This window comes from Tursiops truncatus, chromosome 14, assembly GCF_011762595.2.
Source record: "Tursiops truncatus isolate mTurTru1 chromosome 14, mTurTru1.mat.Y, whole genome shotgun sequence".
Lineage (NCBI taxonomy): Eukaryota > Metazoa > Chordata > Mammalia > Artiodactyla > Delphinidae > Tursiops > Tursiops truncatus.
In genome coordinates this window covers 49966420-50088315 of record NC_047047.1, presented here as the reverse complement: position 1 = coordinate 50088315, position 121896 = coordinate 49966420, and the positions used below count along the sequence as shown (strand labels likewise).

The window sequence follows — 121896 nt, the reverse complement described above, 5'->3', positions numbered from 1 at the left end:
CAGGAGGGCTTTCCCTAGGGACAACGGAGAAGAGGCCACTTGGAGGTGGAGGAGACCGCAATGGGGCCTGGTGGTTGGGGAAGAGCTTCTACTTCAACTTCCGCCAGCCCCAGCCGCAGATCCCCCATGGGGTTCAAGCTTTCTGATTGCAGAGCTCCTCTAGAGCAGCACTGCAGCACAGACCTCGCTGCGGTGAAAGAACTATTCTGCGTCTGTGCTGGCCAGTATGGTAGCCATGAGCCACGTGTGGTTCCTGAGCACTTGAAGTGTGGTTGATGCAGCTGCAGAGCTGAATTTTTAATTCCACTTAATTTAAATTCATTTAAAATTAAAGGACTGTGCGTGGCTGGCAGCCACTGCATCGGACAGCACAGCTGTAGAGAATGGTACAAATGAGAACCAGGACCCGGCGCTGGCGGAGGTTCTTACAGGGTTGTGGGTGTGCTGGAGCCGCAGCTTTCAGCAGGAAGCTGGCCAGCCCTCAGGGGGCACAGGTCCTTCCCTCCTGCATCCAGAGGGCCGGTCCTGCTCAGCCCAGTCCATAGGCAAAGAAGAACAGGGACAAATTGTTGAAGCTGGGTTGGGCACACGGCTGAGGTTAGCTAACGGTGGTTCTTGATGAGAATCCCTGTGGCACTCTCACATTTCTCCTCCCAGACCTCAGAGTTACGGAGCTGAGCGGCCAGCCCCTCAGGTTGCTGACATGGAAAAGGAACCCTAGGGAGGGGAGGAGATCTGCTCACAATTGGCCAGATAGGCAGAAGCCAGAGAGGCAGAGGTGAGCTCTCGTCACTGGGCGTTCGTTGCCTTATGGTTAAACCTTTCTTCAGCGATTCCACCAACATCCCTTCTGTGAACATTTCTCTCAGAATGGAGTAGGAAGGGGCCTTGAAAGTAGTTTTCTTTGCCGGGACTCCACTTCTTCCGGTCAAGGAAGCACTGTGCAGGCTCCAGGCCCGCAGGAGTGCACACAGTTCCCCTCTCTGTCTTCTCACATAGGGCTCCTTCTGCCTGGGACGCCTGTGCCCTGCTGCAGCTGGCTCACCGTGGCCCGTCTCGGGCTCAGCTTGGACAGCCTGCCTCTGAGAGCCTCCCCTGACTGCCTGGCGGGCTGGTTGCCTCTCTGTGGGTGCCCCTGGCGGCCCAGACTGCCCGCAGATGTGGAGTACTCGTCCTGCAGAACTGCGGGGCCCTGTCCGCTGTCAGCTTCCCACAAGCCTGGAGTAAGGGCCGTACTGTCCTTCTCACTTTGTCTCTCCAGCCCCTAACATGGCAGGGGCGTCCTGGCCCCAAACTAAACAAATTACTCATCCCCTCTGACCCAGGACAAAATGAAGGGGAGGTACCAAATTCCCAAGGTTGGTAGGAGATTAAGTGAGAAAAAATATGCAAATCTCTTGTCCAAGTAAATGTAAGGTTTTTTTTTTCTTATCTTCTCATCAGGAGAACAGAAAGGTAACTGAGCAACTGACCATAAAAGGGAAAGGGTTGGCAATCCATCCAGGATGGCTGGCTGGGGATCTAAAATGTCATAGGAATCATAGGCCTTAGAGCTTGAAAGGAAGGTAAGGACCACTTCATGCAGCTAAAACACCCACCTGAATTGATTACACAGCTGGGGCATGAGACCAAAGAGAGAGGAAGACTGATGGGTGAGCAGAGCCCAGGCCTGTCCACTGGCACGGTTAGCTTGTGGGTCTCAGCTGGAAGCAGGGTAAGAGAAAGGCCTCTTTCCAGAAACACCACAGGCTAGAGTTTTTCAAACTGCTGGGTATAATTCCTAGGCAGATCAGGAAATCAATTTGATAGCTTTGACCAGCACTGAAACAAAACCAAACCAAAAAACCAGAATGGAAAATAGTACCCTGTGTATCACTGCAGCTGTATGAAATCTTTGGGGCTGGGGGGAGCCAGAGGGTGATTTTGCAGATTGAGGCGGGCAGGGCCTGCACTTGAGTGACCTGTCGATCACTTCTCATCTCTAGGGCAAACTGAAGGAAAAAGATGACCTGGGGAGGGGGCTGTGGAGGAGAGAGGAAGTCTCAGTGGAGTTTGGCGGTAGTGATTAAAGAGGTACCAAAAGGGAGAGGGTTGCACAGGCATCGTGGGCAGAAGCGATCATCTGGCCGCAGCCTTCTCCCCCAGCTGGCGCCACAGAAAGGACCCCCTGCAGCAGCAATAGGGGCTGCCTGGTCTCTTATCATGAAACGCCTCTCTAACAGTGATACTGTATTTGTGGAGCATTTATACTTTTTGGAGTTCCCAGCCTCCTGCGAGGTGATGGTGAGGTGGTGGTGGGGGCGTGCGGGGGGTGGGGGGGATGAGATCATTCTCCCATTTTAGAGGTGGGGAAACTGAGGATCTGATGAAGCCGACTGCCAGATGCGGAGCTAGAATCCGGACCTCCTAGCTTCTGAATGCGTGCCCTTTCCATACCACAGTGTGAGTGCTCTGTGTTTAGAGTGTACGTTTCAGAACCTGGTTGCCCTTTAATTAATTAATTTATTATTATTATTATTTTGGCTGTGCCACGAGGCATGCGGGATCTTAGTTCCCCAACCAGGGATCAAACCCATGTCCCCTGCAGTGGAAATGTGGAGTCTTAACCACTGGACCGCCAGGGAAGTCCCCCTGGTTGCCCTTTAGAATCACCTGGGCAGCTGCCACAAAATTCCGTTGCCTGCCTGCTCCCCTCATTGAAATTGAAATCAGAACTGGGGAGCGGGAGCGGGTCCAGGCCATCAATATCTTTCAAAGCTCCCTTCAGAGAACCTAGTTCACAGCCAGACTTGGAAACCACGGCCACAGTTGGGGTCATTTCCCCCAGTGCTGGGTTCCTCATGCCCCTACCTTCTTGCCAGCCCTGGCCATCAGAATCTGCCTTGGCCCAGTCTGGCCAGGCTGCCTGCAAGGTCCATTGGTGCCCTTAGCTCAGATGGATTTCACTGTTGTTTTGTAAAGTAACTCCCCTGGGACGCTGCCACCCTGGCCCCATCCTCATCCTCTGAGCTGACGTCTCTTGGGCCCACCCCCCGCCCCCAGAGGAGGTGTGATTAGGGAGATGGGGAGGCAGGCGGCTTTGACAGACGAAAAGCAAACAGCTCAAAGGGGTGGCAGGCTGCATTTTATTCATCGTTAATTTAAACACCCCTCAAGCCCTCTCTTGGAGTGCTGCTCGGAAAAATAAATGTATTGTCTAAGAAACCCTGCAGGCTTGCCCCGCATGCTCTAACCCCCTCCTGAGAGAATGGGTAGCATAGAAAATGATTTATAAAGCAAGGGGGGAAGCTTCCCTAGGGAGGAGGTGGGGGGAGGCTGACAGAAAGGGGAAGGGGGTCTTGGGCCAGGTGGGTGCAGAAACCTCATCGCTTCAGTGATGAGACTGGCTGGGTTCGGTACCTGCAGGTGTCAGAGCTGCTCCAGGGACGAGAGTCCGGGCCCTGAGTCCATGCCGATGAGCCCGTCCTGGGGGTCAGGGGTGGTGTCAGCAGCCCTCCCCCGCCCCAGAGTGGAGCCTTCGGTGGCACCAACCAGCACATTTTATAACAACTGTTCCAACAAAAAAACGGGCCCCAGCCAGCGCGTCTTCTGGACTCAGAAGTGCCTCAAGCCGTCTGTCTGAATGTGCTTTCCAGACAGTGTGCGTGTGGAATTGTGCTTTTTGTTTGTGAAGAATGTAAAAAGTTACAGTAAGGTGGAGCCACCTGGCCCACGGCTCCTGTGGTCTCCGCCTCTGGGGGCTGCCGTGGCCAGGAGGGCTCGGGGGCCCCTCACCCAGGGCGCAGGAAGAGGGATCTGCTAGGAGGCCTGTCCGAGAGGCGGAGGAGCCTGTGTACATTCAGCAGCTGTTTTCCAGGGTTTGGCTTGGGTTTGGTCGCTGGCGTCTGTGTAAAACACAGATACATGCAAAGTGTCCATGAAACTCCCCCAAGACAGGGAGGAATTTTCCAGGCCCCTGCAGATCTCCAGGGAGTTAAAAATGCAAAATCCTTCTCCTTAAAGTGACCCAGACCAGGATTTCTTTTCCGTGGGGAAAGGGGCTAGTAGCTCTTTCTAAGGCTGACGTGTGTGTGTGTGTACACGCATGTGTGTGCATGATGCTGTGATGTGTGACACTCCTGGCAAAGCCCAGGACTTCGTGGCATTTTCCACAAGCTGAAGGCCTGCGGCTGCCTGAACCTTCCGACTCCTTCGCCAGGCCCGGAGGTGCTGGCTTCGGTCAGAGGACACAGGGCCCTGACCACCTGGCCTTCTTAGAGAGCAAGGGCACCAAGGGTGGCTCCTTCCCTGCCTGCTCAGCTCTGAGAAGGCCTGGCTGCAGTCTAAGATCCTGGCCTCTGTGTGGCCACAGCTGAGTGACAAGAGCCCATGCTGCCTTTACGGGAGCCCCAGAGCCCCAGCACAAGAGGGGTGAGTGTGGGCCTCAGGTTAGGAAGCAACTCGTGGAGCCTGGGGACGTTGTGATTACAGCGAGCTACCAGCTGTGGGTCAGACTGGAGACCCCTGCATGGTGGGAGAGGCCACAGCATCTAAGAGGAAGGAGCCCTTTCTTAGCCTGAGGTTCAGAAGAATCTGCACCAAAGAAAGGGGTCCCTATCATTGTCTATAATCCTGAAACGATGGGAGGACCCCATCCCAGCTTGTCAAGCAGGTCTGGTTCTCTATGCTCGCCCTCAAGCAGGATGTCAAACAAGCCCTTTAGGCATGGCTCTAGGCTCCAACAAACCCCCTGACCTTGGGAGCCCGGCTTTTCCCAGCAGCCCCTGGCATCTGGGGGACTGAGCCCTTTGGCCTGAGGTAAAGGACAATGATGATTGAAAAGGGTGGCAGTAGGGGGGAACCAGGGGAACATGGACAAAAATATGTGCATACCACTGAGTCCTGGGCTACCATTGTACACTAGAGGACTGGTGTTTCTCTGGGAGGTTGCTGAGCAGGAAGGGTCCCTTTCCTAGCTCCCCTGAACCATGCTTTCGATTCCTTCAGCAGCGTGCTCAAGCTGCCTGCAGTTGCCTCCTTCCAAAGCCAAAGCATAGGAAAAGAAGTGAAAACAGCTAAGGCTGCAGCATGAGCAACTCAGAATAGACTTTAGGAAGCAGTGGTGACAGAGAAGACTGCCAGAGAAGGTTATGAGCTTGCCTTCTCCGGAGGCAGGTCCTGTTCCCGCCTGTGGGGATGGGATTCTTTGCAGTCCTGTGTGCTGGTCAGCAGATTGCCCGGTTGCCTTTTTGGCCTGTCTAGCTCAAGGAGCCATGGTGACTGTGTCTTAAGCCTCCCGTTCTCTTCCTGGGGCTCACTTTCTCTGAGTTGCCTGCTGTTTTGCCTGCTATTAAGTCCTCATGGTCTAGACGTCTCTGTCATGGGGATGTCTCCTTTCCCCTCTGGATAGCTCAGATCCCCAAATTATTTCCTGTTGCCTAGGTGACACCTCTAACTGGATGCCTTTTCATCTTTCCTTCTTTTAAAGGGATAAACCTGATACTTTATTTCTAGGTCCTGTTAGAGGACTCTGCCCTAAACAATGCGTGCCTCTCTGAGCACAGTGTGACCGCAGCCATTGCTCAGATGGGGGAAGGGTGGCAGTGTTGGGGAGGCTCATGGAGCTGGCCTGGCTGACGTCACAGTGCATCCTGGAAGCGTGGCTCTCTGGAAGCCTACCCTTCAGGAACTGGCAAGACTGACTTCTGTCCTGGCCAGCTCCTCCTCACTGGCTTCACCCCCAGCTTACAGTCTGTGTTTAAAAACCAATCCCAATCCAAATGAGAAATTATCCCTCACCCCCCAAAAAAGAAATTACCCAAAGTAGCTGGAGAGTTACTCAGATCTTAACTTGTTTCTTCCTTCCTGCCATGAACTGGAAGGGGCGAGGGGAGGCTGACATTCAAGTGTGACTCTTAATGCTGTGTGTGTGTGTGTGTGTGTGCGTGTGCGTGTGCGTGCGTGTGTGTTTGAGTGTTCCAGGCACATATGCTTCCTTCACTGCCAGGGAGGGAGATTTTACGGCTTTTTGATGCCTCTCGGGCAGACGGTGTGAGATGTCCTGGTGCTTTCCTAAGACTTCCGGTCAGAAGCTGTATGTATATTGGTGGGTCACACTGTGTCTGACTAGACTCTGGTATTTGTCCTTGGGATCGTCATCTTTTTGGATGAGAAAAAATGGGCCAAAAGAGTACTGTTCCTTTACAGTCCAAGACCCCCATCTCTTCAGTGAAGGCTGGGTATCTGGCCTTCCTCCAGGTCAGTGACCTCCTAGGAGGTAGAGGGTGAGTCTGGGAGAAACTGTCCTTCACCTTGAGGATCATCCAGGGCAAAACTTTAATCCTAAAATTGCTTCCATCCACCAGCTCTCTCCCTCCTGCCTTCCTCCACCTCCAGGACAGACTGTGTGTGTGGAAAAAACACATTCACTTGAATATTAGTGGGGGCCAACCAGGGTGTAGAATGGGATGTGTCCCAAACACATGGCTCTGGAGTCAAATTCTCTGACACTTGCAGGATGACTGCTTTGGTTCCTGGTGCTGCAGGCCCTGGTGCCCACCAGTGTGGCTGGCAGAGCCCTGATGCAGAGGAGGGGCAGCTGGAGGGGGTACTGCGCTCTGCACCCCCGGGCTCTCTAAAAGGGAAAAAAAGATAAGAAAAAATCCACACCAACAAAGAAAAATCTTGTCTGAGAAGACTCAGACATTCCTGGTTAATAACGAAAAGCATTCCCGTGGACGATGCTGGTGAAAGGAAGGAGCGTTGAGGGGATTCAGAGATGTGCCCTGAGCCTCAGAGATCAGCCAGCTGAAGCAGAGCTGGGCTCCTGCAGCCCGAGTGCTCCCGGCCCTGCAGGCCACTCCAGGCTTTCCCTCTTTAAAAGGAGTTGCCCTGTGCGCTGTGCTAAGTGGACTAACTCCAGGCTGAGAAAGCCCTGCTAAGCCCCTTACCACTGCAATTCCCACATCTCTGGGAAATGCCACAGTCCGCAAGTTGGTGCTGTGTTTCATCCCATTGCATAATACTACGCCATTCTCTGTGTGTAGCGGCTGTACTATATATATACATCAGGAGGCAACATATGGCTCTCCCCATCCCCACCTGTCATAACTGTGACTATATCACTTCTGACGACCAGAAGGAAGCTGCTGGGCTGGGCCAGGATTCTAAATGCTGCGGAGGTAATTCAGAGCCATGAAAAGTTGCACCATATGCTTTGGGGTTGCCAGCTGCTTACGTGCATCGAGACGGGGTTTAGTGCCAGTCTGCAGAACCCAGGGGTGGCACTCTTCTCACTGCCGTGTGCACCGGGCGAGGGTCTGGGGTGCCACTTTTTCTCTCCCTGGAGGAGAATCTGCTGGGGACCACAGTTCTCCAAGAGGGAGCCCATAAGGAAAACAGGCTCCCCCAAAACCTGCCCTTGATAACATCAGGCCCGGCCAAATAGTATTTCTTTAAAAAAAAAATTTTTTTTTTTGGTTTCATTTTATTGGATAAAGGTTAAGAAAGCGCCAGCGTCTGAGAGAAGGAAAGCAAACGCCGCCCGGCTGCACCCCAGCCTGGTGAGGGTCCGTGGCGCGGCGAGGCACGCGTCTACCTGGAGGCGCTCGTCTCGGCCAGGCGGTTGTTCATGATGCCCAGCGCGCCCACGCCGCCTGAGAAGCCGTTCTGGCGCGTGTTGACGCACACGCTGCGCGGGTAGCCGTTGGCCGTTTCGGACAGCTGCTTCTGCAGCAGCGCCAGCGACACCTTGTTGGAGGCCGTGAGGTCGCGCATGGAGATGAGCTCGCCCGACAGGCGGCGGCCCTCTGCGTCGCTGTCGCGGGCCGCGGGGTCGGCGCCGAGCGCGGCCAGGCGGCGGCGCAGCCGGGAACCCGGGGTGATGGCGTTGCGCCGGGCCAGGGGCGCGCCGGGCGCCGGGCAGCAGCGCGTGCAGCAGCGGCAGCTCAGCTTGCGCAGCATCCAGTTGAGCACCTGCTTGATGAGGATGGAGATGACGTTGAAGAGCGAGTAGATGCAGCACACGCCGAGCAGGATGAAGAGGAAGTTGCCCAGGCGGTAGAGCCCCTGGTTCCGGTAGGCGGCGTGCTGGCTGCTCACCAGGTCCCCGAAGCCGATGGTGCTGAAGGTGACGAAGCAGAAGTAGAGCGAGTCCACGTAGTCCCATCCCTCCACGCTGGTGTACATGGCCGAGGCGCAGCAAGACAGCAGCACGGCGAACAGACCCAGGATCAGCAGCACGTGGTACACCGAGGGCTTCCAGCCCGCCAGGCAGTCGGCTTCCGAGAGCGCCGAGCCGCGGCGGAAGGTGGCGGGCAGCAGGCCGCTGCGGCGCAGCTGGCGCTCCCGACAGGCGCGCATGATGAAGGCCAGCAGCGAGATGATGCGCTCCAGGAAGAGGTTGAAGAACAGGATGGTGCCGGCACAGCCGAACAGCCCGTAGGCGATGAGGAAGGCCTTCCCGCCCACCGTTGCGGGGGTGGTCATGCCGAAACCTGTGGAGACCAGAGCGGGGATCAGCGAGGTCCCGGCTGAGCGGGTGGTCCCCACCCTGTGCGGGGCAGGCATGTGCAGGTGCTGACATGGCTCCTATGCTGAGTGGCATCGCTCAAGTGGTATTTAGACATTTCTCTGCCTTGGTGGCACTAGATATGGTTCCTAATCTGGGCAACCCCTAAACTGATGGAGGAGACATGGCCCCTCGTCTGGGGTGGGGGATCTATAAATCAATACGGGTGAGGCAAGATGGTCACTAGGAGGGACCCATCAGGAAACACAAAACAGAAGCCACTGCACAGATGTGATGCCCACAAACTGAACAAGTGTCACCTGGTCTCCCATCCCTCAAATTGTTTTTTAATGTACCAGTGGCACACCTGGGCCTTGTTAGGACAGACTTCCATAAAGGCTTCATTTTATGGGATTGCTGGGGACCAGGTAGGGTGTGTTCAGTCCAGGTAGCTCTATTTGATGGTCTCTGAAAAGGGAGAGTTTTGTCAGTTTATGAAACCGACAAATGGATTGTTTGAGAATGAGTCCACAACCTTCAGAGAGTGAGCGTGGCTCTGCCATTGGACATCAGCTCCTTCTCACCCAAGGACCACCATCACCCTTGCTCACACTTGTAGCCAAGGGAAAGGTTTTGGCCCCGCTGGGTCCTGTGCTGCCGGGTGTCTGGAGTGGCTTTTATCCTGAGAGGTCTGCTCTGTGCCGGGGCAGCTGCTCAGTGCTCTGACTCTTGTAATTAAGTCTTAATTTACCCATTCGTTCAAAGCACCGTCTTTAAGGGAGCTTCTTTATCAACTGATCTCTGCAGAAGGCTTGGCTTCCCGCCAGGATGCTCGGCCCCTGTCATCCAGGGCAGCGCAGAGTGGCAGCTCTGCTCCTCCAGCCTGAGCTCTCAGCCAGCTGCCGGCTGTGATGTCCTTGTGGGACCCATGCTGCCTGCCTCTGGTTATGGGAGGGGATGTAATCCCTTAGCATGAAGATCCACTGCTGCCTGGAGTCTGAGCAGAAAATGCATCATCTGTCTGAGTGGCACAGTAGCACCTGTCAACACCTCTGTAGCAGAAGTTCAGGGGCATCCCTGTTTAATGCATGCCCGACGTCAGGAGATCTACCTGTGCACTGTTAAGTGGGGGTGGTGCCAGCTCTGGGAAAGGTGTGGCTTACCATTTCCCTAAAAAGGCCAGAGAAAGTTTTTTTCAGAATGATCCCTTAAACTTGTATGCTAATCATTTTCTAGATTCCTTGGAGGAAATGCCCAATTGCCTGACATTGTCTCCATCTTATGCTTAATGACTCAAGTTAGGAGAAAACCTTATCATGATACCTCTGTTGAGGAAGATGGATTATGTCCTTAGATTCAGAATTTGGCCGTAAGAGTGTGAAAAAAGCCAAACTAGCAGTATAACCAGGGACTCAATAGAGGGATTTTGCTACACTTTAAAGCCAAACTCAAGTTCTTGAATTCATGAAGAAATCAGCTCTGAATCGATATGACTATACGTGGAGTGGGAGTGTTTGTGTTTGTGTGTGTGTATTTACAGAAAGTCCTAGGTTGATGACCCAAGTGTCCAACAGCCTAATTCATGGTCTGTTCATACAAGGAAATACTATACAGCAAGGAAAAAGCACAAACCACTGCTACTTGCAACAGCATGAATGGATCTCACAAAAAGAATGTTAAACAAAAGAAACTGGACACAGAAGAAGTATTCCATTTGCATAAAATTCAAAACCAGGCAAAACCAAGCTACAGTGTCTTTTTAGGGATGCATACTTGGCTGGCAAAATTATAAGGGAAATCGAGGAAGTAATTTTGATAAAAGTCAGAATTGGGGTTTCCTCTGGGGATGGCAGGGTGTGGTGACTGGAAGGGGACCCAGGGGGACTCTGGGGTGCTGGAAATCTTCTGTTGACCTGGGTGGTGGTTACATGGGTGTTTATTGTATAATAACTTTCAAATTGTATGTTTTATGATTTTTTTGTACTGTCATGCTAAGAAACACTTCAAAATGCCTAGACCGTTAGAACTGTGAACTTAATTCTGGTCTGCCCCTCGCTGTATAGGTGAGGGAGAAGGGGCAGAGGGGACACGACCTACAGCTTGTGGGGGACAGATGCCACACATGTGTCCTGGCTTCTAGCTTCGTGCTTAGACCATCATACACAGCACTGCTGCTACTCATGAAGGGAAAACAACACCTCTCGTAGGGGGATCACTTGGCTAAATTCCTAAAGAAATGAAAAATCCTGAGCCTGGAATATTAATACTATGCCTAAGAGGATATTGAATGGGATTTTCCTATTTTTGAGAATTTTCAGCTAAAGTCTTAAAGCTAAGAGTGACGTGTAATATGTTAGCCCTCATTCTGAAGAGAAGTTTTAGATACCTCTATGTCATATCGATTAAAATAGCAAAATGGGTCTGGTGACTAGTAACCCCTACTACCCACTTCCAGGCTGTACAGAAAGGTTAGAAATTATCCAGGGATAATGGGAGACGGTCCTGAAGTAGGAGGGGTGCTGTGGTACCCGCAGGTCTAGAGATGGCGGTGGTGGTGATGGTGAAGAGAACGTCAGGCTGCAGCAAGGGCAGCCTGGCAGCTCATTTCCCAGTGGATGCTGGCTGAGCTGCAGACACTTGAAAGCTTACCCAGGAGCACTGGAGTGGAGCATGGTGAGGGTTTCGGGAGAGCCAGAGGTGTCTCCTGGAGTCTGACGCTCTGCTCGATAGTTCTCTGGGTCAGAGGCTGACCGGAGCAGCCCACACAGGCAGGGACAGGAAGAGGGCATCAGTGGGAGCAGTCTGTACTCCCAGGGCACCTTGCGCCAAGGATGGGGGAGAGTGACATGGGTCAAGCAGACTCTGCAGACGGCAGCCACATCTGAAGAGACGCTGCCCGGGAGGGCTGCCTGCTGGATCGAGGGTGCCTGAGGGGCGGAGGGCGGGGGACAGCATGCGATGTAGTCACAGGAAGCACCACCCACTTAGGGAAAGGTGCAGGGCAGTGGTCCCTGTATTGGGGGGGAAGGGGGGAATCTCCAAAGACCCAATGGGCTCCATGGAAGGGTATGTCTGTCCTAGCCGTGGGCATTGTGATGCCACCAGCAAAAGCTAAGAAAGGATGATAGTGGCACCAGTGATGTAAGACCAGGAGGAAACAAACAGATGACCCCTCCCACACTGCAGGTCCCTGAGCCGGGGGCCAGGCCAGAGATGGAGGGAGAGGCTGAGCTTTGATTAGAAGTGAATTTGAAGATGGGATTTAGATTGGGTTGGACATCTGAGAATGGGTCTCAATTTTAAAACTGGTAATACTTAAAAAAATATTATTTGGAAAACTCTAGCATCCATCCAAGACGTTGTTAAGGAATCCAAAGGAGAATTCTTCAAAACCATAGATGAAGACAAAGCCATTTCCCGTGCCGCCCATTTAATAAACTGGTTCCAAAGGCCCACCACTCACAGTGCCAGCCCCGCAGGTCTCGTTTCGCTCCATCTCTACAACCTGTGAGGGAGGCACACCCCTGTTTAGCAGATGAGGAGACCTCGGGTCAAGGGGCTGAGTAGTTGCCATGGCCGCACAGCCCAGAAATGGTGGGGCTGAGCCTGAAACCCAGGTTGGCTGGTGTCTAACATCCACCTTCTCTCTGCCACCCTAGACTGTCTTCTGAGGGCACCGCAGGGCCTCCATGCCTCTTAGAAAACCAAGAGGGCTGGCAGCTGGGAGAGCGCTTTCATGTGGGCAGGGTGGCTGACCCTCAGTCACAGCTCCTGTCCCCAAGAGTCCACTCTCCTCTTGTGGCTCTCTCTCCACTGACTGTTGCTGGGGAGGGGGGCCACTGCTCCCCCCTTAATGTCTTCACCAAGGTGGACTCATCCCCCTTCCCGTGGCACAGTTAAGACAGCGAGGCAATTCAGACCAGACTCAACCCAGGGCTTGGGGACAGCAGGAGGACTGAGGCACAGGAGGGACCGCTGCTTCTGGCCCGCAGTCCAGCCGGTTGCCCCCAGGCAGGGCACTCATCTGCCCGCTGGGCTCCTGACAGGACTGCCCCTGCCTGACCTACCCCCGAGTCAAAAGCCATCTCCACTCTCGAGGAGCATCTTCAGATTCCCCCAAACTCCTCCATGACTGGACTCCTGGCTCCTGCCCCAGCACCCCCTTTAGAGTCTGGGTTTCTTGCTGAGGATCTGCCTCTCCCCTGGATGACAGAACCCTGAATGAGACTTATTTTTCCACCCACGCTTCTCCTTCCCCGCAGGGCTGTGGCCTTTGCCAGGGCCTCTACACAACAGCACCACCAGATATGCACCTGCAGCACCGTCATCCACCCGCTCATTCCTTTTTCCAGCAAACACTTACTGAAGACCTGGTTTGGCAGGCCTCGGGCTGCGCTCAGGGCTGTGGTGGAAAACCAGGCAGACACCCGCACAGAGGATCCGGGCTGCCTTCTTAGAGGTTTTGCACAGCTCCCCACCCCTCTGCTGCCCCCATGCAGGGGCTGGGCCAGACCTGTCCTGAGGTGACCTCATGGCTGTGACTCCAGGCCCAAAATGATGCCAAGTGCTTGGCTGGCTGTGGCACTCTCTGCCCAGAATGAAGGGGACAGGCAGGTCAGGAGGTTCTCTGTCCAGCACAGAGGGCACCCAACACAAGTGTCCCTCTCACTGCCCCGATTCCTGAGGTCCGGCTCCTGTGCCCACTTCACTTCCCTTTGCTTTCCTACAGACCCACGTCGGCTCAGCTCCAGAGGCAGGGCGGAGGGGGCACAGTCTACCCTCCTGCCCCACCAACGCCGAGAGGCTCAGAGCTCTGGGCTGCTGAGACCCCGGGGCCGGACCTCTTGCCGAGGGCAGTAGGGTCCGTGCCCGGTGCTGCTGCCTAGCCAGATGCTTCCCAGGATGGAAGAACAGTCCCCTAAGCTCTGGGAGCCAGGCTGGCTCTGGAGAGGGGCCTTGAAGCTTCAGCCAGAGAAAAGGCAAACCCTGCCACCCCGAAAATCCCTCTTTCCCCCACTCACACCCTGCGGGGGCGGGCGTGATCTGTCCCCGGGTTCGCACCAAGCCTCAATTTTGTTTGTGCCACAATTGATCTGCCATCCCAGTTTGCAAAGAGCAGACACTTGGGGGCTTTATTATGCCACTTTGACAAAAGCTGTGAAGCTCATTCCCACAGCCTGTCTGGTGCCGCCTTCGCAAGTGGGGCCCTGGTGACAGGGCCTCTGGAGTTCAGCTCCGAGAGCCTGGAAGTGAGATGGAGAGACCAGCACTGGTCTGAATCGGGCCCTGGGTGGCAGCCTCTGTGCTGGACACTGGACGCATGTCCCCTCATCCAGTCCCTCCAGCCACCCTGAGAGGGACGCATCATCAACCCCAACAATGCAGGCAAGGACGTGGGCCAAAGGAACCGAAGATACTCGGCTGAGTTTCCGTTTGTGAGTGGCTGAGCTGACCCTGAAGCCCTTTCCACTGCGCCATATGGGAAGCCTGAGCTCATCACCTTGGGGACTTTTTCCCACTGGCTCTGCAGTATCAACTTGGTGGAGGGGAAATATAATTTATAATCCAACCTGGGATACTTTTGAGAGCAAATCATTAGCCCAGGACAGCAGGTGTAAACCAGAGTTGATCCAAGCAACTGGGATGCATGATTAAAATGCAGATTCCAAGGCAGGTCCCACTCCAGAGGCTTATTTAGAGGGACCCAGGAATCTGCATTTTAACAAATGTCCCCTGATGATTCTAATGTGAATGGGCTAAAGCCCTTCCTTTAAGAAACAATATTATGCTGTATCCCTGATGACCCTACTGGTTGGAATCTGCCCAATTTCAAATATTTTGATTTAAATTTCTTTTAAAAAATTTTTTCAGCTTTATTGAGTTACAGTTGACATATAAAACTGTAAGATATTTAAAATATACATCATGATGATTTGTTGGTTTAAATTTCAAGCGACCTAACACCCTTGTTGTGGACATTGCAGCTATCTCCTTAACAACCATCGCCCCACCCCCCCAACCTAAAGTGTAGCAGCCAGGCCCCTTGGAGAACTGACCCAACTGCCAGGGGTGGGCTCCATTAGTCTAGGCCAATCAGGAAAATCCAGTCCCTTACCACGACTGGCTCAAGGATGGATAGGCCTAAGCCAATCAGTGCAGGCCATTTTCACGGCTACAGAGACTTGCTCAGGAATGGGCATGTGACCCCGTTCAGGCCAATCAGATGAGAGGAGAGTTTCTCTGATAGTTTCTGGGTAAAATGCATCTCACTTTTTAAAAAAATATTTATTTTATTTATTCATTTTATTTATTTTTGGCTGCATTGGGTCTTAGTTGCAGCGCGTGGGATGTTCATTGAGGCACGAGGGATCTTTCGTTGCGGCGCACGGGCTTCTCCCTCTCTAGTTGTGGCATGCAGGGTTTTCTTCTCTCTGTCTCTCTAGTTCAGGCCCACGGGCTTAGTTGCCCTGTGGTGTGTGGGATCTTGGTTCCCCGACCAGGGATCGAACCCATGTCCCCTGCATTGGAAGGCAGATTCTTTACCACTGGACCACCAGGGAAGTCCCTAAATGCTTCTCACCTTTAAGAGCTGCCCTGGGTGTGGAGGGAGCAGGAGGTGGCCCCAGGAGTGGTTGGCGGCCACCTGTGGCCATGAGGAGCGAGCCTTAGACGAAGCTGACACTGCAGAAAGCTGTCCGAGTATCCTGAAAACCTAATGAGCTGTCCAAACTGCAGGCTGCCTGACCTACCCTTGGACTTCCAGTTACATGAGCCCATAAATCTCTTTTCCTGCCTAAGCCTTCTGTGACAGGCGACCAAACACACTCCAGCTGGTGCCGATGGTTAAGGGCCTGGTTAGACATCCCAGGGTCAAGGAAATGGTATCAGACTTGAACTCAAAGCTTTGCCTGCTGTTGTAGCCTCTTATGAGCCAAGTGATCGAAGCAAGTCACTCTAACTCCTCTGAGCCTCTATTTCTTCACCTGTAGAACGTCGACCTCCCGATGCGAGCCCTCTCTGTGAACTGTAATACAACCTGCCAGTGGGTGTTCCTCAAGATGAGACAATAGACTTAATGCGAGGTGGAGAGAATGCCCATGATTAAGAAAAAGAAATTTTAAGTAAAGTGAAACGCGTTTATTTACTGCGGGACTTTTTAGAGCACTCACCGTGTTAATGTGATTTATGAAGCCACCAGGGCTATGCTAACACTATCCAGTGTTCCCCAAACAAATTTGACCATCGAATGTATTTAGTCACCTCAGGTGACTCGAGTATTTCAAAGAGTAATATTTGGGAAATGCCATACTCTATCCTCATGAAGAATTAAGGATGAGGCATTTAAAAATATTCTCGAGGATTTCCCACGTTTTAAAAAGTCACTGCAACACTGCAATGCCTTTTCAGTGCCTGGCATGTAGAAGGTGTTGGGCCACGTCAGCTGAGTGAATGAACAGACTGTCACTCTACTTGTCTGGAGCAGTGATTCTCAAACTCGATTATCTAGGACCCAGCTGGGGATCTTGTTAGCTTCTGGGATGGGGCTCACAATTCAAAATTTCTAACCTGGTCCCGGGTGAGGCCCCTGCAGCTGGTCGGTGAACCTTATTTTGAGTACCAAGCACAGATGACTGATAGTATTAATTACCTTCAGGGGCCTGTCTCCTGAAGAGAGATTGGGAACCCCTTGGGAGTAGGGACCAAATTATATTGGCTATTTGGAACTATAGGTTATATGGGCTGCTCAGGTTTGAATCCTAGCTCCACTACTCCCTAGCTGCGTGTCTTTGAGCAAATTACTTGACCTTTCTGTGCCTCATTTTATCTGTAAAGTGGAGATGATAATATTTGTATTTTTGTACTCAACTGGGTCAATATGTGCAAAACACTTAGAATAGTGCCTAGCACATTAATAAGCCCTTAATAAAGTCGTCTTCATCTTTCTGTTCTCCACAGTGAGCAAGGGAATCATGTATAAATTAGGCACTGATAGTTATTTGTTGACTGAAAATAAAAGTTTCAAGAACATCTCAAGGGTGAGAGTTAAATGTCAGGGAGAGTGAGAAAGCTGAGGTGTGGGGTTGGTGGGCAGAGGAGGGGAAAGGACCCATTAGGACTCATCAGATAAAATACAGGACTCCCAAATAAATATGAATTTCAGATAAACAAATCACTTTTTAATGTAAGTACATCCCAAACATTGCACGGGCCATATTTACACTAAAAAATGCTTCGTTGTTTTTCTGAAATTCGTATTTGACTGGGAGTCCTGTATTTTTATCTGCTAAACCTGGCAGCCCTACCCATGGCCCTACTTGTCTGCTGGGCACACTACTTTGGGGAGCGTCTCCTAACATCCCCCTCTCCCGGCATCCTTCCTGACTGGCTGGAGGAGGGATAACAGGCTCACTTTAACAGTCAAGGAGCCTAAAGGTCACACAGAACCGGGCCTTGCCCACCCGAAGCCAGGCCAGCAGCCTGGTCTTCCAGCGCCTCTCCCTCTCCAAACAGGGAACAGTGGGAGATGTGGAGTGGGCTGTGGTCAGAGGGTGGGGCTGCCATCGGGCTGCTCTGTGGTTGGAGCTGAGACACAGACTCTTGGGGAGAAGGAGGGAAGCTCCTGGCCACGTTCCGTGGAGGAGGGCTGGACGCTTGAGAGGAGACACTTCCCTGGGACTGGAGCCCCAGGCCTGGAACCTCAAGGCTGCCCGTGTCATCCTTCTCCAAGTCCCTCCCCTGAGGAGGACAACTGAGTAGCCTGGCCAAACCTTTTGGGAGGGCTGGGAATGAAAGGAAGACTGGAAGAACTCTAGTGACGAATGGAAACGCGGAGGGGATAATAATAGCTGAAACGTGTTGCGCCCTCACTATTTCCGGGCACTGTGCCAAAGCTTCATGCGGATCAATGCACACAGCTCTGTGAGGCACTGGGTAGCGTTCATTCTAAGTCACGGCCTTTTTCCTGAAATTTTAACAGCCCTGAAATCAGGATGCATCTTACGGTCAATGACTCGACATAGTTTATTTGGCAGCATCCTAAATTCTCAATGGTACACGTTATTGGTACATTTATAATTGATGGTGTCTTAGATTTGATGAACTACAGTGGGAACTATTATCATTCCCATTTGTGAGATTAGTAAACTGAGTCACACTTAATAAAGACACTTAGGTTAAGTAACTTGCCCAGATCACAGAGCAAGCAAGTGGCAGAGCCCAGGTGTGAAACTAGAGGAGGGAGCTTGCGACGTGATAAGGGAGAAAGTTAAATGCACGAGAGTTCCGTGGAAAGAGACATAGGTTGCTTTTGGTTGGAGCAGCAGTTCTTAACTCTGGCTCCATAATGGAATCGCCTGGGAAATTTAAATTAGTCCCCTGACCAGCTTAGGTCAGAAGCAGGGCTGATGCTCTCCTGGTGCAGTGGCTGGGAGAGTCTTATGGAGGAAGAGGTATCTGTGTTCAGTCTTGTAGGGTGGATGGGATTTCGAGAGGGAGGAAGTAGAGGCCTGGGCTTGAGAAAGGTGTGCCCTGCTGGGAGAGCGCCGTGCACAGGGCCAGGGGAAGGGGCTGGGTTCAGCCTGGCTGGTTCCCACGTGCAGCTTGGCGTCTAGCCCACAGACGTTTAGTAACTCTTGCCGATGGAGTGGATGAACCTGTGGCAGAAGGAGAAGGACAAGGCTGGGAGACCCTCCTATCCACGTTGTACTCAGGCTGAACTTGCAGGAGCACTGCGGCTGTGAGAGTGTCACCTGACACCGCAAGAAGCTTCTTCATCATCTGGGCCTGGCATCCAGCAACCTGTCTGGCCTTGCAGAGACTTACAGACCCTGGAAGCATCAAGCTGCCGAAGATAAACTCGGGGAGTCTCCCCTCCTGCAGGCTCGGGAAGGGCCGGCAGCAGCTTTCTTGGAGAGTTGAGAGCAGAGGCTGTGGCGTCAGGCTCTGGCGCCTCCACTTGCTGATGGGCCAATGGGGACACGTTATTTCTCCCCCTAAAAGTGGCCTGATGACTGCCTACTTCGTAAGGTTGCTGTGAGGAGTAAACGAGGAGGTGGCTCCCTGGTGCGCTCAAGAAGCAGCAAGTGTAGCTGGGAAACGCCCCGGTGAGGCCCCAGCCCTCACAGTGCAGCTGAAGAGCCGAAGGTGGAGCAAGGAACGGGCGAACCACGGACTAGGAGTTTCGGCGGAAAGGACAACCCCCCTGTACACACACCTAAGACGACTCTACCGCTAACTTGCTGTCCCTGCGTCTCGCCGGGCCTCTGTGTCCTCGGCGGTCCCCGATGAGTGGCAGCGTCCCCTCTGGGATGGCTTCAGGCTCTGGTCCCTGCACCGAGGGGGTGGGGTGGGGAGGCCCCACCTTTTCCAATCCTGAAATCAAGGGTGGCAATGGGGGAGGGGGACGCCGGAGAGTGGGCCTGTGGTGGGAAAGCTGAGACTGGACTGCGACGTTTGCTGCCGCTGGAGGGTTTGTCTAAATTGTAACCGAGATGGGCAGCTCCCTGAGGGCGCAGCGCTGGGTTCCTTCCCACCACAGCCAGGTGGGGGCTGGGCTCGTGCTGGATACTCCCTGACTCAGGACAAAGAGGCAACAGAAAAACACAAGTCACGTAGAGGAAGCGGACCCTTCCATTCTCCTGTTCAATTTTGCTTGTTCTCTGGGGGCCTTTGGGATGATCTTTGTTTGCTGAGAGCAGGGGGTGTGTGGGGATGGCTGAGAGGGCAGAGGGGCTAGGAAAAGAAGGCTGAACCCCGCAGGCTGCAGGTCAGGGATTTTTAACATTAGGAAAGTTTCGGTAATTTAGGAGTGATGGGCAAGTGACCCCAAGAATCAACTTCGAACCTCGGCACTGTTTTCCTCGCCAGTGGGGCTGATTGAACCTGCCCCGCCGCGCGCTTCATCTGTGGGATTAAGGTTTTCTCTCCTCACCAGAAATCATTCAGCAAAATGAGTTATTAAAAGCCAGCTAACTACTCCTGCCTCCAGGAAGCTCCCGCTTACCAATCTCTCCCGGGGCCCGAGCTGGAGCAGCTGTCAAGCTCGGGCCCTCGGAGCTGGAGGGAAGATGACTCATTTACATAGAGCCTGTCCTCCGTCCTGCCCCCCAGATCTGTCCCTGTCTCTCTGATGACTAATCCTTTCCAGGGATGAGCTCACCGCCCCTCCTGCCCACCACGACAGGAGCAGAGCCGTAGCCTCAGCCCAGAATTTGGGGAGAAGACTGGCTCCAAGGCCAGGGGAGGCAGGGACGGTCCCTGATGGGACAAAAGTCTGGCCATCGAGAGCCCGCACTGGGGCAGTGAGATGAGGAAAGCCCTGAAGCCCGCCCAGCCCTGGCCTTTGCTCCCTCCACCTTAGGGTCCCACACGCACACAGGGCTGTGGTGAGGCACAGGCCATCTCTCAGAAGGGCAGACACACCTGCTGTGGGGAGAAAGCAGGTCCACCAACCCGGAAGTGTCAATATGATGTCAACTGAATCACATTTCATCTCAAATCCTAGACCAGAGAGGAGCAGATTTTGAAGAGGGAATCTGCGGTGGTTCCCGTCAAGCAAAGGCCCCTGCTCTCACGTGCTCAGTTCCAATTCCTCTCAGTTAATTCAGTTTTTATCCACCTGGCGAAGCACTGGCTCATCGCTGCCCATGCAGCTGTGAACCACGTTTGAAGGAGGGCCTCTGCGCCCAGGCTGAGGGGAGATGCGACGAAAGGGGCCAGTGCCCTGGAGGCTCGTGCCTCGGGGCCGCTCCTCAGGGCTCCGAGTCCATCCCGCTGACTCGGCCTTGGTGCCCGGCCGCCTCGCCATACCTCTTCTCACAGAGCCGGTTTGGCTGGCTGCTCAGAGGGGCAAGCAAGCCGAGAAGGCACGATGAAAACAAGCTGCACTTTAAGCTGCAGCCAGGGGAGTGCTGTGGAGGGTCCCGGGGAACCCTGGGCGTGGCCTGCTGACGGGGCCCCTAGCCCGAGAGGCTGGTAAGCCAGCACAAAGGGCTCCGTTAGGGCCTGGCTGGGTCAGCACGGCCTAGACTTGTGCCCCTGGACTGAGGCTAAGGGCTGAGGGCGCCTCCTTCTGCAAAGGGGGCGGCGGCTCTTCCTACCACACGGTCTGCTCCCAGCCCCCCTGCGGGGAAGGGAGGTTGGTCACTGGCTTACAGGGAGGGAGGGGCGGAGGGGCTGGACGGCTAGAGCCTTCGGCTATGCACCGCACTCTGCTGGTGTGTTCACAGAGGGATCCCCGGAGCTGCTCCCGGAGGCTGCGGCAGTGTGTGGCTCCTGGTCACTATTGAGGAATGGAAACCGAGGCTCAGAGAAGTGAAATGACCAGTGAGAGAACACCACCAGCATTCAGGTCCCAAGCCCCACATTCATGGCTCTTTCCATTCCACGTCTTAAGGCCTGACTCAGCCTTTGGTTCAGAGATCGTGGCTGTGATTTTCTGGGTTTTGCTGTTTTTTTAAATTAATTATTTATGGTGGCGTTGGGTCTTCGTTGCTGCGCGCGGGCTTTCTCTAGTTGTGGCCAGCGGGGGCTACGCTTTTTTGTGGTGCGTGGGCTTCTCATTGCAGTGGCTTCTCTTGTTGCGGAGCACGGGCTCTAGGCGTGTGGGCTTCAGTAGTTGTGGCACACAGGCTCAGTAGTTGTGGCTCGCGGGCTCTAGAGCACAGGCTCAGTAGTTGTGGCGCACGGGCTTAGTCGCTCCACGGCATGTGGGATCCTCCCAGACCAGGGCTTGAAGCCGTGTCCCCTGCATTGGCAGGTGGATTCTCAACCACTGCGCCACCAGGGAAGACCCTGTGATTCTGTTTTGAAACATGCAAACAACTGTACCTTGCAGGAGGACTTGCTGTGGCCAAAATGCCTGCCCTGGGCCTATGGCATGAGTCTGTACCAGATCCCAAGCAACAGGAGATGGAGGCTAGGGCTCAGAGGTGTTAAGGACCTTGTCCAAGGTCCCAGAAATTCCAACTCAGGTCTGCTGACTCCAAATCCCACATTCCTTCCACCTCATGGTGGTGACCTTGCCTTTAATCCCCTCCCCCCATTTGCACAGAGGCCCTGATGACTTGGGACCCAGATTCCTCGTTTTCTGAAAACATTCTTTCTCCTTCTGCACATTGTCCCAGATCGATTGCATTGAAGCACGGCTCTGCCCAGATCTCTCTCCTGCTCCCTCCACAATGAGCTCCCAAGTGACAGGAAGATCCAGAATTTCTTAGACTGGGATTCAAGGCCCCAACTTTTCTAGCATCATCTCCTCTCTTTGAACCTTCTTATTCAGGGCCACGAGTCCCCTCACTGATCCATACACACACATATTCATTCTCCACGTAGTTACTGAAAGCCTGCTCTGTGTCAGGCACTGTGGGGATATGAGGTGAGCAGGACGGGCAGAATCCCAGCCTGAAAGAACCTAGTGCCCTGCAAGCATACCACGAATATTCCCTCCTCCGTGCCTTTGCACCCGCCGTTCCCCATCTCTCAAAGTCTGCGACAACTTCTTTCCTTTTCTGTTCACCTACCTGAATTGCATTTGTCACCTGACAGCACTTAGAGTTCATCAGGCATTTAATTATGTGCTGCTCACAATGGCCCCTGTACTACTGACTGTGGTCCCACAGGATTATTTAACCTTGTGTGTTTCTGTGTGCCTTGCCAATGAGGACATGACTCGTGTCTTAGGTTTCCTGTCACACTTTATAATGCAGGAGTTCAAGGAACAGCTGCTAACTTCCTGGCAGAACCAGCGGTTTGTCTAGTGACCACCAGCATGTTCCGTACCAGAAATGTGGTTTCCATCTTAGTTTTAGTTAATTTATCTACCATGTTTTTGAGAACTGCTGTGTGCCAGGCATGGGGGGGGGGGGGAATACTCAGATGTACAATATTGTCCATACCCTGCTGCCAGAGGCCACCAGGTACACACCTGCAGGTGAAAAAAATTGAGTCTACTGACTCACTTTAACAAGGGAGACTGTCCACCATGGGGGGCATTGCCATCAGCAGGTATCAGAAAGGACTCATTCAGGATTTGGGCTTGAGTTAGGTGACTTGGGGGAGGGCTCAAGAAAGCAGGGCTTTGCTCTGAATTGGACGCTACCAAAGCAGGGAGCAGGGGTAATTCTAGGATTGGGTGTTTCAATAACTCTTACCTAGAAGGGGGAATGATGGGGCAAGGCCAAAGCTGGGATTGGTAAAGAAGCAGCAGTCGCTCATGTGAACCACATGGGGGTGTTTGGTCATTTTTGTGGTTTGGATGATGTTATTATTTGGTCTCCGTTCAGACATGATTACCGGTGAGTGGTTTGGTTTTTACTCTCACTCCACCCTGGTCCCAAGGTGGCCTCATGTGATGTAGATGTCCTGGGAAATTGCTTATGTTCAAGGTCAGAACCCCACCCCCACACTTCCTGTTGCCTAGCTGTGAGTGCTGGGCCAGCTCCTGGCTCTCAGAGGCTGCTTTTGTCTTTCTGAAGACAGTTCTGCACTTAGCGTTCCATAAGATGCTATTCACTATTTCTTTTTAAAGAAATTCCCTCCAAGTCTTCCAGTTTATTTGGCTATATATATGGGAGACATCATGGAATGCCAGGAAACAAGAGAAGAGGCCTGGGTGGGCTTCCTAGAGGAGGTGCCGCTGGCTGAATAGTAAAGATGCCTTGCCCAAGCAGGTGGAGGCAGTGGGAGAGAGTCTTGGAGGTCTGGGCTGGAACTTGGGTTCAAGGGTCATGTGGATAAGACATCCCAGGAAGCATGTACAGTATGAGAATGGGGGCCCCTGGGGAATCCCAGCATTTAAAGAGCAGAAGAGGAGCCTGTGAAGGAGGCTTTCATTCACTCAACAAATAGTTACTGAGGGCCCACTATCTACCAGGCCCTTGGGAGTCATGAGTGATCAAGACAAAGTTCTCTCACGAGGCTTACATTTCAGCATGGGAGATGGATAATAAACTACAAACATGGCATATTGGAAAGTGGCAAGTGTTATGGAAGAAGAAGAAGGAAAAGAAGGGGAAGAAGGAGAGGAAGAGGAAGGAGAAGGAGAACAATAAGAGGAAGAGGAGGAAGAGGAAGAAGGAGAAGGAAGAGGAAGGAGGGGGAGGGGGGAGGAGGAGGAGGAGGAGGCTTCCCTGGTGGCGCAGTGGTTGGGAATCCGCCTGCCAATGCAGGGGACACAGGTTTGAGCCCTGGTCCAGGAAGATCCCACATGCCGCGGAGCAGCTAAGCCCTTGTGCCACAACTACTGAGCTTGCACTCTAGAACCCACGAGCCACAACTACTGAGCCTGTGAGCCACAACTTCTGAAGCCCAGGCGCCTAGAGCCCATGCTTCGCAACAAGAGAAGCCACTGCAATGAGAAGGCTGTGCACAGCAACAAAGAGTAGCCCCTGCTCGCCGCAACTAGAGAAAGCCGGCGCACAACAAAAAAGACCCAATGCAGTCAAAAATAAATAAACAAATAAAAATTTTTAAAGAAGAAGAAGAAGTAAAAAGAGTTGGCTGAGGGGGTGGGGAGAGCCTGGGGAAGGGAGGGGGCAAGTTGCAGTATTAAGTGGGTGGGTCAGGGCAGGCCTCATTGAGGAAGTAACATCTGATGAAGGACTGGAAGGAGGTGACATCTAGGGGAAGGGTATTCCAGGCCAATCAACAGCCAGAGCAAAGGCCCTGAGGCAGGGAGATGTAGGTGTGGGAGAAGAGAAGAGGGAAAAATAGAGGAAACACTGGACAAAGAGTTGGTCAGCAGATCTCTTATGGACACTCTCAGGGCAAAGTTTAAGTTACACAAATGCCCCAGAATATGAATAAAACCGAGGAAACTTCCACAAGCCTCTTAGATAGCCTCATCATGAGAGGGCAGACAGCAGAAGCAAGAAGAACTACAGTCCTGCAGCCTGTGGAACAAAAACCACATTCACAGAAAGATAGACAAGATGAAAAGGCAGAGGGCTATGTACCAGATGAAGGAACAAGATAAAACCCCAGAAAAACAACTAAATGAAATGGATAGGCAATTTTCCAGAAAAAGAATTCAGAATAATGATAGTGAACATGATCCAGGACCTCGGAAAAAGAATGGAGACAAAGATCAAGAAGATGCAAGAAATGTTTAACAAAGATCTAGAAGAATTAAAGAACAAACAAACAGAGATGAACAATACAATAACTGAAATGACAAATACACTAGAAGGAATCAATAGCAGAATAACTGAGGCAGAAGAACGGATAAGTGACCTGGAAGACAGAATGGTGGAATTCACTGCTGCGGAACAGAATAAAGAAAAAAGAATGAAAAGAAATGAAGACAGCCTAAGAGACCTCTGGGACAACATTAAACGCAACAACATTCGCATTAGAGGGGTCCCAGAAGGAGAAGAGAGAGAGAAAGGACCCAAGAAAATATTTGAAGAGATTATAGTCAAAAACTTCCCTAACATGGGCAAGGAAATAGCCACCCAAGTCCAGGAAGGCAGAGAGTCCCATACAGGATAAACCCAAGGAGAAACACGCCAAGACACATAGTAATCAAGTTGGCAAAAATTAAAGACAAAGAAAAATTATTGAAAGTAGCAAGAAAAACAACAAATAACATACAAGGGAACTCCCATAAGGTTAACAGCTGATTTCTCAGCAGAAACTCTACAAGCCAGAAGGGGGTGGCATGATATACTTAAAGTGATGAAAGGGAAGAAGCTACAACCAAGATTACTCTACCTGGCAAGAATCTCATTCAGATTCTATGGAGAAATCAAAAGCTTTACAGACAAGCAAAAGTGAAGAGAATTCAGCACCACCAAACCAGCTCTACAACAAATGCTAAAGGAACTTCTCTAAGTGGGAAACACAAGAGAAGAAAAGGACCTACAAAAACAAACCCATAACAATTAAGGAAATGGTAATAGGAACACCCATATAGATAATTACCTTAAATGTGAATGGATTAAATGCTCCAACCAAAAGACACAGGGTCGCTGAATGGATACAAAAACAAGACCCGTATATATGCTGTCTACAAGAGACTTCAGACCTAGGGACACATACAGACTGAAAGTGAGGGAATGGAAAAAGATATTCCATGGAAATGGAAATCAAAAGAAAGCTGGAGTAGCAATACTCATATCAGATAAACTAGACTTTAAAATAAAGAATGTTACAAGAGACAAGGAAGAACACTACATAATGATCAAGGGATCAATTCAAGAAGAAGATATAACAATTATAAATATATATGGACCCAACATAGGAGCACCTCAATACATAAGGCAACTGCTAACAGCTCTAAAAGAGGAAATCGATAGTAACACAATAATAGTGGGGGACTTTAACACCTCACTTACACCAATGGACAGATCATCCAAACAGAAAATTAATAAGGAAACACAAGTTTTAAATGAAACAACAGACCAGATAGATTTAATTGATATTTATAGGACATTCCATCCAAAACCAGCAGATTACAGTTTCTTCTCAAGTGCGCATGGGACATTCTCCAGGATAGATCACATCTTGGGTCACAAATCAAGCCTCAGTAAATTTAAGAAAATTGAAATCATATCAAGCATCTTTTCTGACCACAATGCTATGAGATTAGAAATCAATTACAGGGAAAAAAACGTAAAAAATACAAACACGTGGAGGCTAAACAATACGTTACTAAATAACCAAGAGATCACTGAAGAAATCAAAGAGGAAATCAAAACATACCTAGAGACAAGACAATGAAAACATGATGATCCAAAACCTACGGGATGCAGCAAAAGCAGATCTCAGAGGGAAGTTTATAGCCATACAAGCCTACCTCAAGAAACAAGAAAAATCTCAAATAAACAATCTAATGTTACACCTAAAGGAACTAGAGAAAGAAGAACAAACAAAACCCAAAATTAGCAGAAGGAAAGAAATCATGAAGATCAGAGCACAAATAAATGAACTAGAAACAAAGAAAACAATAGCAAAGATCAATAAAACTAAAAGCTGGTTCTTGGAGAAGATAAACAAAATTGATAAACCATTAACCAGACTCAACAAGAAAAAGAGGGCTAGGACTCAAATCAATAAAATTAGAAATGAAAAAGGAGAAGTTACAGCAGACACCACAGAAATACAAAGCATCCTAAGAGACTATGACAAGCAACTCTATGCCAATAAAATGGACAACCTGGAAGAAATGGACAAATTCTTAGAAAGGTATAACCTTCCAAGACTGAACCAGGAAGAAATAGAAAGTATGAACTCATCAATCGCAAGTAAAGAAATTGAAACTGTGATTAAAAATCTTCCAACAAACAAAAGTCCAGGACCAGATGGCTTCACAGGTGAATTCTATCAAACACTTAGAGAAGAGCTAACACCCATCCTTCTCAAACTCTTCCAAAAAATTGCAGAGGAAGGAACACTCCCAAACTCATTCTATGAGGCCACCATCACCCTGATACCAAAACCAGACAAAGATACTACAAAAAAAGAAAATTACAGACCAATATCACTGAGGAATATAGATGCAAAAATCCTCAACAAAATACTAGCAAACGGAATCCAACAACACATTAAAAGGATCATACCCCATGATGCAAGGATTCTTCAATATATACAAATCAATCAATGTAATACACCATATTAACAAATTGAAGAATAAAAACCATATGATCATCTTAATAGATGCAGAAAAAGCTTTTGACAAAATTCAACACCCATTTATGATAAACCCACAGCAAACATCATTCTCAATGGTGAAAAACTGAAAGCATTTCCTCTAAGATCAGGAACAAGACAAGGGTGTCCACTCTTGCCACTATTATTCAACATAGTGTTGGAAGTCCTAGCCGTGGCAATCAGAGAAGAAAAAGAAATAAAAGGAATACAAATTGGAAAAGAAGAAGTAAAACTGTCACTGTTTGCAGATGACATGATACTATACATAGAGAATCTTAAAGATGCCACCAGAAAACTACTAGACCTAATCAATGAATTTGGTAAAGTTGCAGGATACAAAATTAATTCACAGAAATCTCTTGCATTCATATACACTAGTGATGAAAAATCTGAAAGAGAAATTAAGGAAACATTCCATTTACCACTGCAACAAAAAGAATAAAATACCTAGGAATAAACCTACCTAGGGAGACAAAAGACCTGTATGCAGAAAACTATAAGACACTGATGAAAGAAATTAAAGATGATACCAACAGATGGAGAGCCATACCATGTTCTTGGGTTGGAAGAATCAACATTGTGAAAATGCCTATACTACCCAAAGCAATCTACAGATTCAATACAATCCCTATCAAATTACCAATGGCATTTTTTACAGAACTAGAACAAAAAATCTTAAAATATTTATGGAGACAAAAAAGACCCTGAATAGCCAAAGCAGTCTTGAGGGGAAAAAACGGAGCTGGAGGAATCAGACTGCCTGACTTCAGACTATACTACAAAGGTACAGTAATCAAGACAATATGGTACTGGCACAAAAACAGAAATATAGATCAATGGAACAGGATAGAAAACCCAGAGATAAACCCACGCACCTATGGTCAACTAATCTATGACAAAGAAGGCAAGGATATACAATTGAGAAAAGACAGTCTCTTCACTAAGTGGTGCTGGGAAAACTGGACAGCTACATGTAAAAGAATGAAATTAGAACAGTCCCTAACACCGTACACAAAAATAAACTCAAAATGTATTAGAGACCTAAATGTAAGACCAGACACTATAAAACTCTTAGAGGAAAACATAGGAAGAACACTCTTTGACATAAATCACAGCAAGATTTTTTTTTTTTTTTTAGCAAGATCTTTTTTGATCCACCTCCTAGAGTAACGGAAATAAAAACAAAAATAAACAAATGGGACCTAATGAAACTTCAAAGCTTTTGCACAGCAAAGGAAACCATGAACAAGATGAAAAGACAACCCTCAGAATGAGAGAAAACATTTGCAAATGAATCATCAGACAAAGGATTAATCTCCAAAATATATAAACAGCTCATGCAGCTCAATATTAAAAAAACAAACAACCCAATCCAAAAATGGGCAGAAGACCTAAATAGACATTTCTCCACAGAAGTCATACAGATGGCTAAGAAGCACATGAAAAGCTTCTCAACATCACTAATTATTAGAGAAATGCAAATCAAAACTACAATGAGGTATCACCTCACACCAGTTAGAATGGGCATCATCAGAAAATCTACAAACAACAAATGCTGGAGAGGGTGTGGAGAAAAGGGAACCCTCTTGCACTGCTGGTGGTTATGTAAATTGATACAGCCACTATGGAGAACAATATGGAGGTTCCTTAAAAAACTAAAAATAGCATTACCATATGACCCAGCAATCCCACTACTGGGCATATACCCAGAGGAAACTGTAATTCAAAAAGACACATGCACCCCAATGTTCACTGCAGCACTGTTTACAATAGCCAGGTCATGGACGCAACCTAAATGCCCATCAACCGACGAATGGGTAAAGATGTGGTACATATATACAATGGAATATTACTCAGCCATAAAAAGGAATGAAATTGGGTCATTTGTAGATATGTGGATGCGTCTAGAGACTGTCATACAGAGTGAAGTAAGTCAGAAAGAGAAAAACAAATATTGTATATTAACGCATATATGTGGAACCTAGAAAATGGTACAGATGAACCGGTTTGCAGAGCAGAAATTGAGACACAGAAGTAGAGAACAAATGTATGGACACCAAGGGGGGAAAGTGGCGGGGGGTGGTGGTGGTGGTGGGATGAATTGGGAGATTGGGATTGATATGTGTACACTGATGTGTATAAAATGGATGACTAATAAGAAAAAAAATAATAATTAAAAAAAAAAAGAAAAGAAGAAAACCTAACACTCTCTTTTGATTTTAACATGAGGGACAAACAGATAAACAAGTGGTTTTATAAAAAGAGGAAGAAATATAATAAATATTCAAGTGGATTTCAAAGGACAGCTGAGATACTGAATATAGCTGTTTTTTTCCTCTATGAGCAGAATCTCCTGCCAGTTTAGAAGGTATTAAGATGATAAGAATAACCATCAACAGTTTTTAATATCTCTGGACAATGAATAGAGCAAACTTTTACATCTTATCTCATTTGATCATCACCATAACCCAGGAAAAAGAATGTCATCATTGTCCCATTTTATAGATGAAAATATTGAATCCATGGGAGATAATGTGACGTAAGTGGCATCTGACTTCCTCGAGTCTGAGCCCCTCTCCTCTCTCTCAACCTCATCTCTCAAGCCTATAATCTTTTTTTTTTTTTTTTTTTGCGGTACGTCGGCCTCTCACCGTTGTGGCCTCTCCCGTTGTGGAGCACAGGCTCAGGACGCGCAGGCTCAGCGGCCATGGCTCACGGGCCCAGCCGCTCCGCGGCATGTGGGATCTTCCCGGACCGGGGCACAATCCCGTGTCCCCTGCATCGGCAGGTGGATTCTCAACCACTGCGCCACCAGGGAAGCCCAAGCCTATAATATTTCAGTGATAACAAGGGAAATGTGTGAGGGCATATCAGTTTGTATTTTGTATACAGTGTTAATATACACTCAATCAATGTGTATCTACTAAAAATTTTACATGACAGTAATAAAAAAAAAAAGGCCAGTCTCTCTGGTTGCTGTGCTGAGGACACCTGAAGGGGTGGGTCAGGGAGTCTAATTCAGAGGCTGCGGCATCGAAGAGGTGGGGTTGCCCAGAGCAGGGCGTTAGCTGGAAGGGGACTGAGGAAGGGACACCAAAGGGAGGGCACAGACATAGGAGAGAATGAAGTCACTGACGCTAGAGGAGGAAGCAGGAACGAGGGGGGGGATCAGAAACTTCTAGAAGGGTCTAGTAAGTTGGGACCCTAACTGTTCCCCTGGGATTTGGGGAGGAAGCTGGCTGTAGACGTAAGGGGAGGGAGCACAGCCTCATGGATGCCAGACTGCAGGAGGCTGCAGAGGTGCCGAAAGGGGAAGAAATGAATGGGTGTGGGGGACTGCCTTTGAAGCAGCTTATGGGGAAAGCTGGGACACCCCCACCTGGGAAGGCCAGAGCCAAGACAGGCACTTCACTTACTTTACCTCAGGGAGTATTATGGACTGGATGTGTCCCCCCAAAATTCAGAGCTCAAAATTCTAACCTCCAATGTGATGGTACTAGGAGGTACTAGTGAGAGGTGATTAGATGAGGGTGGAGCCCTCATGCATGGGATTAGTGCCCTCATAAAAGCGGCCCAGAGAGCTCCCTTTCTCTCTTTCCACTATGTGAGGACACAGCGAGAAGGTGGCCATCTGGAAACCAGGAAGCGGGCCCTCACCAGACACCATATCTGCTAGCACCTTTATCTTGGACTTTCCAGCTTCCAGAACTGTGAGAAAGAAATAATGTTTAAACCACTTAGTCTGTGGCATATTTGTCATAGCAGCCTGAACAGACTAACACAGGAAGGTTGAGTCAATTGCTGGAGTATCAGAGTACAGTGGTTAAAATCCCTGGCCCTGGAGTCAGAGATTTGGGTTGCATTCAGCCCCCAGCACTCACTCAGAGCTACTGGCCAAGGCTTCATGTCCTCATCTATCAAATGGAGACAGTATTACCTCCCAGGATGGCTGCAAGGGTTACATGGGGCGGCTCCTGTGCTTGGCACAGAGTGGACACTCAGTAAACATGCTCCTCACTCAGGTTACGCACCTTGCAGAGGTCAGAGAAGGGAGAATGCCTAGCTGGGCAGACCTCTGTCTTGGAGAAAATACCTAACGTTTCATAACTGCATGTCAAGTGTCAGATCTTGCTTTGAAGGCATTCACTTCCTGTCTTAGTCCATTTGGGCTGCTATAACACAATTCCACAGACTAGATAGCTTATAAACACAGAAATTTATATCTGACAGTTCTGGAGGCTGAATCCTGGAGGAAGGGGTAAGGGAGCTCTCTCAGGTTTCTCTTTTTTAAATTTTTTTTATTTGAATTTTTGAATTGTATTTTATTTATTTTTTATACAGCAGTTCTTATTAGTTATCTATTTTATACATATTGGTGTATATATGTCAATCCCAATCTCCCAATTCATCCCACCACCACCTCTACCCACCGCCACTTTCCCCCTTGGTGTCCATATGTTTGTTCTCTACATCTGTGTCTCTATTTCTGCCCTGCAAACCAGTTCATCTGTACCATTTTTCTAGGTTCCACATATATGCGTTAATATACAATATTTGTTTTTCTCTTTCTGACTTACTTCACTCTGTATGACAGTCTCTAGGTCCATTCACGTCTCTAAAAATGACCCAATTTCGTTCCTTTTTATGGCTGAGTAATATTCCATTGTATATATGTACCAACTTGGGTTTCTTTTATAAAGGCACTAATCCGAGTCATAAGGGCCCTGCCCTCATGACCTACTCGCTTACCAAAGTCCCCACCTCCTAATAACAACACCGTGGGGGTTAGGTTTCAACATATGAATTTTGGGGGGACACAAATATTTAGACCATAGCATTCCCTCACATGTGCACTCACCTGTTCACTCACTTCTGTAGCATCATGAAGTGCCTACCGTGTGCCAGCCATGAGGTGTGTCTGCTGTACCAAAGGGCTTAGTGTCTGGCCTGGGAAGTGGGAGGGCACAGGCTCACCCCATAAGGGGCTTGAACGAGCCCAGAGACCCTAAGCAGTAAGTCCCCTCTTGTGGGAACTCCAAGTGCCATCTCTGCATTAGGTCAGGTCATCAGAAAATAGCAACCGTGGACCATATTACCTGCTCCCCACAGAAATGCCTTCACTGTGATTTAATGTTTTACCTCATGTCTTTAGGAAGGGGTGGTAGAAACATCCATCTGAGGGCCACGTCTGTATCTTTTGCAAAACCAAAGAAAAAAATATCATTGCCCAGGCCCCTTATTTAAGACTTGTGAGATGTGTTTCTCCTTGAATTCAGGATCCAAAGTGCTGGTTTCCTAGGGGCGCTCGTTCACTAGCTCCCTTTTAGTGAACGCTGAGCACCCATCTGCCGGCTCAGTAGAAGCTCAGAGCCAGTGCAGTGAGCAGTTGCTGTAGGATGGTGTCTAGCACGTGGCACATCTCTCATCAGTTCTTAATTATTTTCAGCTCCCTTCCTCCCGCCCTCGTCCTCTTCCTCCTGTCCACAAGATCTGTTGAGCGCCTGCTAGGGGCAAGCACTGTGCTAGGATACAGTCCTGCCCTCTTAGAACGTACGGTTCAGCTTATTTTTGTTTTTTCACCTCAATTTGTTCAAATCCTTTGTGGAAGTAAGCTGGCTTTTAGTCGTGTATAATAAGCAACAGAAATCTCCAAGTCATAGTAGTCCCACCAAATACATGGACCCTCTAAGGTGGTCTTTAAAATGCAGACCGACTCTCTGTCACCCAGGGGAGTCCTGACATGTTTCAGTTTGAAGGCAGGGGAATGGCCTCGATGACCTCTTGTTGCCCCAAAATTCATATATTGAAGCGTCTGGTATCTCGGGATATGACTGTATTTGTAGATAGGGTCTTTAGAGAGGTAATTAAGGTAAAATGAGGTCATATAAGTAGGCCCTAATCCAATATGCCTGATGTCCTTATAAGAGATTAGGACCCAGACACACACCAAGGGAAGACCATTTGAGGACACAGTGAAAAGGCAGCCATCTACATGCCAAGGAGAGAGGTCTCAAAAGAAACCAGCCCTTCTGATGACCTTGATCTTGGACCTCTGGCCTCCAGAATTGTGAGAAAAGTAATTTCTGCTGGTTAAGACACCCAGCCTGTGATACGTTGTTTCCGCACCCCAAGCCCCTGTTTGCTGGGCTGCAGAAGCCCTGCATTGCTGCACCCTTGCTCGTTCTGTTTCTGCAGCAGCCGAGGCTGCAGGGAGCTCAGATGCAAAGCTCAGTTTCTAAGCCCAGATCAGGAAGGAGGCTGTGTTTATATTTATCCTGCTAACTGCAGGGGACTGTTTCTACCCAGAGCAATAACCTCCCCGGGGAGATGGGGGCATCCAAGGAAACAGCTGCCTCTGTCGACCGGCTGGGTTCCTCTAGCAGGGCCCACACGCTCGGGCCCCACGCTTCCCAGCTTCCTCCTCCCTTCAAGCTCTCTTTGATGCCTGACTCTCCTAACCCCTCCATGGGGCTCGGGGTCCCAGGCCAGAGTCTAGTCTACCTGGCACACACAGATTGTGAGGAGGAGGACTGCTCTCACAGCCTCTCCAGAACGTGCCCAGACCGAGGACTGGTGCTTTTGCAAACAAGTCCTGATGCTAATCTCACTTAACCCATTTGACTACAGATCAGAAGGTTCTATCCGTTGCACCACTGGCCCCTCTGAAGATGCTAATCTCACTTAGATTCACCACAATACCAGGTACTTAGTAGGTGCTCAAAAACCAGAATAAAAAGTGGGGTTTTGTTTTGTTTAAAAAATTTAGTCTAGATTCATACCTTCATAAACTGTAAAGCGCTTCTGCCACCTGTCCTCCTGGGAGCTCTGAGGGGATGGTCTCCTGGGAGTGGGTCCCAGCAACCCTGGGCTGTTTTGGGCTCCTGCGGCCAGCCAGGAGCCTACAGGAGGTTTCAGCTGGACCCTGGCCACATTGTATACGTTCTTGTTTTATCAGAGAAATCGCTGCTGCACTGGGACCCTTGAGGTCCTCAGGGATAGCGTGAGGTGAGAGTACAAAAGCCAGGGGGAGGCGCCCAGGCTGCTGCTGCTGTGGAGAGCTCAAGCCTTCAGGAAGCCAGGACGCCGCAGGGACAGGCAAGAAAAGGCAGGGAGAAGCTTACGGGTTTTCAGTGCTGGCTATGGAAACACTTTCTACTCCTGGTGGATAAATACACGGGTCAGTCTATGTGGCGACATGTGAATGCGTGCTCTTTAAAGGAATTATCTGAGGTGGGAACTTTAGTTTCCTTGAGCAGGGGTGTCCATGGAACTACGAAAGAAAGATCCGCCAGGGCCTTACGCAGCAGACCCCGTCACCACCACAAATAGCTACAACCCCACTACAACAGCATGCGTGACAACCGCTTTTTTTTTTTAGCTCTTATCACTGCACTGCATCACTTTCCTTACGAGGCTTCTGTGGGGTTTACGGTTTTAGAGGTCATTTCCCCACAGTTTATGTACCTTTCCCTCAAGCATCTATGATGTGGCATATACACCTATACATGGAATATACAAGCACCTGTAACTCTTCTGTTTTCAGACGCACAATCTGAGGTTCAGAAAGGCATGGTCTAAGGCAAGTAAGTGGTGGAGGTGGTGTCAGAAATCGGGTCAGTGACCCCACGGTGGCTGGCCCTCCCCTTGCGGGTCTGTGACAACACTGTCTGGGGCTTTCAGAGCAGAAACCCGTGGGAAGCTCAGCTGTTTCTCTGGGTACTCCTGCCACCTGGCTGGACAGATACCCCGGAAGGCAATAGGGTGCATTCCCCCAGGCGTGTGCTCTGTTGGCTCTTTGACAGAAAGGATGGTCAGGAGGTCCTGGACGCTGCTCCCGGACTGGTCTTCTGGGAGCTGGGCCAGCAAGCTGGGGTGGGGAATGGCTCATCCCTCCTCTCCCCCTGCCGCTGTGATTCTGTTGATCTAGAGAAGGATGTTCCACATTTTTAAAGTCTCTGTTTCCCATCCCTCTGCCAAGGAGTGAGGCATGGTACACCGGCTTCAGTTCTCATAGCTATTCTGCCACTGATGGGAGGAGGGCAGAGATTCTTTCCAGCAAGGAGCCAGGAGGATGCCCCATCACTGCTCCTGGGAGCAGGCTCCCCCAGATGTGGTGCTGAGTCCCCAGGGCCTGCCCTCCCTCGGCTCTTGGTGGCAGCAAAAGGCCAAGTAACATTCTTGAAACCCCCAATTTCACCTCTTCTTTTCAGACTGACTCCACTATCTCAGAGGAAACCGACCTTGACCCTGACGCTGGAGGCACAGACATGCCCGAACCCCCCCCTTTGCTGCCCCATCCCCTGCCTCCCCCTTGACATACACATGGTGTCTCAGGGATAAAACAGACCAAAGGAGTTCTCATCGTATCAGTTCTTAGTGCAGTCTCAGCCTGTCTCTCAAGGCCTCATAGCTCAGGGGAGCCCCGCATCTCTCAGTGTGGAGTGCTCGCCACGTCCGCTCCAAAGGACAGGGCTTGCTTACGGACAGCAGCACCTAGGAAAGCCTCTGTCTTTCAAACCCTACCTTCCCAGGCCTTCAGGATGGCTAGCACCATTGTTCTCCATGTTCTTACTAAAATGCATCACCCCTGTGTGCTTTCCTGTCTGAGTAACTCATAGGTTGCAAAAACTGTAATTTCCTGGGATCTGTTTTAAATGCCCTTTGCTGGCAGATGTGGGCTCAGCAGGAGTTCTCTGTAATTTTCCAGCCTCCTAAATGGCCCCCCTGTAGCTAACATGTACCACGCATCGAACATAACTCACCCGCTTTCCACCCCGCCCCAGACGACCCAATTACTCACTCACAGTGTCTTCAGCAGGGCCCTCCTGGGGGTCCCTGGCTAGGTCCTGGGCGGGGGTGGGTGGATGCAGTCATGCTTCTGACAAACTACAGCACATCCTCTCCAAGCAACCCTACGTATCCAACAACAGGGACGCTTGAAAAGTTTATTTCTACATCCTATATCAGTACATAAAAAGCAGGACCCCAAATTTTTGTCTAGAAAAAGGCTTGTAGTGATTCTATTTTAGTGGTGAAAATGTGGGGATTTTTTTTCCCCTTTCACTTCTTTTTCAAGAATTCTAATGAACATGTATCATCTTAATGAATTACAGACAGCTCATTTTGGTGTGTGTGTGTGTGTGTGTGTGTGTGTGTGTACATGCAGAGGTGGCTTTTATTTCCTTCAATGAGTTGTTCATTGTTTTCAAAAATTTGCTCAATGAACATATATATATATATATTTTTTTTACATCTTTATTGGAGTATAATTGCTTTACATGTCATTATTTTTTAAAGTCAGGGTTGGACAGCATGGTGGGGCGGGAAGTCACACAGCTGTGAGAGGATAAGGCAGTGAGGGGTCGGGCGGGTGGTCAGATGATCATAGGCAGAAGTGAAGTGAAGAAAGAGGGTTGGTGAAGCCTGCATTACTAGGGTGGGCTCTGCAGAGGAGGTGGCCCTCGGATAGCATGTGGACTTGGGGGAAGTGCAGTGGGATGGATGGGAGAGGGTATTCTGGGCAGAGGTAACGTTGTAATGAGGACCCGGAGGTATGCAGTACCTGGTCTAGCTTGGCTACAGCTAGTGCAGCAAGGGGAACATTAACTCCCTTGGGCTTGGAGGGGTTGGGCCAGTTTGTAGAACCCTGAACTGTCAAGGAGGTTTCCCTGGAGGAAACCAGGGAGGCTGCTGCCAGAGGATGGACCCTTTGGGAGGTCTGGATACAGACCAATGTCTTTCCCCAATTCAGTCCTTTTTTTTTTTTTTTTTTTGCCATGCCACACAGCTTGCAGGATCTTAGTTCCCCCACCAGGGATTGAACCCGGGTTCCACTGGACCATCAGGGAAGTCCCTCAGTCATTTGTTAAGTACCTTCATGTCTCTTAATTCCTCATCATTCAAGCAGCACCAACTTTGCCGCGCAGGGCAGGGTGGGATGGCAGAGGCGGTAGGGCCACCTGGGTTAGGATCTCAGTTTGGTCACTTGCTAGCTCTTTGATCTAAGAAAGCCATTTGACTTCTCTTGGCCTCGGTTTCTTCTGTAAAGTGTGGGCATGAATGGTACCTACTTCCACAGGAGGTGATGAGGATTGCAGGAGATAAAGTGTGAAAAGCACTTAGCATGGGCCTTAGAAATGTTGACCATTTGCGCTGTTAGAGAACAAGGAACAGAGTTTCTAAAGATAGGGTGTCAGGAAGAATAGAGAAGAGGAAGGTGGGGAAATGAGTACAACCCCAGACTGAATTTCACTAAGCTCCTTTTGTTCTCTTTGGGGAATTAATTTGTTCAGGAGGCCAGCTGGCATTACCTATGTGCTCTTTTGGGGAAGAATCCACCCCCACGTTAATCTCCCAGAGAAAGAGACAACTACAGACCAGACCAGATGGGGAAAAGCTGTAAAACAAGTAGCACTGAAGGGCCCCCGGAACAGCCCCTCCCCCATTCAAAAACTTCCAGTGGCTTCCCAGGGCCTAGAGCCATGGGTCCCAGCCATCTGACTTGGATGCCTATGTCTCTGCAATTATGGCAAAGGCGTCTGGATTGATTTGTTCAAGTGAGTCTTGTTCTCAGCTGTCATAACTTTCTACATCCTCGTGCTGTCCAAACATATGTAAATGGTTTTACGATGACGAAAAGATGCATTTAAAAGTGGTATTGAATTACTTCAGAGGAATTTGTGTGTCAGTATTTTCCCTATTAATGAATGGATACTGGAAGTATATGTGACTCCTGTCAGACAGGTTCTGTAAAAATATCTCTAGCTTTCAAAGTGATCCTCACACTTCAAAAGGCTGGGAGACTTCTGATTTAAAATGATCATCTAATCACCTGATCGTATCTACTCTCCCTCCCAAGAATCTGTGCAAATGATGGTAAAGGGATGTAAAGGCTCAAACACTGAGAAGGGGGAGGGAGATTTCCAGTGGATGAGGAATTTAAACAGACTTTGTTCGGGAAGGTGCACGGCAGGTGAGAATGGTGACCGGTGAAGGTGACTGCAGCTCAGAGAGGACGATAGCCAAGGAGGGGAGGGAGATGAACTGTCCCAAAGAGCCCTGGGGAGACTTGGGTCTGGGCAACACCACACCGATAATGGCTGGCTGCTCACCCTCTGACCTATAGAGAGGCTGGAGTCCACAAGCCCCACCTGTGCACAGTGAGTTTCCAGTCAGAGTTTCGATTCTAATTCTTAAATGTGGGTGGACAGCCACAGTTCCGACATCTGAGGAAATCCTGGGACCTCTCCCTCTAGCTCAGTCCTTCCTTCACCTTCAAGACCAGTAAGCCTCCATCTTCTCTTCTGGGTCCCACGAGCATGCCCTAGGACTTCGTGGTTCCAACCCTGGCTGTATATTGGAGTTACCTGAGGAGTTTAACAAACTATGAATTCCTAAGCCCCACCCCTGGAGAGTATGATGCAGTTGAATTGGCGGGGTGTGTGTGGCGCGTGATCGAGCCTTTTAAAAGCTCCCCAGGTAATTTTAATATGCAGCCAGGGTTGCGAATACTGTCCTAGTTGATATTTGGTAGGGCTTTAAATAACACTTAGAAGAGTGGTTCTCATCCCCGCCTGTACATTAGAATCACTTGAAGAACTTTTAAAAATATCAATTCCCAGGCCTGACCCCAGAGATTCTGATTGAATTGGCCTAAGGTCAGGTCTGAACATTGATTTTTTTTTTTTTAAAGTTTCTTAAGTGACTTTAATATTGCTGCAGGCAGCGTTAAGAACCGGTGGTCCATAGACTCACAAATCCTAAATCTGCATCAGTCCCAACTGCCTAACTGACATCCAATTTGAAGTCTGAGAGACATCTCAAATATTTTTAAAACTGAGCTCTTCTCATCTCCCTCCCAACCACCCCCTCCTTAGTTCTATTAAAGCTTCCCTTATCTCAGTAAATGACAAGTCCATCCTTCCAGTTGTTAAGGTCAAAAATCTTAGAGTCCTTTTTGATTCTTTTCTTTATCTCATACTGTACATCTGATCCATTAGCAAATCCTACTGCTCTACCTTCAGAATATATCCAGAATCACTGGTTTTTGCTTCAGGCCATGAGGGAATAACTGGATCCAGATTTCTTTCCCAACATAAACAACCAGGAAACTAAATTTATGACATAATTATTTTCAGACACTGGAAAAGAGGTAGTACAAGGTTGTGGTTCCTGAGAGAGGGAAACAAACAAGGTGAGACCTTTGATTGCCCTGGTTTTCTGCCTGGAGGCAATTTTCAGACAACTGTAGAGGGAGGGGAGACCCAGAACCCAGCAGTCTCGTGCAATTGAGGAAACAGAGATTTGAGTTCAAGGAGGACAAGGCAGCTTCAAAAAAAAGGCAGACTTGCAGGGTAGCATACGGGAGCAGAAGGAACTACCAAGAGAAAGAGCTCCAGAAATCTGTGCAGGGGTTCCCCTGAGTATTCGGCTGAATAACAGTCCGTGCACGTATAGGGTGAAACCAAGGGAGAAAAAAAACCCCCACAACTTCCAGGAAAGAACAATTGCCAAAGAGCTGTGAGCCAAATAATTCCCAGAATTCTCACAGAGCCAGGAATCACCTGAGTTCCCATCAGCCAGGGTGGAGAGGTTTCAGTGAACACACAAAGCATTCCAGAGAGCCCCAGAAAGGTCATGCTGTGGCTAAATTAGTCCCAGAGAAAAGGCTCTTTTAGATCTGACTTTAAAAAGCTTAAAAACAAGTCTGGAAAAGATCATACTTATCTATAAGAAGCTTAACTGTCTGCCATAACAGAGTCCAGCCCTGTTTAAAGGAAGACAACATAATCGAGCATCAAAAACTCACAATGTTCTGGTCTCTAATAAAAGAGTATCAGACATGCAAAGAAGAAGGAACATGTAATCCACAAACAAGAGAAAAATCTGTCAACAGAACCAGGAATGGCAGAGATTAGGGAATGAGCAAAGATATTTAAACAGCTGTTATAAATATATTAACTATGCTCAAAGATTTGAAGAAAAAGATGAACATAGCGAGGAGAGAAATGGAAAAAAAGTTTAAAAGAACTAAGTGCAACTTCTAGAGATAAAGAATATAATATGTGAAATAAAAATTTCACTGGATAGGATTTACAGTAGATTAGACATTGCAGAAAAAAAAGATTGAACTTGAAGACGTAGCAATAAAAACTATTCAAAATGAAGCACAGTGAGGGGGAAAAAGACTGAAAAACAAAAAAGAAATCAAAGATAAGAGCCTCAGTTACCTGTGAAACAATATCGGTGGTCTAACATATGTGTAACTGGAGTCCGAACAAGAGATGGTGAGGGGTAAAAAAAAAAAAAGACTATTTGAAGAAATAATGGTCAAAATTTTTTCAAAGTTAATAAAATTTATAAACACACAGCTCCAAGAAGTTCAATAAGCCCCAAGTAGGATAAACACATGCACAAAAACTGTACTGAGGCACATCAAAATCAAATTGCCGAGGGAACTACCTGGAGGTCCAGTGGTTAGGACTCCACTCTTCTACTGCAAGGGGGTGCAGGTTTGATCCCTGGTTGGGGAACTAAGATCCCACAAGCCATGCTGCATGGCTAAATAAATAAATAAATATTTTTAAAAGAAAAAAAAACAAACAAAAAAACCCCAAACCAAATTGCTGAAAATCAGTGAATGAAGAGAAAATCTTAAAAGCAGCCAGAGGAAAAAAGGCATGTTACTTAACGTAAACAAAGATAAAAATCACAGACTTCTTGTCAGAAACTGTGCAAGCCAGGAAACAACCTTCTAAATGCTGTAATTAAAACAAAAAAACAAGGGACATCCCTGGCAGTCCAGTGGTTAAGACTCCGTGCTTTCACTGCAGGGGGCATGGTTTGATCCCTGGTCGGGGAACTAAGATCCTGCCTGCCATGCAGCACGGCCAAAAAAACCCCAAAACAAAACAAAAAAAACAAAACAGCCATTCCACCTAGATTTCTATACCCAGTGAATATATGTTTTCTGAAAGATATTCTGAAAGATCTAATCACTTTTCTCTGACACTGCTCATCACACTCTTGTCCAAGTCACCATGATGTCTCACCTGAAATATTTCAAGCCTCCTAACTTGTTTACATGCTTCTACACTTGCTCCCCTACACATATAAGGTCATCTTACTCCTCTTCTCACAACCTTCTAATGGCTCCCATTTTACTCAGAGTAGTAAAATCTGAAGGCCTGGCCATGGACCACAGACCCTACGTGATGTAGTCCTTGACTATTGTTCTGACTTCGCATTCTAACACTCTCCCACTTGACCTTCCTTCAAACACTACTCCAGCCACACTGGACTCCTTGCTGCTCCTCCAGTAAACCATGCAAGCTCCTACTTAAGGACCTTGCACTTGCTGGAATACTCTTCCTCCAAGGAGCCACATGGCTTGCTCCCTTGCTTCACTCCATGTCTTTGCTCAAGAGTCATGTCATCAGAGACCCTTTTAGATTACCCTATCAAAAAAAGCACCCCGTCTTCCATCACTCTTCATTCTGTTACCTTTTTCTTTCAGTAGCATTTATCACTGTCTGACACTTATTTGTGGACTGACTGCCTTCCCCAACTACAATGTTAGCTCCATATAGCAGGGACTTTGTCTACTTATTCACTGTTGTACACAAAATGTGAAATCAGTGACACACACATATACACACACGCACTGCAGCCATACCTCAAGTTTGTTCTAGACTCCTTGATGCATAAAAACATTTTGGTGCCAGTTCAGGGGAAGGCAAGCCACGGGTTGAAAGTTCAACTCTAACCACAGGCTGCCCTGCACATAGCTCAAAGGGGCTGGGAGGAGCTCTAAATGACATGTGTGTCACTTCAGTAGCACCACTCTGTGGCTGGAAACCCTGGAAAAATTACAAGGGAGAACAGCCAGGGCCTTGCAGATGCTGGCTCATTCATTCACACAGAGAATTGGGCCTCTCTCTGCTGGGTCTGCATCAGCTCTTTCCTCTCTGCTCAGCCCTGGGGCGAGGGGAGGGTCAGGAGCTGGGATAGATTTAATCAGAGTACTCAGCACCAAGTTGAAGCTAGAGTGCCCTTCGGCCATAAACAGCTATAAAAGAAGAAACAGTTTTATGGAAAACATTAAAAAAGATATAAACCAGGGATTTAGAAGAAGGTGAAGGTGATTTCTAGGGACAAAGACGACATGAATTAAGGTCATTGCTACACCCCAACCTCCACTGCATTCAGGCCATCCTCCCCCAGTGTCTTTCTCACCTGCGGAGCACAGGGGGCTGCCCTCAGCAACCTCTGAGCAGGGAGGGGAGGGCTTCCCTGCTGAACCCAGCTTTAGAGGAGGGGCTTTCTCCCCAGCCTCAGCCTGACTTCACTTCCCACCTCCTGTGCACCTGCAGCATCCTCATCCCCCTTCCTCCCATCATTAGACGTGCACACAAATCTCTGGACGCATCATAGAGATGCCCAGGCCCATGGTCAGCCCCTTTCCCTGTATCTTCGTGTGTGATCTTGATGTCAGGAAATGGGGGAGGAACAGAGAGTGAGAACCAAGATTAGTGGGGGTCATATTGAGTCATGTTGAGCGCTGGTCACTAGATCCTGCCGTTCGGCTCCTGAGAACATCTCTCGTACCTTCTCTTCTCCTTTCCAAAGGCCACAGGATCCCCGGCCCCTATCCCTAGCCCTCTCCACCCAAATCACTCTGCACACAAATATTCAGCATAAACACACGTAAACAAAACAACAAACATTCACTGACCCTTGGCCTATTATGTGGGGTCCTCCCCACAGCCCCATGAGGCAGACATCATTGCGAGAAAGATGTGTACACGGCTGCTAAGTCAAGTGTGCCAAATTCTGCTCTTTGTTCAAAGTGTGTACACCACTGGCTGTAAACTTAGAGCTGTCAAATACCATGAGCCGCTCAGAGCTCATGAAGAAACAGTGTGCATTGGCAATCCTTTGAATGAGTTTGGAATCACACAGCGGTTCAGAGATGCTGTTACAAACTCAAGGATTTGCCACCTATAGAGATACATAAGCTCCCCATAAAATGAAGGGGGACAGCTCGTAGTGGGTTGATTTAAATGTTCAAAGTGAACAGCCAAAACAGGGGACTTCAAATTAGCTGGTTGTTTCCAGGCAGTCTAGAGGCCGGCAATTTACGCTAACTAGATTGCCTGATTTAATGGCATAACTGTATAGTGACTAATCAGCCAGAATCCTCTTCTCAGACACTTAGCATCGTCAAGAACATGTAATGGCTCCTTATTGCTCCCCAGGCCAAGCCTAAGACGTTTCTGCCCAGCTTTCAAGACCCTCTGATATGACCTAAACCTATTAAAGCAGTTTTACCTGTTGTTGGTCCTAAGGCAGGCTGGTCCTGACCTCACTCACACTGCTCCCCCAGGCCTACCCTGCAACCTGAGAGGTGGCCTCAGACACGCTGGAATGAGCAAAGGATTTGGGGTCCAGCTTTACCGCTCACTGTGTGACCTCAGCCAAATTATTAATAAAAACACTAGCTCATATTAGAGTGCTTATTAAATGCCATGGCCAGATGAGGCACCTACATCCGTGGTCTCGTACAATTCTCCCAACAACCGTGTGAGATAGGCACAGCTTTATTCCCACTTTATAGATGTTAAAACAGAAGGTTTGGAAGTTTGTTCATTTGTTCAACAAACACCAAGTGCTGTGCTGTGCGCTGGGAATATAACAGTGGGTGAGGAGACGAGACCCCTGTTCTCGTGGAGCAGGGAGTGGCTAGAGGTCAGGCAACAAACAAGTAAATACAGGAACTGGATGATTTAGGAATGTGGTACATGCTCTAATAAGACCGTAGTGTGATGGACAGAGGCTGGAGGTGAGTGGGGGACACTATTATAGTCAGGTAGTTAAAGAAGGCTCCTCAAGGGGTGACATTTTAGTTTTAGATATTGAGGCTTGAATGTGGTTGAGAAGTCAGCCATACCAAGACCCAGGGAGCTGGACTCCCAGGAGCAGGAACAGCCAATGCAAATGCCCTGAGGTCTAATAAGTCCAGTCTGGACACCATAATGAGTTGAGCAAAGGGGAGAGCAGTACCAGTGAGGCTGAGAGGAGGCAGGGCCAGGTCACACAGGGCCTTGCATGTCATGGTGAGGAGTCAGATTTCCTGCAATGGGGAATCAGTGGTGGGTTTCAAATAAGGGAAGAGCTTGACTGATGTATACTTTTAACGGCCTCTTTGGCTGCTGTGTGGAGAAGAGGTTGTCAAGAAGCAGAAAGGAAGCTGGAGGATTGGTTAGAGACTGATTTAGTTGCCCCAGCAACATACAGTGGTTGTGACCAGAGTAGACCAGTAGTGATGGGCACAGAGACAGGGGATGAAATTGGAATGTATTTTACAGATTGAGCTGACAGGATTTGATGATGAATATGGAAAATTAGAGAGAAAGAGGCGTCAGGACAGCTCTTCCTGATGGTACCATTTATTGAGGTGAGGAAGACTGGAACAAAGCAGAAATCAACAGTTCTAGTTCGGTCTTTTTTAAGTTTTAATACATATTAGACTTCCACGTGGAAATGTCAAGCTGGCCCTTGGACCTGTGGTCTTGAAGCATAGTGTGGAAGATTGGGGTTATTCTTCTGGAAGTCATCAGCAGATAGGTGGGCTTTAAAGCCATGGGATGTGAAGGGGATCAGAGGATGTGACCCCAAAATATGCAACTTTGGCATAAGGATTATTTTAAGCTGGAGGCCATAGAGAAACAGCAGACTCAGGAAAAGCTTTCTAACCTTCCCCTATCTGCCCAAAGGTAGGGTATAAATTTTCCTTTGTGAAGGTGTCCCCCCGCCTCCTCAACTATACCAGGAAAGAAGAACAACTCTTAATAACCAGAGACACTTCTCACCCCAAGACTGCACAAATTGGAGTCTGCACAACAAACCTTACTAAAATAACCCTTACCTTCCTTTCCCCCATATATTTACCTTCTCACAAGTTACCACTCCTAGAAGCCCAGACCCTTTTGCCTTTGCCTTATCACTTCTCCACAATTTACTGCTCTTTGTTAAAATGGTATATAAGCCTCAGGCTTAACTGCTTCTTTGGATCTCAGTTCTTTTCTATGAAGCCCTCCATATGCATACATCATAAGACTTTTCTCATGTTAATCTGTCTTTTGTCAGTTTAATTTGCAGTACTCCAGGTATAAAACCTAAGGGCATAGAGGAAAAAAGGTTGCTTCCCCTACAGGTTAAGTGACATTGTCTGGAGAGAGAATCCAGGGAGAAAGGTCTAAGGACTGAATGTGGGGTCCTCTAACAATGAGAGATCACACAAAGGAGGGGATTCAGTGAAGGAGACAGGATAGCAGCCAGTGAGGGTCAAGGAGAGCACGATGTCTCAGAAGCCGAGAGAAAAGAGGATTTCAAGGAGGAATGGCCAGTGGTGTCAACTATTGCCGAGTGGCTGAGTAAGATGAAGACAGGGAAGTCATCACTGGATTAGCAGAAAGGAGGCCATGGGGGATCTTATAAGAGCAGACTCAGTGGAAATATGGGGTAGATTCTGGATCGATGTGGATCCAGGGAGGAAGGGAGATGTTGACTACTCTTTGGAGAAGCTTTCCCGTAAAGAGGAGCAGAGAAATGGGGAGGTAGCTGGAAGGTGATGCAGGGGTCAAGGAAGGGTCTATTAAGAAGGAAGAAAAGACAGCATTTTTGCATGCCAATGGAGGACACACTGACCATGTATGGGGCGGGTCATGGCAGAAACAAGTCTCTGAGAAGGTTGGAGGGGATGAGACCCAGTGAAGCAGGCATTTGAAAGTGGACAATCTGTCTGCTATCATAAGGAAGCAGCAGCTCCCCATGATGAATGGATCAGCGGTTGTAAAGATGAGAGTCCCTGTCTGATGACTTGTATTTTCTCAGGGAAGTGTGAGCAGAGTGAGGGCTATGGGAGGCTGGAGGTGGGAAGAAGAGGGATAAGTGGTGAACTGACACAATAGGAAGGTAGTAGGAGGGTCTGCCAGCATGGAGTGTCCGGCTGGTCCCCAGGGTCACTAATTTAAAGTTGGACCAGTCAGCATGTTTGCATGGTTTTCTCCAGCCACGTGTAGCGGCTTGGGTACAGGTAAGGAATAGGTGGAAAGCTGGCATTTTGATGGTACCAAGTTGGGGACAGGGACACAATGCAGGGAGAGAGAGAGGCAAGGAAGTTAAGGGTGCTTGCAGAGGGAAGCACCTCTGAATCTAAGTTGGGTTAGAAAAGAAATGAGGGCCCAGAAAAGATGATGGAAACATAGTAGGGGACTGCCCGTTTGGGGTCCAAGGAATACTATATTGGGGCAACAGTGGATGAGAGCTGGAAGGATGGGAGGTGGTGATCAGAAGGTGAGCTTTGAAGGCAGTGCAGTTCACTGGTCATAGCAAGGACATGGGTAGAACAGAGTACCTGCCAGAGTGGGACAGAGAAAAACATTGCTGTGGGTGAGATGGTCAAGGAATGTGAGGCCCAGGTCTTGGATGGATCATGCCTGGGAGACTGGAGGGGAAGGCAGTGAGCCAGACTTGTTCAGTGAACGAGCAGGAGATGTTTCCTGGCAACCCCACCAGTGAATGACAGAGCTGAAATCCTAACCCAGGCCAGGGCCCTCAGCACTTGCGCCTAGCCACTACACTGCACTGCAAACCGTCTCTTGGTGTTGCAGATTTCTTCATTCTTAACATGGAGACACGTACAATGCCCACCTGCCTGACTGAACAACGCACATCGAGGAGCCTTATGAGGCACTTTGCGTACGTTGGGCATATGCTCCGTCGGCTGGACGGCTCCAGTGGACCTGGGCAGCTCATCAGTACAAGACACACCACCCGCATTAGCTCTTGAAACACACACTTCTGAATTGCCCACTGGGTCATGTGTATTGCTCACTAATTCGACCAGAAGCCCTTGACTTTAGGCACTGGGCTGCCTCAGGGATTTGGGGTTTGTGTGAAGGTGGCAATGGCAGTAAAGGGGACTTGGTGTGGCTCTGGGTTCCTGACATACTGGCTGCACGTTGCGTCTCACTGTAAATGCACTGGTGTGCCTGGAGAAGCCCCGGAGTGAAGACCTTTGCAAATTGAAGCTTTCTTTTACAAAGTGAATCATCGTCTGATTTGTAAGTGGAGATTTTCGTATTTTACTTTTCCTTCAACTGGTGCCTAGGTAGAGTTGAGAATCTTGGAAATGGCCAATTATTCAAATTTATGTTCTTTCCACAAATATTCGTGGAGCCCCTCCCATGTGCCAAGCCTGGTGCTAGGCACTGGGTGATGGAGCAGAGAACAGGAGAGACAGGCTCCTGGGTGCTGGGGGGATCAAGCCCCGCAGTTTCACTCAACGTGGGCAGAGTTTTGTGTTTTCCTTTCCCTCTCCGGCCTGGGCTGTCCCTGAAGCTTCTCTGGCAGGTCCTGGTGTGAGCAGCTCACCACGAGGTGCTCAGAATTCCGCACACTTGGCAGCAAGGGAATGAGGTCGGGGCCATTTGGAAAGCATTAGGGAAGAGTCACGCGGAGTGCGATTCGGGGCTTGTGTTTATCTCAACTGTAACTTTCCAGAAAGCTGGGACACCCCATTCCAATAAAAGCTTCCCCAAGTATTTTTAGAGGCATTGTGATGGTGCTGGGCTGTGTGGATAGGGGTGGTTTTCTGGATTTGTGGAATTGCATTTAGTTACTGATAAAACTTCTGTCCAATTTGTGAGCCAACATCTGGTTTCTAAGGGGTGTGCCATGGGCTGGTGATGGAAAAGGTAGAACTATTGAGCCGAGAGGCAGAACTCAGCAGGGCTTCCTTGTGGCTGGAAGCTGCGGCCAAGGCCAGGGCCAGATGGGGCATCTGGGTTGGTGGGAGAGCTGGGGCCAAGGAGCCTGGCCTCCTTGTTCAGAATTGAACTTTTCCCACCACTCCTGGGGCTCTGGGGGCTGAGGCTCAGAACTGTCTGGTTTGGTATCAATCCAGTGATTCTGCCGGGCCCCAGGCAGGGTAGGACAAGGACCCAGCTGACTCAGAGAGCCACGGAGACAGCACTGTCCGCCAGGGGAGCCCCAGCCAGAATGAGCTAGCTGTCTCCTGCACACCTGCCAGGCGGGGAGGGAGACGGGGGTGCTGGGAGGTTCCTGGAGCCCAGCCTGGGCCCAGGTTTTTCTACTCTCTTTTTATTATTTCCAGCAGTCCAAGGTTTTCAGTTACTCACACTCATTTATTCATTCCATCCATTCAACATTGATTAATCACCTACTTTGTGCCAAGCACTCTGCTCCATGATTTGCAGAAACTACCTCTTTGCTTTTCAATTATCCCCATCTCCAGACACGGTGCCCACTTTACAGTAGTCATTCAATGCATGGCTGCTGCCATATGGCTATTACTGTCATTAACTGTAGCAGTGACAAGCACTACTAAGACAGAGCTCCTGACCTGGAGGAAGGAGAAAGGATACCTACGATGTTCTGGGTCCGGTACCAGCCTTTACCATACCTTACCCCACCGAACAGAGGCTGGTATTATTGCCAGGGAAACTGGCATAGAAACAGATAATGACCACGTGTCTGGGGGCAGTGAGAGGGGCTCCAAGAAGGTCTCGCTTTAGTGGCCTCGTTTGAGCTGCGCCTTGAAGTCCAAGTTCACTTGGTGGAAAATGGAGAGAAAGGGGAAAACATTCCAGGTGGAGAAAACAGCCTGTGCGATGGCCTGGAGGCGGAATGTGCCTGGGGTTCAGGGTGGGGTGCAGGAGGGATGGCCAGAAGTTAAGAGTGGCTAGAGCTGGGGATGCACCAGCAGGTGCTTGGTTTCACGCCTTCCCTCAATGTCTGGGTGGGTTTGCCTCCAGGACATGACCTTGGACAGTCCTGAGCTGGCCGAGTGCCCAGACGTTCCTGGCTGATGTGCTCAAGTGCGGACCTTCCGGTTATTTGCTTTTCTGGTCCCGCCGCTCTGTGGCCACTGCTGCTATCCCAGGTGCAAGGCTGAGGGCCCTCAGCTCATGAGGTCCTTTCTCTGGGCAAGAGCTTGGTGTAGTTGGCCCCCAAAGTTCCCATCAACGGCTCCCAGAGTTGTAGTGAGCTCTGCGTGAAGCACCATGCTTTGCCTGCCTGCAGCCTCCCTCAAAAGGGGCGCAGCGTTGTGTAGGATGGAAAGCTCAGTGTAGCCATGGGGGCTACAAGGAGCATAGCACAGCCAAATCCAAGCCCCTAAACTGTGATTGAGCCCTTGCTGACACCACCTCATATTCACCTCTTCTGCCCCCACCGCCCCCAGACCCCAGACTGGGCTGTGACTCTTCTCCCTCTGTGGTCGTGCATGGCTCAGGGGCAACAGAAAGGATGCCATACAGTCAGGAGGCCTGAATCCTCTATCCTGCCATTGACTCCCTGCTGTGTGAACCCAGGCAAATCGCTTAACCTCTCTGAGCCTGTCTCTTCGTCTGTGAAATGGGATAATAGCATCCTCTTTGCTGTCCTAGGCTTTGGGGGAGGTTCCTGAATAAACATGGGTAAAAACACAGTAAACGGGCAAGCACGACGTGTGTGTGTGTGTGTGTGTGTGTGCGTGTGTGTGTGGGGGGGGGTGACAATCAGTGAGACCAGCGATGTTGCGGTTACCCTCTTTCTCCCCGGAACAAAGGCCCTGGCTGCTGGCATGGTGGAGTCTGGAGAGGGAAAATGCTGGCAGGCCCTGCAGCCTCCCCTGTCCTGCCCTAGGACAGGGAATGCTTTTTCTACCCAGCAGGGGAGCTGAGTAGCCCCAGGGTGAAGGGTACAGAGTAAGGTTTGGGCCTGGGGACCTGAAGCAGCACCCTGGTTCCCACCCAAAGTGGGGCTGTTCACCTCAGTGCCGTCCTGCAGCCTCCTCCACCCGCAGTCCCAACACCAGAGTCGCCTCAGAGAAGCGTAGCGAGGCCTGGCCTCAGCCCCATCTGGCCTCTCTGCTGGTCTCAGCTCCACGACCTCCCCCTAAGCCCAAGCACTGCCAGGAGGCCTCAGCCCACTAAACCAGGATGGTGGGCAGGGGTGTGGCTCCCCAGGGCTCTGCTCTGGGGGTGAGAAGCAGAGACGTACCGGGGGACAATGGTCTAAACCACCGCTCAGTCACTTGTTCAGTTATTCACCAAACAGCTTCTTTAAAAAGATCAAAGAGCACACACGTGAGGAATTATTAACACATTCTAGTTGAGGAACCAAAGAAAATGCATTTTAAAAAGCACCCTCCCAGGCCAGTTATGTAAGGCGCAGGACAGCAACATGCCCCAGAGACAGCGGCCGATGAGAGGGTGGCAGATGCCACAGTGCAGGGGCGGCTGAGACCCAGAGGGCTGTACGCAGAGTGGTGGGTCGGCGATGAACTGGGCCTCGGTTTCCCCCCGTGCAGGATGGCAGCCCAGGGCTCACCCAGGAGGCTTGCCCAGTTCTGAGGAGCTGATGCTTTCCAAGGGTTTGCCAGGCACTGCACACGTGGATGAGCTCATTCAACCCTTGGAGGTGCCCGTGGGGTAGGGAACATTGTTATCCTCACTTTACAGAGGAGGGAACTGAGGTAAGAAGAGGCACATCCTCTCACTGGGAGCACATGGCTTGTCAGTGGCAGAACTGGGACTGGGACCCAGTCTGCAGAGTTGGTGCATTTAGTCTGCACTAAACTGCACCAGAAGATGTGAGCAAATAGCCTTCCCAGATATGAGAACATCAGAGCTGGAAGGGACCCACGTGACCCCGGCACTCCCTGCTTTTAGGAATGAAGCCACTGAGGCCCTGCGTGGTGTCGTGTCCTGCCCACGGCCGTGCAGCCAGTGAGGGGCAGAGTGGGTCCAAGCTGCCAGTTCCTGACTCACTGCTGCTTCTCTCTTCCCATGCTATGCCCAGTGCAGTCTGGGAACCAAGAATATGGGCGTCACTGGGAGCTAATGAGGAATGCAGTCTCAGGTCCCACCCAGACCTACTGAACAGAAAGTGCTCTTGCCCTTTGACGAGAGCCTGGTGATTTGCATGCACTTTACTGATTGAGAGGCACTGCTCTGTGCTACCCTGCCTTCCTGGTCGGCAATATCTGTTACTGTGAGAATAATGACATTGTATCCAGACACTGTAAAACTTCAAATTGCAAGATACCGGAAGCTCCATCCTGGAGTCACCTGGGATCTGGGGGAAGTGACAGAGTGGGCCCCCCAGAGCTTAATCCTTCACAGGGCCCTGCACACCCATCCTGCTAGTGAGCTTGGGAGCTTAGTCCTGAGCTGGGCTTGCCCAAGCCCAGGGAGGAGGTGACACTCAGAGCATCCTCACCGGAGCCACTGGCTGCTACGGTCCCCCAAGAATTAGAGCTGGCGGTTGGCTAGGGAATGGCCTGGTTTAGGACAGAACTTCCTGGGGCCAGAGCCTGACAGCCGTGGTGGCAGCTGCCTAGAGCTGGCTTGGGGTGAGCCAGGGGGCCTCGGTTCTCTCTCACTCTCTACCAGCACCTCTCCTGTACCGTCTCAGTCCCATGGAAAGTCCTTTGTCCTCAGAGCCTCAAGACCCTATGCCTCCCCAAACTTCACCTCGTAGAAACCCTGCCACTGACCCCAGGTGAGATCAGAGCCTGAGACTGCCCAGCACGCCCACCTCAGCCCCACATTCTGGTTGGCTGGCTGGCAGCCCCTGGCCAAGCCCTGGATCCTGGGAAGGTCAGTGGAGCTGGGCAGAAGCAAGGGGAGGGCTAGGAGACTAGGGCAGACCCTGGGCTGGGGCTGTGAACAGAAACACAGTGGCCTTTTGCTCCGTCTCACCTCCTCTGAATCTGAGGCCACCACGCAAGGGCACAGAGAGTCCCACTGTAGCTGACGGGGGTGGGAGCCCTGAGCTCCACCTTCGAACACAGACCTAAGGCTCCCCCACAGCCTTCAGATGCAGCCGGAGCTTCTCCCTGGAGGACCCTCCAAGGCACTCGACTTACTTTGCTGCTCCTCAGATGCCCTACCCGCCTCCCTCCAAGCTCTTCCCCTTTGTCTTTGATGTACTGTTCAACTTTCACCCCTTCTGGGAAGACTGGTATCTGCTCAGAAGAGCCATGGCGGGATCTGGTTCATTTGCAGGGTGTGTGTGTGTGTGTGTGTGTGTGTGTGTGTGTGTGTGTGAGAGAGAGAGAGAGAGAGAGAGAGAGAGAGAGAGAGAGAGACAGACAAGAGAGACAGACAGAGAGACAGACAGAGAGATCTTCAGCAGTATTCAGGAAACTTTTCCAAGGCGGCATGAGAGCTCAAGGACCTCAGAGTCCACATAGGCAGGTCCTGGGTCAGCACCAGCTCTCAGCAAATGCCCCTCGGACTTGCTGTGCAACCTTGAACACCCTCTCTCCTTCTCTGAACCTACGTAAAATGAGGAACAAGGCTAACTTAACCCTCTTCGGGTTGGTCTTGGAGGAGCACCAGGGCTCCTCAGAGAAGCTTTCAGGGAGTACCTGGCATCTAAGGGGAGGCCTGATGGGTGGGGCTCCAGCTCCCCTGTTTTCTGTAATAGGCTGCTTGTTGGCCTTTGTTGACAAAATGGTATAAATGCCTGGGGAAAGTTCTGGAGGATTTCTATGGTGCTCTCCAGCTGGAATACTCTAGAGCTAGGTGTCTGCTCCATGTGGCACAATTCTGGGCCAGTCCAGGCTGGGGTCCTTGGGCACAGTCAGGACCAAAGGGAAGAACCCTCTCCCTCAACTGGCTTGGCCCAGGAGTGGTGGCAGACATCCCGGGAATGCAGGGGACAGGAAGGAAGAAGGTCCAGGTACCCCGTCTCTGTCTTTGATGGCCGGGCAGCTGCTCCTATTCTCCTTCCTGCCCTTCTCCACCCACCCAGAATTTCCCAGAGGAAGTGGCTCTCATTCAAGCAAGGGAGGCTGAAGATGCTTTAGTCACTGACTTGTTCAGGGGTCAGCTCAGCCCCTGGGAGTGAATGCAATCCTGGAGTAAACCAAGTGAATCTGTGGCCTGTTTCCATGGGGCAATTTGCTGGGTAACTGTCCAGTCTCTTCTAGGCTTTGAAGAGGTTGTAGGCTCAGCTCAGGAGAGATGAGACAGTCCTTCACTCCAGAGGGACTGGCCCCAAGAGCCATGAAGATGGTAGTGTGCCCTGACTATCAATTTCACTGCTGGGAATTCAACTGAAGGAGATATTGCGTAAAGAAAAGGCCATCTTCATGAAGATGATGACTGTGGCATTACTCACAACAGCCCCCAAATTGGGAACCACACCGAGCTACACAGCAACAGGGGTAGTAAATTACAGAACGTCAGTTACATAGAATATTATGCACCCATTAAAATTAGTATGTAGAAACATGGAAACAACACTGATAAAAAAATGTTACCAAAAGCAGCTCAGCACTTGTCAAGGAGTTCCCTTTCTTTTTCCTACAAAAGGTGACAAAGAACTGCAGGGGAACTTGCAAAAATGAAAACAGTTATGTTAGGGCAGAGTATTAGGAGTTATTATAATTACTGACTATTTACAATGTGCTGGGTTCAGTGCCGGGTGCTGAGGACAGAGCAGTGAATTAGAATGTATTTCCTTGCTCTCCATCTACAGCTTCAAATCTAATGATGGATTTTTTTCCCCTAAATGTCCTTCAGAGTTGTCATAGCATCATCTTCCAATAAAAAATAGCTGATGAGAGAAATAAGCGAGGAAAGGTACTCCTCTCCTTCTGGGTAATGTATTTCATTCCCGGCATCAGAGCCGCCTCCAGCTGGATTACATACATGTCAGAAGAAAACCGAATGTAAATGTGGTAGTGACATTTCGGACTCATAATGTCTTAGTTTCCTTTGAAGCAAAAACATTTTTAAAACTCCATGTTAAAAAAGAAGTAAAAAGTTAGGACTTGAAAATTAAGTATGCCTAATTCTGAAAGTAGCAAGCTAAATTATGCAGTGCCAAAAGTGACATCTCTTATACCTACACCATCCCGGCTACAGCGGCATGGTTTTAGCTTTATAGCTAAAATATGCTGCCAGAAAACCTAATAAAAGGAAGCAAAAATATTTCTGTTTATATCAAGCTGCCATTTGAGAGAGACTTTGAAATATGTTCTTCTCTATGTGTAAATCTGACAGCAGTTGCATAATTAAAACCCCAGTGGAGAGTTTCCTTTTAATCTTTTCAAAGTAAACCAATAAAACATCCTTTAGGATGTGAAATGATGGATTAATACTCTTTGGATTGCTTGAATATCTTTGAGCTAGGGCCTGACTCCAAGAATACTATTTAGTACTAAAAGAACACCAGCCAGCGTCTTTCTCTTTAGGAGTTCATGTAATCACGGGAGATGCAGATGACATGCCAAAGGCGACACATGCATGGTTACGAGTTCTGCTTGTCTTGGATTTTGTTAAATGGAGGGATGAATAAATGGATGTATTTACATGAAAACAAACTTGATTTCAATCCCCTGGGAATATGTCATAGAGCATAAATGGCAGAAATAGCAACTGCCCAGGATTTCAGTTCAGCGTAAGCAATCAATATGAATAATTTAGACCACGAAGTGGATTTTCATTTTGCTTAAGCTATTCAGCCTGACTTTCTATTCAGCCTCAACTACCACTGAACAGCCACTGGCAAATCTTCCCACTGGGTCTATGTTGTACGGACAGTTGCACATTACCTAACTCCGGATATGGGCCTTGTTCAAGCCAAATGTCAGGACAAGTATTCTACCTCATCATGGTGTTTCATCTAACATGAGTACACACAACCACACCTGAATTTTTCTTCTGTGTCTCCCTCTAGCTGAAGGCCCATTCCTGCCCCTTCTTCCCCTCCCCTACACAAACGAACACACACACACACACACACACACACACACACACACGTGTGCAAAAGAAGGCAGAGAGAAAGTGGCTGCTGTCCTTGGACCAGAATTTACCCGAATGTCTCCTACTTGCTAGCATTTCTGTCTCTAACCTTCTTGGTACTGGCTCTTGCCTTCCCAGCTGTCTAAGACTTACCAGATGCTTCTAGTCTATCTGACCTCTAAGATGTGTCTGATCCTTCAAGTTTTCTCTGGACTTAATCAACTGTTGGCCTGACCAACAGACCAGTCCTTTTGCTCAGCCCTGCTGTAGTGTCTGTCAGACACACACACATACACACACACACACACACACACACACACACACACACACACACGTTATTAAATACTTCAGCCTCAAACAGGAATGTGCCCACCAATTATATCAATGAAACTGGGAGAATAAACACTGCATAACTTGGATTCTGGACCCAGCTGAATACATAATTAACTGTGACCTGAGACACGTCCCTTAACGCTCTGAGCCACATGGGATTGGACCAAAGGACCCCTCCTTGTTCCAATCATCATTAGTGAGGCTAGCCAAGATGTGGCGCCCATGAACACTGCAATCCAACTGCCCATGTTGGAATATGCTTCCACCTTTGTCTTGTAGAATAAGCTTTAACCTTTCAACATATTAGCACTTGGGGCCTGATATACACAATATATCATATTTATGGGATGAATGAAGAAAGGGTTTTCTACACTAAAGTCTAGATGAATCATTTAGTTGGGTCTATACAATACAAGAAAATGTCCACACTGCTGCATGGACCATACACACTGTGATATTCAAATAAAACCGAGTGCATGCTAATTTTCCTCTTCGCTGGATGAGGTGTCAGATAGAGAATACTGCCTGCCCATTTTGGATTCAGCTTTGGTTTCCTGAGCTGCAGAATCCATAAAAGCACCAGTAATAATAATTGTCTCTGAAGACTCAGGGCATTTAAGGGAAAGGAACTACATAAACAGAAGTGAAACTGACGTAGGTAGGTCTTTACTTAAATCTCATCCAAGTACATTTTGCAAGAGAAGCCTGAAATAAAAATCATGCTACTTCAGGATTCAGCAGAACTTATGTGACAGAAGTGACCAATTTGAACCACTGCCCCAGACCACGTCAGCAGGTGGATAACTGATAGAGACCCTGCTACTTGTGTGGCTTTCTTGGCGCCTCTGCAAAGGGGCTGGTTCAATGCCGAGCTGTCCACTGGCTGGTTCTGGTCCTGAGTGCAGCTCTTCTCAGAGATAAATATCTCCCTGCAGCAGATTTTGGAAACAATGTGCTGGGTCATTTGTAACATAGCCACCAGCTTCAGCATAGCCTCCTACAATGCTTGCCTACATCCCCAAACACAAATCAAGAAAGAGAACATAGTTTCTTTCTGCTTGACTAAAGAACAGCCAATCCTGCTCGTAGATTAAGGGCTCGGGCTTGGAACAATTTACCAACACGCTGACTTGATTTTGTGCAAAGAACTGACAGAAGCTGTAGAAGCCATGGCTGGGCGGTGAATGAAGGCATTGATGGGAGCTCATCAGAAAGGCACAGAGACCACAGGTCACTGGAATGAGGCCCCATTTGGATAGACTCATGGCCTGTAGGGGAAGGGGACACTGCTCCCACCTTTCCCTTAACCTGTGGGCTCCATTAGGAAGCCAAGGTCAGAGCACACCGCTGGGAAAGAAAGGCTGTGGCTGCCCAACTTGTGCACAGGTTGCCTCTAGGTGAAAGCCAAAGAGTGTGTTTACAAGAGGAAGAGCATAAATCAATAATGAGCTATGAACACATGATGTCATCTTCCAGGACTAAGCGTCTTTGGTACTTTTAAAGCACTTAAAAAAAAAAAGAAAAAAAAACTCTAGTTGCTATAGCAACTTGATGCAGCTCTTAAAAGGGGATTTTTTTTAAGGGGGTCATTTTATATCTTCAATCACCATAACAACATGATATAGCTTTTAAATGGTATTTTTATCCAATTTGTGTGTACTTTGGACTTGGGCCACATTTGCCTTTTCTATTTAAAGTCATCAGATCAAACATGACACATGAAAATTCATTGAAAGGAAGCCCTTTCGTAGACTATACATATACACTCAGAGAGCCATCTCTAGCTGCTCATATCCTGCACATGGACGCAGTCTTTCTCTCTGCCTCCCAGCAGCCACCTACAATGGCTTACGCTGGCCAGTTAGTCCATTCCCCCGTCTCTAAGCTGGCATACCAATCCAGCCCAGAACCCACCCACAGAAGGCGGGCCGGTGCAATCCCTCACCTCTCAGCCCAGTGAATCCAGTCCCCTCCTCCAAAACTACCACCGGGGGATAGTGCTTTGGGGTGACTAGAGGCATGACCAACCAAGGGCCTTCTTCCACCCTGGGACTGGAAGCAGGAGGAGATGAGACACAAAGTCTTGCCAAAGTGAAAATCTTGTATTTATTCTGCACTCTATACAGTAATGGGAAGAGGTCTGTTTCACGTGACACCCAGGGCCCAGGGAAAGTGGGGGAGGGATGGGGAAAGTGGGTGAGAGGAGAATAAAGAGAGGGACAGGGTGGAGTGGGGAGCAGTGATGGCTCCACAATCTCTACAAGAGAGGCTCAGAGGAGGGGCGAAAGAAACAGGGGGGCTTCGAGGAATAGTTACACAGCATTTTTTGTACAGTTGCAAAATCGTGAACTATTTTACCAAAAATAAGAGGAAGGGATGATGGAAAGTATAGAGAAACTACCCCCTGCACCCAAGCTACCCCCTTGGTGCCACTATTGGTTGGATAAGATAGCAAGGTAACAAAGAAGAGAGGTCAAGAAATTGGAGGGGAAGCTGGAAGAGGGGAGGGGGGAAGTAAGAGGAGAAAACCAGAACCAGAGCGGCTGCAGTCCTATTCTCCAAGTCTAATGGGGTGGTGTAGACTGTAAAAAAAAAAAAAAAAAAAAAAAAAAAAAGCGAAGGAGATCTAGGGATTCGTCTGGGGAAATGGTCGCCTTCCCCAGGGTAAAAGGGCTGGAGGACTCTGAGGGAAAACGCGTGTAAAAGAAGAAAGGAGAAGAGAAGGGAGGTAACAACGCTGTGAGTGGAGAGAGGAAGGGTTTTCCAAATCACCTGGATGAGGAAACCGAGGACTAGGGGGCGTGAGAAATAAGAAGGAAGCAGCAGGCCCCTCATACATGTTCTCCCAAGTCCTTTTTTAGAAGCCGAAACTGAGGCACAAGCGGTTAGGTCACGCAGTTGGCAAGTGCTGGAGCGCGGGCGGCCCCCCGTCTGCCCAGCGCCCGGGTGAGGGTTCTCCCCGTTTGGCCTCTTTGCCAGGCAGTCACCGCTGGGTGCGCGCCAGAGATGGGCCTCTCAGGCCACCTCCCGCGCCGAAAGCCAGTAAAGAGGGAGACCGAGCAGGAGGAGGGGGACGGGTGGGGAGGAGAGGGCGAAATGAAAGTAGGCAGCGGGGCCTCAGAAGGGAAGAGGGAGCCGAGGGACGCGGCTCGAGCCCCGAGCAGTGGAAAGGGCGGCACGTGAAAGACGCGGAGAGGAAAGTCGCCCGCTGGGCGCGCCGCTCACCTATGGTCGACACCACGGTGCCCACGAAGTAGAAGGCGCCGGGGAAGTCCCAGCGCGGGCGCAGCGCGTCGGCTCGGACGCCGGCTGCCAGCGCGGCCTCGTAGTGCCGGAGGAAGGCGCGCAGCTCCGGCTCGGCCACTCCGTGCGCCGCGCTGAAGTTGCGCAGCGTGGCGCCCCAGCGCGCCCGCGCCTCCGCCTCGCCCGGGCTCTCGAGCGCCGAGAAGACTGTGGCGCCAGCCACCAGGTAGAGGCCGATGAGCGCTGCCAGCAGCACGAAGCGACCCGTGTCCTCGTTGAGGTGCGAGCGGCGGCAGCAGCAGCAGCAGCAGGAGGGGCGCGGCAGGCGGCGGCGGCAGCGGCGGGGCGGGGGCCGGGGGCTGCGGGAGGACATGGTCCGGAGCTCAGCCCCGGGGCCGGGGCGGCGCTCGGGGCCCGGGCCGCGACATCCCCCCCGCGGGAGCAGAAACGTGAGGATGGTGACCAGGGGTCGGGGGCCGCCGCGGAGCCCCTCGCCGCCTCCTCCAGAGCCCGGACGGCGGGGCGCCTCCGCCTCCTCCTCGGCGCTCAGGCCGCACACGGGTCCCGCGGCCCTTCGGGCGCCGGAGCTGGGGCGCTCCTTTCTGCGCCCCGACGCCTGGCCGGCTGCCGCGGCTCCTCACCCACCGCCCTCGGGCGCGGGGGTCTCAAGGTAGGCCCCTGCCGCCTTGTGGCCGGCGTCCACGGGGCCCCGGGCCTCATACTCCTCTCCAGACAGGCCGCGGGCTGCGGGCGGGGCGGGCTGTAGAGCCCGGGCGCCTAGGACAGGGACGGGAGAGCGGGGCACGAAGAGAGACCCCGGGCGCGTCCCATGAGACGTTCCCGGCTCAGCGGCTCCCCAGCGCAGGCTCCGTGGGCAGTCCAGCTCCCGCCCCCGGGCTTGAGCTGGCGGCGTCGGCTTCGGAGCCTCGGAACCGAGCTGAGTCCGGGGAAGCGCTCCCTTTCCAGCTCCAGCCGGAGAGCCGCCCGGCACGGAGAGGCGGAGTCACCGGCGCCCGGGGCGGGGTGTTGGGGGGTGGGGAGTAAGGAAGGGAGAGAAGGGGTGGGGAGTTGGGCTGCTGCGACGCCTCCCTGTCGTTCTGGCTGCACTAATGCGGGGCACCGAAGCAGGTGTCCGGACTGCGGTGCTGGCTACCACGCCGCCAGGGAATACCGTCCAGCCCCTCCCTGCGCTTCGGCTCCGGAATCCCTCCCTTCTGTCCAAGCCGTCGTCAAACTTTGCTCAACTTGATGTTGTCCTGTGGTCTCAGGTGCTGGAGGCCGAAAGACGGTAATGCCCTGACACTGGGCTCTCCAGCTCCAGTCCGAAGTTTAAGTTCCCTGTCGCTCGCGTCTTCTTCCTGCATCCATCCACAGCGCCAGGTCTCGGAGGGTTCCTTTGGGGAAAAGATTCCGCTTAGGAGCGGAGAAAGGGCCACTCGACTCGGGGCGACCGGAGAATGAGGGCGTCTCCTCCCCCTCCCGACCGAGCGGGTGGCCGGCGTCAGCACCGCGGACAGCGCATCGGTGCCGCAGCCGCCGGGCGGGCGGCTCTGGGGCTGTGGGGACCCGCGGCGCGGGACGAGCCGGTCACCCTGCTGCGCTGTGCTTCCCCAAACCCCCGGTTTCCCTTTCTACCTCCCTTGTGTCCCCTCAACCCCTAAGGCAGGTGCGGTCGCGGAAGCGGAGAGCTGACAGGGAGGGGACGCTGCGGAATAGAGACGGGGGAGGAGTCAAGAGCGAGTAGAGGACCAAGGTGCCACGGGAGGAGGAGGCCTTCGGGCCCACCGGCTGCTGGATCTCCCTTCGTCACCCCAACCCTCTGACCCTCCGGTCCAGGGCGGGGAACGCTGGATAAGAACCTGGCTGCGGCAGGGTGGGTAGAGGAGGTGCAGGGAGAGCCCACTAGCCGGCTGCCCCGAGGCCGGCGGCGGGAAGGCTGGGTTCTTGAGCGCTGAGGAGGGTGTGTGTGTGTGGGGGGTACATCGTCGCCCCCTCCGCCGCGTGGCAACAGGGAAACACGGTGGGGGGCTCGGCCCCAGCGTGGGAGCTTCTCCGCCCTCCGCGGGCCGCCTTTGCCGGGATCTCTAAGTTCTGTGTCGAGGAACGTCCTTGGTACGGATAGAAAACCGTCCTCTTCTGGCAGCCAGCCCCTTCTCCATCCGTCCCGCTTCCACGGGAGAGGGGGACCCTGATGATGATGAGACGATACAGATAACAGAAAATGAAGATAATTATGGAGGCTGTGCTTAGCTACCCTAGGTGGGTGAACCGTGACTAAATACAGAACTAGCCCCCCACCCCAAGTCTCGGGCGGTCTGGTCTCCACAGCAGAAAACACTCAAGCTAAGGCCGACCCAAAGTAGTGGCATTGTCAGTCCCCTAAGCGTCAAGGGACTCAAAGTCGTCCACAGGCAGGGGGTAGGGGTGGGGTTTGGGCAAGAGAGCTGTCCAGAAGCTGAAAGGCATCTGACTTCAGATGTTGCTTTACCCAAACCAGGGCACATCGGAGGCTTGGATCTTCCTAGAAGTTCTCCTCCAGTTTATGGGTGGAGCCAACTATACTCCCCTTTGTGTTAGGGGAGGGGCCAATGGGAGAGGATCCACCACTAGCATAGTCAGAACCAGCCTTACTGGTACTGGATGGCATGTGGTTAACTTCGCAGTGGTCTTCTGAGAAAGGGGCAAGGGGAACCTTTGTGTGAGGGGGAGAACATCTCATCCACTGAGAATACAGAGCCCTCTCCTCCTTTTTCTGGAGCACAGTGGGAGCCTTATGTAAACACACATTTTTGCCATTGCAGACTATTTTTACTATTGGCAAAATGCACTTCAACTACTCTCTTCAAGCCTTTGCCTCCCGTGGGCTCACCACTGGTGTCACCCCAGCCTGTTCCCCCATCCCTACCATACCCCCATCTCTACAAGCTTCTGCAGGCAGGGAGGACAGCCTAGCTGTGGGCCTCCAGGGCTGGATTCCACTTGACTGGTCAGCTCTGACAGAAGTGTCACTCCTGGAGTTGGCCCTGGAGTCTCCAGATGCAGTCTCCAGATGCAGAAGGGCATTGCCAGATCTCTCAGTGGTTTCCTTTGCCCAGACTCCCAGGTCAGGGACAGAGTGCTTTGCTGCAGTGTTCCGTGCCTCTGGACCTGCTCCTTGCCCAGCTGGCAAAGGGCCTGCCTTGTCCTCCCGCTTGTTATTCTAGCTTGATTAGTAGCAAACCCCTGGCATCAATCTCAACTGTGAATGACCTAATCAATTTATATAATAGGGAAATGATCAGTTCCCTGAACATAGGCTCGGGTTCTTTGGGGAACCAGTGCCATGATGAATGCTGTTTTTTTGCCCACTGAATCCATATAAGTCACTGGCTTCCCTCAAAGGTAGGGAAGCTAGCTACCCTCAAAGCTTTTACCTCAGCCCTGAATTGCTGCAACAGCCTCCAAAGAATGGGGGCTTGCTATCACAGATGCGTCCGTGCTTCGGTCTATCCTGCCTGCACCTGCCCATCATTGCCCTGACCGTGTCCATTTGATCTGATCATGTGACTGATGTCCATAGACGACAGTCTCCAATGGTTCCTTCAAAACTATAAAAATTTAGTCTCAAACACTTGTGGCTGCTATTCAAAGTCCTTGATGATGTGATTCCCAACAAATCATTCTAACCTCACCTTCTACTACTTGCTGCTTATCCCCCAAGTACTCTGTGCTCAGCCCAATCACCAGCACTTTGCTTATGCTATGGCCCTGCTGGAGTGTCTTCTTCCTTCTCTTCTTCTCCAGCTCTTCATACATGCAGCTCAACTCAGGTTAGACCTTTTTTCTTCCAGAAAACTTTTTCTTTGTAGGATATTTTGACCCAATCACTTTGACTGCCATCATTTCAGCTGTAGATCATTTGATTCTGAATGTCTTCAAGAACTTCACACAAGACACCAGAGCAGGTACAGCCTCTCTGTGTCTCTGCCTGTCTCTGTCTCTCTCTCTCTGTCTTTCTGTATTTTGTAAAAGAAAACACAATGGCAGGAGTGTTAATCAGGAAAATTAGGTAAGGTCAAGTGCGATCAATTGACGATTCCACTCCTAGGTATATGTCCAAGATAAATGAAAACATACATTCATGCAAAAGCTTGTGTGTGTACGTTCATAGCAGCATTAATCGTAAAAGCCAAAAAGTGGAAACAACCCCTATGTCCATCAACTGATGAACAGTTCAGTACAATGTGGTATAACCATACAATGAAATATTGAGCAATAAAAAGGAATGAAGTACTGATTCATGCTACAACATGAATGAATCTTGAAAGCATTATCCGAAGTGAAAGAGGCCAGTCACGAAAGATGACATGGTGTATGACTTCATGTATGAAATGTCCAGCATAGGAAAATCCATAAAGACATAGTAACTTAGGTTGCTTAGGGCTGGGGGATTAAAGAGGAATGGGAGTGACTGCTAATGAGTATGAGATTTCTTTTGAGAGTGATAAAAAATATTCTAAAATTGATGTGATGATTGCACAGCTCTGTGAATATAGTAAAAAGCTTCAAGTTATACATATTAAATGTGTGACTTGTAGAAAAACAAATACAAATGCAACTAATCAAGCAAATCTTTATTGAAAAAAATGGAAACAGAACTTATCCCAAGAAAAGTAATTTCTTTAAAATAAAAAAATAGGAAAAATGGGAAACAGTTTAGCACGATGTAATGTCTTTTTGTTTTTGTCTCTTGTACCCACTTCTTATTTAAAGTCTATTTTATCTGATATTAGAATAGCCACTCCATCTTTCGTTTGGTTACTGTTTGCATGGAATACCTTTTCCCATCCCTTCACTTTCAATGTATTTGTGTCTTTGGATGTTAAGTGAGTCTTTGGTAGACAAAACATAGTTGGATCATGAGACTCTCTGTCTTGCAACTGAACTTAAGAATGCCTATGATTGTACGTCTGCCTCTTGATATATCTCCAAATAATCAATGAATAGATATATTTATTGAGGACCTACCAGCTACAAAACAGTGTGCTATGAACTCTGTGTGTGTGCATGTGTGTGTGTGTGTGTGTGTGTGATGAGCTCTGCTGTTCCTGCAAGAGCTTAATGCCTGGCTGGGGAGACAAGATATGCATATGGGAAGCAGTAAGGACTGTGCTACTGCAGATAGAGTTAGGAGCTGACTGTGTGGTACTGATCATGGGAGGTCAGAGAAAGGGGTCTGTGATGAGGGCTGCAAGAGTCCAAAGTTTGGGGTAGCAGGCAGTATGTGGGCAGGTTCTGAGGATGGGTAAGGTTCACATGTACTGGAAGAAAGGGAACATCCCAGCCAGGAGAACTGAGCTGGTGCAAGAAAGTGAAGCAGGAAAGAGCATATTTTGTTCAAGGAACGGTGGCAAGCAGAGAGTAGATGTGGGTGAGAAGAAAGGGAAGAGTCTCTGTCTTTTATATTCCATGACCTCATTCTCTGGCCTCTCAGCCTCCCAATATGACGTCAATGCATGTAATAACTGACACTGTGAAACTCAAAGATGAATGCTTTCCTTCCAGAGTGAGAATCAGGTATCTAATGTAGATGGACTTGGGCTTAATGAAGATAATTTTATGGCAAACTTTTAGTTTCCCCATATATACCACCACATGGGGTTAGCTGTGGCTGCAGAGGAAAAGAGGGACAGATGTGGAACATATTGGGTATACAGTCAAGGGCTCTAGTGTTAAAACCTCCTTGGGCTCCAGTTTCCACAACTGTCTTTGCAAAGAATGCACTGTGTCCTCTTTGTATCAACATGATTCTTGAGGATTAATGAAGTCGCTGACGCCTGTCTGTTTATAAGGAGCTTGGAAATGAAGCCCGGAATCTTAGGGTGAGGAGCTGTTATGAGGTCACGGGAGACCACTCCTTGCCTCCTAATTTTCTTGTCCAGAAAGCTGTGGGTTTCTTGTCTAAATGTCTCCATGAGTTCTCTCTCACAATGCCAAATCACTTTTTATTAAGAAGTGATTTTTAAATGTCTATTTCAATTCTTTCTTATTTTAACATCTGATTTTTTGTTCTGTAGGTAAGGCCATACATGTATTGATTTTGTCCCAAATAGATTTTGATATAGCTTTTTAAAGACTATGTAAGTAATGTGTAAATAACTTAGAATAATTGGAAGATTCAAAAAAGGAAAAAACAAAAATGACTCCAAATTCCATTCCATTATCCAGAGAGAGTTACTATTATCAGTCATTTTAATGACTCTCCTGCCTGCTTGGCTGGCTCTATCTATCTATCTACACATACATATTTAATTTTATTAAAATTATGGGATATGTTACATACCACTTTAAACTTACTCTTTAATTTAACATTATAGGTCATTCAAAAAATATTTCAATTCAAACATATCTGTGGAGCACCTGCTATTACAGGTACCTGGATTGATTAATGATCATGGAGCTTACATTACTTTCATGTTTTTTTAAAATGTATATATATATATATATATAGAGAGAGAGAGAGAGAGAGAGAGAGAGAGAGAGTCAATTGTTGGCATAGTGCCCTTCCAAATTAAGATGTAGCTAAATTTCACATTGGCAGGTATTCCTGGATTTTTAAGGTTCCCCCCTCATCCCTTTCCCCTATCTTTTTGCATCATTCTTTAGTTTCCTATTAAAATATCAATAGATGTTTGGGTTTGGCTTCTCAGTGAGACTGCTAGTTCCCACTCAAATCCATTCTCCACCTCTTTTTCTGCAACAGAACATCCATTTTATTTGTGGTGTCAATGTGCCCACTTAAAAGACTATATTTTCAAGCCTTCTCTGTAGTTAGGGGAGACTGTGTTTCTAGCAAATATTCTAGTTCTAGCAAAATATTATATGGGACTTTCAGGAAGGCTGAATAAATGAAGATAATTCCATAGGAAAGGGTGCCCTTTTATCCTCCCACTATTTCTCCTTCCTCAGTCATGCATCCTACAATGTAGATGTGATAGCTGGGACTCCAGCTGCCATCTTGTATCACGAGGTGACCTTGAGGAAGGAAGACACATTGTTGTAGAGCAAGATGATGAAATGAGCTTGCATAACAGAGAAATGCCTATCTCTAGTCTTACAAGGGAGAGAATTAGCCTTTAGGTATTTAACCCACTTCACTAATTAAATATTCTGAATATTCAAAAGTTCCTGACTGAAATCAGTCTGAGATGAGACTTTAGACCTTCAAATACCGTGAGACAATCAACAGGCCTGACTCCTTCTTCTGCTTCAAATTTTCCCTCTCATCCCCCAATTTGCCCTCTCTCAGGTATCTTATACCTTATGGTCTCATGATGGTTGACTTACCTCTATGTGTGTGTGCGTGTGTGTGTGTTTCCACTTTATTCCTACATATTCTTGCAATTGGGGGAGCTGAAATATCAGCAACTTTTCTAATTCAAAAACACTAGGTTACCAGACCCAAAAGCAAAGACAAAGCAGAGGAAGAGGGAACAAGGAGAAAGATGCTTTGGAGTTACCATAGCTAATATCCCATTGTTTGAATGAGTCATAGGTCTAAGAATATTGAACTGATCTTTAGAGATTCGAGCATTTGTTTTAGCTGGGCAACTCTTAAAAAAGAGCGTCGAGCCCAAGAAGAGAGAGGAATGGAAGGCAGTGTTGGAGAGCGGGCAGTTTTTGGAAGCAGTTGTTCTTATAACAAAACCATTGTTCAGATTGTCAACTGGGCTGTGGTTGTGAAACATGTGCAAAGACGAGATTTGTTTATTAGACATCAGTTAAAACTCTTGTGCTGAAGATGGATCAAAGCACAGAACATCATGCTCACCTTAAACAATTGAGAGGGAAATTACTTGCTAATAGCTCAGTAATGAGCCTTGGTGGGTAGAGATATTGGAGGACGGTGTGGGAGTGCGGGTGATGTCTGGAGGATTGATGTAGGTAGCTGTGTGGATGGGGTGGGAAGAAGAATCTTGGGGACCCCTTTCCAGTATTACATAAGTCAATAGGGCTTCTAGGGGCAGCAGTGCTCCTTGTGGATAGAAGATCTTCTCTACAGATAAACATATGAATGTGATCAGCCTGCCTTCATTCCTCCCTACCCCCTCTTTCCCTCCCTTCTTTCCTTCATTCCTTCCACCTATACAACAAATATTTCTGAACCTCTACTCTGTGCCACGCACTGTGCTACTAAGGATTCTGACTCATTACAGATTATTTTAGGATGGAGTAGGAAGGAGGGTGGAGTGCCACTGAGGGTAGTTGGAATCATAGATAAGAAAGCTAAGGCCCAGGGGGACAGTCAGAGGCATTCACATCCCACAGTACGTCTGCAAACTCTGTCCACCCAAAACCCCACTGGACTGGCTGGGTGTGAAGTGAAGTGTATTCTATCTCTGTGTGGTCCTGGAGCCTCCAGCATCAAAGTTCCCTGGAGCTCTTACTGTATATGCAGTGCCCAGGGTCCAACCCAGACCTGCAGAATCCCAATATCTAGGAATTGGGCCTGGGAACTTGTGTGGGCCACAGACTTCCCAGGTGAGCCTCCTGGACCTTCGAGTTTGTGGAAGTTGGGCTTGGGCCATTGGATCAACTGAAATGGGCCTTACAGGGTCAGAGTCTGGAAATATACTTGGCCCTAATTCCTGTGTCATGAGGAAAGGGAAAAGAAATGCAAAGCCTGCTCTAGGGCCAGCTTTGCCACTCACTGGCTAGGTGACCTTGGCTAGTTGCCCTCAGCCTACGGGTAATTATTTGAGCCAGACCCAGCAACAAACATCCCATTCCTTGACGCAGAATCATGACTGTGTCCAGGTATCCTGGATGCTCAGCTCAGGCACAAAGAGGTGATGTCATTAAAAACCTTTCTTATGAGCAATTCTTGCGAGATACCTCTTCGGAGTTGGAAGACATTCCATTTCTATCCCAGACTTTCCTGCCTTGTTGTCAGGGAGGTTTCTGGAAGCCTAGGAACCCAGAGTTGGTCTTTCCCAGGAGCAGGGTCATGAAAATGTGTCTGTGTCATCTCCAGGGCCCCCGAGGATGTCGGCCTGAAGCCCCAGGTTTGCAGACCCTTGTGTTCCGCCTGTTGAGCAGCTCACGCCCTTGTAGTAGCACAGTTGAGAATTGTCAGGAAGAGAGATGAGGGAGAATGAAAAGGGAGACAAAAGGGACCAGCTCTGGAAAAGTTTGCCAGAGAAGTTCCAGTCTCCCCAGTTTGCTGAGCAGGGAGGAGAGCGCTGAGTGAAAGCACTGTTGTAGATGGATTACAGTCTGGGAGGTGCTTTCTCGTTATACGAGCCCTCATTATGTGACATGTAAAAAGCATAATATACTGTAACCTGGGGTAAAAAGCCAGCGATTCACTGGATTCACTCTGGGAGCTATGGCTGCCCTCAGCATTCCTCATAAGCAGATTTTATGAGGAGAAAAGCCCAGGTTGGGGTGCGGGAAGGCCTACGTGAAAATGCTGGGATTCCAGTGACTCCCTCCTCTCTTCCCAGTTCCCCAAAGCAAAACTACATCTCAAAGGGCCTCAGGTTCATGGGAAAGATCCCAGGCTCATCTGCTCGTTTCTTTTCCATTTTCCAGTAAGTATTATGGGGCATCAACTACACGTCAGGTGTGCTGCCACGTGCCAGCTACAAGAGCCAAAACTGACGTTGTTCCGGCCTTCGCCCAGCTTCAGGCCACCGGGGAGTCACACATCACAGAGGTAAATGAGAAATTAACAACGTAACAGTACTGTGAGTGAAAGCTGCGTGGTTCTGCGAAAATGCGCGCAGGGAGATTTGACCAAACAGGGCAGAGATGTGCAGGCCTTGACCAAGAGGAGGGCGTGCGAGTGCCAGGGAGCAGCCACTCAGAGGGAACAGCATGTGCAGAGGCCTCTGGGCAGCTGGGAGGAACTGAGGAAGGGCGCTGCGGGGGTGGGGGTGGGGGCGGGCCGGCAGGCCCCCTGCCCCTGCAGGGCTCTGGAAGCCCTAGGAGAGTGCCTCAGAGGAAGGGGAAGCCGATGTCCCGTTCTAAGCAGAGGGTGCTGGATTCTTAGTTGGCCTCTGATTCTCCCAGGGTCTCATTGTGGGTCAGGGGAGCCTGGTCTGGAGCCCTTCCTCCCTCCCTCTCACCTGCCACATCTAGGCAGACACCCAACTCCTGTCCATTCCACCTTAGAAATTGCTCCCAAGTGGACCATCCTTCCTGAGTCCGCTGCCACTGCAGTGGTGGGAGTTCTAGCGTTCCTTCGCATGAACTGTTGCTGTCCTCCCAAGTCCTCCACTTGAGAGTCGTCCCTCTGCAATCCACTCTCCCCAGCGGCTTCCTTCCTAAAACACACACTCGGCCTCTCCCTGGCTTGTGTGCTTCCCAGAGCCTAGAGGAGCAATCCCAGTCTCTTCAGAGCAGCCCTCAAGTCTCTGCTCTTTCTGACCTTACCGACCTGCTACCTTGTCTCCTTACTCTCCGGCGTCCCCCTCCCCTCCCTGTACCCCTGATGCTAGAACTGCAGTTCAAGGAACTTCTCAGCCTTCCGCAAGCACCCACGTACCATCTCTACACTGTTGCCTCTTCCTGGAATGCCCTTCCTTCTTCTTTACTGGAAACTCCATTTCCTTTGTCAACACAGCAGTAGACATGTCACCTCCTCTGCCAGGACACCATCAACCGCCACCCCCAACCCCAGCGGGAAAATTCTACTGCTACAGGTCTTCCTCCCTGGCTAGGGAGGGCACACCTCTCTTGAGGGCAAACACTCATACAGTACTGGCCCACAGTGGATGCCCAAGAAATGATGAAAGGAAGGACCATATATTATATGATTCCATTTATATGAAATGTCCAGAACAGACAAACCATAGCAGATAGAGAATAGATTACTGATTGCCAGGGGATGGGGGGAGGAGGGAATTGGGAGATATGAGGTTTCTTTTTGGGGTAATGGAAATGTTCTGGAATTAGATAATGGTGATGATTGTACAATATTGTGAATATACTAAAAAAAACGCTGAATTATGCACTTCAAAATGGTTTAAATGGTGAATTTTATGGTCTCTGAATTTTCTCTCAACAAAAAAGTTTGGAAAGGAAGTGAAAAGATAAGTGAGTAATGAAACACTTTTTCTTATTTTCTAATTTCCTTTTATCTCGTATCCTTTCCCTATTCCCTATTCACTTCCCCAATGGCTAATATTTTAATTGACATGAAGAATTTATCCAATCACCAATCATATCTGAATTATAATAAAATACCAATTGGCAGTGTTGGATCAATGGGGTTTGACTCTTTTGCGATGTGTCTTTTTCTTGTTCATGTAGAAACTTTAAAGGGGGAGAAGCTACCTGGTCTGTGTCATCTTCAATACATCCATTGCCCACTTTGCTAAAGACCAAACTTGGACTGGTATCAGTGAAACAAGTTATTATTAGGACTGTTTGTAGTTAGACTGTAACCAAAATAACTTTTCAAAGCCCTTCATGCCCATGAGCTCATTGGTTCATCATGAAAATCTTCTGGGGAGGAGTGTCCTTTTGATGGAGAGAGAAATCATGTATCCTTCCTAGCTCAGGAGTGGCCAGAGGTGCTGAGCTGAGCTCTTCTGACCTGTTGGTCATTTCTGCTGCTGAGAGAACGAGAATGTGCTGAACATTTTTCTATGTGTGGGTTGTACTTGTTACTTTCGTACTTGTTATTTAAATTGTACTTGTTACTGTTGAGTAATAGCAGCCTCCCTGGGAACATCAGAAAACACTAGAAGGTATAAGATCAAAGACATCACTGCAGTCACTCCAGCTGAGAAAGACAGCAACAAACCCCAGTTAACGAAGTTGCTTATGTTGACTCCACTGCAAACAATTGAGTCAAATTCCCATCTCCAGCCCCAAGAGACCTGAGACACACCATTAAGTGGAAATTACAGCAAACCTCCTTTACCCCAAGATGTCCCAAACACTCTTGTGATTACAGAATTCTCAGCTGAGAAACTTAAGACCTTACTTAAGATTTACAAAAATGGATTGGGGACCAAGTTAATCTATGAAAACCTTTGTAAATATTTTCCCATGGATTAATAAAGAAATCCTCACTTATATTACAAAAGAGAATTTCAACCATATTGCAGACAAAATATGTGAGTAATTTGTTACAAGCTAACGTTTTCTTGGCACATACTATATGCCAAGCACTATTCTAAATGGTTTAGATGTATTCATGCATTGAGTCCTCACAATGACCCTGTAAGATAGGTGTTCCTGTTGTCCCTGTTTTATAGATGGGGAAATTGAGGCGCAGAGAAGTCAGGTAATTTGCCCACGGTTACACAGATGGCAGAGCTGGAATTTGAATCCAGGCAGCCTGGCTCCAAAGTCTGTCCAACAAGTGGAGTCCACAGGGCTGTGTGGTTAGTGGGACAGGCAATAAAAAAACATTTTGGCTGAAACATTCTCAGTGGAGGACACAACACGCAGGAGTAAATCTGCATTTAATAGGATCTCACTGGAGATTAATTTGTGATCGTAAATGCTTTCTGTTGTGCAGTTTGCTTGTTTCCACAAAGAGGGAACAATCCGCCTAGACTATTTTCATGTTTATGAACTGGCAGGTGGGCCAGGTTAAGGGCTTGGGAGCTGATGGGGAGCAGAGTGAAGCTAAGTGGGCTGGACAGTGAACGTGGTGAGGTCAGCCTCCTTATCCAGCTCCTAGCCCCTCCATCCTACTGGACACTCTCCTGACTGTATTCTTCATGTGCCTCCTGTCCTTGCCTCCAGGACACTGGATTCCCTCCCATTTCAGAAAGACTGAAAATCACCTCCCTTGTCCTCTAGAGAGAAGTGCCCTGTTTCTTAGGCAGAGATGGTTAATTAAATTTTCAAGTAAGTAGACAGTCGCTTCCTTAGTTCCTTGACGTGGGGTCAGCACTAATTCTTTAAAAAGAACACTGTAGAAACAGCAAATTCTGAATATAAGTTGGATGCTTGCCTGACTTGGGCCCAGACAAAGGGCCTGGTACCCACCTTCTCCTTGCCCCCTCCTTGCTTCCTGAAAAGCTCAGCAACTACAGCGTTCCTTCATCCAAGCACAGGACCTGAGGGCGGACGGGAAATGGGGTCCCTGAGGTGGGTTATTCCCTGCTCCAGAGGATGGAAGCTTTCTGGAGTGAATGCCTGCGGCTGGGTATATTCCTTGGTCAGTCGTCACCAAGTCTACAATGGGAGGTTCTAACAGTGTGTGCTAAACGAGTGCTGGAAAGGAAGATCCTGGCACGGGCCACAGTGGTTGCAGAAGCAGGTCTGTGAAAGGAGGACTTGGATCCTGTGTGAGAGAAATGGCAGCCCCCAGGGAGGGAAGGGGCAAGAAGAAGATAGAGAATTCCTATTAGCTTGTTCTGGTGTAGCTAAGATCGTTAGGTGGTTGAAGAGATGATTCTGGAAAGGTCCACAGGGTCAGTGTGGCTGGGAGAGATACCGGCCATGTTTTCTAATCTGGAATCAGGACACATGGTCTGATCTAAACGTGGCGTCGGGACAGATGACTGAAAATCAGGGCTGTGCCAGGGGACCTGAGGCCCGTAGTCAGGTCCACTTACACAGCAATTATTCCTCTTGTGCCGTGTCCTCCAAAAATGTCTCAGCAAGAGGAGAGAGGGATCAGGAATGAGAGAGACAGGAGAAGCCATGCTCTCTGTGGTCCTAGAGTGGACATCAGTGGTTTCACCACCCAGACTGCCGTTGGAGAACACCTCCTCCCCCTTCACAGTTCTCTGGTCGGGGGGGTGGTGCGTAGGCAGGTCCTGTGAAGCTCACCCCCACCCCTGCCACAGGGACGGGCTGAGACCCAGCCTGGCCAAGCAGCGCACTCCATCCACCTGCTACAACAAGTGAGCAGGCAGATGAGACTTAGACCCGGGACTTTTGGTGGATCCTTCGGGGAAAGCAAAGCTCGCATTCAGTGGGGAACCTTAGCTCTATGGATCACGTCTGAGTGGAGGGTCCGGAAGCCAACACGTGGCCAAGCCTGCCAAGGGGGAAGCCGACTGAGAGATGGAGAGAAAGAGAGACTAAGTCCTGATGAGGTTCTATGAGTGGCTGCCTGGATTTTCTGATTACTCAAGCCCACAAATTGCTTTTTTAAACTTCTTTATGTAACCACTTTAAAATGAACACATCGGTGGTGTTGAGGATGCTCACAATGTGTGCGACCACCGCCTCTGTCTAGTTTCACTTCCAACACCCCAAAATAAAACCCCATACTCATTAAGCAGTTACGCCTCATTCCTCCTCCCCTCAGCCCTAGCAAACACCAATCTACTTTCTGTTTCTGTGGATATACCTACTCATCTAAATGGAATCATACTGGGAGTTCCCTGGCAGTCCAGTGGTTAAGACACGGCGCTTTCACTGCCATGGCCCCGGGTTCAGTCCCTGGTCAGGGAACTAAGATCCCACGAGCCGCAATCTGTGCAGCATGGCAAAAAAAAAAAAAAAAAAAAAAAAAATGAATCACACTATGTGTGGCCTTCTGTGCCTGGCTTCTTTCATTTGGAATCGTGTGTTTGAGGTTCATCCACATTATAGCTTGACTCAGTGCTATTCCTTTGTAAGGCTGAGCAGTGTTCTGTTGTTTGGATGGACCACATTTTGTTTATCCATTCACCTGTTGAGGGACAGTTGGGTTGTTTCCACCTTTTGGCTGCTGTGAGTAGCTCCACTACAAACATTCAGGTACAAGTATTTGTTTGAACACCTGTTTCTAATTCTTTTGGGTATATGCCTAGGAGTGGAATTGCTGGGTCATATGGTATTCTATGTCTAACTTTTTGAGGAACGGCCAGACTCTGTCTCCACAGCAGCTGAGCACAAATTCCTTTTTTTATTGTCCTGCGTGACTCAAGGAGACCAGCTGGATGCCAAGGCTGTGCCCTTACTGTCCCCAGGGCCTCCAGCAGGATGGTCCTCACTGGTTTGGAATTGTTCCTGGGCTGGTGACTGCAATGGTGCAGTCCAACACCCAGGAATGATCACAGCTAAGGAGCCCCATCCCATTGCCCCTAAGGGCCCTAAGGAGCCGTGTCTCAGAACAGCCTTCCTCTTCCGCTGCTGGGAGAAGCACATCTGGGCGATGTCCCTCAGTCCATCTGTCCATGCTTTCTGCCTGGGCAGCCTCCCCCAGAGCAGTGCTGAGAGGTGGCAAGCTGGTTTGGGCTGAATTTCAGGTTGGGTCAAGGCTATAGGATGGTCTCTCTCTTCACAGACCCAGACCTTTGGGGCTGAGTTGGGCGAGGTAACAGCTGTCCACCCATCATCATGGTGGGAATGCTGGCCTGGGTGACCGTGGAGAGAGCTGAACCCAGGGTGTCAGAGGAGGTCATTGAGAGGACATGACTGCTAGCTGGACCCGGGCAGTCAGAGTCTCCTGACTCCCTCCTCTGTCCTTAGAATGTACATTCTGCCCACCGTTCCCACAGTGGGAACTTTTCCAAGGATGCAGCCTTGAGAGAACAATGTGCTATTGAGACTAACTGAACCCAGTTAAAGCCTCTATATAAACTTTTAAGATTTTGGTGGGCAAGTGCAGAGATCTACTCGTCTTGTGTCTATTGTAAGACAAGCGTCGTGTGTAAGTTCCCTTGCTCATTGAACCTGCCACCCACCAATCTGGAGTGGTCCGCCTTTTTCTTTGGTTTCTCCTTGCCCCCAGTTTCGATTTCACCCAGGAAGCTCCCAAGTTCGTGAACCAACACAGAGCCTGGACACTGAGCCTTATCTGCTACCCACCCACTATGTGACCTTAAGCGAGTCCTTTTCTCTCTCTGGGTCTCAGCCTCTCAAGTGTCAAATGCGCGGGGTCAATTAAATGATCACACCGACTGTCTTGGGTCTGGGTGACTCCCACCCCACCTTGCTCCCAAGTTTTCTCTTTCTCTCTGAATCTTCATAAAAGTCTAGGATTATTGCTAGGCAGCTGGCCGAAGTCACAGCAATAATCCAGACCTGCTGTTCCGGTGCCTTGTCCCTGCCCTCCATGTGTGCGTATCGGTTTCCTGGAGGGCACTTGTTCTTAGCGCCGGTGTTTTCCTGCGGCTGTTACTCTGCAAGCAGCAGTCTCCCTGCAGATGGTTGGTGAGCTGTGCTTCATAACTAGCCCCTGGTGAGGTCGGAGCTCCCTGGGGCTGCGTGAGAAGGCAGCTCCCTTCTTAAATGCTGAGCCCAGAGTAGCCAAGTCCAACCTCATCAGCAGTGGCTTCTTAAGTGCCCCTTCCCATTCTCTGAGCAGTGTCTAGGGTGTCTCTCTGTCTGTCTCTCTTTCACACATAGACAAACAGCTGTCACGGACCCTGCCCTGCACATACCAAGTCTCCACTTGAGAATGCCTCTCTCTAATATTATTCTAGTTAAATGTTCACTCTGTTTTACAACATGGATAAGTGTACTTGGCACACCAAAAAAACCCCAAAAGCTATAATAGACCTAACTGTTTGTTTCTATTACTATCATAATAGTAATATTATTATTATTGCCTAAATCTTATAAATCCAATAGATACGAATGACAGCTTCCTAATTGTAGTTGCAAGACTATTTTCAACGCCTAAGTATTTCTGAGTTTCCGTATAGGAAATCTAATGCTCTTAAACTGGTCTTTTAAATACGACAAGATAGAGGCCAATGCTTGGGCAACCTCTCTCTCTGTGGGAGGGGGGCCAGAGTGTGGTCTGAGGGATGTTCTGTTCATATCATGAACCCCTGATTTTTCAAGAGCCAGTAAGTTGTTTTCTTGAAGGATGGGTTTCGTGTGATTCCCGAGGCTTCATTGCCCCATCCCTTGATGTCCTCTCAAGGAGTAGAGGTTACAGAGGCTGTAGATGGGATGAGAGTCCTTGACCACAGGCAGCAGCAAGGGGCCTTGGTAATGAAGGGAGGGGGAAGGTGGGCAAGGCCTTGTAGAGGTGGCCAGCACTGGGACTTCTGCTCAGTGCTACTGATGCTGGCAATGGGATGCAGGTGATGGGTGAGGGCTGGGGTTGGCCGGGGGGTGGGGGGGTGACTAAGTGACCCTTAGGCTGTTCCCCACCCTGAGATCCCAGGCTCTGTGAGAAAAGCTCTCTAGAACTGCAGCCCTTGAGGATTTGGTGCCACGTGGCTTCCTCCTGCTCTGGGAGGTGCTCTCAGGCTCCTGTCTCTCAAGCCATCTGCATCTCCCCAGGCAGGGCAGGCGATGTACTCTTCCCCACAGCAGGCAGCCCAGGACAGGCACACTGTTTAAAAATGGACTCGCTCTTGATTGGTTCATTGATTGTGGGTAGCAGTGCCAGGAGTGGACACGTGAGCTGGAGACCCCTTATCCTTTCCCCTCTGGTCCATGGCCCTCTGCCACACATCAGAGCAGGATAGAGGCACAGAGAGGGTGAGGCTGTGTGTGTGTGGTGATGGTGGGGGGATGTTTGGGGACATCCGTCCATCCATCAATCCAATCAGATCAGTGCAGGCTCCTCCCTGGGCCCCTCCCTGCTCTCTGTCCCTCAGGCCACGTATAATACGGACTGGCAGGGCCAGTTGGATCTGTACTAAGGGGAAAGGGCTGGCAGAGCCCATCAGCCCCTTTCTTCTCATTTCTCCAGCGAGCCAGGGGTCTCTGCCCAGTGGAGAGCCCTCCGATCATGCCAACCAGGAGTCTGTGTCGCCATTTTGCCTGGGTGATATAGACAGCTTCCTATGCGGTATGAATTAAGACGTGGAAAAGCCTCCAGTGCCACCTGAAATACATTTCTCTTCTGTGCCTGATCTCCTATCATTAGCAGTTCTCACCTTTGAGTTTTAATGGTTTAACTATTTATGGAAAGGGGAGAATGTTACACTCGAAGACCCCTCTCTTCTGCACTGTATTTCTCCTGTGAGAGAAGGGCCCTGGGGTGACACAAATCCCACTCCCCCACCAGGTCTGGAGCAGGCTGGGGGTGGAGGACCCTCAAGTCGGGTGGGTGTGTAGAAGACCAATGGTCTTAACTTCCCTATTTTACTGTGAGCGTCACAGCAGTGTTCGAAGGAGCGGACAGGCAGGGGCAAGGGGGAGGCTTGATATGAGTGACTGCTGTGAATTTCAGTTCAACTCAGTCTGGCTGGCTTACTGAATCAATGTTGGGAAAACACAGCGCTCTCCTGGGAGGAGAGGTGTTTGGTATAAATAGAAAGTATTATCATTGTGAGGCAACTGGGGGATGTCATGTCGCTCAGTGCAGCTCAAGGCAGCTGTGAGAACCCCAGCTGTGGGCCACAGGGCTGCCAGCCATCTGCTGTCATTTGCTTCTCCATAGAGAGAGGGCCCTTCCTCCATTCGGAGCTCACCCTCAGGGTGACCTCAGCAAATCCAGAGCCCTCTCTGAGCCCTTTGCCCCTTCTCTGCTGGGCACATTGAGCCACCTCCATTCTCAGGGGGCATTTGATGGGGTCCTAACCATGCCCATGAACGGACTATAACAAGGGATTACCACTCTCCACTCAAACTCTGAGCAAGCATCGTGCCCTTCCCCACACACCACCGTGCTCTTTATTTTTCTTATTTTTTTTAATCCTCAGGATTCTCTCTAATTTATTTAATTTTTAAATTTTTATATTTTTGGCCGCACTGCGCGGCACGTGGGATCTTATTTCCCCAACCAGTGCCCACTGCAGCGGAAGCGCGGAGTCCTGACCATTGGACAGCTAGGGAATTCCCGTGCTCTTTTTTTTTTTTTTTTAATTAATTTTATTTTTGGCTGCGTTGGGTCTTCATTGCTGCACGTGGGCTTTCTCTAGCTGTGGCGAGCAGGGGCTACTCTTCATTGCGGAGCACAGGTTCTAGGTACACGGGCTTCAGTAGTTGTGGCTTGAGGGTTCTAGAGCACAGGCTCAGTAGTTGTGGCGCACGGGCTTAGTTGCTCCGCGGCATGTGGGGTGTTCCTGGGCCAAGGCTTGAACCCGTGTCCCCTGCTTTGGCAGGCGGATTCTTAACCACTGCTCCACCACAGAAGCCCCCCTGCTCTTTATTTTTAGCAGTTTTATTGAGATATAATCTACACACCATACAACTCACCCATTTAAGTGTATAATTCAGTGATTTTAGTTTATTCACAGATATATACAGCCATCACCACAATTTTAGAACATTTTCATCACCCCAAATAGAAACCCTGTATCCCTCAACTATCGTCCCCCCCCCCATCACCCTGTCAACACCCCAAGCAGCAACTCTCCTTCCTATGTCTATAGATTTGCCTAATCTGGACATTTCATATAAATGGAGTCATATAATATATGGTCTTTTGTGACTGGCTTCTTTTACCTAGCATAATGTTTTCAGGGTTCATCCATGTTGTGGTATGAGGTTCCTTTTTATGGCCAAATAATGTTTCATTGTATGGATATATTATCTTTTGTTTATTAATTCATCAGTTGTTGGACATTTGGGTTGTTTCTACCTTTTGGTTACTAAGTACATTTTTTGTGTGTGGACATGTGTTTTCATTTCTCTTGAGAATATACCTAGAAGTGGAATCGTTAGATCATGTGGTACCTCTGTGTTTAATCGTTTGAGGAAACCCACCTTGTTCTTAACAACAATTGTAAAGCAATTAGTTGATTAGTTGGGGCCCTAGGCAATCATTCAACAAATACTTATTTAGCTCTTTCCGGATTCCAAGCACTCTTTTGAAAGTTGGGGAAACAGCAGTATGAATAGAGGTCAGCCAGCTACGTAGCTTTACTGCTGTAAGGACTTTGGCTTTTATTTTAAATAGAATGCAAAGAACTTAAAGGTTTGTTTTTTTCCCCCAAAAGTTTATTGAAGTATAATTTACAAACACTAAACTGCACACATATGAAGTGTACAATTTCATGTCTAACATGTGTATATGTCCATGAAACTATCAACACAAGACTGAACATTATCCCCCAAAGTTTCCTTGTGCCTCTTTATCATTTCTCCCTCCTGCCCCTCTCTCCCCACCTACTCCCAGGCTACCACTGATCAAACTACAAATTAGCTGCATTTTCTGGAATGAAACAGCTTGTGCTTTTTTAGTGTGGCTTCTTTCACTTGGCATAATTATTTTGAGGTTTATCTATATCATTGCTTCTATTAGTAGTTCATTCATTTTTATTGCTGAGTAGTAGTCCATTATATGAATACAAAACGATTTGTTTCTCCATTCCCCAGTTAATGGACATTTGGGGTGTTTCCAGTTTGGAGCTATTACAAGTAAGCTGCTATGAACGTTTGTGTACAAATCTTTGAATGGGCATATGCTTTGGTTTCTCCAGAGTAAATATCTACGAGTGGAATATTTAACTTACAAGAAACTAACTAACCGTTTTCTAAGTTGACTATAGCATTTTACATTCCCACCAGCACTGTATGAGAGTTCCAGTTGCTCCACATCTTTTCAAACATTTGGTAGGGTCAGTCTTTTTTTTTTTTTTTGCGGTACGCGGGCCTCTCACTGCTGTGGCCTCTCCCGTGGCGGAGCACAGGCTCTGGACGCGCAGGCTTAGCGGCCATGGCCCACGGGCCCAGCTGCTCCACGGCATGTGGAATCTTCCCGGACTGGGGCACGAACCCCTGTCCCCTGCATCGGCAGGCGGACTCTCAACCACTGCGCCACCAGGGAAGCCCGGGTCAGTCTTTTTAATTTTAGCCATTCCAATAGGTGTGTACTGGTATCTCATTGTGATTTTGACTTGCATTTCAAAATGACTAGTGTTGTTTGGGCATCTTTTCATGTATTTGCCATCTGTAATCTCTTTGGAGAAGTGTCTGTTCAAATTTTTTGCCAAATTTTAAAAAATGGGTTGCTTATACTCTTATTATTGAATTTTGAGAGTTCGTTATATATACTGGATACAAGTCCTTTATCAGATATACGATTTGCAAATATTTTCTCCCAACCTGTAGCTTATCTTTTCATTCTCTTAACAGTATCTTTCAAATAGCAGAAATTCTTAATTTATTTTTTAAAATAAATTTATTTATTTATTTATTTTTGGCTGCTTTGGGTCTTCATTGCTGCGTGTAGGCTTTCTCTAGTTCTGGCGAGCGGGGGCTACTCTTTGTTGTGGTGCGTGGGCTTCTCATTATGGTAGCTTCTCTTGGTGCAGAGCACGGGCTCTGGGCCCATGGGCTTCAGTAGTTGTGGCACATGGGCTCAATAGTTGTGGCTCGCGGGCTCTAGAGCACAGGCTCAGTGTTGTGGCACACGGGCTTAGTTGCTCCGCGGCACATGGGATCTTCCCGGACCAGGGCTCGAACCCGTGTCCCCTGCATTGGCAGGCAGATTTTTAACCACTGCGCCACCAGGGAAGCCCAGAAATTCTTAATTTTGATGCATCAATTTCTTTCTTTTTTGGTTCATACTTTTAGTGTTACATGAAGAAAACTTTGCCTAACCCAAGGCCACCAAGATTTTCTCCTATTTTCTTTTACAAGTTTTATAATTGGAGGCTTTACCTTTAAGTCTATGATTCACTTTGAATTAGTTTTTATATATGGTGAGAGGTATGAAGTTCATTCCTTTGCATTTGGCTCTCCAGTTGTTCCAGCACCATTTGTTGAAAAGACTTTTCTTTCTCCTCTGTATTACCTTTGCACCTTTGCTGAAAAAACACTTGTCCTTTATACCTGGGTCTATTTCTGGAAATTTCTATTCTGTGCCATGGATCTATTTGTCTATCTTTATGTTCCTCCAGCTTTATTCTTCTTTTTCAAAGTGGTTTTGGTTATTCCATGTAAATTTTAGAATCAGGTTGTTGATTCTACAAAAGAGCCTTTTAGGATTTTGATTGGGATTTCATTGACTTTAGGGAACAATTTGGGGAGAATTGACATCTAAGTCATATGAGCTGTGACCACATTTGTTCATATCTTTGCTTTCAACAATGTTTTGTAGTATTCAGTGTCCAGTTTTCTGCAGTTTAACTGCGTTCCCACATATCTTAACATGGATTGGTCACCTACTAGGTGAGCTCCAGGTCTGTAGCAATAGACCTGGGGCCACTTGCTGGGAATATGGAGGTGGTTATGAACATATGGTATCGGCAACTGCCCACTTTCCCTGCCAGGGAGTGCCATATGGCTGCTACTTGGGGATTGACAAGCCTTTCTGGCTACAATCCTGCAGACCTGCAAGACCAACCCAAGTGCCTTGGAGCTTCATGCCCAGCCCAAGCCTGGCACCCAAACCCACAGAAGCAGGATTGAGCCTCTCTTGAAGAAAGCCAGCTCCTTCCTCACCCTCAGCTTTGTGCATATCCTTCCTGACCTGGGCTCATCATCTCGGATCTGCATATGTCCCTTGAATCATTTTCTTGGATACTACTACTCTCTAAGTTTTTCAAGGAAAACTCCCACAGATGAGAAATAGGCAGATTGGTGCTACTGATGCCAGAAGCCAAGAAGTAGTGGTGTCAGGTGAGTCTGGAGCCCAGAAGAACTTCTGTGGCTTCTTCCACTGGGCGTTTCCAAGCTTGGTCAGTTCCCTCACTCATGCCCCATCCATTTAACCTCCTACTGAGTTAAAGCCAGGCTGGTCTCCTTGCTCATCTCCGTTATTTCTGCGTGGGGTGGGATAGATGTATCCTCTTATGTCACTGTAGTCATCATACTGCTTGAGCATCATACTGCTCAGATGTTCTAGAACTATCCATGACTCCTCAGTGCCTTCAGAATAAGGTCCAAACTTCCTAGCCTAGTATTCAAGGAAGCCCAACATCTGGTCTTTCTCCACATGCCCCAGATACTCTGTTCCAGTCACACTGGTCTTCTCACTGGCCTCAGATGCTCCCATCTATAAGCTTTTGCTTATTTATGCCCTGTCCTTCCCCTCCCCACTTACCTGTCCAAATCTCACCTCTCAAATCTCAAGTGGATTGATTCAAATCCTATTTTTCTATGAAATGCTACTAACACTTCCAGGTTTAATTAGGGGTTTTATTTTACAACTTGCTTTCACTTTGAGTAGTTTTATTTAAAATACTTAATTATTAACTAATAATAATTAATAAAAGCTTCCATTTAATGAGAGCCCTGGTATCTATGCCAGATACCACACACACGTCACACACACTTTTTTACATTTTTTGCTTGGTTTATAAATGTTTGTTTTCTTATAAAATTTTTTTCTGGCTTCCCTGGTGGCGCAGTGGTTAAGAATCCGCCTGCTAATGCAGGGGACACGGGTTTGAGCCCTGGTCTGGCAAGATCCCGCATGCCGCAGAGCAACTAAGCTCGTGAGTCACAACTACCGAGCCTGTGCTCTAGAGCCCATGTGCCACAACTACTGAAGCCCCCGCGCCTAGAGCCCATGCCCCGCAACAAGAGAAGCCACCGCATTGAGAAGCCTGCGCACTGCAACGAAGGGTAGCCCCCGCTCGCCGCAGCTAGAGAAAGCCCGAGCATAGCAGCGAAGACCCAACACAGCCAAAAATAAATAAATAGATTAAAAAAAAAAAATTTTTTTTTCAAACTCACACATCAGAAGTCTGGACTCCCAACAACTCTAGTTACAGATGGCGACATGGAGATTGAGAGAGCCTAAGTAATTTGCCCAAGTTCCACAGCAAGTGAGGGTTGTGGGAGAGATTAGAGCCCTGGCCTGTGTCCTTTCCACTCTTGCGCACAGACTCCTATAGCCCTGGAGGACAGGCAGGCCTGAGAGCCTCATGTTACAGAGGAAGGGGATTGAAGGCCAAGAGTTTTTTCCCTTCAAGCCATGCAGGAAATCAGTGGGGCCTTCCATATTTAAAAAAATGGTGATAAAGTACACATAACATAAAATTTACTATTTTAACCATTTGACAGTGGGCAATTCAGTGGCATTGAGTACACTTCCAAAGTCGTGCAGCCCACATCACCCTTTAGTTCCGACACATTTCATCACCCCGAAGGAAATCCCGTACCTGCTGAGCAGTCACTCTCTCTTCCCTCCTGCCCCCAGCCCCTCGTAACTGCTAATCTGCTTTCTGTCTATTTGCCTATTCTGAACATTACATAAAAGTGGAATCATATGATTTGCAGCCGTTCACATCTAGCTTCCTGTTGCTGGGCCCTTTCCTTTAAATGCTGCCATTTGAGACATATTATCTGTGTTGTAGTTTAAAATCATGTGTCGAACGGTTGTATCAAAATGGTGTGAGCCCTGACTGGTGCTACACAGCCTGGAGCCCAGGTTTTCTGATCCCGAGTGGCCAGGAAGATGCGCACCCCTGCCTGCCCTAGTGCTTTGAGTCTGGCCCACAACCTTTCACTTCCTCTCATTCAGGAAGCCCCGCCTTCTTGCTTTTCTCCCAGACCCCACTCCCACCCCAAACACACAGCACCTGCCACAGAACTGGGCTGCCTGAGCACACCCAGTGCTAGCTGGGCTGCCTGCAGCTGGCAGAGCGTCTGACCTCCTCTGGCACAAAGGGCCCAGCAGGTGCGGCCAGGGACTGCCTCCACGACCCCAGTCGTGGTCTCTGCTCAGTCTTCTGAGGTCAAGCCATCAGCATGAAGCGTGAGTACCTTTCCCCATGCCCTGTCCTTGTACCTTCTCCGAGGTTGTCAGCCCTGGACTGGGGTGTGCCCTGTGTGTGCAGCTGAAAGCGGCCCTCGCCAGCAGCTTGGATTTTCCTCCTCCTCGCTGGTGATTCCTCAACATGCACACGACAGGCACCGACGACAGAGGCGAAGACTGATTGATTCCAAGTCTGGGGCTGGTGCTGGTACAGACATGGCTAGATGCCCAAGTAAATGACCGCCGAGGTCTTCTGCTGACTCAGCCCTTGGAGGAGCAGGTGATAAACCCTGGGGCCTTCTGGAGAGCTCTGCCTGCCCAGGCGTGATCTTCTCTTTCAGCTTTCCTACCTGGAAAGCAATCCCCAGCCACTCTTACCAATCTATCTGCTCACTAAGCCAGATGACATTTTGTTACAAGGGATTTTCTGCTCTCAAGGGACCTCCCTCATCAAGTCCAATTTCCTGTCCCTACCTCTGGCGCCTGAATCCCACAGTAGAGGGTCTTTGGGATGGAGTAAAGTCTCTACCAGAGACTCGGTCTTTACTGCTGCTGGTCTCTGATAGAGGCGGTGCCTGCCAGGGGCTGGCTGCGACAGTGGTGAGATGTAATCTCCAGTTACAAATAAAAACGCCGTACTTAATAGGCTGACACAGCTTCCGCCCAAGTTTGCCAGCTTCCTCTTCAACCAGATTGCCCTCCCTAAACCCTTCCTCCATAGACATTCCAGAGCCACCTCCGACCCTTGGTATGAATGAGTTTATTCGGCCTTTCCCTGGGAGGGAGACGGAGATTGCAGGCCTGTTCTAGTTGCTGGGTTTCTGCATCTCAGGCTCTGGGTGCAGGTATGAGGTAAGTTCTTCGCCTGTGTCCCACGTGCCTCCGTGTACCTGGAAGCAGGTATGCGGTGAACAGACACACTGCTTTTCCCCTCTCTTGGGGAGCTGTAAGACTTTGCTTCACGCAGTCAGCACTGGTTTTGGTTTAAGGTGGTGTGTGGGTTATGGATCCCAAGCGCTGTATGTGGCTGAGGTCTCCCGTGCCCCAGTCTGTTCTAAAGGTTTTCCTAGGCCTGGATGGACGGGCTGCTAGCGTATCTCCCCTCTTGCTGTCTTACTCCGAGTGTGACCTAACTGAGATTCAATAGTTTCTTTACCGGGCGTTGCATTTGTTTCCAATCGTTAGGCTGTCATAAATGATGCTCCAGGGACCATCTTTGTGTCTGTTGTTGAAATGGCCTCAAAGGGAGCCCGACAAAGACAGGACTTAAATACATTCAAGAGGCGTGGCCCTGCCAGACCAGAAGAGCGTGAAAAGAATTCAGAATAGCGTTAGGCAGTCAAGTTCCAATGGAGTTGCAGAAGGAATGGGGGTGGGAGGGAGGCGAGGTGAGGTTTGCAAACTCAGACCAACCTTGGTAATTAGGGAGGGTGTCATCCAGGGCGCAGGCTGTGAGACCACCCCATTTGGAGGGAGTGGACTGGGAATCGCAAAGTTTAAGCAGAGCTACAGTATAATTGGGCTCAAATTATCCCTGTTGTCCTGAGAAAAATGTCCTTATGTGTCTATTGCTCCAGATCTCATGCCCCAAGCAAAAATGTGGTGTATGGGTAACTCTGGCCTAGCAAGAAAGTCACCCCAGTTTGCTTAGAATGGTAACCCTGATTCCCTTGAAATGATAAAATTATTGTTCCCTTAGTACGTTAGAGTTTTTCTCCCAGAGGAGCCTTAGAATTAAGTATGAACATGAAAAAGTAAATAAAAATCCTGGTATTGCTAGTTTTTTTTATTATTAAATTTAGGAATAATCTATGTATATTTGGTTTTTAAAGTGTTTGTCTAGAGTAACTGATAGATTAGCCCCTTGAGTCCATCTTTCCCTGCCCCTCCCACACAGTGGATTAAAACAATGACAGTCATAATTTTGCTCTCTTCAGTCAGGCAGAATTGGGGGCTGCCCAATTTCAAAGGGAAGAGAGATAAAGCGCCACTTCTTCGTGGGGAGTGGCATGATTCTGGAAGGGCCTGTGGGACCGGAAATATTGCTGTGGACCTCCACAGCTACCCAGCTTGTCCGGACAGTCCCTTTGAAGCCCTTTAGGTTTTCAGTGGTCGTTTCCTCAAGGTCCCTTTAGCCTCCACCTGGCACCCAGTCCCAATGGCCCATGTGGGGGCTTTATTGTGGTAGCATCCTACTTCCAGGTCCCCCAGTCTGTATCAGGTATCTATTGCTGCACAGGAAACCATCCCCAAATGTGGTGCCTTAAAATAACGACAGCACTCATTTTTCTCATGACTCTTCAATTTAGGGCAGGACTTGGTGGGAATAGCTCATCTCTTTTTCATTCCGTTCAGCTGAAGCAGCTGCAAGGCTGGGGCCTGGCATCTTCTGGAGGCTTACTCACCCAAATGTCTGGAGATTCAGTCCCAGCTGCAGTTAGGCTGAGACCAACAAACCCATCCATACCTTCCCCACGTGGCCTGGGCTCCTCACAACATGGTGGCTGAGTTCCAAGGCCACGTGTCTAGAGAGGGAGAGGCAGATGGAAGCAATATTGCCTTTCATAGCCTAGCCTCATGAATCATACAGCGTCACTTTCACCACATTCTGTGTTGAGGTAGTCACAAAGGCCCACCCGATTTCAAAGGGAGGGGGAGTAGACTCCAGCTCTTGGTGGGGCAGCAATAAGGTTCTGGAAGAACATGTAGGACCAGAGATGTTGCTGTGGCCGTTTTGGGAAACTACAATCCGCCCTATTTCTGCAGGAGTCTGTCCTTGGCTACGGGCTATCCCAGGGCATACAAGCTCCCAGGTGCTTTCAGCTGGGAATAGTAGTGACCAAAGGGCTGTCTTCTAAGGCAGCCGCTGGTGTAGGCCCATGGAAGTTGGGGAGGAGGTGCACAGAAACGATCAAGGGGAGGTCTAGGAGCTCTGAGAAGCATATCAACAGTGTCTGTTCCAGGAAAATAAAATACTGATAACTCAGCCATCAAGGTGAATTAAATTCCTATTCCTTGTCTCATGCGGTCACAGGCATCTGTTTTTCAGGAAACATTAAGTGACAAAGAAAAAGAAATGTGAAGCCAAGGTCAGCTAGAGGCTCATTTACAAGCAAGAGTTGGCCTGACCTGGCATGTCCGTGTTTCAAATCCTTTTGATCTCTGACCACTCAAGGAATGGACCAGTGGCCCTTCCTTAAATCACACTTACTCATCCATGACTTGTTTCGATCCAACGGAGACTGGAAATTAACCGTTTTGCTTTTACACGTGGTCCTGTGTGTATGCAAAATGAAGAAACCCTTATCCACTGAACATGTTCTTAAATAAGGTTTTGATGATAGCTACCAAAATATATTTATGTTTGCTTGTTTTTTATTTTATTGAAGAATAGTTGTTTTACAATGTTGTGTTAGTGTCTGGTGTACAGCAGAGTGATTCGGTTTTATATATATATGTACATATTCTTTTTCATATTCTTTTCCATTATGGTTTATTACAGGATATTGAATATAGTCCCCTGTGCTATACAGCAGGACCTTGTTTTATCTATTTTATACATAGTAATTTGTATTTGCTAATCTCAATCTCCTAATTTATCCCGGCCCCACCCCCTTTCCCATTTGGTAACCATAAGTTTGTTTTCTATGTCTGTCTGTTTCTTTTTACAAATAAGTTCATTTGTGTCATATTTTAGATTCCACATACAAGTGATATCATATGGTATTTGTCTGTCTCTTTCTGACTTACTTCACTTGGTATGATAATCCCTAGGTCCATCCATGTTGCTGCAAATGGCATTATTTCAATCTTTTTGATGGTTGAGTAGTATTCCATTGTGTATGTATACCACATCTTTATCCATTCATCTGTCAATGGACGTTTAGGTTGTTTCAGTGTCTTGGCTATTGTGAATAGTGCTGCTGTGGACATAGGGGTGCATGTGTCTTTTCGAATTATAGTTTTGTCCGGATATATGCCCAGGAGTGGGATTGCTGGATCATACGGTAGTTTCTATTTTTAGTTTTTTAGGGAACCTCCATACTGTTCTCCATAGTGGCTGCACCAATTTACATTCCCACCAACAGTGTAGGAGGGCTCCCTTTTCTCCACACCCTCTCTAGCGTTTGTTATTTGTGGACTTTTTGGTGATGGCCATTCTGACCAGAGTGAGGTGGTACCTCACTGTAGTTTTGATTTGCATTTCTCTAATGGTTAGCGATGTTGAGCATCTTTTCATTACCAAAATATATTTAAAGATCTTTATCAGGCCGCTAAGACTGTAGTGTTTTAGGTATGATGAAGTAGCTTCTCCGAGAAAACAACAAGAAAGATCTTTACTCTAAGGATGAGCAAACACGATCATGGAAAGTGGGCATGAAATAGCTACAGAACATACTTGTCATCTGCTAATGCCAGGAAAACCGTTTAATGTATTTGTTAGGATGGTGTCATGGAGTAGCCTTTTCCTCTCTAAGATAAGGAGGGTTTTTTTGTGTGTTACATCAGACCTAGAAGTTTTTCTCTTACTGTCAAAACATCACAGGCGCTTAGACCCCTCTCACCACCACAGTGTAGCTCTGAGAATGCTCAGAGTAAAGGAGGAAGGTTCACTGAGGGTCCCAGGGGTCCCAGGGAAGCATGGGGCATGTGAGATGCCATTTCCAGACAGAGCAGACATCCTTTGCTCCGTAAAGCAGTCTCTGAAGGAGTCAGCCTGGCTCCAGTTCTGACATTGCGGGGAGAAGAGCCTGCCAAGCTACCTCAGTTGCCTCAAGGCGACTGACTAGAGTGGTCTGAAGAGACACCAATTTTGGCGGGAACATTTAGGGATCAGCTGCACTGCTTGCGCTGGGCAGTCCACCAGGCGAGCCATGCCCACACTCCCTTCCAGAAGGACTGTAGCAGGACAGTGGCACTCACATGACCTCATGTAAACATTCAGTCGTATCTCTAGAGACCACGAGGCCCCAGGCCTGTGGCTGTGACGTCCAAGGCTAGATTCCGTCTACTTTACTCTTCTAAATCAAGACTCTCTCATTCTGATCCATCTTGGAGTCTTTAATGGAGAAAAGTGTTTTTTTTGTTTTGTTTTGTTTTGCGGTACACGGGCCTCTCACTGTTGTGGCCTCTCCCGTTGCAGAGCACAGGCTCTGGACGCGCAGGCTCAGCGGCCATGGCTCACGGGCCCAGCCGCTCCGCGGCATGTGGGATCTTCCCGGACTGGGGCACGAGCCCGTGTCCCCTGCATCGGCAGGCGGACTCTCAACCCCTGCGCCACCAGGGAAGCCCCCGAGAAAAGTGTCTTCACTCATCTAATCCCAGGCCTCTGTCTCCTTGGAAAAGTAAGGTGCTATCCCCAACCACAAGAGAAAGCCATCGTAAGATCTCAAAACACATGTCTGGGCAGCACTGAAGGAGAATGATAATTATCAGCTCTGGGGAAATAAATGCAGCAGGCTCTTCCCACGGATTCCGGGGTGGTGTTCTGCCCAGACCTCCCTCTTTCCTCTTGCTCTTTGGTGGATGGCATGGGAATGAACAGAGCTGCTCTAGGCTTTGCTGCTGGGACTTTTCCTTCAGCAATGGGAAATGCGCCAGATTTGGAGATGGGAGACATGGAAACTAGCCCCAACTCACCCTTCACTAGCTGTGTACCTGGGGCAGATCCCTTAACCTCTCTGAGCCTGCTTCCTGCCTAAGCCTGCCTTCCCTTCCTCACAGGGGTGAGGTGGAGGACAGGTGAGATGTGTGGGGAAGAGCTTGGGGAGTTCCAGAACTCTCTGTCCTAATATCAACGGTCATAACTGGTACTGACTCAGCACAAGGTTCCCTGTTTCGGGACGTGGCACAAGATCTCTGCAGGACCTGGAAGACACAACAGAGTTGAGTGATCCCTCCTGACCACTGGGGTGCCCTGGAGACAGACATTGCAAGGCCTGACTCCCCCGATGCATCCTTTGAACCTCTCAAACGTGCAGCCTCTCAGAGCAGGGCTGTGGAAGGGGACGGATGGTGGATACAGTGACAGGAATGGATTCCTCCTGTAACTGGTCACTGACACAGAATGCAGAAAGTCAGCTTGCAGAATTAATGAAGACCTCAGGGAAAAGCAAGAGTTGGGATGAAATGCCAGCCTCATGCTGAGTTGAGTGTGATCAGTGAACTGGAGTCTGTGGCTGGTTTGAACTGACCACACTCCCTCCTCAGCTGCCCAGAGCTTCCACCTACCATGACGAGCTCTCAGGAAAGGCTTGCTGTCAGCCGCTTCCTCTTTGATGCAAATGGCAGCCGCTTGGCCCTTCTTCAGGTGTCTGCTCTCCTACTGCAGAGTGGGCAGTCTTGGCCCCGGGTTATGGGCTATCAGCTCCTGACTCGCAGGTTGGAGAGGTTTTTTAGGGGCAGGAGATCTCCCTGGTGTCCCTGAAATTCCTTACTTTCTCCATCTTGGGGTCAGGCTGACCTTGGAGAACCCTGAGATCTGGGCCACGAGATGTCTTGGGGATGATTTTCAACTTTCAAATGAAAGAAGCAGGTCTGGAGAGGGTCTGCAGTCTGATCTAGATGGGACGCTTGGGGCTCCTTTGACAACTCCAAGCATCACCGCCCAGCTGGTTTGCTCCGCTGTCTGTAAAAACAGGCACTTTTATTAGAATGGAGCCTCCTCAAGGTCAAAGGCCTTTGCAGAAGGGATACCGGGAGTCCAGACATACCAGGGATGAGTCCAGGGATAGCAGGAGAGCCCCGAGGGAGCATGATTTCAGGAGCTGGGAAGGAAGTCTCTCCTCCTCACCATGCATTATTAAAAAAAAAGTTGTAATTTGATCCTTGGACTGCAGCTAAAATGCAAAATCCCCTGGGAAGGTTACAGTACTTTAGTTACTGGTAATTTGTCTTCCCCTGTGAATGAGCTCTAGACCTACTCTTGGAAATCTTTATTGGAGCAAAGCAGGTGGGCCCTGGAGGATACTGAAGGCCTGGAGCTAACAGCTATGGAGTGAGTGCCAGAAGCCAGGTACTGTTAGACACTGAGGTGGTTCTCTCTTGTTGGTCTCACAATAATTAGGCAGGATGGGTCTTATCCCCATTGTATAGATGAGGAAATTGAGGCCCAGCAAGCCATTTGTCTAAGGTCAGTCAGCCAGTAGCCGACACAGCTGGCACTGGAAACCAGGTAAGTCTGGCCCCGAAGCTGTGAGGCTCTCTCTGCCCCCCACTCCTTCCCCAGCTCAGAGGGGAAGGGTGGGGACCCAGACACCTTAATGCACAACCCCAGAACTTCAAGGAATTGAAGTCCTATTCCAGGCCACCGTGTGCTCTACGTGGTGGTTAGTGCTCTGAGTCTAAAGGAAGAAATCCTAGAGCAGTGGTTCTCAAATCTGCACTGGGCGTTAGAGAGCTTGTTGAGACACAGACGGCTGGGCCCCATCCCCAGAGTTCCTGACTCAGTAGGTCTGGAGTGAAACCTGAGATGTGCAGCTAAAACAATTTCTGGATGCTGGTGATGATGCTGGTCTGGGAACCACGCTTTGCAAACCACTGACCTAGTGTGTGTCTCAGGGAGTTCCTCTCTGGCTGAGGGCAGGATGTGCACTGGTAAACAAGCACAGAGCTTTATTAGATGGGGGTGAGGAGAGACTGCTGTGATAGAGACGCAACAATAAAGCTATGGCTTAAAGAACATAGACGTTTCTCCCTTAGTGACAATCTGCAGTGGATATTGTAGGGCAGCAACCAGATCCCGCCTTCAAGACTGAGGTACCACCTCCCCAGTGCTTGGGGGCTGGGGTGCGGAGTTGTTGAGGGCTCATAGCTGAGTCCATCTCTGAGAATTGCCCTTGGCAAAAGGAGCTGCCTCACCCAAGTTACGGCCCTTGCGCAGGCAGCCTGCGTCCCAAAAAGACTGGTAGATATGGAGAACGAAGGTCCCACCCTTTTGTCTCCATCTGGGACAACTCTGAAGGGCCATCCTAGACCCAGAGCTCCCCGCTGGATCAGCTGAGGACCCTCGTCCAACTTCACTGCAATTCAACTTCTGCTCTTGCACCTGGCTGGTGCCGTTCCTGAGTGGTGTAGCCTAGTACACCTCTGGGACCGTCTGTTCCAAGTGAGCTGACCTAAGACACAGTCTAAAGAGAGCTTTCCTGGTCGGTGGGTAGCTTGGCCGTGCTCAGAGGCCCAGGTTCTCTTCATCTCATTTCTTTGCCATCCCTTTGGCTTCGCCCTTGGCTGAAGCCAGGCTGCAGGTTCCTCTGTGCTCCGATTTGTGGAAATTGGAAACAGAATGTAGAGGAGGCCCAGTTTGCCAATGACACTGCCACAGATGTGGCACACATCACGCACACAAGTTTCTCAAACTCAGTCACGTGGCTGTGCACTCCCGCAGGGAGGCTGGCAAGCAGCGTGAGCTGGCCAACCACTCCAGGCTATAACTCCTACTCTGGAAGAAGAGGAAAAGAGAGGATGGTGGACGTCCAGGGGTCTCCATGGCAACCTCTGAATATGAATTTGTGCGGCCCCAGCTCCATGTGCCACAAAGGTCTGCAGCTGGAATAGCAAACGTGAGCCATTTACTGGGCACAGAGATCCGTAAAGCATTGCTATTCACAAGGAGGAAAGCCCCCGTGGCTACCTGAGATGCTGCTCACCACGGGTCAGCATAAAAAGCTACGCTGTTGATTTTGCCCACTAGCTACAGTGCAGGTGTAACTCTAGGCATTTCTCTGAAAAAGTTTAGCAGGTGTAAGTGAGATAAAGTGACCTGATAGAGATAACCTTCAATAGGCTCGATAAAAAGACAATCATTCCCAAGCTTCACTTTGTCATTATTAGCCACAGATAACTTGTAAAATACCTTCCTTTTGATCAGGACACAAGTGATTGCCTGCTTTTACCTGTCCCCTCCTCGTCCCAGGGTGGGGGACACGGAGGACGGGCTCGACTGTGCTCAGATGAGGAACTGGTTTATTGCCCCTGGATGGGGCACGCTGTCCTCAGTGGTCCCAAGAAGTCTTGTCAATAGACCTGGAGCCCAGGGTGGCATCATGCTGACCTTGCCATTCCCCCCACCGTCCCTTACCCAGCTTAGAGTCCCTGGTCCATCTTATCAAGCCTTTGTTGCAATTACCCTTAACTACCTTGCCTCCCCCCAACTCTGTTAAACCCCAGTTCCTCCCCGCTGTGCTGGAGAAGCTGAGAGCTGCTGTAGAAGAGCTTGTATCTGGGCTGCGTGGCCTCTTTCTCTTTATGACCCCAGACCTCACGTGTGCACTGGACACCAGCAGGCCATCGTCACACGGCTTCCTAGGGGAGCCCTGTCCTGCCTGCCCTCACACCCATGTTCACTCTCTACCTCATCCTTCATGGAGAAAACAAAGCATTAGGGGGAAACTCCTTCACTGACCTGTCCCCAGTCCCCCCCACTGCCCACCTGCCCCTCCCTCCTGTCGCAACGGAAGACCCGTCCCTGTTCCTATCTGAGGCCAAACCTCAGATAGGAACTTCTTGGTCTGTAAATCCTACTCCCCAAACTCTGGTGTATCTATCTTCAGCCCTGCCTTCTCCCCGAGATGCAGGGTCCATGTCAAGCGTCTCCACTTGGTGTCCAGTGGGCAGACCAGGGTCTGAAGCGGGAGACACAAAGCCAGACCAGTCTGGCCGCTGCTGGGGTCAGTCACAGAGGACAGTGCCCTCCCCGCAAGCCTGTTAGAGAAGACATTGCTGAGTTGGGAAGATCAGTGAGGGGAAGAAGCCTTGAGAGGTCGTTGCCACCAGGAGGGAGATTCCGACCCGACCCTCCGGTGTCAGTCGCCGCAGGGTAGCCTGTAGCCTGGAGAGGTTGGGCAAGGGCCTCGTCCAGCTCTGCTCCCAGCAGGCTGTGTCAGCGCTGCCCTGTGGCCTCTGAGATGAGCCACCTCACTGGGGGGCTTTCAGGGCCGGCCTCTTCCTGGGCGGGTGAGGTGGGAGGCCAGGCTCGAGTCCCTGTACTGCTCCGTCTCAGGGGATGTTGGGGGGATTTGCCAATAGCCTTTGTCCCGGTGCTGCTTCTGGAGAAGGGGACCAGAGTGGTGAGGTGGGAGGCCCCCGCTACCTGCCTGGTGGATCTGGGAGCTCTGGGTTCCCAGCTGTCCACAGACGCACCTCATGAGGGAGCTGCCTGGCGTGGGGTGCGGGGACAGGCTGCTTGTTTACCCTGTGCACTGACCCAGCCCCTCTCCAACTCCCCACTCTTTCCAAGCAGCCTGTTCCTTGGCCAGCATCTGGGAGCCAGTTTATTCAGACCCTGAGGTTTGTTTTGTTAAGGATTTTTCAATGTATTAAGAAATGTGCAAAGAGCTTTGTCATCACTTTCCCCTTTCAAATTTGTGTGAGCGACTGGATCGGGAAGTCCCTGCCTGCCTCTTGCCCTAGCAGGCCCCCAGGGGTAGCTGGGTGTCCCAGGGGCAGGAAGTGGGGTCTGAGACCCCTTCAAGCCATTCCTCTGGCCACATATCCTGCCTGGGCTGTAATGAGCTGAGCCAGCAGGAGGGGACCGGGGTGGGGTGGGGGGGCCGGGACACTTCTCTCTGTTCTGTTTCATCACTCCCTGTTCTACAGGGACTGTTAAGTGTCCAGAAAGCAGAGCCCGGGATTTTGGGGCCCCCTGGCACCCTGGGTGCACTACAGGACACAAGGAGGACTTGAGTCATGACGATCACTGAGAAGGGAAGGCGACGCGTCCGTCTACACCATCTCAGCAGGTCTGTTTTCCACCCCCCGCCTCCGATGTGCCTCTGACACAGGTGCAGGGCACGAGCCAGAGTTCGCTAGGGCCTGTCCTGAGCACCCTTCTCCTGGCTGTGGACGGGATGTTTGACGTTGCTCTGAGCTGGGCTCAGGCACTGAAGAGAGACGCTCATCTCAAGATGGGTTTACAGGTTATCATGGGTTCACTTGTGTCCCCCCAAAATGATACGCTGAAGGCCTAACTCCCAGTACCTCAAAACGTGACCTTATTTGGAAACCTTATTTGCTGACGTGATGAGTTCAGATGAGGTCAGACTGGAGTAGGGTGGACCCCTGACCCAATATGACCTGTGTCCTTATAAGAAGAGGACAGAGCCGCTCGGGCAGAAGACCCTCACGTGACAATGGAGGCAGAGACTGGAGTGATGCACCTGCAAGCCAAGGAATGCCGAGGGCTGCCCACAAACCCCAAGAGCTAGAAGAGGAAGGAAAGCTTCTCCCCGACAGGTTTCCGAGAGAGCAGGACCCAGGCAGTACCTTGGTTTCAGACTTCCGGACTCCACAGCTGTGAGACGGTGCATCTTGGTTGTTCTCTGCCGCCCAGTTTGTTACAGCAGCCCTAGGAAACAAAGACAGCGGTGAAAGCCACCTCAGTCCAGAGCACACATTTAAAGAGCAGTGACATCGTCTGTGCCCTGCCAGTCTATCGTGCCGGTATGACCCATCCATCAGTCATCCTCCCCAAATCTGTCCCACTCATTGCTCCACTCCCAGAGGCCCTAGATGGGGTGCGATCACAATCAGGGTGAGTGGGTCCTGTGTGACAAGCCCCACTGGGATCTCGGGCAGAGGTCAGGGCTGGGGTCAGGGGCTGGGGTCACGTCTGCTGCAAAGCCTCCTGAGGGGCCACTCCTGGGAAATCTACAAGACACGTTTTCTCCCTGAGTCCAGCGTGGTCCCAATGAATGCCTCAGCCAAACAGAAATTATCACACGTCACGAATCTTCAGAATCAACTGGAGGATACTCGATGTCCTGAAGGTTAAATTTGTGAGTGCTGTAGGTGTGGCAAAGAGTGAGGGGTCCCCGTGCCATTCCAGCACGCGTCCAGCCTGCTTGAAGGGTGCCCAGTGGCCCTGGGTGTGCAGCCCTGTCTCCTGGGCCGTGTACCATGTGTGGGGACTCTGCTGCGCTTCTCTCACGCTCACCACCAACTCTGAGAAAACTCAGCTCTCCTAAAATGGCACCTGGCCAATCTGAGAAAAAATTCAAGTCTTCAGTAATAACAATAAGCTGCATTTGTTTGCCTCCTAAACTCTGTTCCAGGTACCATCCCATTCCACCTTCACAACAGGCAGATGTGGCCTTTTATCCCCTTGTTGTAGACGAGGACACAGAGACTCAGAGAGGTTGAGGACTTGACCCAAGGTCACACAGCTGGTGATGGGCCAAACTGGAACTTGAGCCCCACTCTGTTTGACTCCAAAGCCCTGACTTTCTCCACTGGGTCCTGATGGGGACTCACTCCACCCTCCTCACAGAACAGCTGCCTACTTTCCAACAGGAGCCTTTTAGAAAACCATAACCCTTAGGAATTTCAGGCACCATGACACACAGCAGTTGGAAAATGTTGGTGCAGCAAGTCCTTCTGGGGCAGCCTTTATGCCTATGAATTCAGAAAAGTCTCGACGCTTAGTCCTGGGTCTATTTTTAGCTCCTTTCACCCTTGCCAGGCATGGCCTGAAGTTCTATTGGCCGCCCTGAGCAGAGCTGCCAGGAAGATTGAACTCTACTTATTAAAATGTTCGTGGCATTTGAGACGAGGAGCTTTTCCCAGTTAATTCTAATCTGTCAGTATTCATTTTTTCCTTTGAAGCCCAAATAGCAACGTATCACCTCCCTAAACAAGGGCCAGCATTGACTTTGAGCCCTTCTTTGGGTTAGAGTCATGGGAGGTGCGAGAATCAGGAAGCTGGGGCTTGTGCTCATGTGTGTAGGGGAAAGATCATGGGGTTACATAAATTATATGGCATCTATTCCATGGAAAGCAGTGCAGCTATTAAAATGCCAATGTATTTATCAATAGGAAAAGTCATTTGTAATACATTGCAGAGTAAAAAGAAGGAGTTACAAAACTGTGTGTAGCATAACCCATTTTGTATCTAAAAATATATCTACACCCAAAAATTACCAGGAAGGCGTATTCTGAAATAGTTATAATTGTTATTTCTGGGTGCTGAGATTATGGATAATTTTCTTTTCTTTTGTCCACTTATCTGTTTTTTCTTCTAATCTCCCCCCACCCCAGTTCAACATGTATATGTTTAAATGTAAACACAACAAATGTACTGATATATGTGGAACCTTAACAGCAAACCTTGTGCCTGAATTTCAGTGGATAATGGTCCCTCTCAAATCAGGTCACAGTAAACTTAGGTTTGAATGAATTTCTATTCAGGCCCATATTCCATTCATTTTTTAACCTAGTTTTCTATTTTGAAAAACTTAAAGCCCACAGAAAAGTTGCAAGAATGGTACAGTCAGCACCCCAAGTCCTTCACCTGATGGACTGATTGATTGCATTTTCGCCACATTTGCTTTATCTCTGTATGTTGTTACATGCATTTCTAATGCCCCAACATCTGACACTGTTTTTCTGTGAATGAATGAATGGCTGCAGTAGCAGGAAGGTCAGTCCTCAATGAGCAAGGTGGCTTGTGCAGCAGGTGCTACCTGAAGTGCAGCTGGTGGCAGAGGAGAACCAGAGGCAGAGTGGCCCCCCAGGCAGAGAGCAGCATGAACAAAGCCTTGGAGGGCGGCAGCATGGAGCTTCTGCAGAGATGACCGACAGGGAGTGGAATGGCAAGTGGAGGTGAAGCTGAACACATGAGCACTGGTGGGGGAGGACCCAAAAGGTCTCAGCTACCACCCAAAAGTATCAACGTGTAAGGGGAGGGCTTCCCTGGTGGCGCAGGGGTTGAGAGTCCACCTGCCGATGCGGTGGACGCGGGTTCGTGCCCTCGTCCGGGAAGATCCCACGTGTCACGGAGCGGCTGGGCCCGTGAGCCATGGCCGCTAAGCCTGCGCGTCCCAAGCCTGTGCTCTGCAACGGGAGAGGCCGCAGCAGTGAGAGGCCCACGTACCGGAAAAAAAAAAAAAAAAAAAAGTGTAAGGGGAGCCACTGAGGTTTTGTGTATTTTAAAGATTTCTCTGGGAACTTCTCTGGTGGTCCAGTGGTTAAGACTCTGTGCTTCCACTGCAGGTGCACGGGTTCAATCCCTGGTCAGGAAATTAAGATCCCGCATGCTGTGGCAGTGTGGCCAAATATTAAAAAAAAGAAAGAAGAGATCTCTCTGCTGCCGTGATGAACATGGACTTGAGAGGTACAGGCAGAGGGAGAACCAATAGCTCTTGAGGTGACTGCCTGGGTTTGGTGAGGCAGGGAGCAATCCAGGACAACTCCAGGGTCTGGTTTGGAACGTGTGAGTAGAGACCAGTACTGTCTCTCTAGGTGGGGAGCGCAGAAGGGGGAAAAGCCAGTGGTAAGGGATAGGGGAGGAGGGGAACTGCTGACTTCAGTTTGGGTACATTGTGGTTGAGTAGCCTGTGGGATATCCAGCTGGAATTGCCCAGCAGGCAACTGACGCTAGGTCTTGAGCTCAGCACCAAGGACAGGTCTGGAGATGGAAATTTTGGAATCCTAAGAATCAAATGTGTAGGATGACCACCATCATGGTTGGCCTGGGATGGTCCCTGCTCATGTCTATGCTGTAGCGTATTTATTAATAGCTCCCCCTTTTCCTCGCCTGGTCTGGACAGTAATTTATATGGTCTCCCTGAAATGTTGAGACTGGTTGCTTCCTGTCTTCACCTGATACTCACCACTCCCTGGCTTGGCCTGGCTCTGTGGGTGCTCTCTCCTGTATGTGATTAATTACTAGAGGTCTGTGTCCTCTATCCTTGGTTATTTCCCACCGTGTTTCACAGGCTACATTTCGAGTCGACGGTGCCTAAGTAATATCTTAGCTCCATGCTGCCGCCCTCCAAGCCTTTGTTCATGCTGCACTCTGCCTGGGGGTCCATTCTGCCTCTGGGTCTCCTCTGCTACCAGCTGTGTCTTGTGGTTGAGAGATCCACAGGTCCCCATCTACTGAGGAGAGAGAGGGTGGGAGAGGTTCTGTGGGTTACCTTGCTGGAGGCTGGTGGATTGAGATGCCCCTTTGGTCCAAGCTCCTACTAGGTATGGAATTTAGGAAACATTGGAGAGGTGAGGAAACTCTTAAAACATTCCCACCTTGCTCCTTTCCCTCGCCCCCTGCTTGGGCTATGACAGCTGGAGTGCTGATAATACCTGTCCCCCAGATGCCTCCTCAGAAGCCCCGAGGGCAGCCAGCCCTGAATGAGTCCTTCTGGAGCCCACGTGATGGGCTGATGAGAGCCATGCCCTGGACAAGCCCTGTTCCCTCCATGTGGCCTTTGCTTTAGCCAGACAGCCCCCAAATGTATCCTGAATACTTTTGCCTTTGGGACCAGGAATGCCCTTTTCCCAGGCCCTCATGCCCCCCAGCCCATGTCTAACTGTTAAACTCTACCTACCCGGGACTTCCCTGGTTGTCCAGTGGGTAAGACTTCGTGCTCCCAATGCAGGGGGCCTGGGTTTGATCCCTGGTCAGGGAACTAGATCCTGCATGCATGCCGCAACTAAGAGTCTGCATGCCGCAACTAAGAGTCTGCATGCCGCAACTAAGACCCGGTGTGACAAAAATACATAAATATTTTAAAAATCAAATCAAATCTACCTACCCTTTGGGGCTGACTCACATGTGTCCTGATGCCCCAGGAGACCATCTTGGATCCGTCCCTGCTGGATGCAATGCTCACTTCGTCTGGAATGTCCCAGTGGCATCCACTGCCTTCCTCGTTGTTTCATCTGGGCTCTTGTCTTACTCCTTGGAAGTCAGGGTGGAGACACTTTTGCATTTTTGTATTTCTCTACAATGCCAAACATGGGAGTAATTACTTCATGATGTGTATGGAAAGTGTGTGAGTTCAATCGCTAGGAATTTAGTCTCCAGATAAGAGGGCACCGTTGAAGGTCATGAAGCAGGGAATAGAAGGATGAAATCAGAATTTACATTTGTTCATTCATTCAACAAGTATTTCTTGACAACCTCTATGTACTAGACATTGTGGTACATAGTGGATTTAAAGAAATAACCCCTAGCTTCAAGGACCTCATTATTTAGATGTGAAAGGGAACAAGACAGATGTAAATAGTTACCAAACAATGCAATAAGTACCGTAATAGTGACAGGACAGTGCATAGTGGAGTCGGGAAGTGCTTCACCAAAGAAGTAACATTTAAGCTGGGTCTTGAGGCATGCATAGGAGTTTGCCAGACATCAGGGGAAAGGGTACTGCTGATAGAGGGAATAATAAGGGCAAAGTCACTGAGCCCCAGAAATGATTGTATAGGGGACTGAAAGAAATTCAGTGCAAGGGGTGAGGGGGAAACAAGCATGTCAGGGGAGGCAGGGAGATGGAGCAGGGGAGAAGGAAAGGGGCCTGCACTGAGGCAAAGGGCAGGGTTTTAAAGAGAGGTAAGTTGTGCTGACTGTAGCAGTGAGGAGAGTGGAAGACAGGTAGTTGTGAACACGCAGCTGCTCCCCACTGTTCACCTGGGGCTGCCCTGAACTCCTGGTCATGGCTGCTTTACTTTGGATTGTAGGTCCCTACAGGGAGCTGCCTGTCCCATACCCCCGAGTTGCCGGCAGCTGCTACAGATCCCGGTCACCTACTCTCCTGGTGAGAGAGACCTCGGCAGGACTGCTGGGCTGGACCCTCCACCAGCAAGGAGGTACGTGTGCCCCTAGGGAGTGGGCAGATGGCAAGGACTGCCCTCCCAGCTGGGCAGCCTCGCTGGGCTGGCAGTGCCCTTTCTAGTGTGCAGGAGATGGCAGAGGCCGGCAGGCCAGTGTCCGCCCTCCCGGTGTCCACACTTGGCAGCCCCACCTGTCTCCAGCCAACCGTGTCCTTACAGACGAAACTGGCAGAAGGAAAAAGCTGGGCTCCGAACTGGATCCCTGAGTTTTTTTTTAAATCACAACTTTGATGTTTCCTGTTCTGTCGGCTGACGCCAGTAGTCCTTTTTTACTACCTCTTATATGCTTCCTACATACTCTTGGTCATCCCGGGTACAGGACGGTCCCCTCCCCTGACCCCCAGCACGTACCCAGTCCCTGTTCCTCTCTGGTCTGTTTGGAGAGCAGGCTGGCCTTTCTGTCTTGTTGCGAATGTTTACACAAATGGAAAATGTCAGTTTAATCTGTAAAGAAGCTCAGGTGGGAAAGTTCCCAAAGCAAACATCCGAAGGTGCAGTGTGTTTCCCCTGAGGGTGGTCCACGGGGAGAAGCAGTGTCAACTCACAGCCTCACATTTATTCAGCATCCTCTGTGGGCAAGAGCCCCTGCCCTCCTGGAGATTCCAAAATAAATAGACAAATCACAGCCCGTTAAATCCCGAAGTCAATGTCACGGTGCTGTGCGAGCTCTCGGGCAGGCGCGACCGGCCCTGGGCGCAGGCAGAGAAGGTTTCGTGGAGGAAGGGCTCACTGTAAACTAGGCTGGGAACCGGGGTGGGAAATGGAGATGCTTCCAAGAGGAGGAGACATGAGGAGTGGTGAGGGCATGTCAGGCTGGAGTAATGGTCTGACCAGAAAGCTGAAAGGAGAGCTCAGGGACATGGGTGGAAGGTCTGGAGGCTGTTGGACAGACTCAGAGAGCCTTGAATGTCTGTCCAGAGAGTTAGGCCCTTCTGTGTGCAGGAGAGGAAGTGAGGCATGTGAGTGGGCACTCACATCTAGTACTAGTCTTCCTGGTGGATATTTCTGCAGCCTGGACCCGTCTGAGTTTTAAAAGATGTTGATGCTGCTTATGTGTCTCACTGGATGAACTCATTTCTAAAATCCCATTAGCTGTAAAATAACCATGTTTCTGAGGTAGGAGAGGATGGTGATGTAGTGAAGGAAAAACTTTTCCTCTACCCTTATAGGTTCAGTGTCCAGAGCCTGTTCATTAAAATGACAACAGACATTAACAGGAAGAAAATGTTTTATTTATGTGCGTCATGCGTGCATGTGGAAGTGCTCAGGGCTGAGTAACTCAAAAGGGTGGTTAGGGGGCTTCCCTGGTGGCGCAGTGGTTGAGAGTCCGCCTGCCGATGCAGGGGACACGGGTTCGAGCCCTGGTCTGGGAGGATCCCACATGCCGCGGAGCAACTAGGTCCGTGAGCCACAACTACTGAGCCTGCGCGGCTGGAGCCTGTGCTCCGCAACAAGAGAGGCCGTGATAGTGAGAGGCCCGCGCGCCACGATGAAGAGTGGCCCCCGCTTGCCACAACTAGAGAAAGCCCTCGCACAGAAACGAAGACCAACACAGCCAAAAATAAATAAATTAATTAATAATTAAAAAAAAGGGTGGTTAGAATTGGGGGTTTATATACCTAATTTAGTAGAAGGATGGAAGGGAGAGAAAAGGCTCTCATGGGGAGAACAAATGGGTTTCTTTAGGAAAGACAAATGGGCTTTTTAGGAGAATAAATGGGAGATGAGAGAATCTGTGATAATGTTTGTCTGTACAGGTACGAGTGGACTTTACCTCTTCTTCAGGGCCAGAACTGCCCCAGAGAGAGTTAATAGATTGGCAAATTATGGTGAATTTGCTCTTGGTCTCTCTCTTAGAAGCAGACCCATCCCAAAGAGGGAATTCATGGCGGTCCTGATTTCTCAAAATTTCTGCTTTTAGTCAGATAGGGGAAGCTCTGGGAAGGCTTCTTTCTGCATCTGTTGAATCTCAACTGTCTACAGCTGAAAATAATCGTTATACCAATTCTGGGGTTCTGAGTTACTCCCCATGGTGAAAGGGGTAACATGCAGGAATTCCTGGCCAGTCGGAGCTAACTTTCACAACCAGAGGAAACCAGTGACTGAAGCTTCATTCTCACTGTGTAGACCACTCATCTGAATCACTGGGGTTCAAAACAGTCACAGTTTCAAAACAAAACTGATGCTGTGGAGGGGGGAGACTTTTTTGGGATTGAATGATCCAGATAATTGCAGTGGTGGTGATGCCCTCCCAGCATGCCCTGGGGCGGTGGGAGCACATTAGTCACGGGTTGGGGTGAGGAGAGGCGGTTGAGGAACAGGGAATAAATAAAAGCGGTGAGCAGTCTTGTCTCCAACAGGCCTGCAAGGGCGGGCTGTCGGTTGAGGGTGGCTGCCAGCCTCCCAGGCAGGGAGACATGAGTCACACCCTGAGACGCTGACCTGCCAGCACCCGGCCTCTCTAGGAGGAGGAGGGGGGAGGCAGGTGCTGGTGATTCCAGATGCCAGGCTTGGCCTCTTGCCGTAGCCTTGGGCTTGAGATCTTTGTCATCCCTCATCAGCGGCCTTTGCAAAGCTACGTGACTGACTGGCCTCTGTTCACAGTTCTTCTGCCGCTCTTTATCCTTAAACCATCAGAAGCTCTACTTCTGACCGTAAGAGCTAGAGCCACCCAGTCATCGTTCTGGTCATAAACAGAGCATTCGTACCTTTGGAGCTGCCCCTTGGGACTATTCTCTCTTTGCGACGGTGGGGGCTGGTTTGTGAAGATGGGAGGGAGGAATGACTTGTGTTACTGTCTTCACAGCAGCCTGCTCTTCCCCAAGGTTTCAGTCTGCTCTCATTCCCTTCCCCTGTGTGACACTTAGCCCATACAGGAGGTCTTCTGGCCAGAGAGGTGGTCTTTTCTAATGTTCTGAGAAGAACATCCAGGCCCTCACCCTGGAAAAGTAGCACCTGAAAAGCTGCTCGTTGCTGGCTGGCATTTCCAGACACCATGTCCTGAAAGAAGGGCCAGGACCGCTCCAGCTGAGGACAGACACTTCCCTCTGGGACCCACTTTCAAGGAGCCGGAGGCCAGAATCAGTCTCCTCCTGCCCTTCCTCATCTTCCTGGTACTGAGTACTAGAGTTAGTGCCCCTTTTTATCTCCACTCTGTGTTCTGCGGCCTCCTAGGTCACAACCTCACCCCCGCCCAGCCCCGCCCCCTCTCCCTCACTTAGGTCTGTGCCTACCCCCTGCTCTATGCCTGGCCTCAGGTGGGTCTAGAGTTTAGGGCCAGTGTCACAGGCTTTAGCTTTGCTGGGGGCAGCCCGGGTGGGAGCTGAAGTTGGGAGTCTCCTGGCAACCTCGGCAGAGAAGGGCTGAATCTGAAGTAGCTGAAGGCCAATATTCTGCCCGTGTGAGGGATTTTTATTCCCAGCAATCCTGCTGGACCACTAGGGTGGCCTTGTTAGGCGAGCTGAAAGTTCATCTTTTTTTTCACAACTGGATGTTTACAGTGTCTATGTACTTGCCTTTTAAAAATGTCATCATCTAGATGAGATTTATTTTATTTTATGTCCGGTCTTCCTTTTTATCTTTTAAGTGGGAAATGGAGAGCATGTGAGGGAGCAATTGAGGGGCTTGCTCCAAACAAGGGACACGAGATCCCTTCCCCCAGTTTGCCCCTGCACGTTCCTTCCACAGCTCCAGAGCAGAGCTCGTATTCCAGCCACAGATGGACCCCTTGACCTTGAACCAGGCAAGGCTGACAGCCCTGTGACAGGTGCGGCTACTGTGAACTAACACGGAGACATCTCAGAGCAGAGACCACCCTCCTTCTCAGAGCAGAGGAGAGCTGGAAGGAGACAGGATGCTTCACATCCACAGCTTCTGGTGTACTAAACACCCAGATCTCCCCTGGGATAGGAAAAAGCCGCCGTTTCACTGAGGGTGGACCCCTTGGTGAGCTGCCTCCATTCCAGCCTTGAGATGATAATTGATAATTTGAGATTTTCGCTAGGGTTGGTTGGAGATTCTCGCTATGCAATATGGCAGTCATAGCCATGTGAAGTTATTTAAACCTACATTTACATAAATCAAAGTTTAAAAATCAGTTCCTGTTGCACTAGCCACATTTCAAGTTCTCCATGGCCACATGTAGCTAGTGGCTACCTCATTGCACAGCACAGATACAGAACATGTCCGTCATCACGGAACGCTCTCTTGGAGAGCACTGCAGGTGTCTGGGAGAGATGCTTGACAGAATTGATCAAATCCCTTTTACATGGACCTGTCCATTCCGTCGACGTTGCATCCATGCTTCTTTGACCTTTTGGTGGACCTCCAGAGGCTTCATTCCCACTGTTGACTCCCCTAAGCTTCTTTCTCAATCCAGAGACCTGGCTGCCCTGGCCTTGTGAGGCCTCCGTTCTAGAAAGAGCAGGTAGCATGCCTCTGATACAGGCTGGCGAGGCAACCCCCAGGCATTCCCAGGATCAACTGACGACCTGACGTGTACGGCCCAAATGAATACCGCTCTGTGTCTGGCAGTGACAGTTCTCACTAGGCTGTCCTTCTGTCTCACTGCTAGTTAGTAACTGAATGGATGACGAAACCCATCAGACACTCCTACGTCCGAGGATATTATTCCTGGTTCCTCAATGTCACCCCTCCCTTCCCCCAAGCATTGCCATCTCCCCAAATAAAAATGTCTGTTACTATCCTAGGTACAGCCTGCCAAACTCCTGTATTAGAATTACTTGGTGGGAGGGGCTTGTTTAAAATGCAGATTTCTTGGCCCTGCACCAAGCCAGTGGAATCAGGATCTCTGCAGGGAGGGGGCGTGGGTACTGAACCTGGGAACCACTGCCAGTGAGGAAGTAGCTCAGGAACCATCCTTGGAGTCCCTGGAAACTAGAAATCAACCCCCTTTGTATTCTGGGGTCTCTGGTACATTGCAGACCACACCACCCCAGGGGCTGAAAGCTGGGTGGTGGGAGCTGCTGGTGGTAGTGGGATGACCAATGTTTCCCACACCCTCTTGTTTCTCCCCCTGCCCATCCCCCATGCACACACACAGGTGCACACACACAGGTGAGTGTGCACATGCACAGGCACACTACTCGCCCATAAGGTCTGCTGGGTAACTAACAGACCTTAAGAAAATCCTGTTCCAGGCCCTGCCTGTGAGGCAGGAAGGAGTTCTGGGCCTTCTCTCACAGGCCCTACTGCGTTGGACCCCCAGGAACTGAGCCTTCAGGGCCTGCCTTGGAGAGACCTTCTTTCTTTTCTCTAAATCAGGGTTTCATGACCTTAGCCCTGCCCCACTTTGGTGAACATAAAACTCTCTCTGGGATTCTAATGGGCCATTGTGTCCCCTCTTCTTGTCCCTCCAAAATATCCTGTAGTTTGTGTTATAAAAATAAGGATTCCCCCTTGCTTCCCAAACAAAAAATTATATGTACATAACACCTAACAGAGCATGAAGATATAGCTCATTACTGGTAAGAAAGTCACACCGCTAGAGCAGTTGCTCTAGCACGAGCTTGCTCCAGAATCCCTGTGGGGCTTGTTAAACCCATCGCCAGGCCCCGCCCCCAGAGGCTCGATTCAGGAGGTCTGGGGTGGTGCCCAAGAATTTGCATTGCTAACAAGCTTCCAGGTGATACTGCTGCTGGGTGGTGGAACCACACTTTGAGAAGCGCCGCTCTGGAAAGACTGTCCTCATACTCCCTCCCTTGAGCCCAAGGAAAGGCCAAGCCTTTCTTTAAAACACTAAGATCATCATATGGTCTGGTCTTTCTCTGGTCTCCCTCCGTCTTCAGATTGGAGTGTCTAAAAGACAGATCAACCCTGGTCTCAATAACACTGATGGCCTTTCCCGGGGAGTCTTTGCAGTGTTATTAGACCAAGTCTCTGTCCCTGCAAAGACTCCATCCGCATGGGGTAGCTGTGAAGAAAGGAAAGGAAGTGAGGAATGAAGAACACTTTCTTGCCAAAGTTATACTGAGCACAGGTTTCCAAACACCACATCCAGGAGTATGGGGTGTGTGTGGTATGGTGTGTGTGTGTGTGTGTGTGTGTGCGCGCGCGTGAGTGCACGCGTGCATGTGTGCACACACGTTTATTGTTCCTTATCTATAAGTTGTCGTAACCACAGCAGAAAACTCACATGGTGAATCTAAACGGCACTGGTGGAGAATACAGGCCTCCTGTTCCAGCCAGGACTTGGAACAATTGTTCTGCTTGCGTATTTATTTGGGCCTTGGCATCTCAGCAGTGAAAAAGTTTGTGGAGTAAATGAGGAAAAGATGGAGAACTTTTCTGCTCTGTGTTTATAGGTTTTGGCTTTTCCCGAACAATCCATCTTGAGGTCTCGCTATCAAGCAGGCAAGCAGCCCGCTGATGGTCTTGTTAGAAGTTTTCCACTATTTACTTTTTGCCCAGGGAAACAAGCTAGTTCTCTGCCACTGAGGCTGTCAGGCAGTAACGGAGTGCCTGAGCTCACTCTGTTGTTTATGGGGTTTTCTCTGAATCTCCAGCCCTTTCCCACAGATGGGAAAATCAATGGAAAATCCCTCAGCAACAGCCCTGAGTGGCCCATCTGTCCTCAGCTGTCCCCTAATCGCTCTTTGTTTAGTGTCTCTCACATTGATCAGCTAGTCTCTTTCCCCTCTGGGCTGCTCAGTCTCACCTGGACATTTACACCCGGTTGAAGGAACTTTGAGAGGAGGCCTTACATGCGTGCCTTCCCAGGAAGGACACAGGGAACTTGGAGGATGTCATCTAGAGGAGGGTCCTCGGGGGACACCACCCCGTCTTCAAATATCCAAGCAGCTACAAGGCAGAAACATCTTGATCTTGCTTCCTGCACTCCAAAGGGAAGTCCCAAGTTGTCAGTCAGGCTCTTTGCTGGGGTTTCCTGTCCCTTGGAGCTTTTCTCTCTCTCCCCCTCCCTCTCTAGGAAATCTCACTTCTTCTTAGAGCTTTAAATGTCATCTGTAGGCTGATGACTCCCCAAAGTATATCCCTGGCCCAGATCACTTTTCGAAAATGTAAACTTATATATTCAACAGCTGACACACATCTCCACTTGATATCTCCCTGACATTTCCAACGTAAAGTGTGCAAAAGCGAACTCTTGATCGGCACCCCTAACCCAAATCTCGTCCTCCCACAGTTCTCCCCGTCTCGGTAAATGGTACCAGCCTCCGCCTAGTTGTCAAGTCAGGGATCTGGGAGTCATTTTTGGCACTTCCTTCTCATTCATACGCCACATCCAATCCATCACCGACTCATTGGGACTGCTACAGGCGTTCCAACTGGTCTTTCCTGCTTTCCCATCGCCTGCCTCTAATCAATCCGCCCTCCCACACAACACCCAGGGAGACATCTGAAAACTCCACATCAGATCATGGCGTCCCCCAGCTTAAAACACTTGTGTGGCATCCGAGGCAGTTAGAAGAAAGCCCAGGCTCCTTCTAAGACCTGCAGGGCCCTGCGTGATCGGGCCCCACCTCCCCGTTCACCTCATCTGGTGCTACCCTCTCCATCACCAGGCACTTGAGCCACGCTGACCTCTTATAGCTCCTCGAATGCACCAGGCTCTTTCCTGATCCCTCTGCTTTGGCTGGCCTTCCCCCAGGGTCTCCCGCTCCACTCCCCTCAATCTTTCAGTTCTCATCTTACACACCACCTTTCCAAAGAAGCCATCTATTTTAGTTATCCATCGCTGCATAACAAATCGTCCTCAAACCTAGTAGCTTGAAACAACCGTCTTCTTATTTCTCGCTGTGTGGTGAGGGGTCTCAGGCTTAGTGGGGTAATCCCTGTGCTGGTCTTGCTTGGGGCTCTCTCTCTCTTTCTCTCTCTCTCTCTCTCTTTTTATTTTTTTTTTGCATGATGCAATCTCGGTTTTGTTTGTTTGTTTGTTTGTTTGGTGAAGTCATAACACATTTATGTGCCAATGTGTATGCCTATATACATATATATGCATTTATACATGCTTGTATATGATTACGTGTAAGTGGAGAAAAATACAGATGACACACTCTAGGTTGTTCACATATGTTAATTCAGAATAAGACTAAGTGGGAAAAGACTGTTTTTTTGTTTTAAAGAGGCCACGGTCACACAGCAGCTGGGGCTGAAACATTCAACATGGTTTCAGTCACATGTCTGGCGCCTTGGCAGGAACATCTCAGTGGGCACACTGGGATGGCTGGGCCTTTCTGTATCATCCCAGGGGTTTGCGCTCTCCAGATGGTCTTTCCAGGGGAACGGCCAGGGTAATTTGGGCCTGGAATGATCCCCCTAAAAGCCTTTATAGAATAGAGAGTGGTGGATATGTATATTTGTTAGTGTGACTAAATGGTTCCCAGGAATCATGGTGTCATATAGTAGAAAAGAGCAGGACTTTGGAGGCTAAAATTCAAATCCCACCTCTGATTCTTGCGTATTAATTAAGGCTCTTTTTGTTGCAGCAATAGACACGGATTGTGGCTAGCTTAAGCCAAAAGGGGAATTTGTTGGAAGGATCACACGGCAGGGCTGACAACCACGACTCAGCTGTAGAAGTCAGTGGCCTTTCTCCAGAGTGCAGCTACTAACCTGTCTCGACCTCAGTGATTCCTTATCTTTGTGTCTCTCATTCTTTAATTTCAAGTCTCATGTCTCTCAAGATTCTGTTTGACCCACTGTGGTTTCAGTATCACATTCCTGGTCAATCAATCATCTAGGGCCAGAGGACAGTCACATGGTACAGACAAGGCTGCTGGGGCCCCCTGAGAATGGGGTGCATGGCCAGAGAAGGAAATCAGTGGGAGGCAGTTGGGGACCCTAAGAGGGGTCAGTGATGCTCGGTCAAGTTTCTGGGAAGCCTCGGTTTTCCTCACAAACAAGGTAGGGTAATCTGCTTCTCAAAACAATGTCCAGGAACTTCCTTGGCAGTCCAGTTTATTAAGACTCTGTGCTCCCAATGCAGGGGTTGCGGGTTCAACCTCTGGTCAGGGAACTATGATCCCACATGCTGGGGATCATAAAAAAAAAAAAAAAGAAAAGAAAAAGAAAAAAATTAAAACAAAACAAAACAGGGACTTCCCTGGTGGTCCAGTGGTTAAGAATCTGCCTTCCAATGCAGGGGGCGCAGGTTCGATCCCTGGTTGGGGAACTAAGATCCCACATACCGCGGGACAACTAAGCCCACACCACAACTACTGAGCCCGTGCGCTCGAAAGCCAGTGCGCCACAACTCGAGAGAAGTCCGCACGCCATAACGAAGAGTACCACCGTGAAAGATCCTGCATGCCGCAACGAAGATCCCACGTGGCACAACTAAGACCCTATGCAGCCAAAAAAAAGAAAGAAAGAAAGAAAGAAAATAAATAATAAAATAAAATAAAGTAGATATTTTTTTAAACAGAGCCTATGCATTCCTAATTGTAATGAATATCGCCCGTATCCTGCTCCACGTTGCCCTTACCGATTATAGACACTCCCACCACAGGGAATGGTGTCCCTAAGTCAGTGTTTTATCAAACTTTTTTTTTTTTTAATAATTCATTTGATGAAAACTGTTCTCTTATGTAGTTTTTTTTTTTTTAAATACATTTATTTATTTATTTTTGGCTACATTGGGTCCTCATTGCTGCGAACAGGCTTTCTCTGGTTGCAGCGAACAGGGGCTACTCTTCGTTGCGGCGCGCGGGCTTTTCATTGGAGTGGCTTCTCTTGTTGTGGAGCATGGGCTCTAGGCGCGCAGGCTTCAGTAGTTGTGGCATGTGGGCTCAGTAGTTGTGGCTCGTGAGCTCTAGAGCACAGGCTCAGTAGTTGTGGCGCACAGGCTTAGTTGCTCCACGGCATGTGGGATCTTTCCAGACCAGGGCTCTACCCTGTGTCCCCTGCATCGGTAGGCAGATTCTTAACCATTGCGCCACCAGGGAAGTCCCTCTTATGTAGTTGTTTTTGTTTTCATTTTGTTTGTTTGTTTGTTTTGCGGTACACGGGCCTCTCACTGCTGTGGCCTCTCCCATTGTGGAGCACAGGCTCTGGATGCGCAGGCCCAGCAGCCATGGCTCATGGGCCCAGCCGCTCCGCGGCATGTGGGATCTTCCCGGACCGGGGCACAAACCCGTGTCCCCTGCATCGGCAGACAGACTTCCAACCACTGCGCCACCAGGGAAACCCCCTCTTATGTAGTTTTAATTTGCATTTCTGTTATCGTGAGTGAGTCTGAACATCTTTCAGAGAGACTCAGAAGCCAGCTGTATTGTCCTTTCCTTGGGTGGTTGGTGCACAATCTTTACGCATGTTTTTATTGGTTACTGTTCTTTTATTATTGTTATTAATTTTTATTTAGGACCTCTACAATGATGGAAATTAGCCCTAAATGAGTAGTAAATATTTTTTCCAACTTGTCACTTGACTTTTTAAAGATGGTTTTCGTATAGTTTTTATTATTATGTAGGCACATTTATGAGTCTTTTTTAGAGCTTTTTTGGTTTTGCCTTACACCGACAAAGGATTATTCAAAACTCTTTCCCTGTGGTTTCTTCTAGTATGTTTTTAACTTTTAGTTATTTGTACATTTCTATATTAGACACATTTGAAACTTATCCTGATCCAACTTCATTTTTTTCCCCAACTTCATTTATTGAATAATTCCTTTTCCCCCACTTGTTTGAAATGCTGCCTTTACTGTACACTGAATTTCTCCAAGTACTGGTGTCTATGTGTGGGGTTTCTGTTCTGGCCCATGGGTCTGCTGCAAGCACTCTCTGGAGACACAGCTGGAGAGAGCCCTCTCTTGTTTCTCACCTGTGTCTCTGGCCCCTCCTTCTCTGCCTGCTTTTCTGGCTCTTCCTTCTCTCCCCTCCTCTGTTTCATGGCACCCATCCTGTGCTATCCTAGTACATTTTCCCTTCTCTCTGCCAAACAGAACTCATCTAGCTTCACAGCTTTAAGTATCAGCTGTGCATTGATGGTATATGGCGTTATTTCTCTGGCCCGGATCTCTCCTCTAAACTCCAGACCCATGTAGCCAGCTGTCTCCTCAGTCTCCACTTGGAGGCTTCATCTGAATTTCAAACTTAACATTTCTGAATTCAAGGTCCTTATCTTTCCCAGAACCTGCTTCTCCCACAACGTTTCCCACTCAAGAAACAGCAGCTCCATTTTTTTCTATAACTCAAGTCAAAAATCTTCAAGTCTTGACTTCTCTCTTCTCTACATCCACTCTATCAAGACCTGTCAGCTCCAGAATCCAATGAGCTCCCACCACCTCCAGCACTGCCCATCATCCCTCACCTGAGTTATGGCAATGGCTTCCTCACCAATCTTTCTATGACAGCCCTGATTCCACCCTGCTCTCCAAGACTATTCTCCCTTCAGCAGCCAGAGTGATGCTTTTAAAATGTAGTCATATCCTGTTCTCTGCTCATAACTTTCCAGTGGCTCCCAAAGTCCCACAGAAGTCTCCGAGATCCACCTAATCTGGCCCCCAGCTACCTCTCAGAACCTGCTTGCTGAACTCCAGCCACACTGGTCCCCCTTCTGTTCCTTGACTAAACCAAGAGGACTCCTGCCTCAGGGCCTTACCACATGCTGTTTCCTCTACTTACAATGCTCTTTCTCCAGCTACACCTGAGGCTCTCTCCTTCACCTCCTCCATGTCTGTACTCAAATGCCACCTTCTTGGAAGGTCTTCCCTGACATCTTTATATAAAACAGAAATCCTACCCTGTACCCTGACTTTCTATTCTCTTACCCTGTACTTACCAACCTTGAAATATTATATACTTGTTTGTGTGTCCATTTATTGTCTATCTACTCTTGCCAACACGAAAGCCCCCGCAAGGGCAGAAACTTATTATTTTCTTTTCTGACACTCTTTTGCATCTAGAAGGGGCATATACTAAGTACTCCATAGATACTTGTTGACTAAAAGAATGAATGAATGAATCTGTTATGCTCTAGTAGCACATTTTATTTATTGTTGCTTTATAATACCTATTGTTCATTTAATCCAAGATGCCATTGATTGTAAAGTCCGCCACTAATTTACGTACTGCTGTCAAACCATAACACAATGCTTTCTTACCACTTAAAACTTTAATTCATACTTATGGAAAGAGCACTTTTAGACTTACGTGGACACGGAAGTTTATCATATAGCACACTTGGACATATATAAGAAAGAAAATTCGTATGAGCGAAATAAACTGACTAAAGTGGTTCTAAAAGGTCTTCACATTCATATTTTGATTCTGACCATTGATGTCCTTGTTTTTCCAACCAATATTGTCCTCTGTGCCTCCAAGAGTCCCACTTTGATGATGCAGCATTTCTTAAAAGAATACCCCACTACTGTCTCCAGGATTTTCTTCCAAGTCGCTGACAATCTTGGCCAGTGTTTTTGTGTATGGACAGGTGATGACAGTTACCTCCTGACTGTACCTCAATGAGACACCTCAATTTCAGAGATGTTAAATTGCAAAAACAACAACAAACAGAGAGCAGAATCAATGAATTATGGTACTTATCTAGTAGGACTAATTCCCCCACTTCCTCTTCTTGTCCAACTTTTTTTCTAAGTATTCTCATTTTTTCTTTATGAGTAAAGTTAGGAAATCTTATTTATACAAATAAATGACAATATATGACAAATAAATGATAATAGCACAAACAGAACCAGATCTAATAACTTGGTTGATTATTTTATGCATTGGTTGTAAGGGCCGTTTGTATTAGAGTGGAATCAACACATACTGGGTAGTCACTCCCACCCCATGTTCTTGGCAGACACTGCCAATTCATCAAGGTTCTATTTTTCATGGATCCCAGAGGAGGCCTTAAAGTCCTTTTCAACAAAGCATTCCAGGCAGCCGTTAGCAGTTGATTAGAGTCTGTACATAGATTAAGTTCCTGTCAAGCCAACAGTCACCCAGGGCATGTGGAGGTGAAAGGGCAAAAAAGTCTAAATCTGTTATCATTTCTTCAACAAGACAAGATATGCATTCTAAATACCACTACCTCTCCTTTGGGAAAAAATTGTGTCCCTGGATGAGTTGCAGGCTATTTAAAGACTTCCGCATTGCACCTCCAGGCCAGCTGAATTCAGAGCCCCAGATCGGACCACCCATGAACGGAGTTTTATAAGACTGCCTTGGGCAAATCTGACAGGCCAGCAGCTACGTTTAGTTTTGAAGGGTTCTCTTTTCCCACCCTCAGGTATTGGGCAGTTTCCACCTAGGATCCCAAATTCATACTCAGGAGTCAATCACTGCTAGCCCCGGGGGACCAACACCTTGGTCTAAGTTGTGTTTTTGAATCACCTGGGCATCCTGCTACAATACAGACTCTGGCTGGGTGGGCCTGGGGTTGGGCTGGGAGGTGCTGGTTAGCTCAGGCTGCCGTAACAGAACACCACAGACTGAGCGGCTCAGACAACAGACATTTATTTCTTACGGTTCTGGGGGCTGAGGAGTCCAAGTTCAAGGTGCCAGCAGGGTAGGTTTCACTCTGAGGCCCCTTCTCTGTGCTTGTATGCTGCCACCATCTCGCTGTGGTATGCTCACATGACCCCTTCCTGTGAGCGCAGAGAGGCAGCGCTCTGGTGTCCCTTCTGATAAGGACAATAATCCTAGTGGATCGGGCTCCACCCTTATGTCCTCATTTAACCTTTTTTTTTTGGCCTCACTGCGCTTGGTATGCTAGATCTTAGTTCCCCGACCAGGGTTCGAACCCACGCCCCCTGCAGTGGAAGTGCAGAGTCTTAACCACTGGACCACCAGGGAAGTCCCTGTCCTCGTTTAACCTTAATCACTTCCTTAGAGGTCCCACCTTCAAAGAAAGCCTGAGGATTAGGGCCTCAGCATATGAATTTTAGGGGGACACACTCACTGGGTCCATAGCACTAAGGATCAGAACACTCGGGGAAACGTCCTACTTTGTCGGCTCTCCACGGAAAGCAAGTATGCCCCCGACACCTACACAGGCCTGACCTCAACACCTGAGATCATCAGGCTGAAGGATTTATCAGTGACTAAATCCAGCAATACTGTGTTGCCGGCAGGAAAAAATCCATTGTCTAATTACGAACCTCCACATCCCAGAATTGTGGGGCGAAGCCTTTTTTCAACTCCTTTTAACAGAGCTTCTCTCTGTGGCAATTCCAGCCAATTAAGCCTACTCTGCAGGTCCCAGGCAGAGAGGGCTCTGTGTATGGGCTATATTTAGTGCCCAGGTGGCAGATGGACATCTGCCACGCTGAGCCCAGCAGCGTCAGGATGGCTCCCGGGGCTTGTGTGGCAACACAGAGGCTCCCCATGCCTGTGTTAACCCAGGCCTCCCGCCCAGCCCCGAATGGCTTCAGAAAAGCTGACTTAGGTGGCGCAGTACCTCTTTATGGGCACCATGCCCTGGACCTGCTGGCTTTTTTTTTTTTTTTTTTTTTTGGCTGCGTTGGGTCTTTGTTGCTGCGCACGGGCTTTCTCTAGTGGCAGCGAGCGGGGGCTACTCTTTGTTGCGGTGCGTGGGCTTCTCATTGCGGTGGCTTCTCTTGTTGCGGAGCACGGGCTTAGTTGCTCCACGGCATGTGGGATCTTCGAGGACCAGGACTACGAATCCGTGTCCCCTGCATTGGCAGGTGGATTCTTAGCCACTGAGCCACCAGGGAAGTCCCAGGCCTGCTGGCTTTTTAAGGGCCCCTAGAAAATATTTGAAACCTGAGTTTAAAATGCATTGGTTCCAAGACACAGAAGTTTCTAATTTGAAATCAGTAAATGTTAATTAAACACCCAGGAAATGTCAATGGTTACCTACAGTTCAACACTACTGTCATATAAATGGCTAATAAATAAGTAGCTATATTATTGTATAATGTATTTATATTTGATAATAAGAACAATAAGGATAATTTATTTTAAAAAGCTGAAAAGTATAAAAGTCCTTTCAAATTTTCTAGAGCAAAGAGATATTTAGAATGGGGTATGGGTGCCTTTTAATGTTTGCTATGATGTGGGAGGTCCCCTAAGGTCAGCGGGCCCAGGGCCTGGCCCAGGTGTGTCCTCTAATGACCAAGAGGACCCTGACATTTGGGCAAAGCTGGATTCCCAGCCCGCCTGTTGCCATGTTTCTGAGGTTGCTTAGCTTGACCCAGTTTGATCTGGGCATCACCCAGGCCCCAACACTCTACAGCGAGTTTCTCATGGTGTCATCCAGGAACCACCTGCAACATTTGGGGCACTTGTTAAAATTGCAGTTTCCTGGGCCTCAGGACCTATTGGATCAGATTATCTGAGCAAGGGCCCCAGGAAGCTGTACTTTGAACCAGCTCCCAGGTGATTCTGATATATGGTAAACTATAAGAACCAGAGCTCGAGAAAGCCTGCTTCCTGTTTGACGAAGAGCTGAGCAGAGCTGGTGAGAAGCAGGTCTCAGGATATGAGCCAGGACTCTCTGAGGTTCATGGCAGACAACTGGGGCCAGAGCCAGGACCCAGGGAAGAGGTCTAGGACTGGAAGGGACTTCAGGTAAGACCAATAGACTGGGACTTGTGCCCCTTCTGGCTCCTGAATTCTCCCACTTGCCCCAAGCCAGCCTGCAAGGCTCAGGGCTCAGAGCTGAGGCCCTGGCAGGAGCTCTTTGGGGCTGGATCAAAGGGAAAGGTGGGAGGAGGACCGACATGTACTCATTTATTCATTTATTCAGTGTACATTCATTCATCCAATATTAATTGAGCGCCTGTTCTGTACCAGACACTGGACTAGGCCCTGGCCATACAGCAATGAACAAAACTGGATATTGTTATCCGCCTTGTGGGGCACACAGATCTGGCCCAGCTGCTGGGCAGATCTAACAGGGCTACTTGGGCCTGGCAAGAGCTGCTGGGAAGTGAAAATGAGATCATGTGCCAGAGGAAGGTGTCCCATTTTATTCCAGGTAGGAAAGGGCTCCAGCCAAGGCAGCCTCTGTGGAATGTCAGCTGAGGGATATTAACCACTCAACCTGTAAGTCTTAACACCTGCCTTTCCCTTTCTTCCATCCACCTCCAGTTCCTATCCATTCTACTTTCAAAATATCTCCTGCAACTGTCCACTTCTCTTCATTCCCTCTGCCACTGTCCCACCCCAAGCCACTGTCCTCTCCCTCCAGGGTGATGGCAGGAGCCACTGACCATTGTCATTACTCTATTCTTTTTTTTTTAATTTTATTTTTTGATTGATTGATTTTTGACTGCATTGGGTCTTCGTTGCTGTGTGCGGGCTTTCTCTAGAAAGCAGGGGCTACACTTCGCTGCAGTGCATGGGCTTCTTATTGCTGTAGCTTCTCTTGTTGCGGAGCACAGGTGCACGGGCTTCATTAGTTGCAGCACGCAGGCTCAGTAGCTGTGGCTCGCGGGCTCTAGAGCGTAGGCTCAGTAGTTGTGGCGCACGGGCTTAGTTGCTTTGCAGCATGTGGGCTCTTCCCTGACCAGGGATCGAAGCTGTGTCCCCTGCATTGGCAGGCGGATTCTTAACCACTGCGCCACCAGGGAAGTCCTGTCATTACACTACTCTTACCCATTTCCAAAACATTATCCTCATAACTTCCTCCCAACGATGTGGATCCCCTGCTTGTAGGCCCTCCAGTGACTGCCCAGTGCACTTGGAATAAAATCCAGGTTACCTAACATGATTCATAGAACTCCCGATGGCTGGCCCCAGGCTTCCTCATCAGCCTTGTCACATGCCGATGTCCCCCTGGCTGTCTCTGCTTCCCACCAAAGTCTTTCAGCTCCGAGGACACTCATACACCTGGAATGCCTTTCCCTGCTTCCTTTCCTGTGGCCTGAGTGATTGCTATTCATCCTTTAGGCTTCTACTTAAACATCACTTCCACAGAGAAGCCTTCCTTGACTACTCCCCACCCTCAGTGTAAATGTGGTCCCCCTGTCCATTTTACCTTTATTTTGTGTTCATAGTAATTACATATTTTCTTGTGATTATTTAATGACTGAGTCATAAGCTCCTCTAGGTAGAAAGCTGATCTATTTTGCCCCTTTTGGTACACACAGTACCTAGCACATTGGTACTCAATAAATATTTGTTGAATGAGTGAATGAATGAACAAGTACATCCTCATGCTGTGCTTGTTCCAAAGTGTCCATCTTTGTGGCAAGAGTCATGGGAAATGCAAGGAGGAGGAACAAATCACAGTCCCTGCATTTTAAGAGATTTGAGAAGATATTTCATGAACAAGACGTTTATATTCATTATCAGTTACTGAATAACAAATTACCCTAAAACTTAGCAACTTAAAACAATAAACATTTATAATCTCACACTGTTTCAGTAGGTCAGGTATTTGGAAGCAGTTCACTTGGGTGGTTCTGGCTCTGGCTCTCATGAGGTTTCAGTCAACGTGTCGGCCAAGGCCACAGTCATCTGAAGGCTTGACTGGGACAGGAAGATCCACTTCCAAGGTGGCTCACTCACATGCCTGCCATTAGTACTGGTTGTCGCCTAGTAACCTCAGCTCATCACCACATGAACCTTTTCACAGGGCTGCTTAAGCATCCTCCTGACCTTGACATGGCGGTTGAATTCCTCCAGAGTAGGTGATCTAAGAGAGCACAAGCCAGAACACTGTCATTTCTGCCACATCCTATTGGCTACACAGGTCAGCTCTACTCATGGAAGGAGAAGACTGCACAGGAGTTGAGGATCACTGGGGGCCATTGGAGAGGCCAGCTACCAAGTGCTGAAGTGTGGTCCCCTGCATATAAGTGTGAATTCAGAGAAGGGAACAATCTCTGTGATAATTAGGTTTGGTTTGATGAAAGAGGTTGATTCACTCTGTATCCTGAAGAATGACTAGCCACTGGAGAGCCCTCCATGAGTGGAGGGAAGGCAGGCCAGGTGGGAGCACAGCACGAGCAAAGGCACTGAGGCAGGGAATGGGCATCATTGTTAGAGAGTGGTCTGGCTGGAGCAGAGTGTGTGTGTAGTGAAGTAGAGGTAATAAGACAAAGTAGCTGGGTGACATTGAGTTAAAGAGCCTTTGGATGGTTGGAAATAGGGAACACTGTGGAGTGCTGTGATGACTGACTGTGCTGACCCAGAGCTTTAGGAAGCATCGCTGAAGGTCAGCATGTAGGACAGCTTGGTCTGGGGAGAGACTAAAGCAGACACAGCCTTGGCCCGGTGAGAACCTGAATTAAGTTATTGGCATTAGGAAAAAAAAAGGAGGCAGAATTTTAAGTATTATTACAAAGAAAGAATCAACGCTACCCAGAAAGCCCAGGAAATGGAGGATGAGGTAAGGAGATGGGTCTGGACCTCAATTTCTCCTTGTACACAATGGGGCTGGGGGTGTGTGTTAGCACTTGCTCCACCCATCTACCAGGGCTGAGATGAGCATCATGTGATATGATGGATATGAAACTACTTTGGTAGGAGAGAGGTTGTAGACACTGAAGGGATTACGATTGTAGGAACAATTTGCATGGTGAGCAGTGTTTATTTTAGGTCAGAGGGAGGTAAGGTTGGGAAAAGAATAGGGACTATTTGGGGCCATGTCTGTCCAGCAAGCCATCCCTCTATCCTTTCCAGCCTGATGGATCTAAAACCCAACACATCTCTCTTCTCCTCTCTTTGTGCCCCACTGTTCTCCCAGTTACCCATCTGTAGTCTGAGCCCTTGACTCCATGGGTCCTGGGGAACCTGCAATCTTCCCCTTTTCCTCTGCCGCACTACAAGCACACAGTAGTGAGGCGCCTGTGCCAGGGGAGTAGCCACTGCTAGTGGCTGAGCAACGTGAGAGACTGGGTCTTCTGGAGCTGGAAGCTATACCCAAAGTGGTCAGATCAGAGGAGACGCTGACCCAGCCAGCGGACTCTGACCTGCAGTGTCCTAACCTCTGTGTCTAATCTCTCCTGGTCCACTTAGTTCCTTGCCCCCAAAGCAATTTGTGGAGAAAACAAAGCTGTTTCCTCTTTGCTGTGCTTATTGTACACACAGCCCTGTAGTTACTGATCCTCGTTGTATTGGTAATAATGCGTTTCTAGATTTGTATTGCCATTTCCAAGTACTTTCACGAACATCATCACTAAGGGGCATATAACGAAAGATAGAGCTATTGTGTATTAAGTATCCAGCCTCACAAATTACCACCTGGTTACTTTCATTCCGTGGGCCTCAGTCTTCTCATCTGTTAAATGGGATAGCAATAGAACCTATCTCCTCCAGTGACTGGGGGGATTGAATGAGGCTCAGCGCGGTGGCTGGCAGGTCGTGGTGATAGGGCAGAAACCTCACAGGGTGCCTGCAGGCTGGTTGGAGAGACATGTGGGGGAAAAATAGTCTGCTTTTTTTGGGCTGCCTGGGCTTTTGTTAATAAATTTCCAGCGGGACGTTTCCGCCACTTGCCTTTTTTTAGAGACATGAAGAGAGGAGAATTGAAAACATTTCCTATGTTGAAATGAAAGGCACTATTTAATCTTGTCACCATCTGCCTGCGCTCCAGGCTGGGAGCCCACAGGCCCGGCTCCCTGTTTCCTAGCGACAGGCAGGCACACCTTCCCCATTAGAGAAAAACGCCCACTGCAAGGAATGCTTCTGCCCCAGGGAACTGGGAAAGAGGTGCCCCAGACCAGAAGGGGGCCCAGCCTTCCCTGGACGTTTGTCTTCAAACAGGCCACCCTGTTCTTCTTTCCCAGGGTCACACAGCAGCAGGGCCAGCCCTTAATTTGCAAAGTCCTTGAGGGACCCTTGGTGCCCTGAGCCCCCTCGTCGTCCTCAGCAAAGCTCTAAGGCTGTCTTCATTTCCAAGGGCTGCCGTAACAAAATACCACAAATTGGGTGGCTTACAACAACAGAAATGTACTTCCTCACCGTTCTGGAGGTCAGAAGTCCAAAATGAAGGTGTGGTTAGGGTTGGTCCCTTCCAGAGGCTTCCATGCCTGCCTCTAGGTTCCAGTGGCTCCCGCAAGCCATGACATTTCTTGGCTTGTAGATTCATCACTCTCCTCACGTGGCTTTCCCCCTCTGTCTCTCTGTGTCCTCTCTCTGTCTCTTATAAGGACACTTACCATTGGGTTTAGGGCCCATCCTAATCCAGGATGACCACATCTTTCTATTTTTACCTTAATTACATCTGCAGAGACCCTCTTTTGAAATACGATCACCTCAGAAGATCTGAGGCTCCAGGTGGGCATATCTTTTGGGGGGAACCACTGTTCAACCCACTGCAGAAACTGTCAGGTCACCTGGGCTCCTCCTGTCCAGGTGAAAAAGTTTGATAAACTACTGTTAGAACAGTGTGTCGGATGCCCCTTGATCCCACAGCGAAGGGGTGTATATTTTGAAAATGGAGCTTGGGACAAGGCAACACCTAAACCAAAGAGGATGTAGCCCTCTTGGTGACATAACAGGTGTAGTGATTCCCCCAGGGAAATGCTTTCCGAGAAGGTGTCTTCCTGGTGACCCTGCTCAGCACAGGGCAGCAGCCATGCCTGTTCAGCTGTGAACACGGGAGAGGCACACCTGCCCTGTCCTCCAGTTCCCCAAATATCCCCCTCTGATATGGAAACTGATGGCTGAAAACTGTCCCTCTGAAATCCATCCTTTTAGTTCTTTTCCTTTTTAAAAAAACACATGCAACAACAAAAAACTATCACGTGCACTTTTTTTTTTAATAGGTAATGCGTTCTCCTAGTTTTAGCTTCCAAAGGAACAAAAGGATATTCTGTGAAGATTCTCCCTCCCACTCCTGTCTCCCAACCACCCGGTTCACCTCTCCAGAAACCACTGATATTTCAGTCTCATGTATTCTCCAGAGATGCATAAATAGAGATTTTCTTTTTCCCTTTACTGCATAAGTGGTAGCTACTACACCCACTTTTGTAACTTGCTCTTTTCACCTTGCAGTACATTCTGGGGATCTCTCCATAGCAGTCATACAGAGTCATATTTTTTTTTAAGTGGCAGAAGTAGCCACTGTGTGGAAATACCGCAGGGCGCTACCCAGTGCCCTACTGATGGACACAGGGGCTGTTGCCTATGTTTCCTGCTGCTACAAACAGCTGCTGTGAATAACTTTGCATGTGCTGCGTGTCCTACACGGGTGAGAATAAATCTCTAGGGTAAAGCGCTAGGAGTTGCCAGGCTCCCCCTCCCTCTATCACAAACCTTCTGGACTCGCAGGCCCTCGGTTGAACGGCACAGCCTCCCGAGGGCCTGGCTGGTTTATTTTAAGACGGCAAGTGCTCTGCAGGTGGAAATGTGCCGTGAGCTGAAGCTTCGCCTCCAGCCACAGTCCGTGTCGAGGTCCATGGACCCAGGGTGGACTGGAGACGGCAGGCCTGGTCCCGGCTCCAGTGCTGCTCTGTGTGACTTTGGCGAATCATTCACCCTCTCTGGGACAGTGGGTACCTTAATCCCTGTCGCTCCTTCTTTCTCAGTTTTGAGGATGAGATAGGCACATGTGTTCCAGGGCTCACAGCGAGCTGCTCCAACAGCAATCACATCCTATTACTAATAACAGTGGCTGTGAAATAGAGCGAACCCCATTTCACCCCTCCTGCTCGTATATTTCTTTCCAATCTTACGTCCTTGGCTCTCTGGAAAGAAGGATAAAGTTCAGGGAACATCTTCCATTTTTGAATTACCTGGCCTGCCGGGGCAGTGTGGACCACAGACAGGCGGATCTGGGGGATCTGGCCCCGCAGACCCCAAGGGCAGAGGAGTGTCGTGTGGGAGTTGCTATGGCCAGGTGAGGGGTGGGTGTCTGGGAGGACTTTCTGCCTGGAGGCCTTGAATACTGACAGCTAACATCTTCCTGGTACTTTACACTTTACAAAGTGCTTTCTCATATGCTTTCTCAGTTAATGTGTGATTCAGCCAAATTCTTAGTAACAGCGGATTTAAGCAGAAAAAGAATCTAGTGAATATTTTGGGTGGGAGCTCACAGAATTGCCTTCAATTTGAAGTATGCAGCTCAGAAGTCAGGTGGGAACCAGGAAAGAGGAGGTGAGGCCCCCATGGCCTCAGACACTAGATGTCACCCAGGCTGGACACAGGCCACCAGAGTCTGAGGTGACCTGTTAGCACAAATTGTCACCCCTGTTGCCCAGCTCAGACAGTGTCGTGGGCCCACTGGGAGTGACCTCTGTGCTGCCCTTTCAAGTCACTCCAGGATGAGCGCCCCCTTCTGCCCTGGATGCCTGATGAGTGAACCCCGGGGCAGAGCCTGCACCCCGACTACCCTGGAGGTGGAAGTGGGTGGCGTTTGCAACTTCT

The 121896-nt window shown here is 49.1% G+C and overlaps 1 protein-coding gene and 1 long non-coding RNA gene across 2 annotated transcripts; both read right to left on the bottom strand.

Moving 5' to 3' along the window:
- Positions 1 to 7432: 7432 nt before the first annotated feature.
- On the bottom strand, positions 7433 to 59532 carry KCNK12 (potassium two pore domain channel subfamily K member 12). The gene is made up of 2 exons (XM_019942579.3): positions 58519 to 59532; positions 7433 to 8474 (listed from the first exon to the last, which is right to left on the bottom strand). The coding sequence occupies exons 1-2, from the start codon at positions 58907 to 58909 to the stop codon at positions 7573 to 7575; spliced, it is 1293 nt and encodes a 430-aa protein (XP_019798138.1). The 5' UTR covers positions 58910 to 59532; the 3' UTR covers positions 7433 to 7572.
- A 26818-nt stretch (positions 59533 to 86350) lies between these two features.
- Positions 86351 to 98726, bottom strand: LOC141276340 (uncharacterized). The gene is made up of 3 exons (XR_012325705.1): positions 98560 to 98726; positions 94295 to 94376; positions 86351 to 89660 (listed from the first exon to the last, which is right to left on the bottom strand). It is a non-coding gene; the product is annotated as an uncharacterized lncRNA (long non-coding RNA).
- Between the last annotated feature and the right edge of the window lie 23170 nt (positions 98727 to 121896).

Coding starts and splice junctions, on each gene's coding strand:
- KCNK12 (XM_019942579.3), bottom strand. CDS start 58,909: ATGTCCTCCCGCAGCCCCCGGCCCCCGCCCCGCCGCTGCCGCCGCCGC. Junction 8,475..58,518: donor CACCGTGGTGTCGACCATAG/GTGAGCGGCGCG, acceptor TGGTCTCCACAG/GTTTCGGCATGACCACCCCC.